This window comes from Prionailurus bengalensis, chromosome A1 (assembly GCF_016509475.1).
Source record: "Prionailurus bengalensis isolate Pbe53 chromosome A1, Fcat_Pben_1.1_paternal_pri, whole genome shotgun sequence".
Classification (NCBI taxonomy): Eukaryota; Metazoa; Chordata; class Mammalia; order Carnivora; family Felidae; genus Prionailurus; species Prionailurus bengalensis.
Genome location: NC_057343.1, coordinates 143,868,257 through 143,993,280, shown reverse-complemented (window position 1 = coordinate 143,993,280; position 125,024 = coordinate 143,868,257). Strand labels below are relative to the sequence as shown.

General features: G+C 39.1%; 1 protein-coding gene across 2 annotated transcripts; it reads right to left on the bottom strand.

Annotated features, from left to right (window-relative positions):
- Nucleotides 1-7,513: 7,513 nt before the first annotated feature.
- Nucleotides 7,514-114,022, bottom strand: JMY (junction mediating and regulatory protein, p53 cofactor). 2 transcript variants are annotated; one of them, XM_043592828.1, is made up of 11 exons: nt 111,214-114,022; nt 72,268-72,441; nt 54,472-54,622; nt 46,040-46,209; nt 31,349-31,514; nt 30,445-30,632; nt 27,399-27,485; nt 21,449-21,544; nt 19,493-20,090; nt 17,290-17,600; nt 7,514-12,880 (listed from the first exon to the last, which is right to left on the bottom strand). In XM_043592828.1, the coding sequence occupies exons 1-10, from the start codon at nt 112,240-112,242 to the stop codon at nt 17,293-17,295; spliced, it is 2,967 nt and encodes a 988-aa protein (XP_043448763.1). In that variant the 5' UTR covers nt 112,243-114,022; the 3' UTR covers nt 7,514-12,880; nt 17,290-17,292. The 2 variants fall into 2 exon arrangements, with proteins under 2 accessions (XP_043448763.1, XP_043448764.1); XM_043592829.1 differs by lacking the exons at nt 7,514-12,880; nt 17,290-17,600 and adding an exon at nt 19,066-19,447 and having other exon boundaries at nt 19,478-20,090.
- Nucleotides 114,023-125,024: the final 11,002 nt, after the last annotated feature.

The following is a 125,024-nucleotide window of genomic DNA, read 5'->3' as shown; positions in this document are numbered from 1 at the left end:
CAAATCTTTGAGGTTCTTTGTGGGAAATTTTGGTATCCTATTTTCAGGAGTATATAGCTAACATTTACGTATGTGCAAGGCACTCTTCTATTTAATCCATGTAGCCACCGAATGAAGTAGATATTACGGTCTCCATTTTACAGATGAACAGATTGAAGCATGGACAAGTAATCTGCCCAAATTCACACAGCTCAACTAGGTGTCCTGAGTCGCAGCTGTTGACCACTGTGCCATATGCCAAGTTGCAACATCTTTGTATGTCACGAACTTGTTAAAGACCTGTCCACCTACTTCAAAGGAAACTCATGATATTAAAACACAGAGGAGTTCCTGTCTCTCCCTCTCTCTCTCCACACACACACACACACACACACACACACAGCGAATTAAAAGGAACAGAGAACTGTGTAGACCAGAAGTTTGAGATGAGTTTTTTCCCCCCCCATTGGAGCACAAAATTTGCTCTGATTTCCTGGCAACTAATGAAAACAAAAGTGAAATGTTAGATTATATGGTTCTCATTGTTTTGTAGAGCAAGCATGCAAATTATTTTGCAGAGAAAAGTTTTTGGCAACTGAATTCTAGAAGCAATTTCTAGAATTCTAATAAAAGAATTCTATATTAAGGTTTTTTAAAAATCTTTTTTATTGTGAAATGTAATACTCAGAAAAATACATTAACATAAATGTACAGCTGACTGAATTGTTGGAAAGAGAGACACCACCTCCCCCCCCCCGGTCAAGAAATAGAAGCTTCACAGCCCCAAAGAAGCTCTCCTTGCCCACAAACATGACCATTATCATAATTTTTATGACAATCATCTCTTTGGTTATTTTTTTTTTTACAGTTATACTACCTAAATAGCACACACACTGTATTTTTGCCTGTTTTTTTTTTTTTTTATCTTGATATGATTAGAATCACACATTATTCTTTTTGGCTTCTGTTGTTCAACTTTATGTCCGTGAGATTCATCCAAACTGGTCTGTGTAGCTACGTTCATTTTTATCACACTATGGTACTTGACTGTACTTGGCTGGACAACATTTAGGACTCTCCCACAATTTGGCTACTCATTAGCTGGTGGACATTTGGGTTATTTGGGTTGTTGGCTACTATGGAGAATGCTGCTGTGAGCACTCTCATGTGTGTCTCCTGACTGAAGTGTGTGCATATATCAGCCGGGTCACAGGGCGAACATAGAGGATGTTTTTGTAGAGGATGCCTAGTGGTCTTCCCAAATGGTTGTACCATTTAAACCACTGCTAGTAATGTATGAAAGTTTTCTAAATTCTTTTTTTTTTAATTTTATTTAATGTTTATTTATTTTTGAGAGAGACAGAGACAGGATGTGAGTAGGTTAGGGGCAGAGAGAGAGAGGGAGACAAAGAATCCGAAGCAGGCTCCAGGCTCTGAGCTATCAGCACAGAGCCCAACGTGGGGCTTGAACTCACAAGCTATGAGATCGTGACTTGAGCCGATGTCGAACGCTTAACCAACTGAGCCACCCAGGTGCCCCCTGAAAGTTTTCTAAATTCTTAAGAACACTTGAAATTCAGTCTTTTGCATTTTAACCATTCTTGAGGGTGTAATGGTATCTTAGTGTTCTCCTTATTGTGACGTAGCCTTTTTTGTGTGCTCACCTTTTGAATCTCTTCTATGAATTCACTGCCCACTCAAGCTTCATGCCCAGGTTTCTACCACATTGTCTTCTTTTCCTTATCAGTTTTTAAACAGTGATAGCTGTTACAAGTTTAATTTTTACCTGATACCAGTATATAGAAATTGTTGATACCCAAATACTAAATCTTATCAAGTAATTCTTAATAAAACTCTTAATATTTTTTTGATTTTCTACATACATAACCATAAATGTGCCCAACACTGTCATTTTCTTTCTGATCCTTCACCTTTTCTTTTTCTTGCCTGACTGCAATGTTAGTTCCCCTGATAGGGTGGTGAAAGGAAGCAGTGACAGGGGCCACCCTTGTCTTCTTCACAATCCGAAAAGGAGGCTCCATTGTCTGGTAGTGCATGAGGCCTGTTTGTCACTAGAAAAGAGAAATATTAGAGCAATGTTTATGGACTCTTCACTGCTTCAGGCTGAAAGTGATGCTTATTACTGCTTCTTTCATTTCATTAGACAGACAGGACCAGTTATGTAGCTCTTCTAACTGCACGGGTGCTAGCAAATGTAGGGAGAATCTGTAGATTACCTGGTTAGCAGAACTGTGACAGAGGATAAGGGGGGACCTACTCAAGGATGGGTGGGACATCCTCATGAGATGATATGTACATGGAAACCAGAAGGAGAAGTATTCATTTCCTAGGACTGCTGTATTAAAGTACCACAGACAGGGTGTCTTAACCAAGAGAAATTTATTGTCTCACCTGGGTCTTTAGACGTTAGAAGTCCAAAATCAAGGTGTCAGCAGGGGTAGTTCATTCTGAGGACTGTGAGGGAAGGATCTGTCCAGGCCTCTCTCCTCGCATTGTACATGGCCATCTTTCCTGTGATGTCTCTCCACATCATCGTCCCCCTATGCATGTTCATATCTAAATTTCCCCACTTACACAGATACCCTAGTGGACTGGGGCCCACTTTAACTTGACTACTGCTGTAAATACCCTAGCTCCACCTTTTGAGGGTTAGGCCTTCAACATATGTACTCTGAGGAGACAGATAAGTTGGTCATACTAAAAGAGAGGAATTCTAGGAAGAGGACAGTTTGCCTAGGGCCTAAGATAAGAAACAGATTATTCATGTGGCTAGAACTCAGCAAGCCATGGGGCTGGTAGGAAGGGTCAAATCACAGCCAGCCTCGTTGGCAGTCCATAGGAAGACTTGCAATTTTATTCTAAGTGCAGTGGAAAGTAATTGGAGGTCTCTGTGGAGAGAGATGTGATCTAACCACTTTATGGGTGGAGAATATTGGAAGGTGACAAGAGTGGCAATGGAACGATCAGTTAGGAGGCCAGTGGAGTAGTTTAGTTGAGAGATGAAGGTGGTCTGGACAGAGAGTGATGACAGATGAGGGTGGTAAGGGACAGAGAAAGCGATGGAGGGAGGCCAGATATAATTTGGAGCTAGGCTTCATAGGTCTTGTTGGAGAATTGGATGTGGAGGGTGAGGGTAAGAAAGACAGCAAGGAGAACTTGCAGTTTCCTAATTGCAGAACTGGATGAAGTGTGGAGGATGGGCAACCTGGGAAGGGTTGGGCTCAAGTTTCGACGAGATGGGGGTCAAGAGCACATTCTGGACATGTTATATTTGAGATATGCATGGGGCATCCAAATGAACAGACCATTAGGCAGCCGAATACATACAGATCTGGTGTTCTGAGAAGAGGTATAGATCAGAAAAAAGAAAAAACAAAAACAAAACTGGGAATCATCAAGACATGTCATTTAGAGCCATGGGAAAGAGCACGGCTAACTAGGAAGAGAAAACAGTTATGAAGAACGTCTACGAACATTTAGAAATAGGTCTGTCTTCTTATCAACCATCCATGAAAGCCAAGGTATAAAGTCATTGTACTTGTATCTAATGCAGTGACTCACTGAACCCCTAATGCTGGGGTTGGTGAGGTAATAGGTCTAGTAACCCGCCTCCTGAGGACTCAACATAATGTGATACCACAGCTGAGATAACACGAGAGATTTATAGTTGACATTAGAAAACCTTCCAGCAAGTGCTGGGTCACAGTAAACTTATGGTTGCACTTTATGATGGTTGTCGGGCAACAGAGTTGACATTTCAAATAGTGTGGAACTGACCCATATATCTGCTCAGAGGTGGGTCACAGAGATAGTTTTAAAAAGTAATTTTAAAAAGTAATTTTTAAAGGTGGATCTGAACCACTGAAACACTTGAACATTTACTCAGAGAAGATCCCACAGGTTTTGGTTTTTCTTTAAGCAAGAAAACGATCATTTTGGCCTACAACATGGCTGGGATGTTGGTGCCAACGGGACTACTTCGACCATAGAACCATAGTATGGCTTTTGCACAATGGAATTTTGTGTGTGTGTGAGGTTTATCTTTGAGAGACAGCACACGCATGCATGTGTGCATGCTCACGTGGGAGAGGAGCAGAGTGAGGGGGAGAGAGAATCCCAAGCAAGTTCTATGTCAGCACAGAGCCCAATGAGGGGGGCAGCTTCATGAACCGTGAGATCATGACCTGAGCCGAAATCCAGAGTTGGAAGCTTAACTTACCCACCAGACGCCCCGCATAATGTAATTTTGAAAAGGATGATGTCACGATATGCTCTTGACGGCTACGTGTGGTGAGTTTCTTCCCATCTTGTTATTCTTCTCCCAAGTCACTTAATGGTGTTAATTTATTCTGCTAGCTTAAGTATATATTTACACACTGTACCACATACACGAAAATTTAAAAATTCAGAGTAGGGCTTATTCTAAATCTTTCATAAGAAGTTTTATGAATATAGGATTGATTCCTGCCAGACTTCGTTCTTTCCATTAAAAAAAAAATGGTCACAAACAACATAAAGGTTTCTTGCACTTTTCCAATTTCTCATCATCATTTGTTACAGAAAACCTCTGTTGATGGAGTTCAGTGCCCTTAGGGATAAATAACTAATTGTTCATGGTAGTAAACTATTCCAACAGAAATCAACTAGCAGGTTTAACTGATGTAAGGCTTTTCTTCAAAAACCATCATATCCATAGTCTTGCAATGACTTGATTAAAGCACTAAGATTATTTCAACATAAAGGGTCTCCAGATCAGAGAGAGAATATGCAAGGCATTTAGTGAAAGTTGAAAGAGCTCAAGTTGGCCCCAGTCAGTGGGGATGTTGTAGCTCTAGAATCATGTGGAAAGAAATTGCCGAGACTAAAAGTGTCAGCATCTGTTTAGAGACCTAACTGGATGGAAGTGAGACAGAGAACTGTGTAGGCATATATGTATGTGGGGATACAGATGCTCCTGTGACTCCCCTTGTAGAAACTGTGTTGTGGGGAACAAGTTTCCTGCATCTACACTATTAGCCCTATGACTAACCATAATTATAGTCTGTGACTGACTTTATTTGAAGTCACATTTTGATGCCTTTGACTTTTTTCTGCCTCTTGAAAATTTTCATTGGTTTTCTCTAGCACATCTCAAAACAGGAGACTCTAGTATTAGCTTAGAATGAGCTCTTTTCACAACAGTCTAAAACTAAAGCTGAACACTAGTTGAACCTTATAGGGTTAAGAGTGAAATTGGAAGTTGCTGTGGGGAATAATGGAGGGGTTAAATCAAAGCTGCCACTTAGTAGCCGTCACTGTGGAGAACATCTAAACCTTTTTATTCCTTTTCTGTGCCTCAAATGAGGAGTAACATTTGTAGAATTGTAAGGATTATATTGGCTTCTCTTATTCTTCCTCTTACACCTTTTTAAAAATATATTTATTTTTAAGAGAGTGTACAGGTGAGTGGGGGAGAGGCAGAGAGAGAGAATATGAAGTGATTCTACACTGACAGCAGGGAGCGCAGGGGCTCAAACACCACCTGTGAGACTGACCTGAGCCAAAGTTGCATGCTTAACCGATCAAGCCACCCAGGCGCTCCACATCTTAACTTTCTTATTCCCCTACTTCCTATGTTCTAAGAATGTTGACACATAGGGATGGTCATAGTTGCCTACATGCTTTCCAAATGAACGGATGGAATTTAGATGGTGTCGATGTAAGAGAAACATTTTAGGCAGACATGTACAGGTAGAAAGGCAGGAGATGAGCATCTAAAATGGAAACAGGGCTAAAGGCTTGGAAAGGAGACCAAAGTCTGCCCACTGAAAGCCTTGTATATTGGTGCATGTTTTACTGGCCAGAGGCAGGAAGTGTAGGACTGTACTGACTGCCCTGCAAACCTGGCCATTGGAATTAGTGACAGGGATGAATGTGAGATCAGAAAGACGCTTAATGCCCTGAGTATATGGAGTCATTCATAGCAACTGCCAAGAGCAGATGGAGGAGGCAAGAGGAAGAGAGGTAGCTGTGATTTGGAGAGACCCACGTGAACTTGCACTGATTTTTGAGAGTGTGCGCCCAAGTGAGGGGCAGGGAGAGAGGGAGCGCAGAGCCTGGAGTGGGGCCTGAGCTCACACAAGAGGATCTTGTTTTTTGGTTAGCAACAGAGTTGTGGTATCTTGTCTCTGTGCAAAGGGTATCCATGTAGTAACTTGGCAGAGGGACAGACGGCATGGGAAATATGATCAAACTTTATTATCCATCAGTAATTGTTACCATGTGATGGAATGTTGCTATTTTTGCACCAAAGAATCTCAAACCTCTCCCAAACAGCTTACTTGAGCAAAGAATTGACAAGGTTTTCAACCGGCTTATGGAATTCAGCAAGGTCAGGATGTGGGACAGTTGCAAAGGACTGAGGAATTCTATCGGGCCGAGATTCCACGTTTTGTGTTTTTTTACCTGTCGTAGTAAAGGTGGCTAGTCCAACAGAGGGGTCACCCACTGAGGCTACCCTTAAGCCACCACACCATGACTTTCCTAAGGATGAACTAGATACTAGGATTCTTCTGAAGTGTTGAGTTTAACTCAAGAGGCAGAGGTGATAACTTGTCAGTTTGGCTAGACGTCCTCTAGTAATCAAACCCTTGGGGCTAGTTTCTGATGTATGTGCAGACAGAACACATGGAATTAAGGCCCCTTCCTTCAGAGAAATTTCTCAATACAAAATTCTGAAGCTGGAAGAAGTACCAAATTCTACCGTGTTCAGCCTGTCATTTTAAAAATAGTAGTTTGGGGAAGGAACAAATAAATCAATACCAGCCTGTGAACCTTTTCACATAGATAGCCCTAGTAATAAAAAATTAGCCACAAAAATCCTCTAAGGGGGCAAAACTGATTTCAACTGCACAGGGAAAGATGGAACTGGAGCCCTTATTCAGGGACCAGGGTACCATCTGGGATCTAAGTCCCTTTAAGGACACCTGCCCTGAAATGTGTGCCTTGTGTATGTCAGGGGCCACATCAGGTCAGCACTGGATAAGGGTATCTGCTGGGTTCCATTTAGGTCAGTCCCATGTTTAAGTGTAAAACCAATAATCTCAATTTAAATGGTCACAAATTGCTTGCTAAAATGAAAGGTATTTAAAGACCTTCCAACGTTGAAAGCCAACATTGCCCAACGATGTGGACAGCTTTCTAGATCACATAAATAAGGCTATTACCACAAATTCAGCTACCGTTAAAACACTTCATTACAAATAGGAAGAGGCACTGGTACAGGGGTACACCATCTCTGAAGCCTGTTTATCATCTTATAGCAAAAGCACACCACCAATGCATTTTTTTTCTTTTTAAGTTTATTTATTTTGAGAGAGGGAGAGAGAATCCCAAGTCGGCTCCGCACTGGGGAGGAGGGCTCGAACCCACAGATGGTAAGATCATGACCTGCACCAAAATCAAGAGTCAGGCGCTCAACTGACAGAGCCACCCAGGCGCCCCACCAATGTTGTTTTAAACAAACAAAATGAAGTTAACTCAATAAATATCTTTTATTAAAGAAAAAGAGGAATATTGTTAAGCACCAAAACTGTATGTTGTTACATTGCATGTACAAGAGAAGGTGACTGCAATACTTGCTGTACAAGTACTTAACTCTGAAGTCGTAAGTGTAAAAAACAGGAAATACAAAGCAGTAATTACAATGCAGAAAAGTTGCACTAAAGAGCAAAAGGCAACAGTCAAAACAATTATTGGAGATTTCAGAGTATTGCTATAAATGCCTGCTTAGTTTTTTCTTTGTACTTTTAATACTTTAAAATATTATTAATGGAGCATATAAGTATTGTAAATTTGCAAGAGTGGCATTTACAATACACTGTGCATACTTCCATCTAATGTACGGTGTTAAAGCCATCTTTAAAAGCCAAGCACAATGTGCTAGTGTTTTGCTTCTACCATTATAATATTGCACAAAGCTAGTAAATAGTGAATTGGTCTGCCATTGTAATTTTCATTGAACCAGAAAGGCTAAAAAACATGTCAGTTTCATTAGCCCTTATGGGCTTTCATCATGCAAAATGATCTGTAGCCTTCGAATTTTCACAAACAATATATATATTATGGTTTCACACTTGGCAAGACATACAGTACAGTAAGAAACTCAATGAGACAGTGTTGATTCTGTCCGAGTTGAAGAAGTCAGAAGTCACTGTCTGGGTTGTATTGTCTACCCCTCTTGGTTCACAATTGAAGGGAAAATGCCATCTTGTGATCATGAAGACGTCTTAAAACCAATGTAATTAGTATTGGGAAAAGCTAGAACTTGTTACACTCTTTGATAGTTAACCATAGAACATGCAAGTTAAAAAAAAACAAAAAACCCAAACTTCCCTTGTTAAAATTCAGCTCTATAACCAACACCCATACCTTTCTTGTATACATCTAAAAATCACTTTGCACAGCCTTTCCTATCCACCCTTAATTCCCCCAAATTGAGGCACTCTTATAACCGACTTTAAAAGAATAAAAAAATAAAAAAACAGAAAAACTTTCCCTTACCTCTCAAAACAAATGACTGCTTTGAGATTCAGTGTGAAAGAGCATTGATACAATATTTAACATGTCAACCTCAGAGGTATTTTCTGTACATGCACCTTAGTGGCATAATTATAGAGGGAAGGGGAGAAACATTTAGAAATTTGGATTCTCAATTAAATTCCTCAAATACCAAGCTGTACATTTACTGTGGGCAAAACATTTTAGAATGAACACATCTTCAAAATAACCCAATGGGCAAACATTTCTCTCTCTCTCACACACACACACACACACACACACACTCACTCTCCAAATTCCCTCTCACCGTAAAAAAAAAACCCTCTGTTTACATACATGATAGTTTAGGCAGCAATATAAACTCATTTTTTAAGAAAAGCTTTTAAATTAGATTATTTATAGGATAAAAAATACCATTGCTTTATTTTACAAAGCAATTTAAGCAGAGGTTCCTCCTCATGTGCTTTAACTAAAGAGCACTTTGTAGCAAAGTTCAGAAGTAACTACTGAATTGTTCAGCAGCACTAAATCAATGCAACACGCTCCAACAGTAAGTAAGGTGCTTCTACTTTTTTTACCTCTTCCCTCTGAAATCAATCGTGCTGGCCCATCCTCTAGCACTAAGCATAGCTCTTCTAAGCAATAAAGGTGAAATAAAATCTGTTTATAATGCACATTTAACTTTACATTATCATTTAAATTCAGTGCAAGAGTTAGGGACAACTTATTAGGGTTTCTGTTCTCCTTATCAAATGGTTGCATGTTAACAATGCATCTGCCACGATTTTTAAATGTTTTACAGCTGTTCAAGAAGATTTCTTAAAATAAACCTGGTAAAGCATATGAAATTTCAACTCCCTGATAAGGCCGTCATGGACCCATTAGTGCTTTACAGATTGCTATCTCATGATACGTATAAGTTTTTTTTTTTTTTTTTAAACCTGTACTTAGTGAAAGAAAAACTTTCCTTAGGCTAAAAGCACGGATTCACATTTATACACAAACTCAATGAATGCAATTAAAAAATGGCATCTTAGGGAATGTATAAAATTGTGTTAATTGTATCCTGGTCCCATTCCAAACACAGGATGCTGCCCGTTCATTTTTGTTCCACTGATATATGAGTTTTAATTATTGGTGCCTGCTATGATCTAAGTATGCTTTACAATTTAACACTCTTTTATCGCAAAGTGGTCGTGCCATGTTACCTAATATTGGTACACAGTTCAGCTTCGTAGAAGCAAGGATTTCCACCCCCCCCCCCCCCCCATTATACAGAGTAAATCAAAGTGCTGAAGATTTTCTATGGTTTCACATAATGAGAAAAAACCCACATTCCCGCTGTGGAAATCCTACACCAGATCCACTCTTAGAGCTGTGCCTAGTTGTTTTAAAAATACACATTAAGAAATCTTTCAGTTCTGCAATGAAGAACTAGGGAATGATTGTTTTCAATACTACTCACCAACTCAAAACCTATAAAACATACAGCAAACAAGACAACTGCTCATCTTTTAAAAATCCTCTTTAGCCAGGCCTTTTGTCATACTGCTACCCCACAGTACCCCCCATATTGGAGATGGGTAGGATGTGTGCCACACTGGTTATATACACAACAGTTTGAGTATTAAGTGGCACTCAAGTGGGCAGTAACATTAGCCTTACAATACCCCCAAGTTATCTATTTGTTTCCCCACTTAAAATATACTGCAGTCGAGACTAGACTGATAAATCAACTCCTAAACTGATTCGGCATAAGCAAGCAGCTGTTTGTGTATTCTTATGACAAATGATACACTGAGATAAAACTATCAAATATTTTAAACCATATAAATAGTACAGGCAAGTCCAGTACTTGAAACATGATCACCTGTAAATGTCATCCTAACTAAATATATAAAACCTTAATGTAAAGCGCAAAAATGCTCATTTTTTTTTTTAAGGGCAGGTGGAGAAAAGGGGAATTTAACCATGCTTACGTAATTTTGTTGGGTTCCAAAACCTCTTTAAAATTAACAGGTTGGGGGAGAAAATAAAATTAACACGAGGATTCAACTGGTAATGTCATCTTGGACAAATGGACTGGAGTTATTTGAAATTTTAGCATTATTTACGAGCTCCAAAGGATGGTGATCTGCACTAACTTGTACTTCTGTGGAAGGAGGAATCGGAATCTTAAGGACAGAAGATACGTGTACTGGAAAAGTTACTCAGCAGAGAATAAGCACAGCTGGTTGCTAACAAGACCGCACTTTAACCTGCTCATCATCAAGTGAGATGCCCTTCATGGAGTGCCACAGTGGGATGTGCTCAGAGGTATGGATGCACCTCCAAAGGATTCAGAGGGGTCTGTACCCCTCCAGTATTTGCCAGAGACTTACTAGAACATGGCTGTGAAAGACAAGTCACAAGACCCATTTCTAAGAGAACCTGTCTTTTGATGGAATCCCAGCTCTAACACTAAATGGGGAGCAATTCCTGGCATAGAAAAATCCCAGTGCTTTTGCTGTACGTTTAATATTAGGTTCTCCTGTATTTTTCAGAATGTCAACGGATGAAAAAATGAACTGATCCATAAGCATCCAGAGGTTTGAAACTGATACGTGATTTTTTAAAGGTTTGCAAACTTGCTTAAAAAAAAAAACCAATCAGTCTTTGGTTGCAAAGAATGCTTCAGTTCTGTACTGAAGGAAATGGGAGGAGGGGAGGGTCCACACACACCTCCCCGCTGTGAGATGAACATTAAAATATATATCTCGTGTACAGATGTAATCTTCCAACATAAGAAGTGGGAATAAAACATGAATAAAATATGAAACATGTGAAAACGCTGTGCAAAAGCTCCTACTCATCAGTAAGCAGGAAGTTTTCTCCTTAATTATTTTAAAGGAAGTAACATCTTAAAGGGACAAATCTGTGAGCATTTTTTTTTTCTCTCCATGAAAACCACTTTATACACATTCAAGGACTTTTACTCTAGGACTGCTTTTCTGGGTCTAGGCCAGAGAAATGCCTCAGATAAAATAAAAGTTCTTTTTGGTTCCTCAGTCCTTAACTCCCTTCATATAAAGGCCAACATGTGTCTTATACAGAATTACACTCTACAGAATACTATAGACTGGGTCCAACAGATCTACCTTCGGTCAAGCCCCCAGCAGTCCTGCTGAGAATTCATAATGGCTCCTTTCACATAAATGCGTCTTTCAGGACTCCAATACAGCAAAATCAGCACCTAGAACTTTATACCTATGTTTTAAAAAGTCTCCTGACAGTAACAAAGGCTCTCTCCCAAAATCCCACTCAAAACATGTGAGGATAGTGAAATGCCAGCCCAGAAGGCTTTTCTGCCTGTCTAGTTTCTGCATTATTTGTAGAGCACATTTCACTGCGGAGCATAACAAAGAGAAACTTAAATGTGCCCATTACAAAGATTTAAGATCAGCATCCCTATTACTGAATCCTCTTTTTTGATTCTCAATAGGAAAGTCATGTTGCGTTACACTAATCAAGCAATCGTTCAAACAAAAAGACTAAAAATAATTTGAAATATTATCAAGTTACAAAGTATTGCTTTTCATACACAAAGTTGCACATGAAATTCAAACTATTATAAATTCACAATTATGAAGAGCTATTTAAAAGCATGGAAATTTTTACTTCAAAACCTTACAAAGTGTAAGAGTGTGTGGTCTTTTAAAAATATGCCATGGTAAATCTATCATGTTGTGGTAAACACATTAAATGCATCTCTGTGGTTATGTTATCTCTTCAGATGTTGAACATCTTTAAAATGTGGACATTTTCAGTGCATTTCCACCTGATTCTTTCCAATTCCTGTCCTATAGCTATCATGGTACACTTCTTTTTCAGAGTGCTGCACTATTCATATAAGCTGGTATGGAAGAGGTGCTGTCTTTTCAAGCAGAGGACTATTCAGTGCACTTAAAGATGGATTTCAAAGCAGACTCAATACAGCTCACAGTAGATCTCTGTCAACCCAGTGTTCTTCCAACTCAGAGCAACCCCTAGCTTTACTGGCCACTACAAGGATGTAACTGGGTGGACAGGAGGGGAAGGTGCTTAAAAAAAACCAGGCATGTCCAGAAGGCCCTTTCTTCACTGCATCAGGAGCACTGCACATCTAAAACTCATGTTAACCACCAACTACTGGAATGACTGGAAAAGCGATAACTTGCCAACTGTGCCTCCGTTTTTTCACACCACTGTGCCAATACACTTTGCATCTAATGGAATCCAATTGGGAAATCGCATGTTTAAAATTTTGTTTTCCAAAACAGTAAGAACTGATCTTCAACTGTATTTTTTCTTTCTGTTGAGTCACCTGTTTAGAAAAAAAATAATACAATGTATTAAAAAATGATGGCTTATTAAGGTCAGTGTGTATATATATGTTACCACACAACTTCTGTAACACCCAGATGAACACTGATAAATAGCTTAGAAATACCCATTTGTAGAAACAGCATACAGGAGACACTTAAAAAAAAAAAAAAAAAGGATACATTTCTATTCATAAAACAGTAAAAATGAAAACAAAATAATCTGAATATGGATTTTGATCACATAAGGTTGTAGGGTAGATTCACTTTTATTTCTTCTACTAACATTTTATGTCAAAACTATACGGTAAAAAGGAAAAAACAGTCTAAAATATTGGCCTCAAACTGCCAGTGTAGTAAGAATTGTTAAATGATATTTTAAAAATTCACTAGACTGTGAGTTTTTGTTATATTGCTATTTAGAGGATAGGATTAGTACTGGTCTTTAAAGGGATCCTTGTGGTAGGGCTTTTTAAATTTCAGAATAGTTGTGTTTGAGATCCATGGCTTACATATGGCATAGGAATAATTCTTTGAAAGACCTACTTGGCAGATAAAAACAGACATGCATTATTAGTTCTACATTATTTAATGCTATAGCTACATGTGGCTTTTGAGCACCTGAAATGTGGCTAGTCTGAGAAAATGGATTTTTAATGTGATTTAAATTGAAATCTGAAGCAGCATAGAATATTTGTTCATTAAATATAATTTTATTGTTTTGGTAAGACATTTCACATTTAACCACTGAATACTTAGCATCAACACTGAGATGTGCTACTAGTTAAAATACACACTGGATTTTGAAGACCCAGGTACAAAACAAATGTGAAATACCTCATGAATTTTTTATAGCGATAACATGTTGAAACATACGATTTTGGATACATCATATAAAATATTAATGAAATCAATTTCACATGTTTCTTTTTACCTTTTTAATGTGACTTGAACTGTTTAAATTCCATCCATCCCTCAAACTGTATTTCTAACAGACAGTATTGTCATAGTTACTTCATAACTTTATGAAGGAACCCACAGAAAACAAAATAGAAAATAAAAAGCTTATATATGTATTTCATTCCATTTAGAAATTTCCTTCAAGGACACTATTACCTATGGCTATCCCAAGAAGAGTTTTCAAGAAAGACAAAGCAGAACAGGATATCTTCACTTTCTACTTCATGAAGTTTTGAGAAATTATTTTATTTTATTTTATTTTATTTTATTTTAATCAGTTTGTTTGTTTGTTTGTTTGTTTGTTTATTTATTTATTTAACGAGAGACAGAGTGTGAGCAGGGGAGAGAGAGAGAGAGACACAGAATCTGAAGCAGGCTCCAGGCTCCAAGCTGTCAGCACAGAGTCCGACGCGGGGCTTGAACCCATGTATGTGAGATCATGACCTGCGCTGAAGTTGGGACACTCAAGCAACTGAGCTACCCAGGGACCCCGAGAAATTATCTTCTTTGAAGAGCTAATGGTTTAAAATCTTAAACTAAGGGTGCCTGGGTGACTTGACCAGTTAAGTGTGCAACTCTTGATTTCAGCTCAGATCATGATCTTACAGTTCATGAGTTCTAGCCCTGCTGTTGGGCTCTGCGTTGGCAGTGTGGAGCCTGCTCAGGATTGATTCTCAATCTCCCTCTCCCTCTGCCCCTCCCCCCTGCTCTCTCTCTCTCTGAAAAAGAAACAAAAAAAATATTTACAATCTACAAAAAACTGACTAATAGGAAATACAAATTATAGACTTTTTAGCCATCTGTAGAGAAGCCATCTAAAAGTTCAGTCTTTAAAAATGATTTCCCAAGGGGCACCTGAGTGGGTCAGTTGGTTAAGTGTCTGGCTCCGGCTTAGGCCATGATCTCACAGTTCGTGGGATCAAACCCCACATTGGGCTCTGTGCTGACAGCTCAGATCCTGGAGCCTGCTTCGGATTCGGTGTTTCCTCCTCTCTCTGCCCCTCTCTTGCTTGGCCTCTGTCTGTCTCCCTCTCAAAAATAAACAAACATTAAAAAAAAAAAATTTTTTTTTTTAATGATTTCCCAAGACCACAAGACAAGGCAGTGAGAATAGCTCCTTTATCACTGCCTGCTCAAATTGGTGGGGATCACAACTAGTCTATGGTTTGCTTCTGGTGTAGGATGCATTGTTTTTTGTTTTGTTTTGTTTTTAGGTGACTTTGCAGATATCTGAGCTCATACATTTTCTGGGACCATTTCATTGTTTCTCTCAACATTCTAACACATACAACAGTCATAAATAATCGGCCAAAAGAGAGTTTTTAGGCAACTTTCAAAGTGATATTCATCCTGGGCATATTCTTAACATCTGCTGTAAGGGTAAATTAGCAGCCCAAAGCTATAAATAACCATGGAGGCACTTGAACATACAAAATGCTACTGCAATGTCTTTGTCTTGGGCAGGATCCGGTGAGATGGCAGAAAACAGAAATGATGGGCTGGCCTGAGCAACAGCAGGTGGGTCACATACCCCAACTGGGCTACTGTGGGCAGCTGTATCAAAAGGACTAAACACTCGCTTATATGAAGGCCCAATCTGTGCTAAGATGGTAGTTTTAGGCATAGGCTTAGCAGCTCACTGAGAAGCTTCAAGCAGGAGACAAGACGACAGGTAACAAGCACTGTAAAGTGGGAGACAATCTACAAGATTGAAAAAGATTCCCAGTCAGACACCCTGAGTCTCTAGCACTGAGTATACACAATAATATATTTGCTATCTTCTACAAAGCATAGTGTACATATGTTAAGCACAAATGGTTTGAAATTATTTTGGGATTCAAAAACACTGAATCATACAACATGATCATTAGGGCCTCCATAAATAACAGGGGGAAAAAGATACCAACAGCCCAATACCCATGGCATAACACTGGTGCTATCAAATGTTGTCTGGAGCATAACCACTTACTGAGATTTTTCACCCCCATTTTGTTAAAGCTACTGACAGTAGATGCTGAAGGGAAGTGGTACAGATGAGAGTATAATACAGGAACATCTAAATTTTCCTGATGGCCCATGCCCAAAAGGAATAAGTAAAACTGCTTTTAGTAGTATTTTATTTGATATATCCAAAACTATCTTTTAGCATGTAATCAGTATAAAAAAATTAATGACATACTTTACCTTTTCTGTATGGAGTTTTCAAAATCCACATGTACGCCTGCATATACCTCAGATCTACTCAGAATTCATGGGAGTAGGAATCTGCATTTTTAATAATCTCTCAGGGAATTCTTACCATCAGGCATGCTTAAAAAGCACTGGCTAATAAGTAAGTTTATTATTCCTTTATTCCCCTTCCAGAACTATGAGTCTTCCCCAGTTTGGTGAATATTGTGAAGCCCAGAGAAACAGTCCATCAAGAGAGCAATTAAGATGCTTAATAGAATATATCTGCATAGTTGCATTACAGTTTGCACAAATTATATAATTTCAGTTATGACTAATATCAGTTCTCTATATACTATATATAGCATGTTATCTTTACTGACTCTATATTTAGCAGAATTTGTGCCATAGTACTATGTAATTAGCTTCCTAAAATGTGGTAGAGTAACAACTCTATTACTTTAGGAAAATGTCCAATGTGTAACCAATACCATGGGCATACCCAGTAAGGTATGCATACACTTATTACATGTTTGTTATTTTAGCTGCAATTTTATCTGGATTATGCAATAACTATGATAAACCTTAAAATGATAATTTTAACCTTAATTTTAAAGGCTTAGAAAGCTAAATAACCAAACAATGCAGTAATTTTTCTGGACTGATCTCAGACAATTCCTTTCTGGGCAGCTGAGCAGATATCACAATTCAAGGGAGCAAGCACCTGAGTGGATCAGTTGGTTGGGGTCCTACTTCGATTCAGATCATGATCTCACAGTTCCTGAGTCTGAGCCCCAGATAGGGCTCCTTGATGACAGCTCAGAGCCTAGAGCCTCCTTCAGATTCTGTGTCTCTTCCTCTCTCTGCCCCTCCCCCACTCATTCCCTCTTCCTCCCTCTCTCAAAATGAACATTAAAAAAAAAAAATCAAACTTCAATATATATAACAGTTTGTACCTGAAATACTTTGGTGAGGAAAGAGCTTTTGGGTTTTAAAGTAAGAATAAGACTGCCACCTTACTGGAAACAGTCTATCCTCTTTATTTGGGCTATACTGTAGAAATTTTTAATGAGCAGGTATAAACCTGGCATTTATATAACAATATCTTTGAAAAGTGCTTTACTGTTTGTTAGGTTTCTAGAAACTACACAAAACCTGAAGTTTACAGATCTATGGTTGATTCTATAGCTGAGCTATATAACAACAAACCTCATCAATAAAATATAACAGACCTCATCATCCACTATTAGTGAATGCTACTAAAGAAATTAAGACCATTTACTTGTTAGTTTTCCCAATCTGTGCAGGGTAAAGCCTCCTCTTCATCCTCTGACTCAGGGGACGCTTCTTTGATTCTTCTAAGAGCTTCATGGATGCTCCGTGTTAGAGGATCTGTGTCAGGCAAAAGTGTGAAGGATTCTCTCAAAACTTCCTTCTGTACCTTCTTCAATTTCACCCCTTTCCGTATTTGTGCCAAGATATTATTACTATCATCTTCATCAGGAAAAGGAGGCAGAGTTCGCTGTTCAACCTTTTTCAGATGAAAACTACCACGCTTCAAGGAAGCTAGCACCTCATCCATGGGTGAGCTCACTTTATAAAATGAAAGAGAAGAATTACAGTTAGGATCACAATTAGAGTCAAACTGATAACCTCTAGACTTTAGGACTGTGATAGCCAAGGACACTGAAAACAAAATGAACCATGAACCATGGACAGGTGTGCCAAAAACACATGAAATACCAATTGTACTTGTTTAAAAAAAAAAAAAAAAAGCCAGGGCACTCCTGGATGGCTCAGTCGGTTAAGCCTCCAACTTCGATTCAGGTCATGATGTTACAGTTCCTGAGTCAGAGTCCCAAGCCTGCTTCGAATTCTGTGTCTTCCTCTCTCTCTGCCCCTCCCCCGCTCTCTCTCTTTCTCTCTCTCTCAAAAATAAAACCTAAAGGAAAAAAGCCAGACTCAACTTCGAAATTAGTATTTTCATAATTTCCCCTTAAGACACCTAAGCAGACTGGGAGCTGGGAGGTAGTCTTTAGGAATTTCATAGCTGAGACTCCCAAAGGCACCAGCACAATCTAAATTCAGAGAGCAATTTGAGTTGCAAATGTAATTTTAAAGAACTAAGCTTTGATCCAGTATGTTTTTTTTTAAGAGATTTTATTTTGTTTTTGTTTGTCTGTTTTTTAAGTAAACTCTACACCTGATGTGGGGCTCAAATGCACAACACTGAGATCAAGAGTCACATGCTCTACCGACGGAGCCAGCCAGGTGCCCCTACTACGATGATTGTTCTGTTTTACCATTTAGTTGTTTTACATATGAAATTCTCCAGTTATGGTAAGAAATATTTTACTAAACCGTCTCTCAGATTAAAATATGCAAATTGTTTTATATAATGTTCTCCCAATGAAAGCTACAGACAGGGATTATTCTCTGTTCTTTTCAAAAAGAACTTTATTAAGGCATATCGGACACACAATAAATTGTCTATATTACTCCCTATCTTTCCTTGTTTTTTTCTTTTTTTATACAAAGAGTGTATCAAGGCCCTCAATAAATATGTAACCAAATGTTGCATGGTCCTGCCAAAGCCATCTTAGTGTTGACAGCCCTTCCCAACTGTCTTACTTTTTCTGTGAATACTGTGCTTGTATTTCCTGGGTTTAAAATCAGATTTTTGGGGCACCTGGGTGATTCAGTTGGTTAAGCATCCAACTCTTGGGGTGCCTGGGTGGCTCAGTCGGTTGAGCGTCCGACTTCAGCTCAGGTCATGATCTCACGGTTCGTGAGTTCGAGCCCCGTGTCAGGCTCTGTGCTGATGGCTCAGAGCCTGGAGCCTGCTTCGGATTCTGTGTCTCCCTCTCTTTCTGCCCCTCCCCCGCTCATATTCTATCAATCTCTCTCTCAAAAATAAATAAGCATTAAAAAAATTAAAAAAAAAAAAAAGCATACAAGTCTTGATTTTGACTCAAGTCATGATCTTATGGTTGGTGACACTGAGCCCTGCATTAGGCTCTATGTTCACAGCAAAGAGCCCGCTTGGGATTTTCTCTTTCCCTTTCTCTCTGCCCCTCCCCTGCTTGTGCACATGTGCACTCTCTCAAAAATACATTTAAAAAATGATAAAAATGAAGTCAGATTTTCTTCGTAACACAAAAGGAGCCACTTACTATTATTACCAGTTAGATTAAGTACTACCTCAGAATATATAATTTTTAAAACATCCCTAAGAGCTCAAGAAAGTACACATTTGTGTCTAGGCTCATTTGTTGACGTGGGTTGGTAGAATTCTGCCAGGCTGTGACTTTGAAACCTATTTGCAATCAAATAATGCCCAAAATAAAATAATGTTTTAAGCTTTGTTGGGTCCTTGGTGAAATAAAGGTGAAATAAAAGGGCCTTTGATTATGACTCACTTTACTCAAGAGATTAAAAATGTGTTTCTTTTTACTCAAGAGATTAAAAATGTGTTTCTAACTTACCTCTCCTCCTCTGCAAACCTTCAGCAGTCTTTTTGAGCTTCTTCCTGGCACTGACCAGCTGACTACTGTCAAAGAGATGTGCTGAGGGGGCACTCGCAGACTTGGGGATCCTCTTCTCGTTCGCCTCTGTTCTAGGCAGACCTTTCTCCAGTGTCTCTGGGGAGGTGTCTTTAGCAACAGGCAGAGGTGGTGGTGGGGGAGGGGGAGGAGGCGGTGGCGGGGGAGGTGGTGTTGGAGGAAGAGGTGGGGGGAGTGGATCTATGGTAACGGAACCTGGTTCGAGGTCAGTATTATTCAAAAGTGGAAGAGAAACAGTGGGCGGCAGTTCAGAGGTAACACCACTGAGAGGTAATGAAGCGGCTTCAAGTTGTGCTAGCGAAGTATCTTCAAGGTGTGCGAGGCTTTGGGCTTCTGTTTTGTGTGACGACCCAAGCTCGCCTATTCCTTCCTCTGCCTTTGCACTTTTCTCTTCTACCTGTAGTGCTCCTGGCAGAGAGTCACACTGGTCCTCACAGGGCACAGGACTGGCTGTGCTTCTTCTTCTTGCATGAGCCAGTCGCAATCTGGTTGATTTAAGTATGACTTGGCCAGGGTACCTCTAAAAAAGTAGAAGTGATTGTAACTGGTCAAATTAGTTTACAACAATCTATGAACTGATGGCTATTTTCTCCTTCAGGTCCAAGATGTTGTTTCGGAGCTGTTGTGATTTCAGGGGGAAATTCTTTGATACAGTTATACAGAAGACCAGAATACCAAAGCATAATCCCTTTCAACAGCCGTCATCCAACTCTATTTGCTTATCAAATCTTTTATCAAGGTCCTATTCCCTCTTATCCACTTAAGAAGTCAACTATTCAAAATTACCACAGGATTTAAAAAAGATCTTTAATTACTGAAATTACTAGCTTAAGTGGAAAAATAATAGCAATATAAAATATCAAACATCAATGCTATTGGGGCGCCTGGGTGGCCCAGTTGGTTAAGCGTCCAACTTTGGCTCAGGCCATGATCTCGTGGTCTGTGAGTTTCAGCCCCATGCCAGGCTCTGTGCTGACAGCTCAGGGCCTGAAGCCTGCTTTGATTGTGTGTCTCCCTCTCTCTCTCTTTCCCTCCCCCCTCTGCACTCTCACTCAACATTAAACATTAAAAAAATGGTTTTAATACATGCCATTGGTATATACTAAGCTATGGAACTATTAGTTTCTTACATGTATTTTCAAATGCTTACAGATTAAAACATTAATCTTTTTAAAAAGTTTCTTGGCATTTAAAAAAACTCTCAAAACAGTATGTACATTTTATGATGGAAGGAGAGGGAATAAAATTTTTCAAGTACTGACATACATAACTCTCATTCTTTTATTATAATAAAACCTAGCATTAATGGATTTGGTGAACAACATTTACTCAACACAGGGTGGTCCACAACCACCATATACTCTCTTCACTATAATACTAAGAGGATTTCATCAAAAGCTTCCTGCACCTATAAGGTGATCCCTCGGCACAGACAATGGAAGTAGATTCCTGAGCACTTATGACAACTGCCAAACCATTTCTGACGTAAGCTGATCCATTCTCTAATTCTGCCACTGGTCCCTCCCACAGATTACCACCATAAGGTTACTGAATGTGTTCTGGTGACAAGTTCATGCCTAAAATGGACAGTCACTTGTGAGCCTATTAATTTTATAAAACTCAAGAAGAATTCAGGTTTGCCAGAGGCCCTGACCACTCCTCTTACACTACTAAAGTGGAAGGCCAACGGCACAAGAATATTAATTCCAGATACAACTGGAAGAAGGGTAGCCCTGTAATCAAACGTTAATTTAAAATTTTATTTTCTAAATAATAAAAGGGAAAACCAAGTTTTTATCATAATCTTGTAACACGAGTGTGTATGCAGCTCTGCTTAAAAAGCAATGAAAAACAACAGATGGGCCATACTTTTATTACCTGTTTAAAAGTTCGAAGTCTGTCCAAAGTTCTTTGTCTCTCTTGGCTAACCCAGGCACTTTTTCTTTCTTCTTCATCATGTAATTTTTCTCTCTTCTGATAAAAAATTAATAGTAATTCCATTATGATGTGTCCCATTCATTTTTATTATTAATAGGGAAAAAAAGAGAGCTCTCCCAGTTAAGTAAAATGGATAACTCCAATGAATGATTCATTAAACAGTGTTTATGGCATGAAACTACCAGTTTTAAATAGAAATCATGATTTTAAAATCCAGAATGATACGCTGACAAAAACAATACTGTTTCATTTTTGCATTTACCCACAATTAAAGATGTTTGCGCTGAAATAAAGTCAAATTTTCTCTGAACTAAAAAATGTTCCTGTAAGGTTGTGGCTTCAACAGCTTAAGTGTAAAATACCTGTAGCTGCTATATTCTGCTAAATTAAATAGGTGACCTTAAAAAAAAAATCAGCAACCACCTGGCCAGTAATTTACACACTGCACCTTAGTTCAACCAACATAACCAGCAGCTAGAAAAAGTATTTCTTGCATTTTACACGAATCATTTGGCTCAATATCACCCCTTAAAGTTGGGAGTTATCAGCACAGAAATTTAAGTTTTTTTCCCATGTTAATGCTAAGCAGTAAAGCAACTGTGGAAAACAGTATGGAGGCACCTCAAAAAATTAAAAGCAGAGACTCCTGAGTGGCTCAGTCCAGGGAGCCACCCGACTCAGTTTCAGTTCAGATCATGATCCCAGAGTCGTGGGATCAAGCCCTGCATTGAGTTCCACACTGAGAGTGGAGCCTGCTTAAGATTCTGTGTCCCTCCCTCTGCTCCTCTACACCACTTGTGCATTTTCTCTTTCTAAAAAAAAAAAAAAAAAAAAATTAATAAAAATAGAACTACTGTATTGTCTAGTAAGTAATTCCACTGCTGGGTATTTAACCAAAGAATACAAAAACACTAACTCAAAAAGAGATACACACCCCTATATTTATTGCACCATTATTTACAATGGCCACATTATGGAAGCAGCCCAAGTGTCCATTAATGGATAAAGAAGGTGTGGTATATATACATGGAATGGAATGTTACTCAGCCACAAAAATAATGAAAATTTGCCATCTGCAGGGACATGGATGAAGCTACGGAGTATAATACAAAGTGAAAAAAAATCAGAAAAAGACAATTATCAATATGATTTCACTCATCTGTGGAGTTGAAGAAATTTAAAAAATGAGCAAAGGAAAAAACACAAATCAAGAAACAGACTCTTAACTACAGAGAACAAACAGATGGTTATCAGGGCAGGTCGGGGGTGGGGGGGCAGATGAAATAGGTGAAGGGGATTAAGAGTACATTTCATTTATCATGACGGAGCAGTGAGTAACGTAAAGAATTGGTGAATCACTATACTGTACACCGGAAACAAATATAACGGTGTATATTAACTATACTGGAATAAAAAAAATTCTCTATACTGTTCAAACAATGAAAAGATACCTAATTACATCTCATTTTGCAGAATATTAAAAGGCTATCGAGCTATGCAGATAGGTTATGGCTTTCATTCCTACTTTGTTTTAAAAACTTGGAGATACCTCCTACAAGACCAGTTAATGTTGTGTGCACAGGACAGTGGTCTCCAGTGTGTCATTAACTTGTCTCTCTTCCATTCATCCTGTTCAAATTCAATCTTCCATTATTCCCTTACATTACTACCTCTCTTCTTCCCCACCAGCTCCTCTAGTCAGAGTTACTGCTTCATTTGTGGTGGATGACCACATCGGAATCTACAGGGTGACTTGAATCTTCAGGCACAAAGTGAACATCCTGTTTCAGAAAACTCTGTTGCACACTCATCACCTGGTAAAGTCACTGGACTTTCACAATAAACAAAGACTGAATATTCAGGCAGAAGATGGGTTGAGGGAAGGGAGACCTCACGCCTCTCGACAGCAACAACATTCAATGTCTCCAGAAGTTTGACAGAGAGAAAATATGGCACTGTGACCTAGAAAACTGTTTCTGACTTAGAAAGGAAATGGACAAGCATTCCCAAAATATGCCAAAACACAGTATGAGGACCATGAAATGTTCCGGAAGTAGTACCTTCATGAACGTTAACTAACTCCAAGAAAAATCAAAATAAAGTCAGGAATAGAAAAGTTGTGATAATCTATTTTGGTATTGATTTTTTTTCACATTTTCCTGTATTGCTTTAATCTTTTATAATGATGATGCATATCTCTTTATAAACACAATGAGGTTTCTTTTTAAAAACGTATAGGAATGGTAGAGAAGCACTTTTGCAAGCCAGTAATTAAAACTACTCATAATAGAAGGATTTTTAAAGTAAGAGTCAAGAAATTTAGAATGTTTACACACACACACACACACACATACACATACACATACACACAGCAAGATAATTACTCAGGAAAAATTCACCTTGCTTAGATAATAGGACAGTATTACAAAATATTAACTAAAAAGCAAGAAAACTTTATCAATTCACAGAGTAAAAAAGATAGCATGTAAAATACCATCTAAGAGAGGGGCACCTGGGTCCCTCCGTCAGTTAAGTGTACAACTCTTGATTTTGGCTCAGGCCATGAACTCATGGTTCGTGGGATCAAGCCCTGTACCCGGGCTCTGTGTTGACAGTGCAAACCTCCTTGGGATTCTCTCTCCCTCTCTCTCAGCCCCTCCCCTACTTACACTCTCTCTCTCAAAATAAATATTTAAAAATATACCACCCAAGAGAGTAAAATGGTAGGGGAAAAGCTGCTTAAGATAAGGAAATACCCTTCTTCCATGAAATGCTTACCAATTACGTGTCAGCCAGGCCCTATATTAAGCCCTAGGAGAGAAGCAGGAATGAGTAAGTGGTGGTGAGGTAAGTGGCAGGCATGTTAAGCAGAGAGGGTTAGCTGTCAAGCACCAAGGAAGAAACTGACCCTACTGGAGGAGGAGGTGGTGAAAAGGAGGATAGTTCCTAGAAGAAAGCACAAGCAGTAATCTCTTACACATTGGTCTTAGCAACATTTTCTAGATAGGTCTCCTAAGGCAAAGGAAACAAAAGCAAAAATCAACTATTGGGGCTATACCAATATAAAAAGTTCTGGCAAAAACATCAACAAAGAGGCATCCTATTGAATCGAAGAATATATTTGCAAATGATATGTCCAATAAGGAGTTAATGTCCAAACTATATAAAGAATAGCAAGGAAAATAATAATCTGCTTTAAAAATGGGCAGAGGACATGCAAACGGCCAAAAGGCACATGAAAACATGCTCAATGTCAGTAATTATCACTAATCGTCAAGGAAATACAAATGAGTACCAAAATGACATATCACCTCACACCTGTCAGAATGGCTAGAATCAAAAAGAAGTAACAAGTGGTGGCAAGGATGTGGATAAAAGGAACCCTCATACACTGTTAGTGGGAATGTAAAATGGTACAGCCACTATGGAAAATAATATGCAGATTCCTCAAAAAACTAAAAATAGAAATACTCTGGGGCGCCTTGGTGGCTCAGTCGGTTGAGCATCCAACTTTGGTTCAGGTCATGATCTGATGGTTCGTGAGTTCAAGTCCCACATCGGGCTCTACGCTGTCATTCAGAGCCTGCTTGGGATTCCTACCCACCCCCCCCGCCCCCCGCCATATAAAAGTCAGCTGCTTTCTAATATACTAGCAAGGAACATCTACTAGAGTTTGATATTAAAAACTATTTATATTACCATAAAAAAAAGACTTAGGCATAAATCTAATAGTTTAGGTATAAATCTAGTAAAATATAATAAATGGGGAGCTATTCCTTGTTTACACATAGGAAGACTCAATATTGTTAAGGTGTCAATTATTCCCAAACTTGACCTACAGATCTCACATAATCCTAATCAAAATCTCAGTCGCTTATTTTGTGGAGACTGACAAGCTGATTGTAAGGTTTCTTTGGAGAGGCACAAGACTTAGACGAGAGAACACAGAGCACAAGAGATCCAAACACATTCAATCAACTGATCTTTAACAAAGGAGCAAAGGCAATCCAATGAAGAGAAGTAACAGCTTTTTAAACAAATGGTGTTGGAACTACTAGACATCCACAAAAAAAAAAAAAAAAAAAAATTAGCCACAGACCTTACACTCTTCATGTACATTAACTCAAAACAGATCACAGACCTGAATGTAAAATGCAGAACTATAAAGCTCCAGCAACATAACCCAGGAGAAAATATAGATGACCTTGGTTTTGGTGAGGAGTTTTTATTTTTTTTTTTTTAATTTTTTTTTTTCAACGTTTATTTATTTTTGGGACAGAGAGAGACAGAGCATGAACGGGGGAGGGGCAGAGAGAGAGGGAGTCACAGAATCGGAAACAGGCTCCAGGCTCTGAGCCATCAGCCCAGAGCCCGACGCGGGGCTCGAACTCACGGACCGCGAGATCGTGACCTGGCTGAAGTCGGACGCTTAACCGACTGCGCCACCCAGGCGCCCCGGTGAGGAGTTTTTAGATACAGCACCAAAAGTACAACTCATGAAAGAAATAACTGACAAGTTGGACTTCATTAACATTAAAATTAAAAAGTTCTATTCTGCAAGATATGTTTTTAAGGGAATGAAAACACAAGCCAGAAATAGGGGGAAAAATACTTGCAAAGTCCAGAATACACAAAGAATTCTTAAAACTCAGTAATAAGAAAACAACCTAATTAAAAATTGAGCAAAAGATCTGGACATAACCTCAGCAAAGCAGATGGATGACAAAAAAAGCATTATGAAAAGATACTCATTATCACATGCCACTAGGAAACTGCAAACTAAAATAACCATCATGTACCACATGCCTATTAAGGGCTAAAATACAAAACACTGACAACACCAAATGCTGGTAGGGATGTGGAGCAACAGGAACCCTCTCGTCCACTGCTGGTGGCAATGCAAAACAGTACAGCCACTCTGCAAGACAGTTCGGCAGTTTCCCACAAAATTAAATAAACTCTTACATTATGATCCAGCAAATACTGCTCCTCAGGATTTACCCAAGAGATGAAAACTTATGTGCACACAAAAACCTGTATCAATGTTTACAGCAACTTTATTCATCACTGCCAAACCTTGGGAACAACCAACATGTCTCAGTAGGTCAATCGATAAACTATGGTACCGGGGCACCTGGTTGGTTCAGTTAATACAGCCTGTGCCTCTTCATCTCGAGGTTTTGAGTTCAAGCTCCACACTGAGTGTGGAGCCTACATAAGACAAATTTTAAAAATAAAGTGTGGTTATCCAGACAATGGGTTACTATTCGGTGCTAAGAAGAAATGAGCTATCAAGCTATGAAAATGCATGGAGGAATCTTAAAAGCACAGTACTAAGGTAAACAGATCTAAAAAGGCTACATATTGTAGGATTCCAATTAAACATTCTGGAGAAGGCAAAACTGTGGAAACAGTAAAAAAGATTGGCGGTTGCCAGGGGTTTGAAGAGAAAGGGAGATGAATAGATGGAACACAGGACATTTTGAGGGCAGTAAAAAATATTTTGTATGATATTATGATGGTGGATTCATATCCTTATACGTTGGTCAAAAACAACAATAGCACCAAGAATGAACTCTAATGTAAACTATGGACGTTAGGTGATAATGTTGGTCCACTGACTGTAACAAATGTACTACTCTTTGCTTGGTAGGGGAAGCTGTGAGTGTGTGGAGGTATATGGGAACTGTCTATTTAATCTTCTGCTCAGTATGTCTCAAACTGCTCTTAATGTGTGTGTATATGCATACGTATTGAACTGCAAACATACATATATATGGAATTAATACTAATATCTAGTTGTTTACATTTTCTTATTCTCTATAAATTTTATCCACTTTGAGACATGTAAAAAACCAGTTTTGTTCTAATTCTCCGAGTCCAAACTTACTAGTTGTACTGTGTGATGGGCTCTGTATTCATCTTCACTCCGAAGGCGTTGTTGGAACTTTTCATTGTGTTTTGCAATACAAATTTCCTGTAAATACATAAAATGTATTTTAATATAACTGAAACCTGAAAGACTCAAAACACCACACCAGGGCCTATTTTATTGGGTTTAATTTTAATCTTAACATGTACCTACAGGAAAACACCAAACAATAAGCCACCTCTGATTGCTCAACTGGAGTACTGAAGCAGCATGAGCCAAATCATCAAGATCTTAAAAAAAAAAAAAAAAATTATATATACCAACTTCTCTAGAACTCATTTCTCGCTCTCTTTGATGGGGAGGGATGGGACAAGACAGAGTCGAAGAGGGTGTCCTTAGGTAATCTCACAGGTCTCTTTTAGTTCTGAAGTCTGTGGCCAAAAGATTCTAAGTCTTATTGTAGTCTTTATCTTTTTTACGTAATCTCTACACCCAATGTGGGGCTCAAACTCACAACCCCAATATCAAGAGTCACACGCTCTACCCACCGAGCCAGCGAGGCCCCTTATTGTAGTCTTTAAACTATGCTGGGCAAAAAAAAAAAAAAAAAAAAAAGGATTTACAACTTTTGGCTTAAAGTCTGTGTTCTTAAACTTTGATGGGTTAAAAAACATGACGTTGCCTGGAGGGCTTTAAATAATAACATGAAATCTGTATCTTATGGTTAGAGAATTCAGAAGGAAAAGAGACTGTCCAGAGGCACCTGGGCGGCTCAGTCAGTTAAGCAATCTGAATCATCATTTTGGCTTAGGTCATGATCTCATGGTAGGTGGGATCAAGCCCTGCATCAGGCTCTGTGCTGACGGAATAGAGCCTGCTTGGGATTCTCTCTCCCTCTCAACGCCTCCCCTGCACATGCTCTCTCTCAAAGTAAATAAAGATTTGAAAAAAAGAAAGAGGGGAGCCTGGTGGTTCAGTCAGTTAAGCGTCCGACTCCTGATTTCGGCTCAGGACATGATCTCTCACGGTTCTTGAGATTGAGCCTCACATATTTGGATTCTCTCTCCTTCTCTCTCCATTCCTCCCGTTAGCACTCTCTCTCTCAAAATAAATAAAAACATGATAATAAACTAGGAACTATGTGCCTCTTTACAAAATAATGCACTATTATCTGGAAACTTTATAGTAGCACCGTGCTAAGTCTTCATTTTCCCTGGGTCTTCCTGGAGAAGTATTCCAGGTAAAAAGGTGGCCATTAGTTTACAACACTCTCAAAACTATACAAACTTTTAACCAGAGAAAGTGATATGATAAATGATCTTTTAAGCTGGTGAACCAGAGTTTAAAGCATTTGTATCATATTTTTCACCCACATTGGGTTGACTCTAAGGCCTAACCAGTATGAATGAAGAAATTAACCTGTTTGGGGCAGTCTCCAGGGGATAACAAAGGTAGTATTGTATATAAGTAACAGGATATAGTGATACAATGACTCAGGCTTCTATGTCACTCAGACCTAAGATAGAATTCTACCTTTGCCCCATATTAGCTGTTTTTCCCTGGGTGATCTGTTTAACTACCAGTAGCCTTGATTCCCTTGATTATAAAATGAGGATATAGGTCTATAATCCCTTATTTTCAGACTTTAGAAAGATGGTATGTTACATATACAGTATCTAGTAACTCCAGCAAGATCTGAAGTAGCACCCTATAAGACTAAAACTAACATTGTTGCAGTGAAACATATGAATAGTCAAAGTAAGAGAGACTCTCAAATAGACAGCTTCCTCTCAGCTCTGGGTTTGTCACCACATCAAGTAGGAGAATGTTTTTGATCTGTGGAGCTTTCTCAACTTTAGGCAAAAGAATATTATCTCATTTGACTATCGATATCATTAAAGAAAATAAAAATGCATAAAGAATATTCATCTTTACAAGTATATTCACAGTGGCACCTGGGTGGCTCAGTCAGTTAAACATCCAACTCTTGATTTGGCTCAGGTCATGATCTCACAGTTTTGAGACTGAGCGCCGAGTCTGGCTCTGCACTGGGCATGGAGCCTTCTTAAGATTCTCTCTCTCCCTCTGCAACTCCCCTGCTCACTCTCTCTCTCTTTAAAAAAAAAAAAAAAGAAAGAAAAATCTAATCACAAAGTACAGACTTCAAGTCGTCATGGCATAGCCAGAGACCATCATTTTTTCAAGAGGAAAGGCAGGGCATGACTTAAAGTCACAAGTACTCCCCTGGGTATGAAATCCTACCAAGGATGCTGGATAGACCAAACACCCTGTGACAGTGAACATGTTGACATGTAGACAAGGAATATAGGACGATGTTACACAGAAAGGCATACTTTCATTTTTTGTATCATAGAGGTGATCTTCTCATTATCTTTCTTTTTAGGACTTAGTGTTTCTAGTTTCCTCTCTTCTCAGCCATCTTTTATCACTCCTTTTACCCCCTGTAGTTCTCCCACCTCAGGTGGTGAGGGCTGGGGGTAGGTATGGCGGAGGGCAAGACCATTTAGAGCCCCTGACTCTGTGTGATGTGATGGGTTGCAGGAGGTCTGAGGCTGCTGGTCTAAACGGGCAGATTCTCCAGGAGTGAACTTCCCTACCTCAGATTTAGATTAATAAGAGTGAAGAGTAAAGAATATGGATTAATTTTTTTACATATAGAATTCCTTAAAGATTGAGATCAGAATCAAGACATAATTATACAACAGGACTGACCTCCTTAAATAATCAGGAGCAGAGAACTGCATTACGTGGATCCTGCAACCCTGTCCTTTACCAGAGTCACTTACGGGGTGTCGGGGGTAAATAGCACATCATCACTGGCTGTTCTAATGTGTTTAACAAGGCAGTTCTCAGAAAACTCTATAATGTTAACATAATGGCTTCAGTATTGAGAAGAGGTAACTCTCACTTAGTTTTAAAACATGTAACTGCTAGTGACAAATCAGGTTACAATTATTAGATATGGGTCAAGGATTAAGTAATGACTAACAAAAAGTCTTAAAACTAAGGCTATATATTTGATAAATAACCTAAGCTATTATACCTTTTTATTTCTGAGGTAGGCTTTCTTGGCTGAAACTCGTCCACGCCTTGCTTCCAGCTGGCGTGCTTTCTGCTGAAGTTTCTGTAGCTCTTCTCTCTGTAAGTGCACAGACACTGCCATCTCTTCCTTCTCCAGCATGGCCTCCATGCTTTCGTAAGTGTCGTAATATACCACCTCATCTCTCTTTTCTGTAACAAAACAGCAACAAGGGGTAGTGGTTAAGAGCAGGAGCTCATGGAGCCAGAAAGAACAGAGTTCTAAGCTACTTATTAAGTCTGTAACCTCAGGCAAAGCCGTTACCTCTTGAGCTTCTTTGTAAAATAGCAATTGTTAGGAAATATACCTTCTAGGGTGAGTGTGTATACAAAATGCTCAGCAGTGTGTGGCACAGTTAAATGCTCGATAAATGTTAAGTATCATCATCCCTCAAATTCAAAATTTTTCTGGCTGAAACAACCTTACAAAGTGAGTATTTTACAAAGGTAATAGCATAGTTGCATTGCTGAGTCTACTAAATAACTTGAGTTTCAGAGCTCCTTTAAAAGGTTTTACATTGGAGCGCCTGGATGGCTCAGTCGGTTCAGTGTCTGACTTCAGCTCAGGTCATGATCGCACAGCTCTTGAGTTCCAGCCCTGCATCAGGCTCTGTGCAGATAGCTCACAGCCTGGAGCCTGATTCGGATTCTGTGTCTCCCGCTCTCTCTGCCCCACCACCCCCCGGCCCCTCCCTCTTCTCCCTCTCCCAAAAATAAACATTAAAAAAAATTAAAAAATAAATTAAAAAATAAAAGGCTTTATGTTAAGACATTCTTAGTCTCAACAGAAGAACCAGCTGACGACTATGTGTATTTCCCCTATGTATTAATTTTTTTCCTGGATTTATGTGGTTGAATGCACACCATACCTGATATAAGTCTTTTGATGCTTTCCAGTTGTGCGGTCAATAGTAACTCTTCACACTTCAGGATTTCAAACTGTACTTCATACAACTGAAGTTGTAGGTCATAATAATCAGCTTCTAACTGATCCAGCCGGGCTATGGCCTCTGTACCACCCTGCAAACTCTGCATCTGCATTGAAAATAAAAATAACATTTCTAATTGGTTGGGACAAGGAAAACAAATCAGGTTAGGATTAGAAATGAAAACTAATCATACAGCATAAATCCACGAAGCAACTGTTCCAAGAAAGAACCTTATAAACAAGAAGTAAAGATTTTTTTTAAAAGACAGAAAAACAGCAATAATCCAAACATATAGTTTTGGAAATAACTAGACATACATGGTAAAAATAACGTTTTTAAGTTTACTCATATCACAGGTCATATTTAGGATACTATATTATTCTAATTATTCTGACATAAATATTAATAGTGTTCTTTCCTCTCAAAAGTGGATGTACTAACCTATGCAGTTATTCCTTCCATATATGAATGAGATTATGTATGAATGAGTAAGATATGTAAATAAGATCCATCCATACTCAGATAGTTATAACCAGGGGGTAGAAGTCTGGTCACCCTACACATCCAGAGCTGTGAGCTGTGTTTTGCTCCATGGTCACAGCCTCATTAGCTTCTAGGAGCTGGTCACTGGGGGAGCAAGGTGAATAGCAGGACAGAAATGACTGTAGGAGAACCCCTGCAATCTACTAACAATGGTAACTATTAGTATCTTTACATAAATGCAGTTAGGATCCTACATCCAACCTAAGGTGAGACTGAACGGTTTCTAGACAGGTCTCATGAAGTGGTGGGTGTTCTCATATGAAGTTTGCTTGGTTGGTCGGTTGATTAGTTTTTGGTCCAGAAAGGAGAGGGAGAAGAGATTTTGCCAAGCAACCAAAGGAAATTACTATGAACAAAGTATGCTTCAGATACTAGTCCCCAACCCCACTATTTCCATGGATTCCTACTTGGATCTGTGAAGAAAGATGGCTCTAAGGAGGAGCTGACAGGATGGCTTTTCAGGAGTCACTGAAGGACAGGCATGTGAGAGAGTAAAGCATTCCTCTCAAAACATCTAAGAATATAGTACTACCACTTTAGCATATTAAATGTTCATGCTTAGAAACTGCAGGACACGGCCACAGGTATCAGTGTGCCCTAGAAGAACAAGCAACACTGGTGAGGAGGCCCTGGCCTCAAGTGGCATCCCAGGGGATGACTACCAAAGGGGGTGGAGGAGAAACAGAGGAAAAGGAGGGAAATGTTTGTGAGCTCCTCTGAGGGGTCACCTGGGGCTCCCAGAATACCAAGGAGATACTTGGCTGGTACCCTCGGGACAGGCTTGGCAGCAAAGACAGTGAATTCTTATGGCTGCAAAATGATCTCTTTTGTCTGATGAGGTTGGTGAATCATGTTAGCACATAAAGAGAGTATGTTTAAACAAGAGTCCAGCCTGGGGCACCTGGGTGGCTCAGTCAAGTGTCTGCCTTTGGCTCAGGTCATGATCTCATGGTTCATGAGTTCGAGCCCTGTGTCGGGCTCTCTGCTGTCAGTGTGGAGCCCCTGTTCCCTCTCTCTCTGACCCTCCCCCACTCTCTCTCTCAAAATAATAAACTTAAAAAAAAAAAAAAAAAAGACTAGAGTCCAGCCTTTCCTTTAAATTCTAGATATCCAACACAGTCTTACCTGAAGACTAGAATATTTTTTAGCATATAATTTCAAGGTCCTTTATTTTTTTTTAAGGTTCATTTATTTTGAGAGAGAGAGAGAGAGAGAGAGAGAGAGAGAGAGAGAGAGAGGGAGGGAGGGAGGGAGGGAGGGAGGGAGGGAAGGAATCCCAAGCAGGCTCCGTGTTGTCAGTGCACAGCCTGGCACAGGGCTCAATCCCACAAACTGATCCTACGAACTGTGAGATCATGACCAGAGTTGAAATCAAGAGTTGGATGCTTAACCAACTAAGCTACCCAGATGCCCCTCAAGTTCCTTGTAAACTGCAAAGCAACACTTAGCCTGTAATCTAAATGTGCAATGGTATACACTTAACGGTATACATTTAATAATAATCAGGTTAATTAAGTACAGTGCTCTTTCATAAATGTTAGAAAATTTTTACACTGAATATTTAATGAATTGTAGGCCAATGATCCTGCTGCATTAGGAAATATTTTATGAGTGACAAACAGTAAATATGGAACAAACCACAAGATTGCATTACAGTGTTTCATGGAGGTCAATAATGAAATCCTGGTGTTTTGGTCCTAAGTCATAAAATATGAACGTGTCATTTCTTGTCTGAGACTTTCAGTCTCACTATAAATTACAAACGTCCCTTTGGATACAACCTTGGGCTTCTTATCTAGCTCTGGAGACCACAGCTCCAGAATGCATATTCCTCTGTTATTAGCACCCATACTTTCTATGAGCACAGCATACAAACATATGAAATACATAATGTTGGGGTGCCTGGGTGGCTCAGTTGGTTAAGCATCCAACTCTTGGGTTTTGACTCAGCTCATGATCTCACGGTTTGTGAGATCAAGTCCCACATCAGGCTATGCACTGACAGCGCGGAGCCTGCTTGGGATTCTCTCTCTTCTTCTCTCTCTGTCCTTCCTCTGCTCACACACTCAGTCTGAAAAATAAATAAATTAAAAAAAAAAAAACAAAAAACTAGTGAGAAGATTAAGCTTTAAAAAATAAATAAAATACGTAATGTTAAAGGCTTTATTCTCTGGAAAAATTATAATCAGTTAAGATAAAACCTTAGTGTGTATCAGTCTAAAACCTTCATGAACAGTGACACTGTTCAGATCAAGGTCTGGAACTATTAGTTCCACCTTCACTATCTCTAGTTCTCTCCAGCTGAAAGCAACCATTTGTCTGCTGTGTTCATATCACTGTGCTAGGGCTTCCCCTATACTCTATAAGTTTGACTCTTGTCCAATACTTTGCTTAAGGAAAAGAAAGCTGAAAGCCCCTTGTTGGCATACTTTTACACTGTCAGCCAATATCAAATATCAAACTGAGAAAGGAAGGGGTGTATTCTTACAAGAAGTGACCTCATCGCCAACTTTCTGGTTTACTGAGTTCCATTCAAAGCAAGGAAGTCAAGAGGTAGATCTGCTATCGCAAGGTACAAAAATGAAAAAACCTCAGACGCAGAAGTGCAGGCAGAGGATCTATTGAATCCCAACCTCTGAAAGAACAAACAATAAAGCAGGGGTGGGCATCATGACAAGTAAAAGGGTTGTAGGGACTGCAGTAGAGAGGATTTTTTATGGGATAAACTAAGCAGAGAGAGATAAGAGACAAGGGAAATTTGGGAGGGTAAAATTGTGCTCTAAGGTTTATTTAAACTTTGACATGGCGGCAGTGAAAGACATGCAGAGTTATATGAAGTGTATGCTGCTCCAAATCCCTTCCCTAAAATATCTTAATTTCTAAACTGATTTTTCTCCTGGTATCTAATTCAGGGGACAGGCACAGAACTAAGGGAATGGGAATCAAGAGTACAAGCAACACTAATTCTGGACAATGGAACAATGCAGAGAAGGTAGGTGCCATAGTTGGGCACCTTTGTTACGCCTAGGGTCACTGCTTCCCTGGGCAATAAAGAAGCCTAGAAAGTAAGGTAAGTGCTCAAAGGAGACAATCAAATTGCCAAGTTTTCACACTTTGCTATCTTGAAATTTTATTCAGCTCAACTTTTACCTTCTGAACAAACTTCTGGTATCAGGATATCAAGACCCCCAAAACAAACTGCATTCCCAGTGTAATGCAGGTAATACCAGCAACATTGTGCCTGACCCAATCCTCCCAATTCCTATAAGAATGGCCTTTCCACTAGACATAAGTAGGGAGCACCATTCTAATAAATATGGAAAAGAAAAAAAAGAAAAATGTTTTTACAGTAAATCTAGCAAGGAAATGAAGTACCAATCAACATCCAACATCCACATAAGGACATCGTACATTACTAACCCCACTGATAATCATTCCCGCTATGCACAATAACAGTGGTGTTCTCGTTTCCTATTTTGACTATACTATACCATGAAACAAGACATGAAGCAATTTATACAAACTAATGATGCCCATATCTTGCCTTTGACTCTACTATGCTCGAAAAACTCTACGACATGTGAGGAGCTACAAAAATTAGAACTTTCAGAGTATCTGTGGGTGGAGTCATGCATTCAATAAATTCTCACTGGGCACCTGCTGGCTGTCTGAGTTATGGAAAGTATAGCAGTTAGCAATAAATGAAATGAGGGTTCAGTCATCATGAAAACCACGTACCGTACAAGAGACATAACATTAAAGGCAAGCTCAGCAAGCTGTCAGTCAAGACTAGCCCTTTTACTATGTGGCAAGGATGGAAAGTACATGAGGATTGGTACAAACAAACCTGAGTATATGAGGTTCTACCAATAACAGCTTCACAAATATGGAGAATACACATAAACACAAGGAATTATCTAAAATTCCACATTTCAGAACTCTTTGAAAACTAAAAACAGCCATAATTTCTTTGATGTCAAAACCTAATCTCGTAATCCATTTGTAGGAAGCTATCCAGAAATGATGTGAATCCCTATTTATTCCATTTAATGAAAGTATGTTTCATTAATGGAATAACAACACTTGTCTGAAGTTATATGTCCTAATCTGTCTAAAATTTGGAAAACTTAGAACTCTAATAAAACATATCTGGCCTCAGAGATTTGAGACAATGGCTTATAGGCTTGTAGTATAAAGGGTTATGTTTTACATTTAAGAGATAATATACATAAAACACTAAAGATAGGGCCAGAAACATTTTTCAACTTTTCTATTTATTTTTTTGTAATCAATATCAAAATATATTAAGATGACTAAAAGAGAATTTCATAAGTAATATAAAAACTTTTACAGTATTACCTAGGTTTTTCTACTTAAAGACTTTGAAATTTCTAATGTATAGATACAGAACAGACTATCTACATGCTTGTTAATAAATTAAAAAGAAAAAAAGAGAGTCACTACCTGGACTAGCACCCTAGCTGCCCTACCTCTGTTCAGACTGTGTCCATCACACCAAAGCTCCCTGCTGTTGAAACTTCTTGGCAAGGTCCATTTGAAATACAACTGTCTGAAGCATGGGAATTGTATTTTTCCCATCTTTCTATTCCCTTCCTTGATACTTGCATAGTATGTAACACAGATTAGAGTAATCGTGTCTAAGATTTATGGAGTTCTTACTCTATGTGCCAGGCATTATGCTAAATACTTTATATACATTAACCAATGAAATCATCACTTTCCTAAAAGGTATCTATTGATCTTATTTTATAGAGAGGTTAAGTAATTTACCCAAGGTTATGTAAGTAATAAGTTTGCAGAATCAGGATCTACATTATTCTGTCCAAATATGGTAGCCTAAAGTTACATGTGGCTATTTAAATAGAAATTAAATTAAAATTCTGTTCCTCTGTCACATAAATCACTTTTCAAGAGCTCAATAGATATCTGAGTAGTAGGTACACTACTGAAAAGTGCAAATATAAAACACATCCATTGTTGTAGGAAGTTCTACTGAATAGCACTGTCTAGACCCTAAGCTTAGGTCCCCTAGGGTATACTGTAAATGCTCCATAAATACTTAATGATTTAAAGAGAAATGACATGGGGGAATATAACCTTAAAAACACTTTAGCTGTATGATTTTAGAAGAATAACAAAATTATGGATAGTGAGGATGTAGCCTCAGGATTGGTATGTATTTAGCTCAATATTCTAACAGTAGATATATGTTCATAGAGAGGAACTCAAGGAATCAAAGTTTCTAAAAAATGTATGGCGAATGGTTGGCATTCTCTGCCGAGAAAAGAAAGCACATTGGTAGCTTTCTTAGAACGTTCAACAAGGAAGGACTGTCATCCAAAAAGTTTTCTGGTTAATTCTCTGTTAAGCAGAGAACATACTAAATGAGATGTGATTGTATTTTCTGATGTTTCATCCTAGCATCTCAATTTTGGCATCTCCTATTTCAATAATAACTACAAACAGAATCCCCTTATTTCATTAATAATCCTTATTTTAATAATACTTTTTACACATATACTATTCCTAACCCTTTGTCATTTTATGTATTTTCGTTTTGTTCTGTGGCTGTGACTAATTAAACTCACCCTGGGTTCTTTCAAAGGTATTGAGCCAAAGAGACATCAATGTTTTCAGGAGTTTTTGATGGGAAAATCTGAACACCAGTGGCAATGTGGGATCAAAGGTTCAGGTACAGATGATTTGCAAACCTGTTAAATTTGTCTGCAGAACTGTGAGTATATGCATATTTCTCTCAGTAGAGAGTTCCTAGGTTTCAAATTCTTTTTTATAGAGAGCGAGCGAGCAAGAGAGCACAGACATATGCAAGTGGGAGGGGTGGGGAAAAGGGACACAGAGAGAGAATTGCAAGCTGGCTCCATGCTCAGAGCAGAGCCCAACAAGGGGCTCGATCCCATTACCCTGTGATCATGACCCGAGCCGAGGTCAACAGTGAGATGCTCAACAAACTGAGCCACCCGGGCATGCTCGCCCCACCCCTACCCCCCCCCACACACCGTGCCAGCTTTCAAATTCTTAATAGTGCAGGAGTCTGGACCTCAAAAGGGTAAGAATGACTACAATCAAGATCCAGAAACATTTATAAAGGAGACAGATTAAAAGAAATGGTATGTACTCCTAAAGCATATTTAAAGGAGTTAAAGAATTTAAATGTCAAATATAGTTTTGCTTATGTAGGTATAATTTGGTACTTAAGAATTTACAAGTTTAGCACTACACTCATATCATTACTAAATATTTTTTAATTTCTGATTTTTTTAAAATTTCTGATTTTAACTAAAAAAAAATTTTCTTAATGTTTATTTTTGAGACAGAGGGAGACAGAGCGTGAGTGGGGGAGGGGCAGAGAGAGAGGGAGACACGGAATCTGAAACAGGCTCCAGGCTCTGAGCCGTCAACACAGAGCCCGATGCGGGGCTCGAACTGATGCAGGGCTCAAACTCATGAACTATGAGATCATGACCTGAGCCAAAGTCGTACACTTAACCGACTGAGCCACCCAGGCACTCCTCTGATTTTAATTTTTAAAGTATTTTATGTTGTCACATCAGGAAGAAGTTTTCTGTTTAAAAACAAAAACAAAAAAACCCAGACACAATATAATGTATTTTTTTTAAAGAACAAAAGTCTCCCCATAATTTAAACAGAGCAGTACTGTATTATCAAGTGTTCAATGGAAAATCATCTGTTTGGGATGGACTTAATTCATATTTGCTCTGTTTCTCATGAGTAATGTGGTCACCTTAAATTAATGCTAATAAAACTGGTGTAGTACATCATAGATATACATAAAAAACACAATATGTACATTATATACACTCAAGCATAAACCTGGCAAGAATGACTGGTATGTTTACCAAACCCTTTGAAGAATTTAAACACAATCCAGAACATTAAGAAGGAGACCATTAAGGTAATGGGGTGGCCCCAGGGAAAATGACCCCACAGGTAATCATCCTAGACTCCTGGGGCCCATTGTAGCCCAGCCCTTCCTCTACAACCCTAGACCAATTCCAGTAAGAACAATGTTCTTACAATAGCAAACAGTCAGAAATCTTACCCTAAGCAGTTCTTTTAGGCACTCTATAATTCACTGTCGGCCTGGTTAGAGCAACAAAGCTAGCACATGTGATAAAGACAAAGAATGGTACTCAACTTCCCAGGCAATAAAATGCTAGGATTAAAACACACACACACACACACACACACACACCAAAAACCAAAACCTAGGATTTTACGTTTTAAAAGTTCTGGAACTTAGTATTTCAGACAGCTTGTGACATAAATGAGAAAGCTTACTAGGAAAAGGAGATTGCAATAGAAATGCTTCAGGAGAACATGAGTAGGACTGAAATCCTTGCAAAGAGATTCTGAATACAGGGTGAAAAAATTCCAGGACAAGACAAGTTACAATTTTGCCTTTAACACTAGTAGCAAATAAAATATAAGGGGAAAAAAATCACAATTTAAAGTCATTAACAAAAAGATTTCTTTCTAGATCATAGTCATTATACATTATAAGCTATCTCACTACTTTTTAACAAGAGTAGATAAGCATATGCACTTTTAAAATGTGAATAGGGACCAACTAAGCCAAAAAAATTTCATACAGCTGTACTAATAAAAGCGGAGACATTTTGTTTTTCCTTAGAGACTAAAACATACTACTGCCACATATAGCCAGTGTTCTAACAACCAATACAGTCAATCCATAGAATGGGAGCAAATATTTTCAAATTATGTATCTTATAAAAAACTTGTATATAGAATATATAAAGAAGTCTTTCAACTTAGTAATAAAGAAAACCACAATTTTAAAATGTAAAAGGTATGAACAGATGTTTCTCCAAAGAAGATAAATAAGTAGGGAATAAGCAAATGAAGAGATACTCAATATAAATACCATGGGGGAAATGCATCTAAAAACACAATGAGGGGCGCCTGGGTGGCTCAGTCGGTTAAGCGTCCGACTTCGGCTCAGGTCACGATCTCACTGTCCGTGGGTTCGAGCCCCGCGTTGGGCTCTGTGCTGACTGCTCAGAGCCTGGAGCCTGTTTCAGATTCTGTGTCTGCCTCTCTCTTTGACCCTCCCCCGTTCATGCTCTGTCTCTCTCTGTCTCAAAAATAAATAAATGTTAAAAAAAAAATTTTTTTTTAAATAAAAACACAATGAAATACCACTTCACACTCAACCAAGATGCCATAATAAAAAAGACACATTTTAAGTGTTAATGATTGTGTAGAACAAGATGTGTAGAAATTCTAACTGTTGTACACTGCTGTTGGGAACAGCTGCTTAGGAAAACAGTCTGACAGTTCCTTAAAAAGTTAAACAGTTTTCTCCTAGGGACATACCAAGATAAATGAAAACCCTATACATGACAGGGTTCACAGCAGCATGGTTCATAATAGCTCCAAAAGCAGAAAGAGCCCAAATGTTTATCAACTGATGAATGCACAAAATGTGGTATTAACCATATAAAGATCATTCTATCAAAAAACTAAATTAAGCATGCATGGTTTCCCAAACAAAAACTAAAGCAGTTGTTGACCACACTAAGCCAACCCTGGAAGAAATATTAAAAGGGGACTGTGGGTGTGTTGGGGGAGAGGGGCAACAAAGACTAGAAAGGAACAGAAACACCAACTTTACACATAACACAAAGACTCTGAATTCGTATCTATCAATAGTCACTCCAAATGTAAATGGACTACATGCTTCAATCAAAAGACACAGGGTATCAGAATGGATAAATAAAAACAAGACACATCTATATGCTGCCTGTAAGAGACTCGTTTTAGACCTAAAGACACCAGAAGACTGAAAGTGAAGGGATAGAGAACTATCTAGCATGCTAATGCACATAAAAAGCCAGAGTAGCCATACTTATTATCAGACAAACTAGATTTTAAACCAAACCCTGTTATCGCTTCTCGGCCTTTTGGCTAAGATCAAGTGTAAACCAAACCCTGTTAAAAGAGATGAAAAAGAGGCAGTACATCCTAATTAAGGGGTCTATCCAAGAAGAAGATCTAACGACTGTAACTATTTATGCCCCCAATGTGAAAGCACCTAAATACATAAATAAATTAATAATAAACAAAGAAATTCATTGATAATAATACAAAAGCAGTATGGGACTCTAACACACCATGTACAACAATGGATAGTTCACCTAAGCAGAAAATCAACATGAAAGCAATTGCCTTTTTTTTTTTTTTTAGTTTATTTATTTATTTATTTGGGGGGGGGGAGAGGGAGGGAGGGAGAGAGGGGGGAGAATGAATGAATATGAATGAGTGGGTGAGGGACAGAGAAACAGGAAAGAGGATCGAAAATGGGCTCAGTGCTGACAGCGGACAGACCGATGGGGGGCTCAAACTCACAAACCAAGAGATCATGACCTGAGCCAAAGCTGGATGCTTAACTGAGCGAGCCACCCAGGGGCCCTGAAACCATGGCTTTGAGTAACACACTGGACCAGATGGAGTTAACATATATTCAGAACATTTCATTCTAAAGCAGCAGAATACATGTTCTTTTTGAGGGCACAAAGAACATCCTTTAAGATCTACTGGGTAACAAGGGCTCAACAAGTACAAAAAGACTGAGACAATACCACACATATTTTCAGACCACAATGATATGAACTTGAAGTCAACCAGAAGAAAAAATTTGGAAAGACCACAAATAACGTGGAGGTTAAAGAACATACTACTAAAGAATTACTAAAGAATGAATGCAGTGGCTCAATCAGTTGAGTGTCGGACTTCGATTCAGGTCACCATCTCACAGTTCGTAAGTTTGAGCCCTGCATGGGGGCTCTCTGCTGTCAATGCAGAGCCCGCCTGGGATCTTCTGTTCCCTCCCACCCCTCTCTCTCTGCTGCTCAACCACTCGCGTACTTTCTCTCAAAAGTAAATAAAAAAATTAAAAAATATATATACATATATATATTTATTTATTTTACATATGGCCTACTGGTGAAAAGAAATTGACTTCATGTTTTTCCAAAAATGACTTAATGACATAATGTATGATACAATACATTGCTGACAGTGCAGAGCCTACGTGGGATTCTCTCTCTCCTTCTCTCTCTGCCCCTCCCCTGCTTGAGGTCTCTCTCAAAATAAACATTAAGAAAAAGAGCACCAACTGAACAGTTGTGCCTAAACCATGAAATGTCATTATATACCATATAGGACACCATCTTAGGTTTATCCCTAACACAAGCTTTAATCTTCATTCATTTTTAAAACTACAGGTGACCCATGAACAACAAGGAGATTTGCTTCTTCTAATAGTTAGGAAAACTATCAGCAAATGACCATGCTGAATACCCTTTCATAAGAAGCCATCTGTCCCTGATGAACACAGATGCAAAAATCCTCAACAAGATATTAGCCAACCATATCCAACAATACATTAAAAAAAAATATTAACCGCAACCAAGTGGGATTTATACCTGGGCAGCAGGGCTGGTTTAGTATCAGCAAAACAATCAATGTGATTAATTCACATCAATAAAAGAAAGAACAAGAACCACATGATCCTCTCAATAGATGCAGAGAAACCATTTAACAAAATACAGTATCCTTTCTTGATAAAAACCCTCAAGAAAGAAGGGATAGAAGGAGCATACCTCGAGACCATAAAAACCGTATATGAATAATAAGACCCACCGCTAATATCGTCTATAATGGGGGAAAACTGAGTTTTCCCCCTAAGACCAGGAACAAGACAGGGATCTTCACTCTCACCACTGTTATTCAACATAGTATTGAGTGTATTAGCCTCAGCAATCAGACAACACAAAGAAATAAAAGGCATCCAAATCTGCCAGGAGGAGGTCACACTTCACTCTTCGCAGATGACCTAATACTCTATATGGAAAACCCAAAATATTCCACCAAAAAACTGCTAGAACTGATCCATGAATTTAGCAAAGTGACAGGACATAAAATCAATGCACAGAAATTGGCTGCATTCCTATACACCAACAATGAAGCAACAGAAAGAGAAATCAAGGCATTAATCCCATTTAAAATTGTACCAAAACCCATAAAATACCTAGGAATAAATCTAAGCAAAGAGGTAAAAAGTCTTTACACTGAAAACTTATGAAAGAAAGCTTATGAAAGAAACTGAAGAAGACACACACAAAAAAATGCAAAAATATTCCATGCTCCTATCCAGAACAAACACTGTTAAAATGTCAATACTACCCAAAGCAATCTACATATTCAATGTCAATACCTATCAAAATAAGACTAGCATTCTTCACAGAGCTAGAACAAATAATCCTAAAATTTGTACAAATAATCCTAAAATTTGTAAGGAACCAGAAAAGACCCCGAATAGCCAAAGCAATCTTGAAAAAGAAAACCAAAGCAGGAGGCATCACAATCTCTGACTTCAAGCTATACTACAAAGCTGTAATCATCAAGACAGTATGGTACTGGCAAAGAACAAACGCTCAGATCAGTGGAACAGAATAGAGAACCCAGAAAGGGACCCACAAACATATGGCCAACTAATCTTTGACCAAGCAGGAAAGAACATCCAATGGAATAAAGACAGTCTCTTCAGCAAGTGGTCCTGGGAAAACTGGACAGCGACATTCAGAAGAATGAACCTGGACTTTCTTCCACTGTACACAAAAATAAACTCAACATGGATGAAAAACCTAAATGTAAGACAGGAAGCCATCAAAATCCTTGAGGAGAGAGCAGGTAAAAACCTCTGACCTTGGCTGCAGCAACATCTTACTCAACATGTCTCCAGAGGCAAGGGAAATGAAAGCAAAAATGAACTACTGGGACCTCATCAAAATAAAAAAGATTCTCAACAGCAAAGGAAACAAACAGCAAAACTAAAAGGCAACCGACAGAATGGGAGAAGATATTTGCAAATGACATATCACATAAAGGGTTAGTATCCAAAACCTATAAAGAACTTATCAAACTCAACACCCAAAAAACAAATAATTCATGAGGAAATGAGCAAAAGACATGAGTAGACACTTCTCCAAAGAAGACATCCAGATGGCCAACCAACACATGAAAAAACGCTCAACATCACTCATCATCAGGGAAATACAAATCAAAACCACAATGAGATACTTCCTCACACCTGTCAGAATGGCTAACATTAACAACTCAAGCAACAACAGATGTTGGGTGAGGATGCGGACTAAGAGGATCTCTTTTTGCACTGCTGGTGGGAATGCAAGCTGGTGCAGCCACTCTGGAAAAGAGTATGCAGGTTCCCCCAAAAGACTGAAAATAGAACTACCCTACAACCCAGCAACTGCACTAAGTATTTATCCAAGGGATACAGGTATGCTGTTTCGAAGGGACACATGCACCCCAATGTTTTATAGCAGCACTATCGACAAGAGCCAAAGTACGGAAAGAGCCCAAATGTCCATCGATGGATGAGTGGATAAAGATGTGGTATACATATACAGTGGAGTATTACTCAGCGATCATAAAGAATGAAATCTTGCCATTTGCAACTACGTGGATGGAACTGGAGGGTATTATGCTAAGTGAAATTAGTCAGAGAAAGACAAATATCACATGACTACACTCATATGAGGACTTTAAGAGACAAAACAGATGAACATAAGGGAAGGGAAACAAAAATAATATAAAAACAGGGAGGGGGGGGCGCCTGGGTGGCGCAGTGGGTTAAGCGTCCGACTTCAGCCAGGTCACGATCTCGCGGTCCGGGAGTTCGAGCCCCGTGTCAGGCTCTGGGCTAATGGCTCAGAGCCTGGAGCCTGTTTCCGATTCTGTGTCTCCCTCTCTCTCTGCCCCTCCCCCGTTCATGCTCTGTCTCTCTCTGTCCCACAAATAAATAAACGTTGATAAAAAAAACAAAAACAAAAACAGGGAGGGGGACAAAACATAAGAGACTCTTAAATATGGAGAACAGAAGGTTGTTGGGGGGATTGTGGGAGGGGGTATGGGCTAAATGGGTAAGGGGCATTAAGGAATCTGTTCTGGAAATCATTATTGCACTATATGCTAACTAACTTGGATGTAAATTAAAAAATAAATTTTTAAAAAGGCCATCTGTTCTGGTCAAATTTAATAATGAAGTGTTTAACAGTGTTTAAAGATAATGGCCTCAGAGGTAATAAAAAATAGTATAATTAATGGTTTCAATATTGTCAAGCAAGACTGGGGAGGGGCGGTTATTCCACACTGCAGTGGACAGTATGAGGATACTAAAACCACCGATGAACAGGACGATGATGAAAAAGTAAATTTTAAAAGACCATTTAGATAAATTTTAAATATGTCTATCAGCAACCTTTTCAAGGATTTGTAAAACTAGTCTTTTTTGGGGGGGTGGGGAGGGTTCATGAAGAGGTCTTAAATTAAGTACAGTCAAGAAAACGGACCTCTGTTGAACCTGTTTTGTGTTCAGTAATAAAATGGGAAACTCCAAAAGGTAATGGTTCTGAATTAGGATTTTTCTTTATTGCTCTGGGCAGTGCAACTTTTTAAATAATTGTCAGAGCTTTAAGGGGTGTCTGGTGGCGGTTAAGCATCCGACTCTTGGTTTTACCTCAGGTCACAATATCACGGTTTCACGAGTTCAACCCCCCATGTCAGGCTGTGTGTTGGCAGCACCAAGCCTGCTTGGGATCGTCTCCATCTCTCTCCTACCCCAGTTGCAAGGTCTCTGTCTCTCTAAACAAACAAACCTTTTTAGAAGATTTTAAAAAATAACTGTCAGACCTTTGAACCTTACAGTACAAAACATTTAAAAGACAACAATGAAATTCTAATGTCAACTTTTTAAATAGTGTACTGCTGCCTACAGTCACATTGCGACGCTTATGAGAATACCTTATACGTCTCTTACTAGTGGCCAACTCAAATCAGAGGCCTCCATCTTGAGTATCATCTCATGGAAACACTGCAAAATTAACTGCCTACAGAGTCAGAAAATGCCAGTCCTGTACAAATACAAAAATGAAATAGCAAATCTTATCTTCAAATATTATATATTTTTCTGATGGTTTTTGTTACCTCTTCTTTTAGTGCATGTTTCCTCTGTTCCAAACAGATCTCTTTTGCTCTCATCATCTGCAAAGTCTCCTTAGAAACAGCATACTGGAGCTTTTCCATTCGTTCTGCAGCTGCTGCCCATGATGCTTTACCAAATTTCTTCTGATCTGCTCGCATTCGATCGTACACAGCTATTAATAATTTTTTAAAGAGACATTAAGACGTAAGACGACTTGATACTAAACAATTTGAAAGTTTCAGATTTCACTAACCACACACTTAAACATACAAATCCTACTCCCTTAGGTTTCCTATATAGCGGCTCTAAAACACAACTCAACTGTATCTTAGATTCTAAAATCATCACTAAGAAATCTAAATAATCATCCTCAGAAATTTCTGAAGATAAAACTGATTTGTCAGATTTTAAGACTTTTGTTGAAAATATGTATTTTGGGAGAGAGTAAGCACACAAAAGCAGGGGGGGGGGGGGGAGAAGAGGAGAGAATATTAATCCCAAGCAGGTGCTGCACTGTCAGCAGGGAGCTGGGTATGGGGCTCAATCCCATGAACTGTTGAGATAATGACCTGAGCGGAAATCAAGAGTCGGACGCTTAACCCAATGTGCCACTCGGGGACCCTGATTTTCAAACTTTTAAGAATATTCTTCCATATGTTTAGTGTCATTAAATTCTAAGTTTTTATACTTTATTCTACAAAGGTTTATACTTTTTCCTGGGCTAATTGAAATCAGTCATAACTATTTAAGATTATTTATTTAAATCCATGTGTTAAATTTGATCATTCTGAGTCTTCCAAAAATACAATGATCTGATGGAGCAAAAAACAAATCCTAGATGTTATCAGGGAGCTTGCTCAGAGGTTAGAGCTGGAACAGCACAATCAAGACTCAAAGAAAACATCTAGTTTCATCTTCCACCTCCCCCAAAAAGAAAAAAGAACTTTTTATTTACAACAACAGAGCCCTATGTCAAGAGATACTTCTTGACATCAAACAGCTAGTATCTTCTAGTTAAAGAAGTTTATCACTGATAATATAGTACAGTAGTGGCTTATCCTGGGTCCTTACGCAATAAAACCATCCTTATGCCCACCCACTTTAACAGGTCAGAGATACACTCGCTATAAAAGAGGTAGGCGATGTGATTAGTACTGAACATCATCTTTAAGTCAGTACACACTGATTAGTAGTATCTTTTATATGTCCAGAGGTAAATGATAATTAATTTTGTACTACCACTGTGTCCTAACCATCTTGTGCAAGGAAGTGTATCTCAGTAATCTTTGCCTCAGAGTTTTATGAAATCTTAAAAAAATTTTTTTTTCCAGTAACACAAGTACATATGTAAAACTTAAAACTGTACAGGCAGGGTTATAACTTACAAGAGCAGTTTCTCAGGCTCAGCTCTTCCCTACCCCCTAGTCTCATTGCCCAATGCTTTTAATTGTTTCTGGTGGTTATTTCAATAAAAAAAAAAATACTGCTCTTTATCAATTTACAATTAAAAACTATCTTTTGAGTTCCTATTAGATAAGAAATTTTGCTGACTTATAATCTCCTCTGAATATAGTTAAATCAATTATTTTGATTTCTGTTTTCCTGTGGCCTTCGAGTGCTAACACAAAAGGGTTAATTTTTTAGTGCATAACTTTGCTCTGAATCTCAGTTTTAGGCGAACAAGTAAAATCTATTCATGTTGGCTGAACAAATGATTCTGCAATTTTAAATTTCTGCCCATCTTTTAAAACTGTATTTTAGGGGCGCCTGGGTGGCGCAGTCGGTTAAGCGTCCGACTTCAGCCAGGTCACGATCTCGCGGTCCGTGAGTTCGAGCCCCGTGTTCAGGCTCTGGGCTGATGGCTCGGAGCCTGGAGCCTGTTTCCGATTCTGTGTCTCCCTCTCTCTCTGCCCCTCCCCCGTTCATGCTCTGTCTCTGTCCCAAAAATAAATAAACGTTGAAAAAAATAATAATAAATAAAAAAAATAAAAATAAAAAAACAAAACTGTATTTTAATATTTCTGCAACCATAAGATCAATACAGTAGTACAATGTAGGGAGGAAAAAGGATTTGAAGTGAAATAACTGAGTTAAATTCCCAATTCTACCTATAACTGACACATAACTTTTGGCAAGAAACTTAATTGTTCTTGGGTTCAATTCCATTGAGTTAGAAAAGGAAATATCGTACCTAAGTCTAAAAGCCTTTGTGGGAATTGAGAGAATGACAGTTACTTAAATGTCTCTTCCACTTCACATGGCACCATCACTTCCTCCCTACTTTAGTCTGAGGGGTAGCTCCCTGTCCTAATTCAGTCTCATGTTTTACCTACCACAACAGCTAGTCAATAACTTAGTCTTCTAACACCCTGACTAGAACATAGTCTTACATCTCACTGTTAACTCACTTCATTTAGAATTATTCTCCAATAGCTCAGAAATATGACAGTAATAAAATTGTGAGTGTACAATGTTTGCAATACCCCTAGAACAGTACAGGATATCTCTACAACAGATTCTTCTCTCCCTATGATGACAAGAATAAAGATTCTTGCTAAGGAGACCATTTACATTATCAGAATAACAATTCTATTATAATGGTCTACGAATATCAGTCAATGTAAAAAAAAAAAAAGGGCTCTGAAGGCAATGCAGTTCTGGTATTCACAAAGTATCATGTTAAATCTGTAAGAAAAAAAAAGTTTAATGTGCTAACATGTATACTTGTCAGAAATGAGCCAATTTAAGATGTTTTTAAAAGCTGAGCAGAAATTGGGGTGCCTGGGTGGCTCAGTCAGTTAAGCATCTGACTTTGGCTCAGGTCATGATCTCACCGTTCATGAGTTCAAGCCCCACCATCAGGCTCTGTGCAGACAGCTCAGAGCCTGGAGCCTGTTTCGGATTCTGTGTCTCCCTCTCCCTCTGCCCCTCCCCTACTTCTGCACTATCTCTCTCTCAGAAAAATAAACATTAAACAAAAAGCTTGGGGCGCCTGGGTGGCTCAGTCAATTGAACGTCCGACTTCAGCTCAGGTCATGATCTCTCAGTTCATAGGTTCGAGCCCCGCGTCGGACTCCGTGATGACAGCACAGAGCCTGGAACCTGCTTCGGATTCGGTCTCCTTCTCTCTCTATCCCTCCCCCAGTCGTGCACTGTCTCACTCTCTCAAAAATAAACAAACGTAAAAAAAAAAAAAAAAAAAACTAAACTAAAAAAAAAGCTAAGCAAGAATATATCAAAATTAGGTTACATGTGGCTCTGTATAAGAAAGAAAAGAAGGGGCTGTTTTACTCTTCCTCTAAAAAGAGAAATTAGAAAGTTAACCTTCTTTTTGGAAACAAAGGAGGACTTTTAATCTCAGCAGCATAAAGCCAAAGAGAGATCTTCACTTCGTTTCTCTAACAGGGGAAAGGAAACACACTCATGAAAGGAAAATTAAAAGTCCAAGTAAATATGTGTTTAGGTTCAAGGGCTTCCTGCTAGGATAAAGTCACCAGAATTGAGGTATAAAGAAGGCTACAGTGACTCTGATGAATTATTTGAAATCCTAGAATGATGTTAATCATATGTAAAAAATGTTCTGATTAAAACTGGAGAAGCACAGTATAAAGAACAATCATCAAAACTGTAAAGAACCAGAACCAACAAACTATAGGCCATATATGAGAACATATAATCATTGCAATTATGTAACAAACCATATATTAAAAAACTGATAGGCACACAAAGTGGCTGCAGAGGCAGGAGGATTACAGATGTGTGTGGGGGGGGGTCCCCTCTAATATTCTAAATTTTCTGTAATGATTATATATTTTTAGCATAATGCAAACTTTTTTTAAATATTAAAAAATGCATCTAGAAAGCAGACTCTAAACCAAATAGTATACATACAACTATTTCATATAGTTTACAGTAGGAAACGACATCTTTAAACATTTAAAGGAACTACCATTAACGTTTTAATGTACTGTTCTCTTAATTTTGTAAAATTAAAATTTTAGTTTTTATAATTATCTTAATGCTCTAAGTTAAATACTCAGGAGTGGGACTGCTGGGTTATATGGTAAGCATATCTTTAACTCATATAATAAACTGCATTCACTTTGCAGATTGCCTGTACAATTTTGCATTACCACCAGCAATAAAGGAAGGGTTCTCGTTACTCTGCATTCTTTTCTGCTTTTGGTATTGTCAGTATTTTTTATTTTAGACATTCTAATAGGTGTGTATTGGTATCTCATTGTGGTTTTAATTTGCATTATACTAATGACTAATAGTCTTGGACATATTTTAAGTGCTTCTTTGCCATCTTTATCCTCTGTTCAAGTCCTTTCCACAGTTATTAACTGAACTGTTTTCTTATTGTTTAGTTTTAAGAGTTCTTTATATAGTCTGGATACTAGTCCTTTGTCAAATGTTATTTGCAAATATTTTCTCTCGAATACTATCTTTTCATTCTCTTGGTAGTACCTGCCAGAGTAAAAGTTTCTAACTTTGGTGAAATTCATTTTATCAATTTTTTCTTTTATGGTTCATACTCCTCAATTACTTTAACAGTTTGTATTTGTAGTGCCACTGCTACAAACTCTGCCTAACTCTCTAGGTTACTAAGATTTTTCTCTTAGTTTTCTTCTGGAAGTTTCACAGTTTTCATTCAGATCTATTTGGAGTTCATTTTTGTACAAGGTGTGAGGTTTTGGTCAAGGTTCATGTTTCTACAAGTGGACGGCCAAGTGTTCCAATACCACTTATTGTTTCCCACTGAATTGTTTTATCCAAGAGTAAATGTCCACGTATTGTGCATTTATTTCTTATTCTCCATTCTATTCCATTGATATACATGTCTATCTCTTCCATTAATACCATACCACAGTAGCTCTATAATTTGTAAAGTCAGGTAATGTGATTTTGCTTGTGGTTTTCTTTTTTCCTAAACTGCTTTATGTATTTTAGTTCCTCTATTCCCTTTCATGTACATTACAATTAGCTGGTTTATGTTTATAAGAAAAAGTCCTGCTGGTATTTCCATAGGTACTATAGGTGTCTATACATCACTTTGGGGAGAACGGAGATCATTACTATGTTGGATATTCCAATATGTGAACACAACATGTCTATCCATTTACTTATGATAAAGAAATCAAAGACCTGTTATGTAATTGTAAGCATTCAAATTCTGTACATGTTTTGGTAGAAAGTCACTTGTTTAAAGAGTTTTAAAAAATAGATTCCATACAGTTTTCGACATAAACAATATTAACTAAAATGGGGACAATTTTATTTTTCTTGCCATATTAGAACTAATATTATATTATGTTGAACAGGGGTGGTGTTAAGAGTAAACATCCTTGACTTTGTACCTATTTTAAAATGGGGGAAACAATTCGGCCCTTCATTAAATGTGATGTTGGCTACAGGGTTTTTGCAGATGCCTTTTATCGAGTTATGGAAGTTCCTTTTCTATTCCTAGCTTGCTGAGTGTTTTCAACATACAGGATGTTCTATTTTGTCAAATGCTTTTTCGGCATCTATTGATATGACTGACCATGCAAGTTTTTTGAAAAGACTAAAGCTTCTCAACCTCAACACTTGTGACATTGTGTGCCACAAAATTCTTTGTGGTAGGTTGGGCCGTCCTGTATAACATAGGATGTTTAACATAATCTATGGCCTCTGCTAGATACTAGCTACACCCTGTGTAGCTATGACAACCAAAAAGGTCTCCAGAGACTGCTAAATGTCCTTTTGTGATACATTTATCTCTAGTTAAAAACCACAGCTTTAACCTTCAATTTGGTGGATTACATTGATTGATGTTCAAATACTGAATCAAGAAAAATCCTACTTGGTCACAAAGGTTAATTTCTTAAAAAATTTGTATGATACTTTAAGTTTGCCAATATGTATGCAGGATGCTGATCTGTAGGGTTTTTTAATACCGTCTTCATGTAGTTTAGGATTTAGGATATTGCTGATCTCAGTCATATAAATTCGAAGTATTCCTTCCTCTTCTGTATTTTTGGAAGATCTTGTGTGAAGCTGGTCCTACTATTCAAATGTGGTAAAAATTTGCCAGTGTACCTCTTTAGGCCTAGAGAATTCTTTTTCTAAAAGTTTTAACTACAAATCCGATTTCTTTAATAGTTATAGGGATATTCAGGTTATTGATTTCATCTTGAATTGATAATTTTATCTTCCTACAAAAAATTGTTGCATTGGACGGTGGGGAGTGGGTCCTGTGTGGTTCAGTCAGTTAAGCATCTCACTTTGGCCCAGGTCATGATCTCACAGTTGGTGGGTTCAAGCCCTGTGTTGGGCTCTGTGCTGACAGCTCAGAGTCTGGAGCCTGCTTCGGATTCTGTGTCTCCCTCTCTTTCTGTCCCTCCCCTGCGGGCACTCTGTCTCTCAAAAATACATGAACATTAAAGAAAAGAAGAAGAAATTGTTGCATTGAATCAGGTTTGCTGGATTTGAATGCACAGAGTTGTCGGCAATATTCCCTTATTATCTTTTGGGCAAGGAGCACCTGCCTGGGTGGCTTAGTTGGTTGAACACCCGACTTGGGCTCAGGTCGTGATCTTGCAGTTTTGAGTTTGAGCCCTGTGTCTCACTCAGAGCCTGGAGTCTGCTTCAAATTCTGTGCCCTTCTCTCTCTGCCATTCTCCCTTTTGCTCTCTCAAAAATTAACATTAAAAAAAATTTTTCAATAAAACACCCAGAAGTGAACTGAGAATTGTGTAGAATCTAAATTAAAAAAAAAATATATGAAACTCTCCCGAAGAAAACAGAAGATGTAAATAAAATGGCAAGATATACAAACTATACGATTTTTTTCAATCATATTAACATAAAAATAAAGCATTTACTCTTCTCATTAATATTAAAATCCTCTTGTCAAATTCTACAATATTACAGTTCTTATCAGAATTACATTAATTTTGGGGTGCCTGGGTGGCTCAGTCAGTTAAGCATCCAAGCCTTGATTTCGGTTCAGGCTATGATCTCATGGTTTGTGAGATGGAGCCCTGCGCAGAGCCAGCTTGGAATTCTCTCTCCCTCTCTCTCTGACTCTCCTCTACTCATGTGTACTCTCTCAATCTCTCTCTCAAAATAAATTTAAAAAACATTAAAAAAAATAAAATAGGGGCACCTGGGTGGCTCAGTCAGTTAAACATCCTACTTTGGCTCAGGTCATGATCTCACAGTTCGTGGTTTCCAGCCCCGCATCAAGCTCTGTGCTGAGGGTTCAGAGCCTGGAGCTTGCTTCAGATTACGTGTCTCCCTCTCTTTCTGCCCATCCCCCACTCATGCCCTGTCTCTCAAAAATAAATGAATGTTAAAAATAATTATAAATAAAATAAATAAAATAAAAGCTGGTGGTGTTTACAAATATAATTTGTATACAAAAAGTTAAAATTTAGGAATACTTATAACAGATGTCTTTTGAGTTAACATATAACATAAATAAAAATATCAATGAATATAAGAACCTCTTATTCATCAATAGAAAAAAACAGCATACAAAAATAAGCAAATGTATGACTAATTGGAAATAAAGGATATGAAAATACCACTTATTACATGAAAACAAAAAAGATCAACTTAGTAATAATCAAGGAAATGCAAAATTTAAAAACACAATACTATTTTTCACCTAGCAAACTATTTTGTGTATGTGTGTTAGTGACAATGTCAAATGATTCTGAAAAACCAAGGAAAGCATTCTCCTTTGGCACAGTGGCATTCTGAAGGAATAAACTGCTTCAAATAAACCTTTTAAGCAAGTGTGGATTTGCTGAAGGAATAACCTAAGAGCTAAACTGTGTTAACGTCAGGTAAAAAATTAAAACAGCAAATAGCAGTGGTTTTAAACAGCTATTGAAGGATTTCTGTGGCCCCGTGGAAGGAAGCGGGAAGAAATGGACCTTGACAGACCTTCCCCTATGTATCTCTTCATTTGGCTTGTCTTGATTTATATCCTTTAAAAATGGTAATTGTTTGTGCTTTCCTGAGTTCTGTGAGTCATTGTAACAAATTATCAAACCTAAAAAGGCTGTATGAACCCCCAAATTTGTAGCAGTTGGTGAAAAGTGCAGATGACCTGGGAATCCTCTAAAATTCCAAGTTGTATCTTCAATGGGGGCAGTCTTGTTGGGAACTCTGCCTTTAAGCTGTGGGGTCTGTAATTTGTTAGTCAGAATTGAATTATGCTATAATAATACCCCATTACTATTTTTTCAGGTGGAGTATATGTAAACACATGCCCCAGAAAGAATGAAAACATATACCTTAATTTCTTGATAGTAATCTTTTTCAATGGCAAGACTATGAATGGTCTTTATACACTTTTCTACAAACCTGCTGCAAACATAAAATATTTAAACCACTCCTTTCCAAAAATATCTAACAAGGATAACTTTACTAGGAAACTCACCTTTTTGTGCTTTAGCTGTTATTTCAAAATATTTGACAGTAAGATCCTGAATAGACAAAACAGCCATATGAGCTTTTCGCTGCCAATCAGCATCTTCTTTTTGTAGACTTTCAATTCTTCGGGGACCCAGATAGTCATTCTCCATAGAAATCTTTAGAGGAAAAAAAGAAAAATTAAGAAGTCTATTTCTTTATTCACTCCTTAAACATTTACTGAATATTTAGACATCAGGCATTGTGCCTGGTGCCAAAACAAAGAATGCTTGTATTTTCTTGCTCTAGAGTATAAGCTATTAATTTACAAAACAATTAACCCATTATGTTAAAGACATATTTTTTTAAATGTTTATTTATTTTGAGAGAGAGTGAGAGCAGGGGAGGAGCAGAGAAAGAATCCCAAGCAGGCTCTGCACTGTCACCACAGAGCCTGGTGCAGAGCTTGAACCCACAAACCACGAGATCATGACCTGAGCTGAAACCAAGAGTCGGATGCTTAACAGACTGACCCACCCAGGTGGCCCTAAAGATATTTAATACAGAAATTTGTTTCCCATTCCTCTTTATCTTCTTTTTCATCCTTCCCCTCCTCCAAATATAAGCAAAGGACATACAGCAAATGTTAAGATGTTATTTTTGGGTGCTGAGATAACAAGAAATGTATTACCTCCTTTATGATAGTTGCATTTTCAGGTTAAGAATTATTTGTGCCTCTAGGAGTGCCTGGGTGGCTCAGTCCGTTAAGCGGCCAACTTCGGCTCAGGTCATGATCTCACAGTTCATGGGTTCAAGCCCTGTGTCGGGCTCTGTGATGACAGCTCAGAGACTGGAGCCTGCTTCGGATTCTGTGTGTGTGTGTGTCTCTCTCTCTCTCTCTCTCTGCCCCTGCCCCATTCATAGTCTCTCTTTCTTTCTCTCTCTCTCAAAGGTGAATAAATGCTAAAAAATTTTAAAGAATTATTTGTGCCACCAAAATACTTATAACTGACATAAGTAAATAAAATAATTGAAAACTCAACTTGTTAAGACTGATAATAAATAAAAAATCAGTCCATCTATCTACTAACAATCTCTGGTCAGAAGCAATAGACAAAAATTCACTACTGCTTGCAAGAGTTACAACTAAAACAAAAAGACAAAGAAGAGTTGAAAATCGGATTATGGACAGGGAGGTACCAGATGAGCACTAAAGTAAAATCACACAAGTGACAGTGCTCTCCATCCTGCTTTATCATACAGTGAAAAAAGACGGTTTAAAAAATTAAATGGGGGGGGGGGTGAGGGTCATCTCGGTAGCTCCGTTGGTTAAGCGTCCAACTTTGGCTCAGGTCCTATCTCACAGTTTGTGGGTTCGAGCCCCACAGTGGGCTCTGCGCTGACCGAGCAGATTCTGCTTGGGACTCTCTCTCTCTCCCTGCACCACCCCCTTTCAAAATAAACTTAAAAAAATTAAATGAGAAATTAACACCTTACTAGGATGATGAAAAAAACAGACAAAGATATAAACTCATCCCTGGCACAATTCTGAAAAACTAATCAACTATCATGAGCCACCAAAAAATTTGTTTAAAAAATTCAGAAGTAGAATACTACAAGCCATATTCTCTAAATGGTGCAATAAACAAATTAAAAGAATAGCCTAAAGCCAAAATAAAATTTTAATCACCAGGAAATTTAACCTACAGGAAGGTTAACATTTGGTTTTACTCTTGAATAGAGGCGGAAATATATGAAAGAGCATATAATACAGAGCCCAGCACACACTGAGTAATGTATTAGCAGTGTTATGAATGGACAATGGCAAGCCACAAGGAGGGATCAAGAATGACTAGGGAAAAAAATTTTCATGTTGAACTGCCACTTCCTCAAAAAGTGAACAATGGAGGACTGGCTGGTTTCAAAGGAGAGCAGATCAAGCATTTGATTTTACATATGTTAAGTTTGATTTTGCAAAGGTCATGGCTAGAAATATAAATTTGACAGATGATATTTATAGCCATGAGAGTGAATGAGGTTATCTAATGAAGTCAGGAGAAAAAGGCTCATGATGGAGCCCTAAGGAATTCCAACATTGTGAAACTGGGGGAACAACATACAGAAACCAAGCCAGAGGGAGTGGGGACACCAGGAAAAGTATGGACTCACATAACAGAAATTAACCTTGTGCAGCACCGCTTGGGGGTCAAGTAAGGTGACAACTAGTATCCCAGATCTAACAGCATTAAGATCACTGAACTTAGCAACATCGGTTCTGAAGTATAGACAAACATCCTTTGCCTATTAACTCCCATCACATCCTCAGATCTCAGTTCTGGACATAAAGTTACTAGTTCATGAACTCTTCCCTGACTCCCCCCATTATAACCTTTTCAGTGCAACACATTTAACTTTCTTTCTTTCATAGCATTTACCATAATCATACTTTATATGATTTCGTGAGCTTTAAATATTGTTTTTTATTATTTTTTTAAATGTTTATTTACCTTTGAGAGAAAGAGAGACACAGCACAAGGCAGGGAGGGTCGCAGAGAGAGGGAGACACAGAATCTAAACAAAGCTCCAGCCTCTGAGCTGTCAGCACAGAGCCCGATGCGAGGCTCGAACTCACATCTGTGAGATCATGACCTGAGCCGAAGTCGGGCGCTTGACTGACTGAGCCACCCAGGCACCTCCTGTGAACTTTAAATATTAACTGCTTCCCCCTTTCAAAGTTCCATGAGGGCAGAGAATATATTTTGTGTGTGTGGGGGGGGGGGGGTATTAGGTTTTTTTTATTTTTTTGCTTTTCACTAGCACAATGCCAGGCACAATCCAGGCAATCAAATGGATGAGTAAATTAAAAAATCACTCTACACCTGTTTTTGATGAGGAGAGAGATGTAAAAGTGTATATAAATAAATACTCCTTTGACTGATTTGTCTGAGTAAACAGAAAAAAGGGTGGTGCTAGAAGAAGACAAAGCTTAAGGGTAGACCCTTTGCTTTTTGTTTTCTCTAATGAGAGATCACGGATGAGTAGTGACAAGAAATATCCAGCAGAGGAAAAACAAAGATACCAGGGGGGAAATGGGGCTAATTATAGAACATGGGAAAGGACAGGATTCCGAGTACTGGTGTAGTGATTTGCTCTTGGTAAATGTAGGGGTAGTTCCTCCATGGACATAAAGGAAGGCGGGTTTTGGATTTGGTAGAAGGATGAGCAGGAATTCCTGTTTGATTACCTCAATTTTCCCCTGTGAAGAAAAAATCCAGAAAATAGGTTGGTGCAGGAGAGGGGAGGAGAGAAGATACAACTTGGCTGCTTTTAGACAGTAGGATTTAGAAAGACTCAGTAAGTAAATATTTTTTAAAAAGTAGCCAGGGTTAGTGTGGTCATGGTGAAACAGGCAGAAACTCACATACTGCTGGTAGAACTATAAGCTCATGAAAAACTTTTCTGGGAAGTGTTTTATGATACCATACTCATGGACAGTATTTTCTAAAATACCATTTTCTTACCTATTTAAGAAAATGTCTTCAAAGAATAATAACCAAAAATGTTAATTGCAGTGCTGTTCAAAATAAAAAAATGTGTTCCAAATATCTAATAATAGAGAATGTTACTTATGATACACCTATAAAATACAATTGTGTACAAAATGCTTATAAAGTTTTTAATAAAGGAAAATGAATGTTTTAAATATTAAGACAAATTAAATCAGACATAATTTCAACTACATAGAATAATGTCCAGAAAAAAAAGAGAAAATATGTAGAATGTATTACTGATATCTTTTGTCTGATTATGGGTGACTATTTTTCTTCCTGTTTAGAATTTGTACTTTCCAAATCTTTATTGTATCTGTGTTGCTTTTACAATCATAAACTAAAAAAAATGCTTTATCTCTTCTTGGGTTCAAAACCATACCAACTAGACAAGCTGAAGGTTTGTATCCCAGAGGTTTCCTACTTCTGGCCAAGCAAACAATGAGCTCCTGTTTTCATATATGAGGACCACCAAGAGGCAAAATTCTAAGACTTACCTCTTTTTTCCAGTGTGTGTAGGAGGGAGGGGAAGTGGAGATATGATCAGAACCTAAATGTCTTCCTTAATAGTTGGAAAACAGAATTTTGTGAGCTCCATTTCTGGAACTACAAAAATAGTGCCAAGAAAGGCAATTAACTCAGTAGCAAAAGTTTAGATTCTTGATACTGGATTCCCTACTCACCTGGACTCAATTTTTTAAACTCGCAGAAAATGATTACTCTATCTCCAATCACATACTGCTAAAGTTAAACATATATGATACTACTGGATATGTTTGTTTTGTTTTTGTTTTTTTAGACTTTACTATGGCTAATATTTGGATTCATTCAATTATCTAACTTGAATAAAGAACCCACTGTACTGGGTGCTTCAGGGGAAATACTGTGAGGCACACAATCTCCTCCTAAGAAACTGAACAATCTAATTGGAGGGTGGGGTAAGCAAAGATATCTGTGATGTAGAGGTCTGTCTTCAAATTAGCAGACCTGGGTCTGCTACTTATTAAGTGGGAGACCTTTGACAAAATCACTTAACATTCAATTATTCGTTCAAAATGATGACATGCTGTTTTCCCAGTGCCAGCATCGTATCAGACACTAGGGACAGCAATATGTATTCAGCCTAGTTGAAGACAGAGGAACCGCAATAAAGAATTACAACAGAGTATGAAAAAATATCATGATCAAGTATACCTAAGATACCACGGCAAGCACCAGCTGTGCAGGGTACAGTACTGAGTCTGGGAACAAAATTTCTAAAGGGAATGATAAGTAAATTCTTAACAAATAAGTAGAATTTTATCCAAGTATTAAAAATGGTGAAGGATGTCTCTGAAAAAGAATAAAGGTATTTAAGACCTTTAAGAAAAATCAAAGGTTTGGAGGGAGAGAACTCATTTAGCTGTTTAGATCAGGATATACTTTACTGAGGTTCAAAACTACAGAGGGCTTTTTGAAAGAGGGGTATGATTTTGAGAGATACATATGGAATATATATACAGAAAGAGAACCACCCAAAAGGCCTACTGGAGGCAAGAATTAATCTCAGCAGAAGCCTAGAGGCAGTTTAAGTTCAGTGTATGGTCACAGACAGTCCAGCATGGTTGCAGTTTAGGTAAAATAGATAAAAATAATGGGAGATAAGAATAGTGAAGGAGGTTGTGATCACTATTAGGGGGTCTTTAAATTTAAATGTCAGGCAAAGGAGTTTATAGGTGGTTTGACAGACTAAAGGAAACCACTGTGGGATTCTTAGCAGTAAGTGGTATATTTAGACATTAGCTCACATAAAAGGCCCCCAAAAGGGGCACCTGGGTAGCTCAGTAGGTTAAGCACCCAACTCTGGATTTTGGCTCAAGTCATGATCTCACAGTTCATGGGATCAAGCCCTACATCGGGCTCTCAGCTGATAGCACAGAGTCTGTTTGAGATTCTCTCTGCCCTCCCCGCCCCCCACCTCGTTGGCATGGGGGCACACACTCTCCCTCAAAAATAATTTAAATAATTAACTTAAGGGGGGAACCAGAAGACTTGTTATATATCCAACAAAACCATCAAGGTTTGTGCTTTGTTACAATTACCTCTGATTTTAAAACACTCAAAAGGCTTAAGATTTACATTCACAAGATTGGAATAGAGATTTAATATGTTGAATACTGCAGCCAAATTTTTAACGTTTACTCAGTACATTACGTTGGAAGTCCTTTTCTCTCTCTCTTTTTTTTTTTTTTTTAGTTTATTTTAATGTTTATTTTTGAAGGAGAGAGAGCAAGCACAATCAGGGGAGGGTAGAGAGAGAGGGAAACACAGAATCTGAAAGGCTCCAGGATTTGAGCTGTCAGCACAGAGCCTGACATGGGGCTCAAACTCACAAACCTGTGAGATCATGGCCTGAGCTGAAGTTGGATGATTAACCAACTGAGCCACCCAGGCTCCCCTAGAAATTCTCTTCAAAGACATGATTAAACTTTGTGCCCTTTAAAGGACTTGGTTTATTGTACCTAAGGCCATGCTAGGTTACTAGTTTTTTTTTTTTCTAACTTTAAAAGTTTGAAGATGTATGTACATTCTTGTCTATCAGTTCCCAAGTTCATCCTTATGCCTTTTGATGCTGGGGTTAGGGCTCTGTAAACCACATTTAAGCCTTGTCAATACAAAGGGTTTAAGGAGGGAGAAGACATATGCTTCTTCCTACATGTATCACTTGACTTTCTTATTTGCTACTCCCCTGAGTATCACCACTGACTCACATCTTCATTCCAGCATCTGCAATTACTTCCTGAAGCAGTTAACAGAATCCAGTTTATAGTTTCTCACCCTTAGTAGAACTAGCCTTACTTTGTGGCCCCTAAGGCCATCCAGCACCAGCCTACCCTATTCTTAGAAATATGGGTCTCTCCACTGAGCTCAGACACATGAGCACTCGACAAGCAATGCTGCCTACCCCAGACTTCAACTCCACACAGTCCATTCTCCGTGCTAAAGTTAAAACTACCATCTCTTTCCTGTGTGCCGAAGCCACGAGTAGTGGCTGTTTTTGCAACTGTTAGCTCTCATATTTTAGAGTTATATTCTTAACTATCTGGGTAACAACTTTATACCAAGTTAACAATTATTCATATTAAGTTCCCTCTGCTGAAATAACTGGCATACTTTTCCAATCAAACCCCTAAAGACACAGCTATGGGATAGAAATTTAATAAACAGAACAGTGTTCAAACTTTAAAAATCTCAGATTAAACAGAAATCCTTTTCACTTGCATTGCTAAATACCATACAGAAGTGAGGAAACTTGCATTACAGCTTTTTAAAGAGAAAAAAAAAATTTAAAATCTGGTGGTAATTATTTGAAGACAACTTGTGCTTTGTTGAATTATCTTTACCTTCACTGTACAGGTATATTCAAATATACACAACACAAACACGTTCACTATGCTTCTTTAATGCTGTTTAAAGGACTTCTGAAACTCAGTAGTTAATGCTGCAGACTTTTTAAAAGTATTATTATAGTTTATTGTACTGAAGACATTAAGCCAGGATACTAAGTTCTTTTCCTAACTTGGCAAGTTTGAAAATGTACGGCATTGGTCAGCTGAATCATGTGCTAAAAACAATGACATCTCTATTTTCAATTTCAGAGCTAGAAACAAAACAGTGCCTGTTTTTAAAATGGAAAAAAAGTATGCGTCAGTTTAGGTAGCTATAGTGAGACTAATTTATAAATACAAATTTCTTGGTATCAATTACTTATTATGAAGTGCATCACCTCCTTGGATACTGGGTTTTATATGAGAAACTTAAGTGGTATTCTTGTCCACTGCTGGATTAGTGACTCAAGAAGAGGGGGAAAAGAAAACAAAATCTCCCAATTCTCAGATGAAACAGATGCCAAGATCAACCTGTATAAATACTGATGTAGTAGTACCTTTAACACAAATTTTCCAGGCCCAGGAATCATGTGAATGTGACTAAGATTAACAAAATGAGGGGAACCTGGGTGGCTCAGTCGGTTAAGGGTCTGACCTCAGCTCAGAGCATGATCTCATGGTTCAAGCCCCACATCAGGCTCTGAGCTGACAGCTCGGAGCCTGCTTCAGATTCTGTGGTTCCATTTCTCTCTGCCCCTCCCCTGCTCTTGCTTTCTCTCTCAAAGATAAAAAAGCACTAAAAAAAATTTTTTTTAATTAAAAAAAAAACTTTTCAAATGAGATTAGATTTGGAAGCATCTGCTCACGTAATTTTATATACAAAGTAAATACGAAATGTAACATTCTCAGGGACAAGCATGAAATGATAGTTTTAAGGTGAGAAAATTAAAAGCAAAGAAGAGAAAGAGAAAGTAGCTCAGGTAAGAGATAAGTACCCTAATGCACACTGATGGCACTATATAGTTCACAGTTGGCATGCTTACAGTATATAGTTGTCCAATAGTGTAAAAACTGAACCCTGCGCAAAGCACCCACTCAAGGGGGCACAGAGTGGTGACTCAAATTTAGTGAATCTTTTTGCCAAGCCATATACTGCTGCATATGCCCAGAAGAGGGCCCTTTTCTAACTTGTCTGCTAGAATATGGGCTGGGGAATGTGTATCTATCTATTTTACATGAAGACACCTACAGATTTGCTTGGTCCTGGGGGAAAGGAAAGGGAGGAAGAGCACATTTAAGATACACGTAGGAGACAATTGGCAAAACAAAGTGCCTGGCTACAAAGGGGAGAGAAGCATGGACGATGCCTTCAAGATCCTAGTTTATTTACTTTCACCAAGTATTAAAAGTAAGCTGGCCAAGGGGCGCCTAGGTGGCTCAGTTGGTTGAGCATTCGACTTTAGCTCAAGTCATGATCTTACTACTCATGAGTTCAAGCCCTGCCGTCAGGCTCTGTGCTGACAGCTCACAGCTAGGCGCCGCCTAGAGCCTGCTTCAGAGTCTGTGTCTCTCTGCCCCTCCCCCACCCCTGCTCATGTGCACTGGTGCTGTCAAATATAAACATTAAAAAATATATAAAAATAAAAGTTGGCCAATGTGTTTGAAGTGCTTTTAGCTAACTCACAAAGACAATAGGCCAATCAGTAACTGACCCTGACTCATTATTATGCATGGTTTAAGCATCTATATAGAATCATCTAGATTGAATCTCACTCTGCAGATGCAGAAAAACTAAGGCCCAGAGAGATTTTAACTTTGAGTTCAGTGTGTTCCTTCCCTTAGCTGTTTAAAGTTCTTTTAAACTTATGGTTCCCAAACTTCAGTACGTATCATAAACACCTGGAAGGCTTGTTAAAGATTGCTGAGCCCCTCAGTGGAGTTTCAGTAGAGATCTGACCTAAGGACAGAAATCTGTATTTATAACAAGGTTCCAGGTGATACTGATGCAACTAGTCTGGGGTTGTAGTTTTCAGAACCAATGTTTTTAAGTTTATCCATTTTGAAAGAGGAAGAGGGTGAGAGCTAGGAAAGGGCAGAAAGGAGGAGAGAGACAGAATGGCAATTCCAAGCAGGCACTGCACTTTCAGCACAGAGCGCGATGTGGGGCTCAAACTCTTGAACTGTGAGATTATGACCGGAACCAAAGTTGGACGCTTAACCAACTGAGCCACACTGGCACCCCAAATCCTATTTATAGAGTATGTTTCATGAATATGTTCTAGATGCTTTGTGGCATAAGAGAATTACTGAAAAATCTATATTAATTGCCATTTATGTAAATACAACGAAAACTATATTACAGTATATTTAATATAATACATAACTATTATAATTTTAAACATAAAAACATATAAATGCATTATACACTCAGGATGCCAAGTTAACTTTTCTATCACACTTTAATATGTAAGTCAATGAAAGCAGTGGAAATTACCTTCTTTCTAAAGAATCTAGGGGGGCACCTGGGTGTTGTCAGGTTAAGCAAGTGACTTCAGCTCAGGTGGTGATCTCACGGTTTGGGAGTTCAAGCCTCACACCGAGATCTCTGCTGTCAGCACAGAGCCCACTTTGGATCCTGTGTCCTCTTCTCTCTGCCCTTCTCCTGTTTGTGCACGCTCTCAGAAATATTTATTTAAAAAATATTAATAAATAATCTAGAGAGCAAAGGTCAAACTCCACAGGATCCTTTAGTGTTCTAGCCCCTGACCAACTTTCCTCTAACTTCCTGCAAACCCTTAGACCCACGACATAGCAAACAATTTACACCCTGTGGTGTAACTAAAACAGCAAGCTCTGCAGTCAAACACACATGTGTTTCAATCTCAGCCACGCTATTTACTGGCATCCACCAATGATGCCAGGTGGTAGTGAAGCCTTGGTAATTTGCTCAATAATTCATTTCGACTAAAACCATAAACACATGCCTATTCACTGTACCATTTTTGTTTTTATCTTTATCTGGAATAATCTCTATTCCAATCTCCACTGCATACATATATATATATACCCCCTTCCTGCTGAATTCTTATTTAATCTTCAGGGGTTAAGTTCTATATAATCTTTCATTATATCTTTAGGTAGTTTTGATCACTCCAGTTTGTGTGCCTCAAAATCAACTTTTACACGGTGCTCATTTTCCTATTTAAAAGAAAAAATCACCTTAAGTTATAATTTACGTATAACAAAGTGTTCCCGATTTTTAAGTATAAATTTTGATGCATTTTCACAAGTTTAAATATCCATGGAACCACTACAATTAAAATTTAGACCTATCAATCACCCTAAGGATGCTGTTATACCTGTTCCCTCTCCGTCAATCTCCACCGCTCCACTCCCAGGCAACAAATGTTAAGCTTTCTGTTGATGTAGATCAGAACTATCATCTCCAGAATTTCATGTAAATAGATTCATACAGTTCACACTGTGTCTTTTGTTCAGTATCATTTTGTCAACTATTTTATGCATTCTCTGTACACCCAAGAAACAACCACCACAATCGAGATAAAGAACATTTCTATCACCTCCAAAAGATTGCCCATGCCCCTTTGCCATCCATCCCTTCACACAAGTATATACTCTTTGTATTTGGCTTCTTTGACTTAGCAAGATGTGAGGTTTATCCATGTTGTTGTGCCTATCGATAGTTAATTCCTTTGCGTTGCTGAGTATTATTCTCTCATATGGAAATACCACATTTTGCTTATCTATTCACCTGTTGATGGTTATCTGGACTTGTTCCTTAGAGGCTGTGAAGGTGGCATGAGTATTAGTGTATAGGCCTTTTTTGTGAACAGAGGTTTTCATTTCTCTTGTATAAATAACTAGGATTTGAACAGCTGAGTCGTAAGGTATGTATACATTTAACTTTTGAAGAAACAGCCAAACTGTTTTTCCAAAGTAATTTTACCAATATAAAATGTGCTAGCAATCTAAGAATTCCAGTTACTCTACATCCTCATCAGCCCTTTCGAGTGCCAGAGCTTATTAAAGTGTTTATTGAGACAGAGAGAGAGAGAGAGAGAGAGAGAGAGAGAGAGAGAGAGCGCGCGCGCGCGCAAGCGAGCAAGTGCCCCCTCTCCCCCTGCAGGGGGTAGGGCACATAGAGCCAAGAGAAAATTCCAAGCCGGCTCTGTACCGACAGCAGAGCCCAACACGGGGCTCAATATCATGAACTGTGAGACCATGACCTGAGCCAAAATCACTCAGTCATCCAGACACCCCAGAATTTTTAACTGTATTTATTCTAATAGGTGTGTATCTCATTATGGCTTTCAATAAGTAACTAGGTAAGTAAATGAAGTCTTTAAGTCTATTTATTTTGAGAGAGAAACACAGCACAAGTGAAGGAGGGATAGGAGGGTGGGGAGAGAGACACTCCCAAGCAGGCTCTGCACTGACAGTAGAGAGCCTGATGAGGAGATGGAACTCAGGAACCTGGGAGATCATGACCCTGAGCCAAAATCAGAGAGTCAGACACTTAACTGACTGAGCCATGCAGGTGCTGTCTTTAAGTGTTCTTTAAATATTTCTCCCAGTCTGTGGCTTGTCTTTTCATTTTCTTAACAATCTTTCAAAAAGTAGAAGTCTTTAATTTTGGTGAATTCCAATCTATCAATTTTTAGTTTACTGTTCAAGGTTTCTACATCCTGTCTACATTAACTTTTACCTTTCCTTCCTCCAATATGTGAAAATTTTCTTCTGTTTTCTTATATAAGTTTTAGAACATGAGATTTTATGCTTAGGTCTAAGATGGCTTTCAAATTAATTTTTGTATAGGATATAAAGATTGAGATCGATTTTTATATATGGGTATACAGTTCTTCTAGTAACCATTTGTTGGAAATGTTTACTCCCAAATTGCTTTCTTAACCTGATGGAAAACTAACTTACTATATAACCATGCATTTATTTCTGGGTTCTAGTCTATTCATTTGATTTACATTTCTATCCTAAGCCAATACTACAATGTCTGGAATTCTCTAGCTTTTTAATTTTTAAAAACAATTTTTTTTTAAAATTTGGAATTCTCTAGCTTTTTACTAAGCTTTGAAATCAGGTAACAGAGGTCCCTAGGTGGCTCAGTGGGTTAAGCATCCAATTCTTGGTTTTGGCTCAGGTCATGATCTCGCAGTTCATGAGCTCAAACCCTACCATCGGGCTCCATGCTGGCAGTGCAGAGCCTGCTTGGATTCTCTCTCTCCCTCTCGCCCACTCACTCTGTCTCTCTCAAAATAAATACATATTTAAAAAAAATTTTTTTTTAAGAAATTAGGGGTGCTGAGTGGTGCAGTTGGTTAAGCGACTGACTTTGGCTCAGGTCATGATCTCATGGCTCATGAGTTCGAGCATCTTCTCTCTCTCTCAAAATAAATAAAAAGTAACCAAGTAACTAACTAACTAAACTAACTAACTAACATCTTCGCAGAAAAACTGTTCTCAAAACATCTGGTAAGGAAGCTTAAGGCTACACAGTTCCCAAAGCATTAAACAAGAGGAATAGAGGAAGAAGAAAAGTACAAGAAAATGGAAGGAAGATGGGGATTTCTCAATGTATCTACAACTTTACTTTCTAGACTCTTCTCATCCCCGGGTACTTAACAGAATTGCTTCTGAGATTCTTTAAAATGAGGTGCTCAGGCTGTATAGAACCTCGATCTAGCAAAATAGAATCTCTGGGGAGAAAGGACCACCTATCAGCACTTTTAAAAAGCTCCTCTTTGGAGCTGGAAAACGCTTTAAATGAAATGCAAAACAAAATGGAAACGACGGCGGCTCGGATTGAAGACGCAGAGAGGGAATAGGTGAACTAGAAAATAAAGTTATGGAAAAAGAGGAAGCTGAGAAAAAGAGATAAAAAAATCCAGGAGTATGAGGGGAAAATTAGAGAACTAAGTGATACACTAAAAAGAAATAATATACGCATAATTGGTATCCCAGAGGAAGAAGAGAGAGGGAAAGGTGCTGAAGGGGTACTTGAAGAAATAATAGCTGAGAACTTCCCTGAACTGGGGAAGGAAAAAGGCATTGAAATCCAAGAGGCACAGAGAACTCCCTTCAGACGTAACTTGGATCGGTCTTCTGCACGACATCATAGTGAAACTGGCAAAATACAAGGATAAAGAGAAAATTCTGAAAGCAGCGAGGGATAAACGTGCTCTAACATATAAAGGGAGACTGATAAGACTCGTGACGGTTCTCTCTACTGAAACTTGGCAGGCCCGAAAGGAATGGCAGGAAATCTTCAATGTGAAGAACAGAAAAAAATACGCAGCCGAGAATCCTTTATCCAGCAAATCTGTCATTTAGAATAGAAGGAGAGATAAAGGTCTTCCCAAACAAACAAAAACTGAACGTAATTTGTCACCACTAAACCAGCCCTACACGAGATCCTAAGGGGGATCCTGTGAGACAAAGTACCAGAGACATCGCTACAAGCATAAAACATACAGACATCACAATGACTCTAAACCCGTATCTTTCTATAATAACACTGAATGTAAATGGATTAAATGCGCCAACCAAAAGACATAGGGTATCAGAATGGATAAAAAAACAAGACCCATCTATTTCCTATCTACAAGAGACTCATTTTAGATCTGAGGACACCTTTAGATTGAGAGTGAGGGGATGGAGAACTATTTATCATGCCACTGGAAGCCAAAAGAAAGCTGGAGTAGACACACTTATATCAGACAAACTAGACTTTAAATTAAAGGCTGTAACAAGAGATGAAGAAGGGCATTATATAATAATTACAGGGTCTATCCATCAGGAAGAGCTAACAATTATAAATGTCTATGCGCCAAATACCGGAGCCCCCAAATATATAAAACAATTACTCATAAACATAAGCAACCTTATTGATAGAATGTGGTAATAGCAGGGGACTTTAACACTCCACTTACAGAAATGGATAGATCATCTAGACACACGGTCAATAAAGAAACAAGGGCCCTGAATGAGACATTGGATCAGATGGACTTGACAGATATATTTAGAACTCTGCATCCCAAAGCAACAGAATATACTTTCTTCTCGAGTGCACATGGAACATTCTCCAAGATAGATCATATACTGGGTCACAAAACAGCCCTTCATAAGTTTACAAGAATTGAAATTATACCATGCATACTTTCAGACCACAATGCTATGACGCTTGAAATCAACCACAGGAAAAAGTCTGGAAAACCTCCAAAAGCATGGAGGTTAAAGAACACCCTTCTAAAGAATGAGTGGGTCAACCAGGCAATTAGAGAAGAAATTAAAAAATGTATGGAAACAAACAAAAATGAAAATACAAGAATCCAGACGCTTTGGGATGCAGCGAAGGCAGTCCTGAGAGGAAAATACATGGCAATCCAGGCCTATCTCAAGAAACAAGAAAAATCCCAAATACAAAATCTAACAGCACACCTAAAGGAACTAGAAGCAGAACAGCAAAGGCAGCCTAAACCCAGCAGAAGAAGAGAAATAATAAAGATCAGAGCAGAAATAAACAATATAGAATCTAAAAAAACAGTAGAGCAGATCAATGAAACCAAGAGTTGGTTTTTTGAAAAAATAAACAAAATTGACAAACCTCTAGCCAGGCTTCTCAAAAAGAAAAGGGAGATGACCCAAATAGATAAAATCATGAATGAAAATGGAATTATTACAACCAATCCCTCAGAGATACAAACAATTATCAGGGAATACTATGAAAAATTATATGCCAACAAACTGGACAACCTGGAAGAAATGGACAAATTCCTAAACACCCACACACTTCCAAAACTCAATCAGGAGGAAATAGAAAGCTTGAACAGACCCACAACCAGCGAAGAAATTGAATCGGTTATCAAAAATCTCCCAACAAATAAGAGTCCAGGACCAGGTGGCTTCCCAGGGGAGTTCTACCAGATGTTTAAAGCAGAGATAATACCTATCCTTCTCAAGCTACTCCAAGAAATAGAAAGGGAAGGAAAACTTCCAGACTCATTCTATGAAGCCAGTATTACTTTGATTCCTAAACCAGACAGAGACCGGGTAAAAAAAGAGAACTACAGGCCAATATCCCTGATGAATAGGGATGCAAAAATTCTCAATAAGATACTAGCAAATTGAATTCAACAGCATATAAAAAGAATTATTCACCATGATCAAGTGGGATTCATTCCTGGGATGCAGGGATGGTTCAACATTCACAAATCAATCAACGTGATACATCACATTAATAAAAAAAAAAAGAGAGAAGAGGGGCGCCTGGGTGGCTCAGTCGGTTAAGCAGCCGACTTCGGCTCAGGTCATGATCTCATGGTCCGTGAGTTCGAGCCCCGCGTCGGGCTCTGTGCTGACAGCTCGGAGCTTAGAGCCTGTTTCGGATTCTGTGTCTCCTTCTCTCTGACCCTCCCCCATTCATGCTCTGTCTCTCTCTGTCTCAAAAATAAATAAACGTTAAAAAAAATAAAATAAAAATTAAAAAAAAGAGAAGAACCATATGATCCTGTCAATCGATGCAGAAAAGGCCTTTGACAAAATCCAGCACCCTTTCTTAATAAAAACCCTTGAGAAAGTCGGGATAGAAGGAACATACTTACACATCATAAAAGCCATTTATGAAAAGCCCACAGCTAACATCATCCTCAATGGGGAAAAATTGAGAGCTTTTTCCCTGAGATCAGGAACACGACAGGGATGCCCACTCTCACCGCTGTTGTTTAACATAGTATTGGAAGTTCTAGCATCAGCAATCAGACAACAAAAGGAAATCAAAGGCATCCAAATTGGCAAAGATGAAGTCAAGATTTTGCTTTTTGAGGATGACATGATATTATACATGGAAAATCCGATAGACTCCACCAAAAGTCTGCTGGAACTGATACATGAATTCAGCAAAGTTGCAGGATACAAAATCAATGTACAGAAATCAGTTGCATTCTTATACACTAACAATGAAGCAACAGAAAGACAAATAAAGAAACTGATCCCATTCACAATTGCACCAAGAAGCATAAAATACCTAGGGATAAATCTAACCAAAGATGTACACGATCTGTATGCTGAAAACTATAGAAAGCTTATGAAGGTAGTTGAAGAAGATATAAAGAAATGGAAAGACATTCCCTGCTCATGGATTGGAAGAATAAATATTGTCAAAATGTCAATACTACCCAAAGCTATCTACACATTCAATGCAATCCCAATCAAAATTGCACCAGCATTCTTCTCGAAACTAGAACAAGCAATCCTAAAATTCATATGGAACCACAAAAGGCCCCGAATAGCCAAAGGAATTTTGAAGAAGAAGACCAAAGCAGGAGGCATCACAATCCCAGACTTTAGCCTCTACTACAAAGCTGTCATCATCAAGACAGCATGGTATTGGCACAAAAACAGACACAAAGACCAATGGAATAGAATAGAAACCCCAGAACTAGACCCACAAACGTATGGCCAACTCATCTTTGACAAAGCAGGAAAGAACCTCCAATGGAAAAAAGACAGTCTGTTTCACAAATGGTGCTGGGAGAACTGGACAGCAACACGCAGAAGGTTGAAACTAGACACTTTCTCACACCATTCACAAAAATAAATTCAAAATGGATAAAGGACCTGAATGTGAGACAGGAAACCATCAAAACCCTAGAGGAGAAAGCAGGAAAAGACCTCTCTGACCTCAGCCGTAGCAATCTCTTACTCGACACATCCCCAAAGGCAAGGGAATTAAAAGCAAACATGAACTACTGGGACCTCATGAAGATAAAAAGCTTCTGCACAGCAAAGGAAACAACCAACAAAACTAAAAGGCAACGAACGGAATGGGAAAAGATATTTGCAAATGACATATCGGACAAAGGGCTAGTATCCAAAATCTATAAAGAGCTCACCAAACTCCACACCCGAAAAACAAATAACCCGGTGAAGAAATGGGCAGAAAACATGAATAGACACTTCTCTAAAGAAGACATCCAGATGGCCAACAGGCATATGAAAAGATGCTCAACGTCGCTCCTCATCAGGGAAATACAAGTCAAAACCACACTCAGATATCACCTCACGCCAGTCAGAGTGGCCAAAATGAACAAATCAGGAGACTATAGATGCTGGAGAGGATGTGGAGAAATGGGAACCCTCTTGCACTGCTGGTGGGAATACAAACTGGGGCAGCCCCTCTGGAAAACAGTGTGGAGGTTCCTCAAAAATCTAAAAATAGACCTACCCTATGACCCACCAATAGCACTGCTAGGAATTTACCCAAGGGATACAGGAGTGCTGATGCATAGGGGCACTTGTACCACAATGTTTATAGCAGCACTCTCAACAATAGCCAAATTGTGGAAAGAGCCTAAATGTCCATCAACTGATGAATGGATAAAGAAATTGTGGTTTATATACACAATGGAATACTAAGTGGCAATGAGAGAGAATGAAATATGGCCTTTTGTAGCAACGTGGATGGAACTGGAGAGTGTGATGCTTAGTGAAATAAGCCATACAGAGAAAGACAGATACCATATGGTTTCACTCTTATGTGGATCTTGAGAAACTTAACACAAACCCATGGGGGAGGGGAAGGAAAAAAAAAAGGTTAGAGTGGGAGAGAACCAAAGCACAAGAGACTGTTAAAAACTGAGAACAAACTGAGGGTTGATGGGGGGTGGGAGGGAGGGGAGGGTCGGTGATGGGTATTGAGGAGGGCACCTTTTGGGATGAGCACTGGGTGTTGTATGGAAACCAATTTGACAATAAATTTCATATACTGAAGGGGGGGGGGGGGGAAGCTCCTCTTATAATTAAGATGGATGGCCAGCCGGGCTGAGACTATAAAACAGGGAGGCTACTGTGTAGGTTAAAAAAAAAAAAAAATACCTTTATCTGCTGTCTCCGTAGCATGGCAAGTTCTCTCATGTCTCGGAATGGCTGTAGTAAATACTGATATAGTTCAGTTGTGGCTTCTGCAAGGCTGCTATACGCTTCATCCTCCATTTGATACAAGTCCAGAAGCTCAACCATGCTTTCTGTATTCTTGTGCTTATCCAACAGCTGTGGAACAAGAAAGTTTTATTATAAAGAAATCTGATTATAATAGCCTATAAACATTTGCTTTTAACTCCCTCTCTTATCATCTTACAACCCTGGAATATTGAAACACAGATGGAACGAAAGGGACTAAATGCTTTCCATAACTCATCTCCATGCCCCAAGATGTGTTACTACTCAAGACCATGGCCTCAATCAGCTTTTCAAACTGCTCTCAGTTTTTCATAACTGAAAAAACTCTGAAAAAAGCTCTCAGCTTTTCATAACTCATCTCCATGCCGCAAGATGTGTTACTACTCAAGACCATGGCCTCAATCAGCTTTTCAAACTGCTCTCAGTTTTTCATAACTGAAAAAAACTCTCTGAAAAAAGCTCTCAGCTTTTCATAACTCATCTCCATGCCCCAAGATGTATTACTACTCAAGACCATGGTCTCAATCAGCTTTTCAATACTGCTCTCAGTATTATTCCTGTTGTATTTCCTGGGACTCCATACTATCTATCCACCTAGGCTTATATCCTTACAAAATTTTCCCCCACCTATGTCATAGCTTTCTCTGTTTTTATATGAAAAAAAAAAAAAATGGGAGTTGGGGGAGTCACATGGATGGCTCAGTCAGTTAAGCGTCCAATTTTGGCTCAGGTCCTTCCTGATTTTGCAGTTAGTGAGTTTGAGCCCTGAATCACACTCTGCGGTCAGCACAGAGCCTGCTTGGAATCTTCTGCCTCATGCTCTTTCTGTCCATCTCCCACTTGCTCTCTCTCTCTCGCTCAAAAATAAATTAAAAAAATGTTTTTCATTGCTAATATACACAGTAGTTAGTTATCAACCCCTGGCAATATTATTTACTAATTTCCCCAAATCTCCTTGCCACTCTGCTCCTCCTCCCAGTTTGGAACATTCCCAAATTAACTTTTGATAGCACAATGTAAGAATTAGAGAACTCAGTGACTCATTAAAAAGGAGTAACATCTGAACCATAGGGGTCCCAGAAGATGAAGAGAGAGAAAAAGGGGCAGAAGGTTTATGTGAGCAAATTATACCGGAAAACTTTCCTAATCTGGAGGACACAGATGTCAAAATCCAAGAAGTACATAGAACTCCCACTAGATTCAACAAAAAATGACAATCAACAAGGCATATCATAGTCAAATTTCCAAAATACACAAAGAAAGAATTATGAAAGCAGCAAGGGAAAAAAAAGTCCTTAAACTATAAAGAAGACAGATCAGGTTCACAGCAGACCTATCCACAGAAACTTGGCAGGACAAAAACAGGAGTGGCAGGATGTATTCAACGTGCTGAATCGGAAAAATACACAGCCAAGAATTCTTAATCCAGCAAGACTGTCATTCAAAACAGAGAGAGCAAAAGTTTCCCAAATGAAAACTAAAGGAGTTTGTGACCACTAAACCAGCTCTAGAAGAAATTTTAAGGGGGATGCTTTGAGTCGAAAAAAGACAAAACAAAAAAGACCAAAAGCAACAAAGACTAGAAAGCACCAGCGAACATCATCAGAAACACCAACTCAACAGGCAACACAATGGTGCTAAATTCGTATCTTTCAGTACTCACCCTAAATGTCAATGGACTAAATAAATGCTCCACTGAAAAGACACAGGGTATCAAAATGGATAACAAAACAAGCTGTTTAAAAGAGACTCATTTTAGACCTGTAGATTAAAAGTGCATAGAGACCCAGCTATCATGCTAATGGTTGTCAAAAGAAAGCTGGTATAGGCATATTTACATCAGACAAACTAGATTTTTAAATAAAGACTGTAACAAGAGATTAAGAAGGGCATTATACCATAAGGGGCCTATCCACCAAAAATATCTAATAATTGTAAATATTTATGCCCCAATGCCGAAGCACCCAAATGTATAAATCAATTAATCACAAACATAAAGAAACTCATTGTGGGGCACCTGGGTGGCTCAGTTCATTGGGCAACTGACTTCAGCTCGGGTCATAATGTTACAGATCATGAGTTCGAGCCCTCCGTCGGGCTCTGTGCTGACAGCTGAGAACCTGGAGCCTGCTTCGGATTCTGTGTCTCCCCCTCTCTCTCCCCCTTCCCGGCTCACGCTCTGTGTCTCTTTGTCTCTCAATAACAAACATTAAAAAAAATGTTTTTAATAAAATAAAAATAAAGAAACTCATTGATAATAATACAATAACAATAGGGGACTTCAACACTCCACTTACAACAATGGACATATCATCTAAGCAAAAAATCAACAACGAAACAATGGCTTTGAATGACACATGGGACCAGATGGACTTAAGAGATACATTCAGAGCATTTCATCCTAAAGCAGAATACACATTTTTTGAGTACACATGGAACATTCTCCAGAATAGATCACATACTGGTACACAAATCAGCCTCAACAAGTACAAAAAAATCGAGATCATACCTTACATATTTTCAGACCACAACGCTGTGAAACTCGAAATTAACCACTAGAAAAAATTTGGAAAAACCATGAATACTTGAAGATTAAAGAACATCCTACTAAAGAATGAATGGGTTACCCAATAAATTAAAGTGCAAATTAAAAAGTACATGGAAGCCAATGAAAATGAAAACATGACAGCCCAAAACCTCTTGGATGCAGCAAAGGTGGGCATTAAGAGGGAAGTATATAGCAATCCAGGCCTTCCTAAAGAAGAAATAAAGGTCTCAAATACACAAACTAACCTTACACATAAGAAAAACTGGAAAAAGAAGAGCAAATAAAGCCAAAAAACGAGCAGAGAAAGAGAAATAATAAACATTAGAGCAGAAATCAACAATATCAAAAACAAAAACAAAAACCAGTAGAACACATCAATGAAACCAGGAGCTGATTCTTTGAAAGAATTAACAAAATTGATAAAACCCTACCCAGTTTGATCCAATAGAAAAAGGAAAGGACCTCAATAAATAAAATCACGAATGAAAGAAGAGAGATCACAAACAACACCGCAGAAATACAAATGATAGTAAGAGAATATCATGAGCAATTAATTATATGCCAAAAAATTGAGCAATCTAGAAGAAATGGACAAATTCCTAGAAACATATGAACTACCAAAACTCAAACAGGAAGAAACAAAATTTGAACAGACCCATAACCAGTAAAGAAACTGAATCAGTAAATCTCCAAACAAGAGTTCAGGGCCAGATGGCTTCCCAGGGGAATTCTACCAAAAATTTAATGAGGAATTAACACCTATTCTTTTGAAGCTGTTCCAAAAAACAGAAATGGAAGGAAAGGTTCCAAACTCATTTCTACGAGGCCAGCATTACCTTGATTTCAAATGCAGACCAAGACCTCACTAAAAAGGGGAAATACAGACTAACTTCACTGATGAACATGGATGCAAAAATTCTCAACAAGATACTAGCAAAACAGATCCAATAATACACTAAAAGAATTATTCACCACGATCAAGTGGGATCTATTCCTGGAATGCAGGGATGGTTCGGTATCTGCACATTAATGTGATATACCAAATTAATTTTAAAAAAGGTTAAGAACCATATGATCCTCTCAATAGAGAGTGAGCATTTGATAAAACCCAGCAAGCTTTCTTGACAAAAACTGCTGATAAAAAAAAAAAAAGTTGCTGATAAAGTAGGGATAGAAGGATCATACCTCCAGATCATAAAAGCCATATACAAAAGACCCACCACTAGTATCATCCTCAATGGGGGAAAAACAGAACTTTCCCCTAAGGTCAGCTACACCACAGGGATGTCCACACTCGCCACTGTTATTCAACATAGTATTGGAAGTCTTAGTCTCAGGAATCAGGCAACACAAAGAAATAAAAGGCATCCAAATCATCAAGGAGGAAGTCAAACTTTCACACTTCGCAGAAGACATGATACTCGATGTGGAAAAGCCAGAAGAGTCCACCCAAAACCTGCTAGAACCAATACATGAATTCAGCAAAGTCGGAGGATATAAAATCAATGTACAGAAACTGGTTGTATATCTAAACAATGATGAAGGAAAAAGAGCAATCAAGGAATTGATCCCATTTACAACTGCAGAGCCTCAGGCTACACAGCTTTCTAGACTACTCACTCCACAAAGACTGACTACTGTGCAGAGTTACACCGGTAGTGGACAGCAGAAGAAAATCCTAACTTCAATTTCCAGGACTAGCACAGGCCCTCTCTCATTCTCCATTGTGCCTGTTTTGCCCTTCCTCTTCTTCATTCCCTTTATCTGCCTGGGCCTTCTTGGCATCACTTAGCACAGTAACTAAAGTTACTACTACAAGAACTAAAATTAGGCTTGGAGGCATCTGGCTGACTCATTGGAGGAGCGTGTGACTCCTGATCTCAGGGTTATGGATTTGAGCCCCATGTTAGGTGTAGAGATTACTTTAAAAAAACAAAAACAAAAACATAAACTTTAATTTTTTAAAATGTTTATTTTAATTTTGAGAGAGACAGAGACAGAGCATGAGCAGGGGAGGGGCACAGACAGACAGAGACACAGAACCCGAAGCAGACTCAGATGGGGGGGGGGGGGGGGGGAGAAGAAGGGGGCTGAACTTGGGAATGAGGAGATCATGACCTGAGCTGAAGTTGGATACTTAACTGACTGAACCACCCAGGTGCCCCTACACTTTCTTTGTTTTATCTCCCTGAGTTCTACCAGATTCTAAATGAAGACTGGCCAAAACCCTTGTGTTTCTGGCAGAGAATGAGTAGTGTGGCCATTCTGCAATATGCTCAGGGATCATTCCATCTTAACAAGGCCTGTCCTCAAGAAAAACTATTTTACCATAGCCTTATGTACTAGGGTTTCACCAGACCCTAAATGACCTAGGGAAGAGAAATGCTCAACTCCTGTCTCACTAAGGAGTGGGGGTTGAGAAGTGGGATACTGAGGAGCACTTGTGAAAGTAATAGTCACAGGGTACAGACAGGTTAAAAAGTATTCATAAGTCTGTGATTAGCACTTCCCCTAATTCCTTACCGTTGCATCAGCAGACCTCCCATGTAAAAGGAGAATAAAACCAAAAAAATTTCATACCTTAGGTTTTTATTTAAGAACTAACTAGGGAAGGAGCACCTGGGTGACTCAGTCAATTAAGTGTCTGACCTTGGCTCAGATCACAATCTCATGGTTTGTGGGTTCAAGCCCCGTGTCGGGCTCTGTGCAAACAGCTCAGAATGTGGAGCCTGCTTCAGATTCTGTCTCTCCCCATCTCTCTGCTCTTCACCTGACTCTCTCTCTCTCTCTCAAAAATTAACAAACATTTAAAAAATTTAGAAAAACAAAATTACAGGGCATATTAGAAGTACAGTTTGAAGAGATAAAGCAAGCATCAAGACCATATGCAGGTATAGCAGGGATATGGGAACTATCAGACTGGGAATTGAAACTATAACTGATATTCTAAGGGAACTAATGGAAAGGCAGACAATATGCAAGAATGAACATATGAAATGTAAGCAGAGAGTTGGAAATACTAAGAATCAAAAGGAAATAAAATGAAAAAATACCTTTGGGGTACCTAGGTAGCTCAGTTGGTTAAGCATCCAACGCTCTTTTTTTTTTTAATTTTTATTTATTTTGAGAGAGTGAGTGTGAGCAGAAGGACAGAGAGAGACACACACACAGAATCCAAAGCAGGCTCCAGGCAACTAACAGATAATAGTTTGCTCAAAATAGTAGCCATAATATATCCAGCAATTACATCTTATGCATTAATAAGATAAATTAAAAAAAAAAAAAAACCCGACAGAAATGTTAAAAGGGATAGGAGGGAAGAACTGGGAACACCTTGTTACCAGGAACCTGTGCTACAATATCAAGTGCAACAGAACTATTTGAAAGAAAGCTTGGTTAGTATTGCAAATGTATATCCCAAAATTGAATGCAAGCACTAAAAAAAGTTTAAAAAAGTATCACAGATATGCTAAATTGAGGATATACTAATTGATAAAAAACCAGAATATAAGATGCTTAATTAATACCAGAATGCTCAAAGAGTGGAAGATGGATAAAAGAAAAAAACAACATGGCAATAAACAGAAAATAGTAACAGGATAGATATTACTCCAACTGAATCAATAATCATTTTAAACATCGATGTTTAAAATACACCAATTAAAAGACACTGTCAGGTGAATATAAAAACAAGATCCAACTATATGTTGTATAGAAGAAACTCACTTTAAATACACACACAGATAGGTTAAGGTGATAAAAACATACCATGCTAACACTAATCAAAAGAAAGTTGCAGTAGTTATATTACTTTCGACAAAGCAGACCTTGGAGCAAGGAAAATTATCAGAAAAAGGAGATCGGATAGAACTACAAGGCTATGATACGTGGAGACTTCAAGACCCCTTTATCAATAATGGACAGAGCCAAGAGTCAGAAAATCAGTAAGGATATAGGTGAACTCAACAGCACCATGAATCAACTGGACATAATTGACATCTATTAACTACTTCATCCAACATATTCTTCTTGAGCTCACATGGAACATTTACCAAGACAGATCACATTCTGGGCCTAAAACACACCGTAACAAATTTGAAAGAAGTCACATGAAGTATGCTCTCAGACTAAAATGAAATTAAGCTAGAAATCACTAACAGAAATATTGCTAGAAATCCCTAAAACACCTGGAAATTAAAGAACATATTTTTTTTTAATGTTTATTTATTTTTGAGACAGAGAGACAGAGCATAAACGGGGGAGGGTCAGAGAGAGAGGGAGACACAGAATCCGAAGCAGGCTCCAGGCTCTGAGCTGCCAGCACAGAGCCCTAGCGGGGCTCGAACTCATGGACCGTGAGATCATGACCTGAGCCGTAGTCGGACGCTTAACCAATTGAGCCACCCAGGCGCCCCAAAGAACATAATTTTCAACAGTAGCTGGATCAAAGAAAGTCAAGAGAAATTTTAAAATATTTTTAACTAAATGAAAACAATTTATCAAAAATTCTGGGATGCATTAAAGGTGCTTAGAGGAAAGTTTATAGCACCGAATGCATATATTACAAAAGTCTAAATCCAATAATCTAAGCCTTCACCTTAGAAAACCAAAAAAGCAAATTATAATTTTAAGAGTACATAAGAATAAAATTTAGAGTTTAAATCAGTGAAATTAAAACGGGGAAATCAATAGAGAACAATGAATAAAAAAACTCTGGGTCTTTGAAAACATCAATAAAGTTGATAAACCTTTATCAAGGTTAGCAAAGAAAAATAAAACAGTTACTAGAAAAATGGACCTAACTACTGCTGCCATTAACTTTAAAAGGAATATTAAGAAGATCTCTACGCCCACAAATTCAACAACCTAGGTGAAATGGATGAATTCCTTACAAGATACACTCTAATAAAACTCACACCCAACAACAGATAATCAGAATAGGCCTATTACGTACTCAAGAAGTTGAATTTATAATCAGTAACCTTCCAAATTAGAAAATACCACGCAAGTCCAGACAGGTTCACTGGTAAATTCTCCCAACCAAAACATTACAAGAAAACTATAGATCAACATCGCTTATGAATGTAGATGCAAAAATCCTCAACAAAGTATTAGGGAGGTATATCCAACACTCTATAAGAAGATTATATATTACAACCAAATGTGATTTATTACAGGTATGCAAGACTGGTTCAACATTTTAAAAAAACAAATCAATGTAACCCATCACATTACAGTCTAAAGAAAAAAAAAATCATATGACATCAATAGATGCAGGAAAAGTAGTGGAAAAAACCCAACACCATTCATGAAAAACACCACTAGCATACTAGGAATATAGGGAAACTTCCTTAACTTGATAAAGAACAACAAAAAACCTAGAGCTAACATTTTTAACTGTGATAAACTAGATGCTTTCCCTTAAGGGACAAGGCAAGGATGTCCCCGCGCATCATTCCTATTTAACATTGTACTGGCAGTCCTAGCTAATGCAATTAAGGAAAGAAATAAAAGGCATACAGATTGGGAAGAAACAACTGTCTTTATGTGGATGACACTGCTGTGTAGAAAATCCAAAGGACGAGACAAAACAAAAACAAAAAATCCCACAAAACACAAAACCTTCCACATATCATTTACATTAGAAATAAAAAAAAATGAAACACATATCAATCAATGCACAAGATCTGTATGAGCAAAGTTACACAACTTTGATTAAGGAAATCAAAGATCAAGACAAATGGAAAAATATTCCACATATATGGATTGGAAGATTACTGTTGTCAAGATGTCAGTTCTTTCCATCTTGATCTATAGACTAAATGCAACGCCAATCAAAGTATCATCAAGTTATTTTGTGGACATTAATACGCCAATTCTGTAGTTTATACAGAAAGGCAAAAGACCCAGAACAGCCAACCCAATATTAAAAAACAAAGTCAGAGAATTGACACTATACAACTTCATTAGTCACTAGAAAGCTACAGTAATCAAGACAGTGTGGTAATGAAAACACATCAACAGAGCAGAGTCCAAAACAAACCCACAGTCCAGTAAACTTTTGACAAAGGAGCAAAGGCAATTCAATGAAGAAGAGTCTTTTCAACAAATGATACAGAAACAAATGGGCATGCACATGCAAAAAGGGGGGGGACCTTATACCTTGCACAAAAATTAATGCAAAATGGACCATGAAAACTATAAAACTCCTAGAAAATAGGAGAAAATCTTGGTGACCTTGGGTTTGACCGATGTTTTAGACATAACACTAAAAGCACAATCCATGAAGAAAAAAATTATTAAGCTAGACTTTGCTAAAACTAGTAACTTCTACAAAAGACATACAAAAGAATGAAAACACAAGCTACAGACTGGGAGAAAACGCTTGCAGAATACATTTCTGATAAAACACTGTTAATGCAAAATATACAAAAAAAACCTCCCAAACTCAACATTATGAAAGCAACCCAGCAGTTTGAATAGTGGTGCGATGAAGTAGGAGGTGGGATCTCCCTGGCTATCTGACTAATCTTTTCTCTGCCTTGTTTGAGCTTGAGCAGAATTTGAGATGGTAAGGCTGGGAAGGATTCCGGAAAGGCCAAGACAAAGGAGGTACCTGAATTGGCAGGAAATGCATCAAAAGACTTGAAGGTAAAGTGTATTACCCCTGGTCACTTGCAACTTGTTATTCGTGGAGATGAGGAATTCTCTCATCAAAGCTACAATTGCTGGTGGTGGTGTCATTCCACACATCCACATATCTCTGATTGGGAAGAAAGGACAACAGAAGACTGTTTCAAGGATGCCTGGATTCCTTATTATCTCAGGACTCTAAATATTCTTATCTCAGGACTCTAAATACTCTTAATAGCTGTCCAGTGTTGGTGATTCCAGTGGACTGTATCTCTGTGAAAACACAATTTTGCCTTTTTGTATTGAGCAAGTTGGAAGTTTAATTCGCTTTCCAACCAACCAAATTTCTGCATTCGAGTCTTAACCATCCATATTTAAGTGTCACTGGGGTTTCAAAGAAGCTACTGATTCTGAAGTAGTGGGTTTTGATTGAGTTGATTGTTTTTAAAAAACTGTTTGAATTTTAATTGTGATGCAGAAGTTATAGTAACAAACATTTGGTTTTGTACAGACATTATTTCCACTCCAGTGGATAAGCTCAATAAAGGTCATATCCCAAACTAAAAAAAAAAAAAAAAAAAAAAAAAAGGCAACCCAATTTAAAAATGAACAAAAGATCTGAAAACATCTCAGGGCACCTGGGCGGCTGAGGTGGTTAAGTGTCTGACTCTTGGTTTCAGCTCAGGTCATGATCTCACAGTTTGTGGGTTCAAGACCCATTTTGGGCTCTGTGCTGACACTACAGAACCTGCTGGGGATTCTCTGTCTCCCTCTCTCTGCCCTCCTCTACTCACATTGTCTCTGTCTCTCTCAAAATAAATAAACTAAAAAAGAACTTCCAAATTAAAAAATAAAAAAATCTTTAAAAAAAAAAGATCTGAAGATATCTCATCAAATAAGATATACAGATGTCAGGTAAGCAGAGGAGATGTTCAATATCATACTATCATTTGGGATCTACAAATTTGACCAGTGAGATGCCACTACAGATCTGACAACACCAAATATTGGCAAGGAGGTGGAGCAATCAGAATTCCCACTCACTGCTGGTGGTAATGTATTCTTATCATCTGTTTTTAGACATGTGCACATCAAGGATTATTAGAGCTTCTTAGAGAATTAACCCTTTCATTATTATGTAATTCTCTTGATCCTTCATAATTTTCCTTGCTCCAAAGTCTGCTTTGTCTCAAATTAATATACCTACTTCACATTAATATAGCTACTTTAGCTTTCCTTTGGTAAGTGGTAGCATGGTATTTCTTTCTTAGAAAACTAAATATATTCTCACCATATAATCCAGCAATCCTGCTCCTTGATATTTACCAAAATGAGATGAAAACCTAAATCCAAACAAAACCTGCACATAAGTATTATAGGAGCTTTATTCATAAATGGAAACTTGGAAGCAAGAGATATCTTCCAATAAGTAAATGGATAAACTGCGATACATCCATATACTGGAATACTCATTCAACAATTTAAAAAAATGAGCTGTCAAACTACAAAGACAGGGAGGAACCTTAGATACATACTGGTAAGTGACAAGAAGTCAATCTGAAAAGGCTACATATTGTCTGATTCCAATTACATGACATTCTGGAAAAAGCAAAACATAGAGACAGTAAAAAAAAAAAAAAATAATAATAATAATCACTAGTTGCCAGGAGTTGGAGATGTAGCACACCCCAATGAATGAATAAGGGAAACATGGTATTTTCAGAGCAGCGAAACTGTTCTTTCTGTATAATATTGTAATGGTAGATACAGACATTCTGCACTTACCAGAATTGCATAACACAAAGAATGAACTCCAATGTAAACTATGCACTTTAATAACAGGGGAGACTGTGGACAGGAGGGGAATAAATGAGAACTCTATTTTCTGCTCAATTTTTCAGTAAACTTAAAATTGATATAAAGCAAAGCCTATTAATTTTTAACTGATACAAACCTTTTTTTTTTAAGAGACAGAAAGCCAAAATCAAGTTGGATACTCAACCAACTGAGCCACGAAAATACCCCTAAAGATAATTTTGTATTTCACCGTATGTGTGCTTATTTTTAAAGTCAACCAACAACAGGGGCGCCTGGGTGGCGCAGTCGGTTAAGCGTCCGACTTCAGCCAGGTCACGATCTCGTGGTCTGTGAGTTCGAGCCCCGCGTCAGGCTCTGGGCTGATGGCTCAGAGCCTGGAGCCTGTTTCCGATTCTGTGTCTCCCTCTCTCTCTGCCCCTCCCCTGTTCATGCTCTCTCTCTGTCCCAAAAATAAATAAAAGTTGGAAAAAAAAAATTTAAAAAAAAAATAAAGTAAAACAACAAAAAAAAAGATTTAAAAATAAATTCATAATAACGTATTAACACTGATTTTCATCTCTGCTAAGTCCTATTATTTCATAAGGTGATCAGATCAATGTCTTTTTCTGCTTTGTTAACAAGTAGTTTTTACTTGTTTGGTTTTGTTAGTTTGTTTTAATGTAAGTCAACTAGAACAAAAAGAATCAACTCAGATATCAGTGACTAAACCGGTAACATATATGGGGCACCTAGGTGGCTGAGTAACTTAAGCATTCAATTTTGGCTCAGGTCATGATCTGTGGTTCCCAAGTTTGAGCCCCGCGTCAGGCTTTGTGCTGACAGTAAGCCTGGAACTTGTTTCAGATTCTGTATCTCCCTCTCTCTCTGCCCCTCCCCACCTCAAAAGTAAACATTAAAAAAATTAAACTGATAATATATAAATGATTTAAAGATGTGGAAAGAAGCCAGGCCAAGTTGGATCTTGCTTTATGCTGAAAGCGAAGAGCTATCATTAAAGGTTTTTTGTTTTATTTTTCCCTCTCAAGACCTCTCTGGTTACAAGAAAATATCAGGGAATACTTTCCCAGGTAAAAGAACCTTATCTGTGCTCTGAATGATGAAAAGACAAACTAGACAAAGTGGGAAGGGAAGATGGGTCAGAAAGACAGAGAGGAACGTCTATGCAGACCATAACACATGGTTAACAAACTGGAGAATAGAAAGGGAGAACACAACGGAAGAATTCTGGAGACACTAACAGACCCGGCTAGCCTTGAGTTATACAACGACAATGAGAAAATATTGGAAGGGGGCACCAGTGTGCTTGCAGAGGGATCAGTTCACAGGCTCCTAGATGAGTCCATGAAAGTTGGTGGAAGCTTACATTTTGGGGTAGAGAAAAACAAGATTCAAGAAATGCTTTGGAAATAAAAATCAACAGTACTTGGGCAAAGACTACTAGGCTTCTGACACTAATTGAGACAAACAAAGGAAGAGAGACAAGTTTTTAGAGGCAATGATTAACAGATTCAGAGACACTATATCCAAATTGTTTTAGATATGCAAGAGGAGAGGTCATATAGGGGATGTACAACATCCAAGATAAACTATCTTTAAGAGGTCTAAAATCTAGGAGCGCCTGAATGGCTCAGTCGGTTGAGCGTCCGACTTTGGCTCAGGTCATCATCTCACAGTTCATGGGTTCAAGCCCGGCATTGGACTCTGTGCTGACAGCTCAGAGCCTGAAGCCTGCCAAGGATTGTGTCTCTCTTTGTGCCCCTCCCCTGCTCGTGCTGTCTCTCTCAAAAATAAACATTAAAAAAAAATTTTTTTAAGTCTAAAATCTAAATAGGGAAGCAAAGCAACAGATATAAAAGTAAAATACTGATTATTAAAGACAGTAAAATTTTAGAGAAAAGATGGATTAGATAGAGGAGGCTAGAGCAGTTGGAAAAGGTGTTCTAAAGCTAGGATTTGAACTAGGTCTTGAAGGATGGGAAGTGCTGGGTAGGTGAAGGAGAGCAGCCCAGACTTGAGAAATCATGTGAATAAAAGCATTTCAGATGAGAATTCTGGGTAGGATGAATGAGGTAACCAACTGTTATGTTCCCTGAAGTCTACCTACAAGGTACACACTAGGGAAAAGAGCATCACACTGAGTCTGTAAATGCAGCACATTCCAATGAGCAGTGAAACCACCTATGGAATAGGAATAAAGAATGTTGTCTGTGGTCAATTCGCCCTCTTTAATTTTTAGTTGGCAGAGTTCAACTTAGCTAAATAACTATATTTAAATGATGGTCATTTAGTACCTTGGTACTCAAAATATGCTCTGTGACTAGCAACACCAGCATCATGTGCAAACTTTTTAGGAATACAGAACCCCAGGGGCTACTCCAGATCCACAGAATCAGAATCTGCATTTTACTTAAGATTGTCACGTGTTGAGCTGCACACCAAAGTTTGAGAAACTCTGCTTCCGTAACACCTTAATATGCCCATATTAACAACATGAGGCAGAAGCATAAGTGAGTGGCAGGGCCGGCTGATGGTAACAAGGCTGAGAGGCTGTTCACAGAGCAAGTTGAAGGTGAATGCCAGAGGAATTTAGATCTCAGCTAAAGAGTATTCCAGTAACTCAACTTTCCACAAGTGGACCTTCTGAAAGTCATGATCTTCTTCAAAAAGATCCTCCTTGTGAGAAAAACAAACTTTTGCCCAGTTATCCTCTTGAATTACCAGAATAAAATCTCCAGTTCAACCAAGATAAAATGAATTTCCCAAACTCAGAAACATGCAGGATCTATTTACTCCACCATAATTACAAATGGAATTCAAGGCAGGATAGTGGATTCAGCCTCTTCCATTTAAGATCAAACCTTTCACTGACGATTTTGAGGGCTAATGATGAGACTACTGGATTTGAAGATATTAATGACCCATCAGAAAGCTAACTAATGGCTAACATTAACAACTCAGGCAACAACAGATGTTGGCGAGGATGTGGAGAAAGAGGATCTCTTTTGCATTGTTGGTGGCAATGCAAACTGGTGCAGCCACTCTGGAAAACAGTATGGAGGTTCCTCAAAAAACTAAAAAGAGAACTACCCTATGACCCACCAATTGCACTACTAGGCATTTATCCAAGGGATACAGGTGTGCTGTTTAGAAGGGACACATGCACCCCCATTTTTATAGCAGCACTATCAACAATAGCCGAAGTATGGAAAAAGCCCAAATGTCCATCGATGGATGAATGGATAAAAAAGATATGGTGTGTATATATATATATATATATATACACACACACACATATACACACACACACACACACACACACACACACACACACACACACAATGGAGTAGTACTTGGCAATCAAAAAGAATGAAATCTTGCCATTTGCAACTACGTGGATGGAATTGGAGGACATTATGCTAAGTGCAACTGGTCAGAGAAAGACAAATAACATATGACTTCACTCATATGAGGACTTTAAGAGACAAAACAGATGAACCTAAGGGAAGGGAAGCAAAAGTAATATAAAAACAGGGAGGGGGACAAAGTATAAGAGACTCATAAATATGGAGAACACAGGGTTACTGGAGAGGGTGTGGGAGGGGGCATGGGCTAAATGGGTAAGGGGCATTAAGGAATCTACTCCTGAAACCATTGTTGCACTATATGCTAACTAATTTGGATGTAAAAATTTTAAAAATAATATAAATAAATAAATAAATAAATAAATAAATAAATAATAGTGAACTAATGGGAGAATCACACTTGATGATGGAATGTAAACTTGATTAACTGTTGTCTATTGTGCCATTCATGAAAACAGAGGGGCAGCATCTCGTGTTCACGACACAACATTAAAACAGAGACACAAGAAAAAATGAACAATAACATGAGGTTAAAAGTCTCTGTAGTTATACAGACAATGGCAGATCTATTTTTTTTTTAAGGTTTTATTTTATTTTTTGAGAGACAGATCATGAGCAGGGGAGGGGCAGAGAGAGAAGGAGACACAGAATCTGAAGCAGGCTCTAGACTCTGAGCTGTCACCACATGGCCTGACATGGGGCTCAAACCCACAAACAGGGTATCATGACCAAAGCCGAAATCGGACACTCAACCAAGTGAGCCACCCCCACGCCCCTAAATTTTCTTTAATCAAAAATTTTCCCTCTCATTTACTATTAGATCAATTAGCACTATAGGCATACCTCTTTTATTTATTGTGCTTCCCTTCACTATACTTCAGGTATTTTTGCTTTTAACAAATTCAAGGTTTGTGGCACTCCTGTATCATTCAAGTCTATCAGTGCCATTTTTACAACAGCATGTACTTCATGTCGGTCATATTTTGGTAATTTTCACATTATTTCAAGGTTTTTCATTATTATTATCTTTGTTAGGTGATCTGTGATCAGCACTTTTGGATGTTGTTACTGTAATTTTTTGGGGGCACCATGAACCACACCCACACAAGATGGTGAACTGAACTGACAAATGTTGTATGTTCTGAGTGCTCTCCCAACTTTCTGCCTCTCCTCAGGCCTCCCTATTCCGAGACACATCAATACAGAAATTAGCCTAATTAATAGCCCTACAATGGCTTCAGGGTGTTCAAATGAACACAGTCACATGTCTCTCACTTTAAATCAAATGCGAGAAATGATTAAGCTTAATCAAGAAGGCATGATGAACACCAAGAGTGACCTCTCAGAGTTAGCCAACTTGTGAATGTAAAGAAAGACTTAATAAAGGAAATTAAAAGCACTATTCAAGTGAACACACCAATGATAAGCAAAATAGCCTTACTGATATACAGAAAACTTTTAGTGGCCTGAGTAGATCAAACCAGTCACAACATTCACTTAAGCCAAAGCCTAAATCCAGACAAAGCCCGAACTCTTTTTAATTCTTTGAAGGCTGAGAGACATAAGGAAGCTGCATAAGAGCAGTCTGAAGCTACCAGAGGTTGATTTTCATAAGGTTTAAGGAGAGAAGCAGTCTCCCTCATAATATAAAGGTTCAAGGTGAAGCATAAAGTATGCACATAGAAGTTACAGTAAGTTGTCCAGAAGATCCAGCTAAATAAAGTAAATCATGAAGGTGGCTACATTAAACAACAGAGTCCCAATCAGACAAACAGTCTTAGATTGTTACATTAGAAGAAGATGCCTTCTGGGACTTTCATAGCTAGGGAAGAGAACTTAGTGCCTGGCTTCAAAGTTTCAAAGGATAGACAGACTAACTTTCTTGTTAACAGTTAATGCAGCTGGTTGAAGCCAATGCTCACTTCACTTACCATTCCCAAAATACTAGGGCCCTTAAGAATTATGGTAGATCTAGGGGCGCCTGGGTGGCGCAGTCGGTTAAGCGTCCGACTTCAGCCAGGTCACCATCTCGCAGTCTGCGAGTTCGAGCCCCGCGTCAGGCTCTGGGCTGATGGCTCAGAGCCTGGAGCCTGTTTCCGATTCTGTGTCTCCCTCTCTCTCTGCCCCTCCCCCGTTCATGCTCTGTCTCTCTCTGTCCCAAAAATAAATAAACGTTGAAAAAAAAATTAAAAAAAAAAAAAGAATTATGGTAGATCTACTCTGTGCAAATGCCAAAGTGTAGCCTGGATGACAACACATCTATTGACAATATGGTTTACTGAGTACTTTAACCTCACTGCTTAAAATATCTTCTGCTCAGAAAAAACAATTCCTTTCACAACATTGCACATGGACAATGCACCTGTCACCTATGAGTTCTCATGGAGATGAACAGTGAGATTAATATACTTTTCATGCCTAACACTACATCCATTCTGCAGCCCATGAATTAAGGAGTAATTTTGACTTTCAAGTCTTATTCTTTAAGAACTACGTTTCACAAGACTATAGTGGCAAAAGATAGTGATTCCTCTATAGATCTGGGCAAAGTCAAGTGAAAACCTCTGGAAAGGATTCACCATTCCAGACACCGTGAAGAACATACACAATTCATGGAAAGAGGTCAAAATATCAACATGCACAGGAGTTTGGAAGAAGTTGATTCCAATCTCATGAATAATTTTGAGAGGTTCAAGACTTTGGTGGAGGAAGTAACCGCAGATGTGATGGAAACAGTAAGAGAACTAGAATTACAAGTGTAGCCTGGGGCACCTGGGTGGCTCAGTGGGTTGAACGTCCGACTTCAGCTCAGGTCATGATCTCCCAGTCTGTGAGTTCGAGCCCCGACTCAGGCTCTGTGCTGACAGCTCGGAGCCTGGAGCCTGCTTCCCATTCTGTGTCTCCCTCTCTCTCTGCCCCTTCCCTGTTCATGCTCTGTCTCTCTGTCAAAAATAAATAAACATTTTTTTTTTTAATTTAAAAAAAAAAAAAAAGTGCAGCCTAAAGACGTGATTGAATTGCTACAATTTCGTGATAAAACAGATGAGGAGCTGCTTCTTATACATTAGCAAAGAAAGTGGTTCCTTGAGACAGAAGATGCTATAATGACTGCTGAAATGACAACACAAGATTTAGTATATTACTTACTCTTAGGTAATGAAGCAAGAGCAGTGTTTGAGAGAAGTGACTCCAATTATGCAAGAAGTTCTAATATGGGTAAAATGTTACCAGTCAGTAACAGAAACTACAGAGAAATTGTTCACAAAAGGAAGAGTCAATTGATGCAGAATACTTCCCTTGTTGTCTAATTTTAAGAAACAGCCACACGGGGCGCCTGGGTGGCTCAGTTGGTTGAGCGTCCGACTTCAGCTCAGGTCACGATCTCACGGTCCATGGATTCGAGCCCTGCGTCAGGCTCTGGGCTGATGGCTCAGAGCCTGGAGCCTGCTTCCGATTCTGTGTCTCCCTCTCTGTCTACCCCTCCCCCGTTCATGCTCTGTCTCTCCCTGTCTCAAAAATAAATAAACGTTAAAAAAAAAAAAATTAAAAAAAAAAAAAAAAGACAGGTAAAGGGTGACAAATAAGTCTGGTCTTTTCTTTAGCACTGGCCAGGATCTTATCTCCAGTATGTAAGCCTTCATGTATTCAGTGAAGGTGGAAGTTTAAAGGCAATGGCCACTGATTTGAGACCATCAAATTAACTCTCTTCATTCTGATGACATGCTTGCTTTTTTTTAAATTATTATTAGCTTTTTACTCCTACAAACAAACAATAAAATGATCATAAAGATATTCTAGTTCTGGGGCACGTGGGAGACTCAATCAGTTAAGCAACCTACCCACTCTTGATTTCAGCTCAGGTCATGATCTCATGGTTTGAGAGTTTGAGCCCTGCATCACACTCTGTTCTGACAGCAGGAGGCCTGCTTGGTGGTATTCTTGCTCTCTGCCCCTCCTCCACTCTCTCTTCTCAATAAACTTCTTTTTTTTTTTTTTTTTTAATTTTTTTTTTTTTTTAACGTTTATTTATTTTTGGGACAGAGAGAGACAGAGCATGATCGGGCGAGGGGCAGAGAGAGAGGGAGACACAGAATCGGAAACAGGCTCCAGGCTCTGAGCCATCAGCCCAGAGCCCGACGCGGGGCTCGAACTCACGGACCGCGAGATCGTGACCTGGATGAAGTCGGACGCTTAACCACTGCGCCACCCAGGCGCCCCTCAATAAACTTCTAAAAATATTAAAAAATAAAAACTGGCAATTTAAGAATGTAATTTAGAATAAACTGAAAAATTGCAACAGAAAAAGCATTCAATAAGCTTAGTTATAATTTGTATGCAGAAACCAACAACCCTATTATAGTAAAAAACAGCTAGCAAGGATTCCATTTACAACAAAACCGCAACAAAAACAGAAAAATAGTAATAAACTTAAACCTCTTAAGAGGTTTATATAAACACATAAAATGTTTAAAGGTACCAAAAGATGATATAAATTTAAGACTAATAACAAAACTATCAATTCTTACTAAATTAATCTATAAATTCCACATGGTAAAAAAATAACTTGACTTTTTTATTGCATAAGAAAAGGCCAATTTTAAAGTTAAAAAAAAAATCTAGGGCGCCTGGGTGGCTCAGTCGGTTGAGCTTCCAACTTGGGCTCAGGTCATGATCTCACGGGTGCTGAGTTCAAGCCCCGCACTGGGCTCTGTGCTGACGGCTCAGAGCCTCGAGCCTGCTTTCAGTTCTGAATCTCCCTCTCTCTCTGCCCCTTCCCCGTTCACATGCTGTCTCTCTCTCAAAAATAAGCATTCAAAAAAATTAAAAAAAAATTTTTTTTTAATTATGAAGAGTAACTATAGAGAGGGCAATGGCCTTATTATTTGTATTATTACTATTGATATTATTTGATAAAAGCATCAAATACAAATACAATGAATTATTAAAGAGTTCAGCTATATCAAAGTTTAGTGGACAATAAATATGATCATTCAAGAAATTGTGTGGTAACTCTCATTTATCAGGAAATACAGTAAGATGGATCTGTATCTTTTTCCTACACCAAAATAAATCTCAGCTAGATCAAGAATGTAAATGCAAATAACAAAATCATAAAACTAGGAGAAAACATGTAGGGTTTTGTTTATTTGTTCTTGCTTTAAATAATCTCATCATGAGAGGCTTTAAAGCATGACTCAAAATCCAGAAACTATCAAAACAGACTAATAAATTTTGCTGCAAAAATTTTCATCTGGCTACAAAGGCATACAAAATAAAATCAAGAGGCAAATTATTTTTAAAATTTTTTTTAACATTTATTTATTTTTTGAGAGAGAGCGAGACAGAGCATGAGCAGAGAAAGGAGACACAGAATCCAAAGCAGGCTCCAGGCTCCGAGCTGTCAGCACAGAGTCTGATGCAGGGCTTGAACTCACAAACGGGAGATCACAACCTGAGCCAAAGTTGGATGCTTAACCGAGAGCACCCAGGCACCCCAAGAGGCAAATTATTAAAGGAAAAATACTTTCAACACATAGACAATTTCCACAAACAATACAAATATAGGTAAAGAATGTAATGGATTCAAAGAAATGACTCCTAAACAAATGAAAACTTACAAGAGAATTGCAAAATAAATTACAAACTAAAACCTGTCACCAGTAAGACCAAAAAGTTTTTGAAAACATACTCTTGGTGTGACTGGGTGGCTCAGTAAGTTAAGCATTTGACTCTATTTTTGCTTAAGGTCATGATCTCACAGTTCAAGAGTTTGAGCCCCACATTGGGCTCTGTGCTGACAGTGCTCAGCCTGCTTGGGATTCTGTCTCCCTCTCCCCCCGTCCCCCCACCCTCCCACCTCCCCACCTCCCCACCCCTCCACCTTCAGTGCACGTGCACACATGCTTTCTCTCATAAACATTTAAAAATATTTTAAAAAAATGAAAATACACTTTAGTCTTGAAAAGGATGTAGAAACAAAAGGCAACCTCCTTTTGTTTGAGAGGGAGTAAACTGGTGTACTTCTACAGAAAACAATTTTAATCAAAATGCATTCTTTGACCCAGAAATTCCCCTTATAGAAATCTACCTTAGCTCACAGATATACTAGTACATGTGGGAAAAGATACGCTATTTTAACAGCAACAGCAAAAAAAAAAAAAAAAAAAAAACTATCAAAAAAAATATACATTCAGCAGAATACTATTTAGCCATTTTTAAAAAATGCAGCCTGGGGCAGCTGGGTGGCTCAGTCGGTTAAGTGTCTGACTTCCGCTCAGGTCATGATCTAACGGTTCGTGGGTTCGAGCCCCGTATTGGGCTCAGTGCTAACAGCTCAGAGCCCAGAGCCTGTTTCAGATTCTGTGTCTCCCTCTCTCTATGTCCCTCCCCCACTCATGCTCTGTCTCCCTCTGTCTCAAAAATAAAAAACATTAAAAAAAATTAAACAAATAAAATGCAGCCTGTTAAGAGAAAAAAAAAATATATATATATAACAGTATATAGAATGCTACCATTTGAATGTTAAAAAGATGGGAAGTTATGTACGTCCTATGTATCTTTGTATATAGGACTAAATCTGAAAGACACACTAGAAATTTGATTGCCTCTGAGAATGGGAACCACAGACAGGGAAATGGAGGTGATTGGGGAGGAGATTTACATTTATACTTTTCTCAGTCATGATCAAGTAAATACAGCCTTTTTTTTTTTTTAAGGTTTTTTGTTGTTGTTTTGTTTTTTTGAGAGAAACAGAGAGAGAGAGCACACGCGCACATGGTCAGGGAGGGGCAGAGAGAGAGAGACAGAATTCCAAGCAGGCTCCGCAGGAACTCATAAACCCTGAGATTGTGACCCGAACCAAAATCAAGAGCCAGATGTTTAATGGGCCACCCAGGTACCCCTGTACTTTTTTTTTTTTTTTAAGCAGGTGTTTGTACTCTATTCCTTCTCTATGTCCCTAACTTTAAGGTATTCTGGCTTACACATCAAAAATAGGAAAATTAAATTTTCTCCTTTGCCACAACATCCAAAACCACTTAACTTTTCCAAAGGATGAGGTATGAGAAATATGAAAATGATACATGTTTCTCTTCCTGTGCCCACCCACCTACTATTCAAAAAGTAGCTAAGTCATGTGTTGAATCATCTATTTTTAGCTACAATTAAAAAGTAGAGTTATGAAAGTAACAGCAGCTGATCAATTTTTTTTTTTAATTTTATAAATGTTTATTTTTGAGAGAGAGACAGAGTATGAGGGGGAGGGGCAGAGAGAGATGGAGACACAGAATCTGAAGCAGACTCCAAGCTATCAGCAAAGCCTGATGCAGGGCTTGAACCCACAAACCATGAGATCATGACCTTAGTCAAAGTTGGTCGCTTAACCGATTGAGCCACCCAGGCGCTCTGCAGCTGATCAATTTCTAATCACAGCACAGTCCCAGAAAATCAGTTCTAACTGGTGGCAAAGGTGCTCACCTCCACCATGGCTTACCATCTCAAGGCTGTGGCATATCAAAAATGTAACTAGATTAAGGAACAGTAAGAAAACTAGGGGGAAAAGTGAATGTGTAATAGCAACCAAAGAATGGATTAAAATGAATTTTTACAATAAATTAGAAACTATCCTTTTATAGTAAAGGTAGTAATTTCTTTCTTGCCAGAAAACGTATATTCACAGCCCTCTTTTATTCCACTTAAAAGTGGATGACTTTCTTTGAGATAATGATTTTCTACCAAGTTTTAGGAAAGTTAAACTATTAAAAGAACGAGAAAACAAAACTATAGAACATCTCTCAATAATAAAGTTTCTGGAGTCATTTACCAGGGATCAAATGTTACCATTTAACAGTAAGACAATCCTCAGACACTAGGCTTCTTTGAGCTCTTCTTACAGAGACACTAAAGTAAATGTAATACACTAAACAGACACTATTTTCTGCCAACACAAAACGTTAAGTCACTATACACTTATTAATTAAATCACATTACCACTCTACGTGGATGTGTAGTTGACAAGACAAAAATCAGTTACTGCATCCAAATGTTAATATATTTACGTAGTATTTGCAACATGGTTTTATTCTGAAACAGAAAAGTACTTTAGAAGGCTATTATGCAGCAACTAAACTTAATACTCTTGCAGAGAAGCCCAAGGCATCTCACCTAACACTGCTAATTTATTAATTTGTTCTCTCTGCTATAAAGTTTCATGTTATTCCAACATTAGATTACCTTAAAACCAATTATAGCTCCAATTAGCAATCTATTTTAATCTAAATAGATTAAATATAGAGAAAAAATAGAGAAAATACTCAAAGTCTATGCATTTTAGAACTTCAAAAGATGCGAGGTGCCTGGTTGGCTCAGTCAGTTAAGCATCCAACTTCAGCTCAGGTCATGATCTCACAGTTGGTAGGTTCGAGCCCCGCAACCGGCTGTGTGCTGACAGCTCAGAGCCTGGAGCCTGTTTTAGAGCCTGTCTCCCTCTCTCCCTGCCCCTCCCCCACTCACCCTCTGTCTCCCCCGTCTCAAAAATAAACATTGAAAAAAAAATTTTTTTAAGAACTTCAAAAGATGCAATTTAGTAAGCATTAGACTTTAGCCTAAACCATTTCCTATAACCTATGATAAAAGAATTTAACCGATCAAAGAATATAATCACTAACCTATTATAATAACAATTTATTTTTTTATTTTGATAACCAAAACTCACAAAACCCTGGGAATAAATAAACTGTGCTGCAGACATTAGCAGGTTACAAACTGAGAAATGTGCAAGATACTATAAATAAAAAAAAAGTACAAAGAAATTGGATAGAGTTGGATAGTTTAGGATTAAGGATGTTTGCCACGTATAGGAAAGGCCTGAAGTTAAAATACAGAAACTGCAGGTTTGCTAAATTTGGAAATATTCACTGATGGACACAAACTGAGTCAGCATGTAGACTGATCTGAATGAGAATCATAACATGCCTGACACAAGAATGAATGGGCTCAAGGGCAGCCAACACAATACGGAGATGCTCATAGTAGTAGGATGCAGAGGAAAGAAGAGACAGCAGGGAACAGGGGCACAGAAATACCAACTTGAGTTAATTTCTGCTTCAAGACCTGGCACATTTCATGCAATTCTACAAAGTTATTTTGCTCTATTGATACACTTAGAAGAAATGAAGCACAATTGCATAAAGCATTAATTAAACAAACATATTAGCCTCATAAGAACATTTTTATCTTTCCCTTCTTTCTCGTTTCCCTAATGGATACTTTATTTTTGCCTCCTCTGATCTAATCCTGATAAGAACTAGGCTCTTAACCTATGAGGTCTCAATTACCCAGTATTTGAAATAAAACTCTGCCCTCCGCAAAATTTTTCTAGGGCAAAGGTTCTTAAAGGAGTCCGTGACAACAGTTAAAAAAACTTAGAGCCTCCCTATAATCACTGCAAATAACCGTGCACCACTCCTCTCCCCAGTCCTATTCAACTTGGTTTCTTTGCCAATGATCAATACCAGTAGAGGAGGAGAGACGGAGAAGACACCTCCTGTTTGTCTAACTATGTATGGAGTCCCCATTCTGTACCTTCCCAAACCGAGTTCATTCAAGCATTATTTCTCTAACTTCAGGATTAGAGGACTGCTACTATCCTTGAAGACCATGAAATAATTATTGAAGTTCTAGACATAAAATTTAGAAGCTAAACTCTCCTGTGTAGTTTCATAACTTTGCTTCCTACTCTGTGTCAAACCCCAAGGCTGAGTGTCTTCTTATATTTTTTTAATTAGAAAGATGTTTAAGAAGCAACATAATGAAATCTACAAATATCTTCACTTTTAAATTATTGCTAAGACATGCAAATAATTACCTCCTGGTAAAAAGGAGTGACTCTGGACTAGCACTAGGGTCCTCAGATAGGAGAGTCCTAACCCAGTAATGAAACTTGATGTGTGGCCCTTGGAACTCCCCTTAGGTCTATTAAATCTGTTTCTTCAAGTGAAAAGTAAGGACTAAAGCCAAACATTTTCCACATTCACAAAGCACACTGCTCAATTCTGTTCTTGTTCTGTAAAACTGCTGAATCATTTTCATGTTATTTTGTATGTTATCACTGATTATCTATTAATAACTATTAAAGCTGAAACCCAGTTTTATCAAGTATAAGGGCTGCTGACAGTAATTACTCATTCTGGTATTTCAAACATTGATTTATAGCCTCTTTATTCCACAGAAGCGGTAAATTTGATTTTACTCCTGGAGAAACACATACCTTTAATCAAAATGTTAGCTACATACACATGTCATGTAGAACAGCCAATTTTTTGAAGATTAAAGAACATTAACTGAGTACCTCCTGTATACAGAGACATTGGGGAATTTGAGGCATTAGAAAACAGTAACAAGAAAATCCATCTTTGTCTCTTAGGGGCATATAATGCACTTTAAAGGGCAGGAGTGGCTCAAATAGAGAAAAACACAGGGCAGCAATTATCATATGTAACATAAGGCCTCTATGATCTCTGAATTTCTGACAGAAATTCCTGACAGTGGTCAGAAATGACTTGCTACGAGGGGGCACTTCATCTGGCCCTGGAAAGAAGGGTAGAATTTAGACCAAAAAAGGAAGCCATTAGGGGGTAACAGGCTAACCAAAACATGGATGGCTCAGAATGTCAGGAATCTGGGCTCTGTCTACAAGGCCAGAGGTAAGCAATGGGAAGAGTGCAGTTTGTTCTCTGTGTGGTTTTGTTTTTAGAGAGAGCGCGAGCAGGGGAGGGGCAGAGAAACAAGGAGAGAGAGAGAATCTCAAATGGGCTCCATGCTCAGCAGAGACAGGGGAGGCTCAATCCCACGACAAGATCATGACCTGAGCAGGAATCAAGAGTCCAACGCTCAACCGAGCTGCCCAGGCACCCCTGTGTATTTTATTCTTTACTACTAAAATTCATATTTAGTATTTCTGAATCAAATGTATTTACAAATCAATGTGTACATAAAAGTGTTCTTTTCCCTCACACTGAAGAAAATCTGTCATAAAATCAAACATACATCATAATCGATAGCTTCTTAAAACCAACACCAGATTTGGAAGAACTGAGTAATAGTTCTGAGAATTGAGGGAAGTAAGGCATTTCCACAGAAATAGCAAAGACTCAGATTAAAGGTGCTGCTCCACAGAGATCCACAGACCAACTCAGGGATGGCAGGTGGAGGATGTGCTCTGGATAAATGGAATGAAAAGAAGCTCAATAGAGCACCCAGATCAAGGGAAAGTTGGAAATGTTAGACTTAGAACTCTAGGACGAGAGAGGTACCTGGGTGGTTGAATAAATTGAACATCAGACTCTTGAACTCAGCTTAGGTTATGGGATTATGGGGTTATCCCAGGGTTATGGGATCAAGCCCTGTACTGGGTTCTGCACTGGGCATGGAGCCTGCTTAAGATATTCATTCTCTCTCTCTCTCTCTCTCTCTCTCTCTCTCTCTGTCTCTGTCTCTGTCTCTGTCTCTCTCTCCCTCTGCCCCTCACGCCCCCCTCTTGCCCTCTCCCTAGAATAAATAATACACACATGCATACATACATACATATTACTCTAGGATGAGAGATGACCACAGGGTAGGAGAATAAAACTCGACTTATCTTAAGACTCCAGGAGCACACATGCAAACATAGACATCAAACACCAGTTTTAAAAACAACCTATTCACACACTACATGAGAAAATGACAAAATTTTAAAAATTATGAAAACTCAAAAACTTTATCTCCAAAAACCTTGACCTGTAGCACAAGTGATGTGGTGTAATCCTCCCTCTACCGATTTATTCCATTGCACTTTCCAAAATGGCTACTTGATTCTAAAGGTATTATTGCAGTATATCAGCCCTGCTATACTTTTCATGTCATTAAGCTAGAAAAGAGGTTTAAGACTATCTCCAGGAAAAAAAAAAAAAAAAAAAATTGCACTAATAGTACTGTTCTTGTGTAATGACTGGGGTTAAGCTTGGCACATTATTTTCTATAATGGCTTCACATTTCAAAAAGTGAACATTATGAGACTAGTACAATTAGGTAGCTTATGTATACAGAATTCAAGGGTGAGATGAAGCAAAATTTGTATTACCATCTAGACTCTGTATCCCAAATGCTTTACCTTCCCTGTAATAACAATTACAAATTCTATTTCATCTGTAGAAGAAAATATATGTTATTTATAGTAAAGGAAAAAACCAAAGGACCCAATTGTCCTAGAGCACATTAATTATCCACTCCTCTTCAACCAAAAAAAAAAATGGAAATTCTCGGGGCGCCTGGGTGGCGCAGTCGGTTAAGCGTCCGACTTCAGCCAGGTCACGATCTCGCGGTCCGTGAGTTCGAGCCCCGCGTCGGGCTCTGGGCTGATGGCTCAGAGCCTGGAGCCTGTTTCCGATTCTGTGTCTCCCTCTCTCTCTGCCCCTCGCCCGTTCATGCTCTGTCTCTCTCTGTCCCAAAAATAAATAAACGTTGAAAAAATAAATAAATAAATAAAAAAAATGGAAATTCTCAAATTTGACTTGTTTAAAAAAAAAAAAAAAGTCAGGGCACCTGAGTGGGTCAGTCACTTAAGCATCCAACTTTAGCCATGTCATGACCTCACAGTTCGTAGGTTCGGACCCTGCATTGGGCTCTGCACTGACAGCTCAGAGCTTGGAGCCTAATTCAGATTCTTTGTCTCCTTCTATCTCTCTGTCCCACCCCCAACTGTGCGCTCTCTCAAAAATAAATATAGAAACATTTTTAAAAATAAAAAATAGGGGCGCCTGGGTGGCTCAGTGGGTTAAGCATCCAGCTTCATCTCCAGTCATAATCTCGCAGTTCATGGGTTCAAGCCCCATGCCAGGCTCTGTGCTGACAACTCAGAGCCTGACACCTGCTTCTGATTCTGTGTCTCTCTCTCTCTCTCCATTCCTCCCCTGCTCATGTTGTCTCTCTCTCAAAAATAAATAAAGATTAAAACAAACAAAAACATAAATTAAGTTCAATTAGAATGACAGTATTTGGGTGGCTCAATCAGTTAAGAGGCCACTCTTGAATTTGGCTCAGGTCATGATCTCTAGGTTCGTGCAATCAAGCCCTGTGTGGGGCTCTGCAATGACAGCACAGAGCTGCTTGGGATTCTCTTCCTCCCTCTGCTCATCACCAACTCTCTCTCTTCTCTCAAAATAAATAAACTTAAAAAAAAAATTGTAGTGAAGCTTAAAGAAAAGGGTTGTGTCTTTGTTTTCTATGGCACACCTAGCACCTGGCACAAAAGGATATGCTAAATAGATGACCAATGAGGAGATTTAAGGACTATAAGGACTTCCAGAAGTTAATCCTTACTATCCTCTTTTAAAAATATTACTTATTGGGGCGCCTGGGTGGCGCAGTCGGTTAAGCGTCCGACTTCAGCCAGGTCACGATCTCCCGGTCTGTGAGTTCGAGCCCCGTGTCGGGCTCTGGGCTAATGGCTCAGAGCCTGGAGCCTGTTTCCGATTCTGTGTCTCCCTCTCTCTCTGCCCCTCCCCCGTTCATGCTCTGTCTCTCTCTGTCCCAAAAATAAATAAAAAACGTTGAAAAAAAAAATATTACTTATTTATTTTTGAGAAACAGAGCATGAATGAGAGAGGGGCAGAGAGAAGGGGGGAGAGAGAATCCCACCCAGGCCCCGTAATGTCACCACAGATCTGGAAGCAGGCCTCAAGCTTACCTGAAGTGGGACTGGAGCTCAAGAACCATAAGATCACGACCTGAGCTGAAGTCGGAGGCTTCACCAACTGAGCCACCCAGGCACCCCAATCCTTACTATTTTCTTAAATAATTATTTCAGTTAGAGTATCTACAAATCAATTGTGATCAGGGTTGTCTGGGATACTTATAAACAAAAGGAATGGGGAATATTTAAAAAAAAAAAAGGAAGAGCTATAGAAAAGGCTGACTTTTAAAAAGACCATCCTATCCTGCAAAGTCGACCAAAATATTAATATTCACATGAGCCAGCAACAAGGGGTTTGGAAACCAGGGATTAGGAGTTTCTACTGGGGATACAGTAAGAGTTAAAAACAAACTGTCACACTTTTATTACCATTTTGACATTCATTTATATAATCTCCACCAAGATACATAAAATAGTCTTATTTGAAATTTGAAAGGTGCAATGTGTAATATAAAACCAATTCAAAAGCCAACTTCAAGGGGCACCAGAGTGGCTCAGTCGGTTAAGTGACCAACTTCAGCTCAGGTCCTGATCTCACGGTTTGTGAGTTCAGGCCCTGTGTCGGGCTCTATGCTGACAGCTCAGAGCCTGGAGCTGCTTCGGATTGTGTCTCTGTCTCTCTCTCTGCCCGTCCCCTGCTCACATTCTGCCTCTATCTCTCAATAACAAATAAATGTTAAAAAAATAAATAAAAATAAAAAGCCAACTTCAAGGCCCTCCAACAAGCACCCACAAAGCCTTCAAACTGTGGGCTGGCATGTAATTTCCTAAAATAAAGATATCCATTCCCACTAATTTTTCAAGTTTAAATACTGAAGTTAATTCTTGACCCCTTTCTCTCTTAATCCTTCATTTCTTTAACCCTACCTTTCATAACCTTTTCATTTAGCAACCCCACTACCAAAATTCACATCACCTAATACAAGAGAAAAAAGGGGTAGGATTTCCAATTAAAAAAAAAAAAAGAGAAGTTAACACACTTAACTGCCCTCTTCCCCTGTCTAGCCAGAAAAAAATTAGCCAATAAGATAATTATTTAAGAGGAATAAGTAATTAAAGGAAAGGGAGTAAAATATTCACTATTAGATGTTATGGACTAATTCTTTAAATGAGAATAAACAGCAGAATAGGTAGGTAGATTTCAGGTCTTAACTCAGACTATATCAAATTCTCTAGCTCTACCATGGGGAGAAAAAAGCATTAGAAAATATTCTGGAGAGAAAATAAATCATCTTTAAAGTAAAATATACTTGTGAAAAGGAAAATCATCACACTGTCTAAACCAACTCACCCTTAGCAACCTTATATATGCAGAAGAATTTACAACAGAATATTTAAATATCAGTACATTTTTTCTTCCTGTGGTTATAAAAAATTGTATTTAATGTTTATTTTTGAGAGAAAGCACGAGTGTGAGGGGGCAGTGAGAGAGGGAGGGAGAGCATCTGAAGTGAGCTCTGTGTTGACAGCAGAGTCCAATGCAGGGCTTGAACCCACAAATAGAACCCTGAGATCATGACCTGCGCGTATGTCAGACATTTTAGCTGAATGAACAACCCAGGCTCCACCCAAAATTATTATTTTTATAAATGATTCTTTTAAGACGGACATATGCATCCTATCTCACAAATGAGCTTCATGTACCATAAATGCAGGCACAAACTTAAATTAGCCTCCTATATAATCAAGGTTTTCCAAAACACTGAGCAGCCAAACACTGTTAATGTTTTCACCCAGGGATGAGACATTGACCGTGTGTTTCAATTTGACAATGTTTATCAGTTAGCCTCACTCCGTTTCTACAGGAAAGAGGATGGGCCTATGGTTAAGAAAGCAGTATAGAATCAATCAGGCTTGAATTTGAATCTGGTCCACTTATATGCCAGATGTTACCTTGGACAAATTTATCTACTCTCTTTGAATCTGTTTCCTCTACTGTAAAATCCCTACATCTTAGTATGATATGAAGATTAATATTAAGGGTTAACATTTACCAAGTGTTTTGCTGGGCATACAGCACTGTTCTAAGTACTTGAATAATTTTTTTTAATGTATACTTTTTCTTATTTTTTTATGTTCATTTTTTTTAATGTTTTTTTAATATTTATTTTTGAGACAGAGAGAGACAGAGCATGAACGGGGGAGGGTCAGAGAGAAAGGGAGACACAGAATCCAAAACAGGCTCCAGGCTCTGAGCTGTCAGCACAGAGCCCGACGCGGGGCTTGAACTCACGGACCGCGAGATCATGATCTGAGTTGATGTCGGACGCTTAACCGACTGAGCCACCCAGGCGCCCCTATGTTCATTTATTTTTGAGAAAGAGAGAGCACGCGTGCACAGGGCAAGCGGGGGGGGGGAGCGAAAGACAGAGACAGAGACAGACAGGGGATCAGAAGCAGGTTCTGTGCTAACAGCACAGCCCCAATGCAGGGCTGGAACTCACTAACTGTGAGATCATGACCTGAGCCAAAGTCGGATGCTTACTGAGCCTAGGTGGGATGCTTAACCATTTGGGTCACCCAGGTGTCCCTACATTAGATCTATTTTTAAAGGCAGCAATATTCTCCTCACTTTACAGATGAGGAGAGCCATATTCGGTTTACAAAAGCAGTACTCCCTGACTTTACAGAAGCAGCAACCAAGGAAGAATTAGTAAGGCCCATATTCACAAAGCTATTAAGTAGAGCAAAGACTCAAAAAAACTCAAATCCTACCTCTCAACTCCTATCTACATGCTAATTTAGATAATGTATTTAAATACTTCAGCACAGTGCTTGAGCAACAGAAAGCAGGGAGCATTCAATAAAGGTTACTTTAATGACTGAAATTAAAATCTCACATACATCACTTCACACAGGTCACTCCAGTCATGGCCCCACTGGTGTCAGTAAAGAGGAAAGAGACTCACCTAGATAGGAAGGTGAAGAGGAAGAAAAGCTTAAAGAAATAGCTTTAGTTATTAAATGTTTAGTAACTAAACATTTGTTTCATTTTTTTTAACATTTATTTATTTGAGAGAGACAGAGCATTAATGGGGGACGACGGGCAGAAAGAGAGGGAGACACAGAATCTGAAGCAGGCTCCCGGCTCTGAGCTGTCAGCACAGAGCCCCACGCAGGGCTCGAACTCACGGACCGTGATATCATGACCTGAGCTGAGGTCAGATGCCCAACAGACTGAGCCACTCAGGCGCCCCTAGACATTTATTTTATAAATGTAACTTCAAGTTATCTAAAACTGGGAAAAGCAGTTTTAATACTAGAAAACACAGGGAAATGCACCAAAGGAAAACAAAACAAAACAAAACGCCTTCAACAACAAGTAATGAACAAAGGGAGCCCAAGAACACAAACCCAAGAACAGGAAGAAACACTTCTGCCCTCTTCTAACGCTCTCTGCACCCAAAAATGAATCAGGGCTTTTTTCGGAGCCTAAAAAGATGTAGTAAAATGAAAAATGCTGTGACTTAAACAGTTACCTTACAGCAGGGAGACCTACACCTGGATACAAGCACATAAAACAAATGGATCAGGTCCCAACACTTGCTACACGGGGACTGTAAATCACCCAGATCCTTTATCTCTAACCTCAGTCTTACCTCAGACATTAAGACAGAGGGTAAGTGACAGCCCTAAGGTCAAGCCACTAGTATCAGAATTAGGAGAAAAATACACATTTTCCTGAGCCATGTTCAGTAAGGTTTTCTTTCCCCTAAACACTAATTAAAGACAGTGTAGTGAGAGCCTCTGTAAAAAATACCCTGCCTTAAAAAATAAGATGAAAATAAAAACAATGGGGTGCCTGCGTGGCTCAGTCAGTTAGGCATCCAACTCTTGATTTCTGCTCAGATCATGATCTCACAGTTCATTAGTTCAAGCCCCCACATCAGGCTCTGTGCTTATAGTGTTGAGCTTGCTTGGGATGTCTCGGTCTCCCCCACCCGCCAAAAATAAACATTCTAAAAACCAAGTCGATAAACATTTAAAAAAAAAACCTGCCTCAACTAATTCCTAGCAGCAGGCCAATTTGGTGATGAACCATATTCAAAATTTCTTCTGAAGAAAATGACATTTTTATCACTGTATTCTCCCTATGTTTATGTTACCTAAATGCATTAATATTCATTATATAAACTAAGCCTCTAGCCATCACCTTCAAATATTAAAGTTACAGGGGCGCCTGGGTGGCGCAGTCGGTTGAGCGTCCGACTTCAGCCAGGTCACGATCTCGCGGTCCGTGAGTTCGAGCCCCGCGTCAGGCTCTGGGCTGATGGCTCAGAGCCTGGAGCCTGTTTCCGATTCTGTGTCTCCCTCTCTCTCTGCCCCTCCCCCGTTCATGCTCTGTCTCTCTCTGTCCTAAAAATAAATAAACGTTGAAAAAAAAAATTAAATATTAAAGTTACAAATAAAACCCCATGTTGATGAAGTAACTTCAGGGACGTTTGGGTGGCTCAGTTAGCCATCCAGCTCTTGGTTTTAGATGAGACCTTATGGTTCGTGAGATCAAGCGAAGCCTGCCTGGGATTCCCCCTCCCCCTCTCCCTCTCTCCCTCTCTCTCTCTCTCCCACCCCCCCACCCCCCCCCCCCCGCCCCATACCTCTTCTGCTCGCTTTCTTTCTCTGTCTCCAAATAAACATTTAAAAACAATTTTTTTTAAATAAAAGAACTTCATATATTTATCCTTAAGACCATTCTCCTCTAGCCCATCAGGCCTACTTTCATTTCACAGCCTATAGTATAAAACCTTCAACACAGAGTGAAAAGAGTCTATCATATGTAATTATAACCATATAAAATTTAACATTCAAGGACAAACATAAAAAGGCAATTTTCTACACTTAAGAAAACTCACGAAATTTTCTAGGTTTTTGCTGAATGAATCCTTCTCTGCCCTTGTGGAGCTTTAACAACTTACTGCATTAAGACTACTGAGAAATAAGTCCTCTACAAGAAGCCTGAAAGGCCAAATGTACTTCACCACCTTTACCAAAAACTAAACAGCATCAAGAACTATAGTTTAGTCTTCATGGTCTTTTCTTACCCTTGCAACTTAAATTTTCTCCCATCAATCACTGAGGGAACTGGACAGATTTAAAGGGAGCAGATCCTGGCCTATTAAAGAGTGAAAAGAGCCATGAGAAACTTTCCATTACAAAAAAAGTAAGCACACAGACTTTTAAGCATCAATGGAAGACCACCTTTTGCTTTCAATTCCCACTTCTCACAATATTCCACAAAGTTCAAATAAAGCAGCAATGGAGAACACTGAGAGACTGATTAAAGTTACATGTGAAGATTTCAGGGGTGAAGATTGCTAATTCAAACCTAACAATTGTGTTTAACAAACCAAACCTCCCACTCACCTTCTCCCTTCTATCTCCCTGCCCACCCCCCCAAAAAAACCCCTTGAACTCACATTGCTCAAGTGTTTGTCAAAGTTGGCCTTGTTTTATCAAGGAGGAAACATGCCTGATTTCATGCCTGTGAAATATGTGGTGGACTGGGCATCATGTGATGTTAAACAGCAAGTAGAGAAATGAAGTGAACATGAACCGGTTATCATGAAGGCTGCTGCTATCCTGCCACCAGCCTCCATGTTTCTGCATTACAGATACACTAACCTAAAAGCATATATTCATCTCTTTTCTATACTTTTTCTTCAGTGATATGAAAAATGGCCAAGTTTATTTCGGCACATGATTGAAGAAAATGATTAGTATCTAAGTCATTGTTTTCATAGCCTCTACCGTTCAAGTCTTTCATCAACTTTCAAGAATCGCACAAAATTCACTTGGCTTCATTATTCAACTGTGTTTACACTGTTTTTATGGGAATATACAAGCAGAACAGCTCTCCCCACTGCGACTGTATTATGTCCTTTCTGAGCCTGCTTCTATTATTTATACCTAATCATGGGTCAAGGCACACCGGCCCAATGAAAGGCCAGCACCCTAAGGCTCTAAAAAGACTGTGACTTATCTACTCTATATATATAGTTGAGATTTCAATGTGGCTCTAGAGTTTTGTAATCTTAGTTGTTCACAAAAATTAAGTCATAATTGGGAGAAGGGATGGTAAGCATTCTTCCTAGAGCTCCTGGCCCTTTACATTAAATAACCTCTCAAGTCAGGAGTCATCTATAGCTGAGTCATTTTAAGATAGAAAGGAAAACAGCAATTAGGCACTCTTATCTAACATAAACCCACCCTTACACCCCTAGGGAACCTCTTTCTTCTGTAACACAACATGGAGACTCTGCCCCACACATACCTATCAAAAAGAACCTGAAATTAAACAAATGAGTTATTTAATTTAAAACACATTATTGAACTAATATGTTTAAATAGTACCATTCTCTCATTCTCAGGAGACTGACATCCCTTTTATTGTCTTCAATAAGGCATTGCAGAAAAAATACGTTTGGATTAAGACAAATCTAAATTTGAATTTGAGTTTGATCACAACTTAGCTGTTTAAGATTGGCCAAATCCAACATCTTCAAGTCTCAACTTCAGCCCCAGTAAAATGGGTATAAAATACCACTTATCAAAAAAGAGAGTCAGGATGATGAAGAGAGAGTAAATAAGAAACTCCAATACCTAAGTACTTCCAATAAATACTAGTTACATTCCCTGCAATAAATGGTGAGGTGAAAACTCTGCAGAAACCTTATTACAAAACAAACAAACAAAAAAACCAAAATAAACCCAAAAATGAACATTTCCTGAAGCCTCCTTTATACGTGCCAGACACATTGTTAAGCACTTTTTCATAGTATCTTACTTAAATCTCAAGATATCCTTTAAATATCTTCCCCTTTTCCCTGTTTTAAAAAGGTTAAATAACTAAGCAGGTCAGAGAAGTGGGGAGTCCTATTTGGAAGCCAGGTCTTTCTGACTCCAAACACTAGGTAGGCTCTGTCTACAGCATGCCTTACATGGCTACTTATGAAAACACATGCAGCTCTCAGTGTTTTGTTTTCTTACTGGAAATAAATTAAAATCACTGGGAAGAAGTTACTTGAGCAATTTTATAAACATAATAAATTTCAAAGAGAACAATGATTATTAGATCTTAATCAAGCCTACTATCATAAAGTTTACTATCTAAAGGACCACAACCATTTCAACAATAGTTGTCCTTACACAGAAATTATTTACAAAATTCAGGTCATCACAGGTAAGTAAGCCATAGTATGGGCCACCCAAGCACATACACTATAATATGATCCTCAGCTCTGACCTACAACCAACACTACTGCTGCAACCATTCCAAGAGGCCCTGGTGGCACTGGGTTCAGGGATTGAGTGCCTGCTATATAAATAGCAGTACTTCACTAAACCCTTCTAAAGTCCAAGACAAATCTAATCTTCCCTGTAATGAATTTCAAGATTAAAGCTCTACTTACAATTCTTATGTCATCTAAAATTTTTTCATTAATATTGTGTCAACTGCAGCTCCTCAGATTATTTCTAGTCGACCCAACTTGTGAATCACTAATAAAACTTATAGCAGAAAACCTAAGATTTTCATTCTTCACTATTTCACAAAACAAAGCTATAGGAGTATTTCTTATAACCCATATTAAATCATAAGTGTATTCCAATACTTAAACTCCAAGAGTTATGCCCAAAGTTTACAAAGCAAATGAATTACCAGTACAGATTTAAAGCCCTTTCTGAGGAACACCTTGAAGAATCTGATAAAAGTCTTTCTCCCCAAAAATCCAAATATGTCTGTGCATATAAAACTTGGCTCACTACCTTAAAGGACCCCATTAAAGTCCATCTATAGCTCCCCTCAATTTATAGGGAATTCATCAATGCCAGATAACAACCTCTTATTTAGAAAGTTCTTTACAGTTTTAAAACATTTTACTCCTACTTCTCAAATTGTACAGTCCCTTAAGGAATTTACATTTATCAATTTTTAAAATTTTATTTACCTACAACTATAAATCAAAAAGATTCTTCCAAATCCTTTAAATTCTCATAATACTAAAAAAAACAAAAACAAAAACAAACAAAAAAAACAACCACCTCTCATGTTCTTGGTCCACAAATATTGAGTGCTCACAAGATGTGTGGCCCTGAACCAGGGATGGCAAAGAGAATTCCAAGATACTGTCAAGGCCAGTGACCTTGAAAAGTTTACAATCTAGCAGTACAGTCTGTTCTACTTAAAAAACAAACAAACAAACAAACAAAAAACACAACTCCTTTCAACAATTTACTGAGTATTTTGAACAAAAACAGGTGTGGTTTTTAAGCTGAAGCCTTTAAATAGATAGGAAAAGGAATATTATGGAGGAAAAAAAAGCAGAATAGACCCAGAGAAATTAAAAAGAGGGAAAACCATAACCAAAGACTAAATTTTCTAGTAACATGTATCTAAAAATGTGTTTAATTTACCAGGTACACCTGGCTTGAACACCTATAGCCACTGCCACAAATTAAGTCAACTTCAAAATTGGGAACAAAAAAACCATTCAATGAGAGGTAATAACTAAACTTAACAGAATCATTAGTACTAAACTGACAAAATTTCCATAAATATTTTACTTTAAAAAAGTTATTGCAAACTATTAAAATAGTAAAAAACTTAAGCAGTTAGGGAACAACAACAAAAACAAGGCTGGTGTGCTCTTAAACTCCCATTATCAAGCCCAGAGCAGACGTCACTAATTAAATCACACCACCCTTTTTTCCCCACTAAGCCTCATTTCTTTCAAAATAAAGTTCCAGTACCTATCAGGGTGAGCACTATAAGTGAATTTGTTGTTATTGTTATTTTTCAAATACTGTTCAAGCCAACTAAATGAAGCACCAAAAATGTATGTACGTATTTAATGTCCAACGAATTTACAATAAACTTCATCTGAGTTGTTTTCCAGAACACAAAATACTCTTTAAAACTTTAAACCTCTCTCCGTTAAGGAGAATTTATTATGGTCAATATAACCTTAATTAGGAAAAGATATTCTTTTAAAAAAATGTAACACTCCACCCCCATGGAAGAGTTCCAGATAACTGTAATTAATTAACTACATGTTTTGGCAATCCTCATTTTTGACCCTATTTGAATTAAACCAGACAAAATTACTTTTTCTGAATATCAACAAAACTAAAACTAAACCTGCCTACATTTTTAGAAATGTAAGAATTGCAAAATGTAACAAAAAAGTGTAAGAGAAAGAAGCACTAATTTGTCCTTCCAGATTAAAAAAAAAAATACAGGTCAGTTTTAACAAAACTCTAAAGAAAATATATGTGACCATTTAAAATTTGTCACTTCCTTCCAAAAAGAATTTAAGGGGGAACACAGATGCCAGAAGATGATAAGGTGGAAAATAAAAACAGATCACTGGAACTCTAGGATCACATTACCAGGTGGGTGATGCTTAGCACTAAATAAACTTACAGGAAGCAATGAAAACCTGAATTCATTAAGTTTTAAGAGAGCACTGTGGGATTAGGGAAACAAAAAGTTATTTCCTAAGTTTCCAAGTCTAGCAATGAAAAATACCATACTATTCTATGAAGAAACCAGGAGATGAGCATCCTAGCCTTAATAGCAGGATTCAAGTATTACATAAACACAGGCATGGTTAACAGATGACAACACAATGTCAGGAATATAAACACCATAAAAAGGAGCATTTCCCCACCCCACCTCTAACCTCAATTAGTAGTAATACTAAAAATAGTAGCTTTGAGGAAATATGTTAGTGTCCATTGGTAAAAACTAAAGTGTATCTTTTTTTACCAAGATGTTTTATTTTTAAGTAATCTCTACACTCAACTTGGGGCTCCAACTCAACCAGGAGATCAGTAGTTGCACACTCTATACAGACTGAACCATACAGACTACCTGAAAACTAAAATATATTTTGGAATACTCTTTTAGTAAAGTTCCTTCAGCAGAAGCTGTTCTGTAGGCAGGACCTCAAATTATGCATATCTTATCTTGCTTGTAGAGCTCCGCATGCATACCCATGCAGACTTTTTCCATTATTTCATGTAATTTTAAGCCTAAGAAAGTTTGAAAAGGCTTGGTACTACTTTTACTTAGAAGGACACAAAGTATAATAAACATTCCTGCCCAGGACCTTTTTTTCCCTCCCTAAAACAGGAATGAAACATGAGCCAGTTATCAAGACTTGAGAGATTCCGAGAGTAGTTATAAACCTTTAAAAATACATTTGCATCCAATGGAGAGTGGTGCCTTTTCATTTAGACAGGCCACTCATTTGGAGGAAAACGAATTTAAAATTTGCCTAAATTGCCAAACTACATATGAAGATTAAAAAAAAAGACCAAGTGTATTCCCAAAGACACTATTATTAGTAAATGAACAGGACCAGAAAAGTAGGGTTAACATCTGGGCAGTTATTGCTGGAAAGAGAGGCAAGAGAGAAATGAACACACGGTGTCCATTTACCTGACGCCTTTGGCCTCAGTGGCTCTAATTTTATTTCCAGCATGGAGGAGTAAACCGAACCCTTATTATATAGAACCTATTTGATAAATGGAAGAAAAAAATCTAAAGACTTATATCAAAGTTCCTTCAGAGGGCCAATAAAGGTAAAGCACGGTTTTCCTACCACTGAAAGGAATTAAGGGGGAGAATGGTAAGGAACCCATCTTCTTCCTCTTCTCTTGTCCAGAAAAACAAGTTTCCCAAATGCGCACAGTCCAGACTGAGGTTTCAACCCCCGGCAGTGAGCAACCAAAAACAAGGACTGCTGCAGCCCAAACTAGGTTCTTACCTCCTGGATGCGCTTCCTGGCCCGCTGAAGCACTTCTTCGTAGCCCTTCTGCCGCAGCTCGCTAAGGCTTTCGTAATACTCCTCAGGGTCGTCGGTCTCAGTGAAAAGTACCTGGGACAGGATCTTCCAGCCGCAGGTGTCCAAGCCATGGCCCAGGTAGACCTGGAGCTGGTAACATAAAGTGTCGATCTCTTGCTCGGTCATCTCTGGGGCCCCCCCAAACAGCACGGTCCACATGCCAGAGGGCTCCTCGGGGAACACGGGTAGGCACTGCTCCAGCTGCGAGTTCACAGAACACAGCTGCTGGTGCACAGCACGCAGATCCTGGAAGGAGAAGAGCCCAGCCCAGCTACACTCCTCTGCCGGAGACTCCAGCTCGGCGGTAGGCGGCGGCTGCTCCGCGTCCGAGAGCGCCAGGGCTCCCGGGGCCACCTCGTCCTCCCTCACCATTTCCAGCACCTCGATCTCCTCGGAGACCGCCCCGCAGGCGCTCACTACTCGCACCGAGGACACCGGGGCCTCCGGAGGCGCCGAAGGGGCGGCCCCCGCCACATCTCTGCCTTCAGATCCCCTTCGAACCGGGCTAGTCTGGGCCCGCACTGGGCTTCTGAGAGGGCTCTCCGCCCCTTTGCCGGCCGGACTCCGCAGCAGCGGGTCCCCTCGAAGGCTGCGCGCACTCCGCGGAGAGCCGCCCTCCGCCCAGGCCGGACTCCTCCGGGGTCCCGGGCTCCTGCCCAGAATCGCAGAGGCCGTGGCCTCGGGCCGGCCCTTGCCAGCTGGACTGCCCGGCCCGCGGGTCCCGTCCGACGTGGGTGCTCCGGGCTCCGCGCCCCCTCGCGCCCCCGCCTGCTCCCGGGAGCCGCTCCTCTGCCTCTGGGCCGTCCGGTTGTGGCAGGTTATGGCAAACTTGCCCTCAATCTCGTTCCAGGCCACAATGAAGACAAACTTGTGCTTCTCGCGCTCGTCGAACACATGGGGCCGCACGGCCACCCAGTCCGACTCGAGCGTCTCCTCCAGCGCGAAAGACATGGTGGCTCCGGAGCCAGGCCACGGGGGAGGCGCCGAGGGCCCTGCCCGCCCGAAGACTCACCGGCTGGCTGCGCCGCGCCCCCTGCTCACCCTCGCTGGGCGCCTTCGGCCATCTTAGCGCGCCAGCCGGCTCTCCCCGCTTGCTCGCCCGGCCCTCAGCACTCGAACCCGCCGCGCTTCTTTGTGGCGGGGCTCGCGGGAAAGACAATACGCGTCCCTGGAGCAGGTAGTTCACATGGTCACGTGCGGCTGGATCTGTTTACAAGCCCCGCGCTGCGGCGGCGCCTCGCGTCCGACCCGGCCGCCCCCAGCGCGAGGCCGCGGTGCTGCGTCTTCGGCTCTCTGAAGGTGAGGCGCGGGTCCCGCGGGGCCAGGCAGGCCGGTAGGCGGTCAAGACCGGCCGCTCGTCCAAGCGGATCTCCCCGCCCCTCCTCCTTCTTCTCTTCTTCCCCACCGCCCGGAGCCGGCCTGACGGAGAAACGCGTCTCCTAAACTCTGAGCTTCAGAATCGCCACAATGTTGCCATTTGGCTGCTGACGTAGGCTGCTCCACGAGGGACGTAAACACGGGCACGTGCCGCACGCTGGTGACGCGGCGGCGGCGCGCACACCCCGTGCGCGCGCGCCGGCTCCGCCCCTCGGCGTCCCCCGCCCTCGCCTGCAAGCGGCCGCGCGCAGGACTCTGTCCATCTTTCCGCGCAGACTCCTTCTCCCAAGACTGGAGCCGGCAGTTGGCAGCAGTCAGTCTGCTGGCTCTGGAGACGGTCGGAGTGCCAGGTGTGCCTTGCGGTACAGGTGCCTCTGAGTCTCGAGAAGGAAGGAACAAAGGTGGAGGAACTGAGATTTTTCGAAGCCCCGTCATTCAAAGGCACCTTGAAATGTAAATGTGTTTGCTTTCGCTCTGGTGGAAGTCGGTATCGATAACTCCTATATTCAGAAAACACTCGGTAACATCACAGGAGCTATGTGCTAAACTTTACTAGGATACCCCAGATTGTTGGATTCTCCCTAACACTCTTGAGACACCGTTTAAGATGTGAAAGAGAATTGTCTGAAGACAACCCAAGAGAACTCCAAAACTAAATTAAATTAAATGAAAATTCAGTCTTGTTCTAATAGTATGAATGTTTACGTTCCAGTTCAGCCGTGTTTTATTGCTTCTGATTTCATCATTGTGTACTGTTCTGTGAACCTCGTTTTGAAGTCACTGGCTTAAACCCTTTTGAAGTTGAATTCAATTATCAGAGATCACAGAATGCACATACAAAAAAAAATCATGTAAATCTGAAGAATTCTACTTTTGCTGAACGATGACGAAACACATTTTTAAAATTGCCTGGTGGATCTTATCTAGTTTATATTATTGGCATTCTCTTTCGCATTAGCACTCCATTCATAGTGCAGGTATTCTGCATCCACAGTAAAGTACCATGGGAATTATTCTTTTACTTTTGTCCATATTTCATTTTTTTAAGTTTATTTGTTTTGAGAGAGAGAGGGTGACACAGGATCCAAACAGGCTCTGTGCTGTCAGCTCAGAACCCGACTCCAAGCTCCAGCTCCTTCCTGTACTGTGAGATCGTGACCTGAGCCCAAACCAAGAGTTGGAGGCTTACCGGACTAAGGCACCCAGGCGCCCCATTTATGCAAAACCATTTGGATTAAAACCATTATCTAGGTTTACTTCAGTATACTGACATCTGAATAAACAGCCAAAAGTTTTAACCCTATCACTCAGGAGGACATTGTAGAACTGTAGATCTACTTGTACCGAAAAAAAAAAAAAATTGGGGCAGGATGAGCAAAAAGGGGAAAGGACAGATTTTTTAACTCTTTTTTTACTATTCTTTATGTGGAACCACAAATTTTCAAGTCTTGTAACCGAACTTGTGCCAACTCTCTAGTGCAAATAAATCAGAGATCTAACTTTCAAAAGGCAGGAAGAAAGGGAGACAGAAAACCCATTGCAAATCTGTATCACCAGGTAAGCAAACATTATTTTCCTGTCTTCTGCTAAAAATGTACCACTAAAAGTTTTTCTGATAAAAAGTGATGACATTATCACTAGGTGTCATAGTACATTACAGATAACTATAAATACCAAGAATGAGCATTAAAAGGATATGTTCATAGGAAATATTTTTATTATGTTTATTAAAATAGCAATATTTATCCACAGATATTAAATTGTGTCTGATCACAATAGTGCAGGAGAACATTGTTTGGTTGTCACACAGGTATTAAGCATTTTCCCCAAATACTCTGGTCACTGTGTTTGATCAGAAGGGTTGTTTCGATGTTTCTCATTTCCTCTAAGTAATTGTTATCCTAGAAATGAAAAGAAAGAAACCAAAATTCCCATGGCAGCTTACTGTATACTACTCAACAATTATTTAGGTATGCATCTGATTGTCAGTCAAGCAAGATCTTTGAGTATATAAATTACTCCCTAGGAGTTAGTAACGCCATAGAAAACCACATCACCTTACCAGCTTTGAAAGGCCTTGAAAACAATTATCTGTGTGAAATTTTTTTTTTAATTTTTTTTAACGTTTATTTATTTTTGAGACAGAGAGAGACAGAGCATGAATGGGAGAGGGTCAGAGAGAGGGAGACACAGAATCTGAAATAGGCTCCAGGCTCTGAGCTGTCAACACAGAGCCTGATGCGGGGCTCAAACTCATGGACCGCGAGATCATGACCTGAGCCGAAGTCAGCTGCTTAACCGACTGAGCCACCCAGGCGCCCCTGTGTGAATTTTTTTTTTAACTATTGAGGACTGTTAGGTAATCTGCAAAATGATTGAACTCTGTAGGCCTTTTAATAAAGATTGTAATCATTTACATAGCAATATTCAAATTACATAGCATTTTCCTGCACATTTTCATTTTATCCTCACATCAATCATGTAATGTACTTATGAAAGGAACAAGTCTTTAGTTTAACATGTGAGAAAACAGCTGTTCTATTACTTGGGTCACACATCCCAGGACTGGGAACAGGGAATGACTTGAGTTCAGAGGCCTAATGGATGCATCTGTCTCTATTAGATTCTCTCAGAAGCAGATGCAAAAGTTTATGGGAGGCGGGGGAGGGGGCGGGCGGTAACACCTGTAAAAGAAAAGGGGCAGAAGCAGGACTGGGCAGGCTACTCCAACAGGGAGCTCCAGAACAAAGGTTATTCTTTTTTTTTAATTTTTTTTTTCAACGTTTATTTATTTTTGGGACAGAGAGAGACAGAGCATGAACGGGGGAGGGGCAGAGAGAGAGGGAGACACAGAATCGGAAACAGGCTCCAGGCTCCGAGCCATCAGCCCAGAGCCTGACGCGGGGCTCGAACTCTGGGACCGCGAGATGGTGACCTGGCTGAAGTCGGACGCTTAACCAACGGCGCCACCCAGGCGCCCCCAAAGGGTATTCTTTAAACTTCCCCCATTGAGTGGAAATGATTAGGCCTTGTTCAGTCATTAACTGGGACAACCCTGAGAAAAGCATAGGATGGTAACCAGAAATTGAAGACACAAACAGCTGGAGAGACTGTCAGCCAGCTAACCACATTCCTTGCAGCTGCAGAGTGAGTCCTTTCTTAAAAGACGATCTGATTGACACATCCCCACATCTGCCAGTTTACCTTGTGTCTCCGTGGATCTACTTCATAACATATGTGGGGAGCGGCCCCGTCAGGGCTCTGGTTGGCTCCTCTTCCTGAGGGGAAAGTTAGAAGAAGGAAGTAAAGAGACTACAGCCTCCACAGCTGTGGTTGGTCTCACAGCCAAAACTGGTACTCATTAAGTCCCTTCTCCACTGCCTGCTCTAAAATCCCTCACTCTGTTGGTTTCAGTGGTTTATGTGGTGGTGTTTCCCAAACGCTCATTCTTGAGGGGTCTGAGCTCCTGGTGACCTTACCTGCATTTACCTGACCTTACCTCCATTACCACATCATTACATTTGTCACAATTAGGCAAGTACGTACCAAGAGGCACCCAGTCGCCACCTGAGTTCCATGCATGTTCCTCCCCTCTCCCATCAAGTAACACAAGCCCTGCCTCCTTCTGCTGTGTTAATTACCCCTAACGAGATGAGATGGTGATTCCTATTCTTGCCTGCTAGTTTCTGGCCACACAGAGCCCAAAGTGTTCAAGTGGCAGCTGTAGCTTATCGTTCAATAAGGTCTTGGCTATCTTGTGACAAGAGCATATGTATTTTGAACATCAGGATCTCTAACCTTGCAGAATTCAGAGCTGTGGGGCCTTCAGTTGGTCACTCAAAGTGACGGGGAGGCCACACCTGCTTCCATCCTTTGGTTCGTGGACCCATGTATTCTTCCTCTTGGGGACATAGTGCTATATAAAGTTCTGTAATTCAATGTTTATATATGTCTTGGAGGATGGTACCCCCATCCTTTTGGGGTGTTGCCGCTGAGCTGATGCTACAGCTGTACCTTCAACATGCCATGCCAATACTCTATTTAGCCAGTAGCTTCTAGATGACACAGTATATGACATGATCACTGGACCTGTAAAATGAGTTCCCTGATTGGATCTTATGTTGTTTCATGTCTGTAGCTCAGGCATTCTATAAGTGGCTTGATAGTGCACAGGAAAGGCAAACCCGTACCCAGATTAAGTTTCTAGTCCTGTGAGAAAAACCACTGCCTCTTCCAGAATGAAAATGGCCCCCTGTAGACCATTTGCTACCAAGTGGCCAGTTAGTCTCCACATTGGTGTCTATTGCTGGCAGATTGATTCAAAGCAGACAATCACTAGATTGACCTTCATAAGTGGAAGTCATGTTTTTTGACCCATGCAAAGCGTCTATCTCTTTCACTGTGATCATGTCATCTGTTTGCCTATCATGCCAGTGAATGTCAGCTAGTCAAGTTACTTTGCTTGGTCATTTGGGTCTCAGACCATGTGGGTGCTTTTTGATGGGTATTAAAATACAACATAAAAATCTTCACACCTTGTTCCCACTCTCATATGTCTGTCTACATGTCTCTTTTTCAGACCTCCTTATCTCTGATATTTGTATTTTTCTCCTTCCAGGCTTCTGACCGTTCCCCACTGGCCAGAGCCCATCTATGTTTTGACTCTAGGCCAGTTTCCCTTTCACACAAAGTGGATGACCAGGTACATCTGAAGTTCTGCCTATTGGGAAGATTTTTCTTTCACAAAGAGTCTCATCACCATTTTTCACAGCCACCTTGAATAAGTTATATAATGCAGGCAGCATCCACTTTGGGTGTTTGCCTAATGCTGAATCACCCATCCATAAACCAAATGGGGGAGGGGGACTCCTCCTTCTTCAGTTGATTGAATAGGAGATCCATGTGGCCACTGGTGTGAACTCAGAAGGGACACTCCTACATAGTGGATGCCATGAGGTCCTGGATCCACTGTTCATGCCCCGGGCAGCGTCATTTTTTCCTGCTCATACTCAGTCTCAAATGTACCATATCCATCTTATGATGGATTGCTTACTTTATGACTTGTTCCTAACTGATGATGGGCAGTTCCAGACTGTGGTTGCTTGGCATCCCAAAGTCCAGCATTTCAGCTCTATCAGGGCTCGTTAGCATGCTAGGAGCTATTTTACAAAAGGGGCATAACTCTCTGCTGCAGATGGGGTGACCTTGTTCCATAACCCCACGAGCCTGAGTTGTGGTTGTTCCTTTGGGACTTGTCATTAACTTCTTGTCGTATCTTTTTGTACTACTGACATCTCAAATACCATAGAGTGTGCTGAAATCATTGTTCTAAACAGCAGGGCTACTTGCTCTACAGTTAGGACCATTACCTCTAAAGTCCAAGAAGGCTTCACAGTCATTGTATTTCCTTCTTGTAACAGTGGATGCATGATGCAGCAATTTTCCCTTTACTTTGAAGGGAATGTCTTGGCATGTTCCTGACTGTGGGATGTGCAGAAACTTTACTGAGTTGCCAAGTACCTGAATTTTTGTAGAGTGTGTCTCTCTCCGTCTGGAGTACATGTGTCTTACCAATTCTCTAGCACTCTAGTACCCTCTTACTTACTCATCTGCCAGACTGTCATCATGTCATCAGTGTAATGAATCAATATGATGTTCTGTGGTATGTCCAGATGGTCCAGATGTCTTCAGGCTACACGATGACAAATGGTGGGAGAGTTAACACAGCCCTGGAGCAAACCATTTCTGATCATCTTTCCTGACTGGTATAGAAGAATATACACTCACCAAACCAGTGGCTGCATACTACATACCATATTATCTGTCCTCGCAAAGAAACTACATCTGGCTGGATGACTGCGATCAGGGCTCTTTCTTGGTTGAGCTAGCAGGAGTCTGCAAGATACATTTGGTTTCTGCAAGGACCAAACCAGCAAATTAAACAGAGATATGCAGGGGACCAGCATGCCTGCATCTTTAAGGGTGGCACTAATCTCTGCCATCCCTCTCCAGGGTTACACTGTTTCTGATGTAACACTATCTTGCTGGGAGTTAGGCAGTCTCAGAGGGTTCTGCTTGGCCTTCCCCACTATCAGAGCTCTCACCAACAGGCCCAATGTGTGGGTGACTCCAATCACCACATATATCAATCCCAATTATATATTGGAGGGCTTGGGAAATGAGTACCAGGTGAGTTCAGAGACGAGTGGACCCAGACTTTGGGTAAGACTCTATTTATCACCTGGCCCTTGTGTGTGTGTCCTCACTATAATACAGAGCCTGGGACAAAGTTTTGGGTCTTTGAATATCAGTACCAACTTGGACCCTGTGTCCAACAGTACTTGAAATGTCTGAAAGTTTCCCTTTCTGCAGTGAACACTCACACCATACATGGCCTAGATCCCTTTGGAGAAGCACTGGGGAAATCTTTATGTATTACAGAGTCCTTCCCCCTGAGACCCAATCATCTCTTCAGTCATTGGGCACTAGGTCTGAAAACTGAAAAATGGTTCGGGTCCAGAGACTGGGCAAAGGACTCTTTTGGGGTAACTTCGTTCAACCTCCTACTCATCCACTCTTGCTCTGTTTTGACTATGTATATGAAGCAGTGCATTTTGGCTGTACAATTATTTTATCCTTCAAGACGCTGTGTTCTCTTAACCCTCCCATAACTGTGGACACTGTGACCCTCTGGCTTCTGGTGGTGAAATACTACCACCAGCCTTTCTTACTCCAGGGCCTTTTCATCCTCACTGCTATCAGTGAGTTAAGTTCTGTAACTGCTTCTCCTGCCATTAGCCCTGGCCTCAGAAGAGAGCCACACTACACTTCATAGTGATGCTGGGGCACCATGTACTAGCTCATTTCTAACACTCTTGATGAATGGCAAATCCTTTGGACCTTCCTGGGAAACATAATCCTTCTCCTGGCCTCATGTAACCTTTAAGTTGTCATCACTTACATCCTTGAGCTAAATCCTAATCCTAAATATTTGTATCCTAAATCTTTGAGCACATAATTATTTCTTTTTATTCTTAATGACCTATCTAGAGAATCCTTTGAAACCCATACATTTAACCACTGTGTTACTGAAGATCCTCCAAGCAGATTCCAAGATTAGATGTGGGAAAGATTTTGGAGGGAAACACCTGTGAGGGAAAATAGATAGGCAGCCAGAGCCAGGGGGAGAGCTGGTAGATTATGATGGAGAGAGGGAAGAACGGAAGTCTCCACAGAAAGCATCTTAGAGTACAAAGTAGTTGAAGAAAGTTTTTACAAGGCCAATGGGGAGTCCTCAAGCCAAGGTCATTGGTCAGGGGAGTTTCCTCTCTCCCTGCCTCACTCAGTCCTTAGCTGGGAGCAGCCTATGAGAAGTGTAGTAGATTCAAAACATAGCAGCCCAGGCCATCAGTATTATGCTTGGAGATCCGAGAGACGCATTCTTATGGCTGCCACAAACACCATCTGTGCTTTAAAAAAACTTGGAACTATTTATTCACTGATTCATGACACATCTAGGGCACAAATATGTGTATGATGTAGTGCTCACATTCTAGCAATTGGCTTCAGTTTGAGTGGATTATCATGAATAATTTTCAGAAATTAGGAATAGAAATAGACATATTTTGAGAATCTCCTGAGGCAGATCTTCAGGGTATGGCTTCATTATTTTGTTTGAAATGATTTGACATTCTAAAGTAAGTTCTAAGCTAAATACTAAATGGGGTTTGGGTTCTTCCTCACTTCACCCAGGAAGCTATACAACTGTACCTAAAAATGTTCTTCCTTTAAAAAAGGTCTGACTTCTCTAAAGAAGACATCCGGATGGCCAACAGGCACATGAAAAGATGTTCAGCGTCGCTCCTTATCAGGGAAATACAAATCAAAACCACACTCAGGTATCACCTCACGCCAGTCAGAGTGGCCAAAATGAACAAATCAGGAGACTATAGATGCTGGAGAGGATGTGGAGAAACGGGAACCCTCTTGCACTGTTGGTGGGAATGCAAATTGGTGCAGCCGCTCTGGAAAGCAGTGTGGAGGTTCCTCAGAAAATTAAAAATAGACCTACCCTATGACCCAGCAATAGCACTGCTAGGAATTTATCCAAGGGATACAGGAGCACTGATGCATAGGGCCACTTGTACCCCAATGTTCATAGCAGCACTCTCAACAATAGCCAAATTATGGAAAGAGCCTAAATGTCCATCAACTGATGAATGGATAAAGAAATTGTGGTTTATATACACAATGGAATATTACATGGCAATGAGAAAAAATGAAATATGGCCTTTTGTAGCAACGTGGATGGAACTGGAGAGTGTGATGCTAAGTGAAATAAGCCATACAGAGAAAGACAGATACCATATGGTCTCACTCTTATGTGGATCCTGAGAAACTTAACAGGAACCCATGGGGGAGGGGAAGGAAAAAAAAAAAAAAGAGGTTAGAATGGGAGAGAGCCAAAGCATAAGAGACTGTTAAAAACTGAGAACAAACTGAGGGTTGATGGGGGGTGGGAGGGAGGAGAGGGTGGGTGATGGGTATTGAGGAGGGCACCTTTTGGGATGAGCACTGGGTGTTGTATGGAAACCAATTTGTCAATAAATTTCAGAAAAAAAAAAAAAAAATAAAAATAAAAAAAAATAAAAAAGGTCTGGATTAGTATGGCATTTTGGCACAATGCTAATATATGATGAAATTGGGTCTTAAGTACATGACTGTTTACTGTATTACTTTATTTTTTCTGTATTTTAAAAATAATTCATAATAAAATTAATAATTAAAAAATACCGGTCATTAAAACAAAATTAATTACAGCTACACATATTAACATGGATATATTTCAAAAGCAACGTTGAATGAAAAAAAAGAAATTGCAGTCAGCTCTATATGTCCTGATGACATTTCAATTTTTTAAATAAGCAAACTGACATTCTATATTATTTACAGATCTATAGTTAGGTGGTAAAAATATTTTAAAATGCAAGGGCAGGACACACACCAAGATTCAAATAGTTTTTCCTTAGAGGAGAGAGGAGATGAATAAGATTGGGGAGGGATACAAAGAGGATTTCCAGATATTCACATTGGCTAAATCTGGGTATGGAGTACATGGGTGTTTATTATATTACACTCGGTACTTCTTGATATGTTTGAGATACTTCATATTTTGAAAGAATGTAAACATTCCATTCCAACGGGTCTTTCCTTTGGTTCTTTTTCTTTTTTTTTTTTTTTTAATGTCTGTTTATTATTAAGAGACAGAGAGAGACAGAGAGCATGAGCATGGGAGGGGCAGAGAGAGGGGGGAGACACGGAATCCAAAGCAGGCTCCAGTCTCTGTGCTGTCAGCACAGAGCCTGACGTGGGGCTCAAACTCACAAACTGGAAGATCATGACCTGAGCCGAAGTCAGATGCTTACCCATCTAAGCCACCCAGGCGCCCCTTTCCTTTGGTTCTGATGAAAGTGACCACATAAGAATATACCATTGCTTGGTTGGTATGAAAAGGAAAGTAAAAGAATGTCTTTTATAAATCTATACTTGCCATTTCTTCTCCAATATATCCTTTGCTGCACCCAGTTTTCAAAACACTGGCGTGACATCACTAATTAAAAATACTCCCCAATGCTTATATGCCCAGTGATTTTTGTGGGTGCTAACTCACATTGCTTCAGTGGGAGAGAAACACTGGAGTAGTCAGCCACAGAAAATTAAAGAATAAACATGGTGGTAGTTAATTCTGCTATAGATTGTGCCCCCCTCCCCCACTAAAAATGCATATTTTTAAAAGATTTTATGGAAAAGGAATATTAAGTCATAGCTCTTTACTTCCCTTCCTATTACTTACTCTCTGATCTTTATTAATTCACAGATCTCTGTTTTGCATAGGTACCAATCCCTCCATAGGGATTTTGTTGTTGTCTTTTTATCTTTTTATTTAATTTCAGTTAACATTTCTGTGCATTCACCTAGTCAGTCTTCTGTAGTTTTCCAGCTTGATAATGTACTTCAATTTATTCAACCTTAACGCTATTGTTGAATTTTTGAGAGTTTTCCAACTTCCCAGTCTTATAAGTATTGTTTCTGTGACCATCTTTGTACTTTTTTTTCCTTTCTGGCCATTTCCTTGAGGTATAATTTTAAAGTGGAGTTAGGCCAAAGGGTGTGAATAGTTTTACAACCCTGAGTTCATATGCCATTATTATATCAACTTACTGTAGGCCCAACAATATTGGATTTATACATTTTAATATATTTTTTAAAATTTAGTTATAACAATATAATGATTGTTAAAAGTTACCTAATTAAAAATTCCTTCAGATGCTTAAAAAAAATTTTTTTTGGGGGGCGCCTGGGTGGCGCAGTCGGTTAAGCGTCCGACTTCAACCAGGTCACGGTCTCGCGGTCCGTGAGTTCGAGCCCCGCGTCGGGCTCTGGGCTGATGGCTCGGAGCCTGGAGCCTGTTTCCGATTCTGTGTCTCCCTCTCTCTCTGCCCCTCCCCCGTTCATGCTCTGTCTCTCTCTGTCCCAAAAATAAATAAAAACGTTGAAAAAAAAATTAAAAATAAAAAAAAATTTTTTTTTGGCCTAATTATTAAGAGTAATACTCTCTCAGGGCAACGGGGTGGCTCATTCGGTTGAGAGTCTGACTCCAGCTCAGGTCATGATCTTGCAGTTGATGAGTTCCAGCCCCATGTCGGGCTTTGTGCTGAGAGCTCAGAGCCTGGAGCCTGCTTCCCATTCTGTGACTCCCTTGCTCTCTGCCCCTCCCCTGTTCATGCTCTGTCTCTCTCTGTCTCAAAAATAAACATTAAAAATTTTTTTTAAAAAATTAAGAGTAAAAAAAAAAACTAAGAGTAATACTCTCTCATTATGGAAAAAGTAAAACGAAGCAAGTGAAAGTGCCCTCTAAACCTCCACCCCTGGGCACCTGGGTGGCTCAGTTGGTTAAGCATCCAACTTCAGCTCAGGTCATGATCTCACAGTTTGTGGGTTTGAGCGTTTGTGGGTTTGTCGGTTTCTGTGTCTCCCTCTCTCTCTGCTCTTCCCCTCCTCATGTTCTGTCTCTGTCTGTCAAAAATACATAAATGTTAAAAAAATTAAAAACTATTTTTTTTTATGTTTATGTTTTTTTGAGAGACAGAGTGAGACAGAGTGTGAGGGGGGACAGAATCTGAAGTAGGCTCCAGGCTCCGAGCGGTCAGCAGAAGAGCCTGACTCAGGGCTCAAACCCACGAACTGAGAGATGATGACCTAAGCCAAAGTTGGACTGAGCCACCCAGACGCCCCCCCAAATTTTTTAAAAATAAATAAATAAACAAACCTACACCTCTAAAAGACTCCATGCTCCTATTTGGTTTACATTCTTTCATGTTATTTTAAATGCACGCGATACTTTCATTCTTGGGACTTCGGGCAACATTTGTAAATTCTTTAGAAACCCACCCAACCAATCTATCCTATGTGTTTGGTTCTTTTCCCTCTTGACTTTGCTGTTCTTTCAATTACTTTCTTTCTCTTCAAATTTACAGCACTATTCTGTTGACCAACTCTTTTCCCTCAAACTTCCAATATAAGCCAATCTCCCCAAACTTTTATTTCCTGCTATTGGACCTTTCAGTTACAGGCTTGTTTTTATACTTCACAGTCTCTGGTTCTAATCCTTACCAGTATCTCAAAGCACTATTCTCCGACCTCACCCCCAGATTATTTATATTAATATCTTAAGGGGTAGGACCCAGGAATATGCATTGTCAAAAGTGCCCCTCGGTGGCTCAATGATGACTCAGTAGAGATCTCAGGTGATGATCTCTCAGTTTGTGAGTTTGAGCCCCACATCACATCAGGCTCTCTGCTGTCAGTGCGGTACCCGCTTTGGATCCTCTGTCTCCCTTTCTCTCTCTCCGCCTCCCCCGCTCATGTTCTCTCTCTCTCCCTCTCTTTGTCTCTCTGTCTGTGTCTCTCAAAAATAAGCATTTAAAAAATAAATAAAACATATGGGGTGTTGAAAACTATGTTGCTTTAATTTCTAGAACGATTATTCTATACTTGCATGTTTTTACCATTCACTGATCACTTTCTCCTTAACTCTCTATAAACTGAGTCTTCTGCTTTGCTGAAACTAGTAACTTCCTTTTGATCAAATTCAACACCATTCAGTCACGAGAATAGGTGTTAGGTCTAGAAATTGGGTCTTCTGCCCCCAGTATATTTTTCCTGTTACTTTAGGAATTTCATATTTGTTTATTTTGAAGTTTCATGCTTGTTAATACACATTATCTATCGCTGCATTGAAAATTGCCCCAAAGTTTAGTGGGTTACAACAACAAAAATCGTGTCTTTGTTCTGAT

Excerpts from the sequence above, each read along its gene's own strand:
- JMY (XM_043592828.1), bottom strand. The coding sequence starts at position 112,242 with ATGTCTTTCGCGCTGGAGGAGACGCTCGAGTCGGACTGGGTGGCCGTG. Across the intron at positions 54,623-72,267 it reads TACGGAGACAGCAGATAAAG|ATTTCTATGGAGAATGACTA; the intron begins GTATTTTTTTTT and ends TTTCCTCTAAAG. Across the intron at positions 20,091-21,448 it reads GACTTCGAACTTTTAAACAG|AGGTACCCTGGCCAAGTCAT; the intron begins GTAATAAAAGTA and ends CTACTTTTTTAG.